Source organism: Ambystoma mexicanum, chromosome 6p (genome assembly GCF_040938575.1).
Source record: "Ambystoma mexicanum isolate Mex_15411 chromosome 6p, UKY_AmexF1_1, whole genome shotgun sequence".
Taxonomy (NCBI): Eukaryota; Metazoa; Chordata; class Amphibia; order Caudata; family Ambystomatidae; genus Ambystoma; species Ambystoma mexicanum.
Genome location: NC_090935.1, coordinates 218,200,325 through 218,344,503, shown reverse-complemented (window position 1 = coordinate 218,344,503; position 144,179 = coordinate 218,200,325). Strand labels below are relative to the sequence as shown.

General features: G+C 45.5%; 1 protein-coding gene across 5 annotated transcripts; it reads right to left on the bottom strand.

Moving 5' to 3' along the window:
* Positions 1–47,079: 47,079 nt before the first annotated feature.
* On the bottom strand, positions 47,080–124,228 carry SLC14A1 (solute carrier family 14 member 1 (Kidd blood group)). Of its 5 annotated transcripts, none has more exons than XM_069626892.1 (10): positions 123,599–123,988; positions 115,632–115,794; positions 82,795–82,972; positions 80,305–80,494; positions 76,959–77,087; positions 74,030–74,222; positions 70,217–70,364; positions 53,585–53,719; positions 49,118–49,167; positions 47,080–48,373 (listed from the first exon to the last, which is right to left on the bottom strand). In XM_069626892.1, exons 2-10 carry the CDS (start codon positions 115,779–115,781, stop codon positions 48,188–48,190), a joined length of 1,359 nt encoding a protein of 452 aa, XP_069482993.1. In that variant the 5' UTR covers positions 115,782–115,794; positions 123,599–123,988; the 3' UTR covers positions 47,080–48,187. The 5 variants fall into 5 exon arrangements, with proteins under 5 accessions (XP_069482993.1, XP_069482994.1, XP_069482997.1 ...); XM_069626893.1 differs by lacking the exon at positions 115,632–115,794 and adding an exon at positions 123,043–123,179 and having other exon boundaries at positions 123,599–123,979; XM_069626896.1 differs by lacking the exons at positions 115,632–115,794; positions 123,599–123,988 and adding an exon at positions 124,153–124,228.
* Positions 124,229–144,179: the final 19,951 nt, after the last annotated feature.

The window sequence follows — 144,179 nt, the reverse complement described above, 5'->3', positions numbered from 1 at the left end:
ATGGTGTTAAAGCTCCGTGCTTCAGATGGCACATCAACCATCATCTTGGATGCAACTCTCTGTGCACTAGTCTGCTCCCAATCAGCCCACCAGATTTGTAGTTTTGCTGTGTTAGGATTAGCATTTAAGGTTTGACAAATAAGACCAGTAACCAACATCCACCATCACTACTGTGGCACTATCCAATATAACAAATTCACATTTCTTGCACCAATTGCCTAACACAGGTTTAAAAGAGTTTTGATATGACAGGTCAAATTTCGAATTTGGCAGTCACAATTTACATTGAAAACCTTCACAATACAATGCAAACATCATTTTGGCTTGATTTGGGGAGAGGCCATGTTTGAGAACGAATCTGAGTGAGAAAATCGTTTTGGGCTTTTTATTTTTAGAAAGGCAATGTTTGAGAAAGAACTGAAAAGGGGACATTGTTTTTTAGGTTATTTGAAAGGCAAGGTTGGGCAAAGGAACTCAAAGGGAAAATCGTTTGTCAACACACATTGAAACAAGCAGCAATAATTTTGGTTTGGAATACAAGGGAATAAATGAGGAATTTTGTTTTGCCCGCTTTACATTCACTTGAATGGCAGCGTTTTGGGGGTTTACTTATTTTGGGATTATGGACACCCCTCTTCGATACAGAAGACATGGGTTTCAGAAAGGTAGAGTCCCCCAAGTACTTTATTGTCTATACCGGCTATAACACACTAGGCATGAACTTTTGTTAGTTTCGAACTCCAACAACACTCATCCTGTAATTTTCTATATGGTTATTAATTGATTTAACTTAAAATCAATGTGCTAAGGATCTACACAGATTCCCCACTCCACATAATTAAATGGAAAGGATTAAGGCAGACGTTTCCCAACACAATTACATTTAAATGGATAGTGTAATTTTCTATAGTGGAATTCATTTTAATTGGATTTAATCAAATGTGCCAAGGGTCTTCCCAGTACCACCCCCAGAATGCTATGTGAGATGGAGGTTAGGACTGGCAGTCCCCGCCCGCACACTTTTGATAGCTTTGTGATACATCTACTTACATGGGAGGCCTCGATAATGGGGCATCTAGGGAAACAGCAGGGCTCTGCTGAGGACAGAACATGTCTGGTCAAAGGCTTCAGTCAAGGATTTTCTCCTGCACTCAGACATCCTCTGCTCCTCCGATGGGGTTCCCAGCTAGCTTCTAGATTTCTCTGTCACTGTCTCCAATGCAAGGATTGAGGCTTCTCTGCTAGTTGTTCCTCTCAAGAGTCCGGCAGCAGGCTTCCTCCAGGAATAAAGTGAAAAAACCCTGTTCTGATGCAAAATTGACCTCTTATAGAGGGCCGATGACACTCCTACATTATCATAATACCCACGATAAGGATTGGATAGCACTCTCCCTTCACCTCCCACCAAGACACCCACTGGCTGCTGATTGGACCAGGAGTTGGGGGGGGGTGTATAATGTAGGCTGAGGGAGAAGAAAGATTTGTCATACCAAAATGACACAGGTTTTACCTTTTCGGTTTCTGAAAATCTAACAATATGGCAGCTATGCACATTTTTCAGATAATCACATAAATCTATATATTTTCTAATTCTACATTTTACAGTGAGTCAGAAAATACACATTTTATTTTGGCATGCCCTTCCTGGGCGGAGCCACTGTTTTTCGGCCTTGGTGGCTGCGCCATAATAGTCACATCTCGGACACTGCATACTTTCAACATTAAATCCACCGTCTACCACTTCAATTTTCCAGTTTCTCAGACGTCTGCTGAAAATTCCAGAATCATAATTTTGATCTGATTTTTGCATGGCCCAACTGGCTCTTTATCCCTTTTAAAATGAACCAGGATGAGCTCAATGGGACACACGATGCACTTTGTATTCGATATGTCCCCCACCAATTCTAAGGTTTCTATTTCTCCTTAAACATGTGAGCAGCCATCTGCTTGGGCCAATGTTTATTCTACCTTCTTCTCCGGAGCTTCAAAGGGTCTTTGCTCAGAGCTAAATCACACTTCATGGGAGACTTTACCTTAAAGGTAATTTCTGTTGGTCATGTTATCTGTGTCACCTGTCGGGGGGAAATTCTGCCGGGGTCGGCCGGGCCGCCCGCAGACCTCCGGGCAGGGAGGCCCCAACTCCTCCCGTGTATATCTCGGATCGAGACAGAGTATGAGGCACACACAAGGAGCAAGGCAACTTCTGCTGTTTATTATGCAAACGGCAGGGATGGGTCAAGGAGCGTACGCGTTCGTCCTGACACACACACAATCGTGGGGCTCGCAGGCCCTTTTTACTGTAATATGACGCGCTACTTGCGTCACTTCAAAAAGTTAACAAAAACCTACCGCCACTCATAATTGGTTGCTCGAGTGGTAGGGTTAGTATAGTACACATATAGAGAATGATATTAGTGGTCAAGGTGTAGTCAGGTGGTATATCTGGGTTGTCCCTTCAATTAGATACATAAGAATTGTTACATGAAGACCCCTGAGGATTGGCTAATGTTAATGACGTGTGAGATAGGAGCCCCATGTTCTGATTGGTGCATCCGTGAGCTCCCCAGCCTGGGACCACCGTTGTTCCCAGCTCTCGGTGTACCCGTGTTTGCAACAATGTTTCAATATGGGTACATGCAGACAATGTGAGGATTTATTCATAGGTGGGAGCTGACCGTTCCCACTGTAGCAGGTGTCCATGGAGCCTTTCAAGTGTCCCGGCCTGTGTCTCGTAGTGCGGGACCCAGACGCCCTGTCTCTCCTGGGTTTTGGCATCTCGTCAGGTTCGGCTTGGTCACGTGAGGCGGGACCGTGTTTGAGGCAGAATTCTGCACAATTAATATTGTTTTTCCACTGTGTGTCTGGTTTAATTTGTAGATATGATTCTAACGTTGGTACGCGGAGTGCAAGGTTGCAACATCATGCCTTTGATGATTTGTTCTTGGATGTGGGTTTGCAACATTGCGACCTTGGCTAGGTGCTCCACCAGGCTCATTCTGCAGGATCAGCAACCTGACTTTTGCTTTGTTAATGTCCACGGAACTCTTGCTTGAGGCCTACTTGGGCCTGGTGCATAAGTGATCCATTTCGTGCATGGGTGCTTTAGATTATAGTGGCATATATTTCCATGACCAATATCGTGTTTCCATTATACCTCTCACGGTGGTAACGGGTTTCAAGGGAAGCATGAGCAAGCGTTATAGATGAGTTCATGATGCGTCTTGCGTTTCTGTACTCTGAAAGCCTATGTAAAAATAATAAAGATGCACGTCCGTGAATATGCCTGTCGCCTACGTCAGAGCACTGAGTATATTCTTCGTGTAGATTGGTGTGGGAATGTTAAGTGTGTATATTTATACAGATGTGCTTCCCGTTGTCTAGGTCGTCATGGCATCTCTAACGACGTGTGGTTTTTAGTCTAGCTGATCCGAGCCGCAGGTGTCGGCACGGTCAGTGCGGGCTGCTGGGCAGGCAGGTGGACACATCCGTATGTTCCTGTACCATGGTACCTGGTCGTCTGGTAACTGGACGAACTCTTCTCGCGGCGGGTGTCTGGGCCGTGACCCTCTAGGCCAAGCTCGAGAGGTGAAGGACGGGAGCCTGGTCTTCCATTCTCCCACTTCAGTCCCCCCTCTGGTCGACTTGTCGACCACAAACATATCTTTCTCGTTATCTCCTCTTACCCTCCATATCTTAGTTATCCCGCCGAGATGTCCATAATGGTTTACATGATCTTCAAATGACCAATACATGTATTCACATGTCCCTCCAGGAGTACAGTATACCCATCTTCCTATGTAGCTCCGGGGGTTCCTTGGGTTTTCGATCTTCACTGATGGTGGGTCTAGATGATTGGTGATAATTTGGGTGCGCAACTTCTCCCTTTCTTGTATTATCACACCTGTATGCTGGCCGTCATCTGCTGGCATTAAGGGGTGCATTCCCACCATTTCCAGCAACTCGTCAGTCGTGCGTGCCTTCCGGGCCTTCCAAAACCTAATTATTATCAGGGCAGCTCCAGCCAAAATAGCACATCCCACTATTATTTTCAGTCCATCTGACAGCCAAGATGGCATCCATGACCATAATAGTGAAAACCAGCTCTTATCCTTGTTCACACCGTTACTTTCGTCCATCATTTTGGAGTGCATCTGGGCCAATTGTGAAACTGCTTCTGTCAGCGTACCATTGTCAGCATCGTTGGCAGGTATGAACGTGCAGCAAGATTGTCCTATCTTTGCACAAACTCCTCCTTCCATTGCTGTGAGGAGGTCCAATACATATCTGTTCTGGAGTGCAACCATCCTTACAGCTCGCAGCTCCTCTTTAATTGCGTTGAACCCATTTACTGTTGAATTGATGGTCATCATTAGTTCCCACCTTGTTATTTGGAGCCATTTTGCGTTTGCGTATGCCTGCAGTCCCGGATGTATTATTGAGGAGAAGAACATTGCTGCTCTGCTGAATAGTCTATGTTCTGGCGGTATTGATGTTAGTTCCGTTTCCGATCTTCCCCACAGGTAATTTCCTGTCAATGGCTCTCCTTGCCTTTTTCTCCTGTTTAGGACAGTATCATTGCTGTTGGTCCTGTTTCCTTGCTCCTTCTGGAGTGGTGCAGATCTCTTCCTTCTCTTATCCCCTTCATCCATTTTAGGAAATTTCGCCACATCGACATGCTTCTTAGGTACCACTAGTGATGGCACATTGACGTGTACCATTGTGCACACACCATTCCACAGGGGAGGCAATGTATGATATGCCTTTTCCCCACAGGCCCAATAATGGTCCATTATTACTGCTGTTCCCGCTCCCCCCTCAGGTAACTCCATCACGTTTGCACAATTGGTGTTATATCCTACGTCCACCTCTCCTTTATGCTGATAGCATACTTTGGGTGCAGTCAATGGTAGTATAGTTATCGGGTCTTCATCTTCTTCTACCCATGTGAGCATTGGTACATACTTGATCCACGTCGTCCAACATCGATGATTGTGTGTCTCGATAGTTGAGATAGTTTCTTTTGTTACCATGTTGCTGCCAATCACTCCTATCTCCCAGCTGTTGCCCAGGAACACCTTTCCTGTTATCGTCAGTAGCGGCCTTTCCCAGCATCCTTGTTTACCCGGAACTTCAGTGGCGTACCAATCACATGGTAGGTACTGCAGTGTTACCTTCTTTGTTTCTCCTTTTGCAGGGCCACTTGTTATGTACCTGAATGCTTCAGCATGTAAACTGGTCTTGTGATAACTTAGATAGGTCTTGAGGAAGTTGTTTTCATATGGGTATGAGTCTCGTGTTTTCCATGTCATGTGCACTACTGTTCCTTGAAATCTTCCTTTTGTTTGGAACAGGGCCAAATATATTACGCACTGTGCTGTTTTTTCATCTATTTCTGTGGCAACAAATGTTCGTGAAGCGCTCATGGCGTATGGTATTAATGAGCAAACGTAACAGCTATCCTCAGTTGTCTGTTTACCAATGCGGGTCATGTGTTGGTACCATATGTTGTTTGTGACGTGTGCTGAGTCTTGTACATAATTATCAATACCTTTATTGTCTGAGTATGTGCTGCGTTTAACTCTATTTTGCTTGGGTGCAAAATTACTATTACCACCTGACGTATCACCTGTTGCAGCAGGGGACGAGGGTATATTAAGTTTGGGTGCAGCAATAAAATCAATAGCATAGCTGTACTGCCAGACAGAAGCAGCCAAGAACCCGGTGATCATAAAAATCCCTATTATTTTTATTACATATGCTAATTTCACCGGCATTTTGCTCTTACCTTGCTGCGGTCCTGGCAGCTTATTCTTGCGACGTTACAGTTGCCCGCCTGAAAATTCTCAAAAGTGCTGGTTATTAGATGTTAGTTTTGTTACTTTTAAGCTCTCCCTATCAAGTAGTCATTCAGTGCCCAGGCGAAGAGCTGCTCCCACGCTACTCTAAGTGATGGGTCTCTTAGGACTGGCAAGTATGGGTGGAGGTGGGGCATGTGATATTCTATGGCCAGGAGGAAAGCTGTGTAGTATACACGTACCCTTCTCCTTTTTAAGTATGTTGGCCTTTTTATTTCGTATACAAATTGGTGTGACAATTCTTCTGGGTAGTTATCGTCTGGCAGCACCATTTACACCTGCACACTGAATTTGTTAATTAGTTTTCTTAACAATACAATATTACGCAGTTCCTGTATGTGCGAGAGAAAAAGAGAACATTCACGTGTTTACATGTGTATTAGTGCAATCATGTCCTTCAGTTTTAGTTACAACTGTACTTAGCAGTCAATGGGGGGGGTTTGTGCTCAAATGGCGGAAGTATTTTTACTCTTTGAGCGAGTGATCATGGGGTGGGCAGTATGGGGATCACTCCCTTCTTCGTCAGTTATTGTCTCCGAGGGAACAATTGGGTCGTTGTCTGTGGTTGAACTTTCTTCCGCTGTAGGGGATGTGGTTGCTGTTCTTCCAATTGCTCTGTCGTTGGCGCTGGGGCGGGTCTGCAGTTTGTAGATCTTTACGTCATGTAGGTGATTCCATGCACGCTTATCCTTTAGTTTTACTGCTCTTGTTGATACGTCCTCTACCAGATGGGGGCCAGTGAACCTCTTCTCATGCCACCTTCTATTGAAATTGCGAAGTAGTACGTGGTCACCTTTGGCAAGTTTGCAGGAGTTCTCCTTTCCCAATTCCGTACTTTCGTCTTTTTCTTGATTGCTGGTGGACCCGCCCCGTATGCGCTCGAGCTGTTGAGACACAAACACGACACTAGTAATCAAAGAAGACACATATTGATACATTTCATCACCTAACACATTCGCTGAACTTTCGTGGTCGGTGAATGCCCTTGACGTTGGTGTTAGGGGAAGGCGCATTTGGCGTCCAGTAACCACTTCGTGTGGGGTGAGGTGGTGGTCGGACCCTGGCCTGTTTCTAAGTTCAAACAATGCTAACGGGAGGCAATACAACCAACTTTTCTTTGTTGTTTGTTGTATTTTAGCAATTGCCTCCTTCAATAAGCCATTTAGGCGTTCACATACACCATTAGCCTGTGGGTGGTATGCACATGCAAATTTGTGTTTAATGTTCAGCAGGGATGTGATATGCTGGAACATTTCGTTTGCGAAATGGGGCCCATTGTCTGATCTTAACACCTCGCACACTCCCCATCTGGGGAAGACCTCCCTTACTATGAATTTGGCTGCTCTAAACGCATCAGGGTGTGAACAGGGCCCTGCTTCAATCCACCTAGAAAATGGGCATACTACTACAATCATATACCTATTGCCTTGACAGATGTTGATCATATCAACATAGTCAATGTGAAGGTGCCGAAAAGGCCCTTCTGGCCGGGGTATTGTACCTCTTATCACTTTTAAAGTATGGCCGGCCGTAAACTGTTGACATGTGAGGCAATTGCTGATAAAATTTGACACATGAGAGGTTAACTCGGGACAAAACCAATCTTCTCTAATTCGTGCTGCAATTATTTCCTTGCCTGTATGGGCAGGGTGATGTAATTGGCTCAGGGCGGTATTTAACAGTGCCAACGGTATTACAACTTTCCCAGTGCCACCCTGGCGCCATAGTGCGTCAGTTGGTGACATTGTGCATCCTCTTTTCACCCATACTTCTTTTTCGGCCATTGGTGCAGCCGCTTGTAGCTCCATAATCTGTGTGGCTGGGAGATGGGTGTACCCTTCTCTTATTAACATCTCCCTCGCTATTCCCCTCCCTCTCCCTCTCTGTGAGTCGGTGGGGTTCCATATCTCACCAAAATATGCAGCATATTTCGCATGTGCGTCTGCTGCTGCATTTCCTTTTGATACATAGTCTTCTCCATTGGTGTGTGCGGTGCATTTTACTAGGGCTAGTTCTTGGGGATCGTTTATTACTTCAATTAGTTCAGCCAACAAGAGGGCATGTTGTACTGGAGTGCCATCAGCTCTCCTAAACCCTCTTCTTCTCCATTTTGATAGCCCTGAGTGGACAGTGGATGTAACATATGCACTGTCGGAATATATGGTCACTCTTTTATTAAAACTTTCCTTTAATGCCAATATGAGTGCAACGAGTTCCGCCGCTTGAGCAGAGTAATGCTGTGGTAATTGTACACACTTCATAGCCACACACACCGGCGCCTCCATCATTTTTACTACAGCTGCCCCAGTCCTTCTAATCCCATCTCCTTGATCAATAGTTGATGACCCATCAATAAACAAAAGCTCACCTCCCTCTAGTGCGTTTTCTTCAACTTTCCTAGTACATGAGTATAGTTCAGTTACTTGGGTGCAGTCGTGGGCGTAATCTCCTTCTTCAATTACTTCTGCTAGGAACCTTGCAGGGTTAACCGTGCTACATCTAACAATTGCTAATTCAGCTTTAGACAAAATAATCTCATAACCTGATGCCCTCTGTGTTGTTAGTGTGGACTTAGGTTTATTCAATATCGCAAATAGTGCATGTTCCACAAATAGTGTAGTTGGACACCCCATAGTTATTGCTGATGCTTTTTCTACTGCAAAAGCAGCTGCAGCGAGACCTTGTTCACAAGAGAATTGGCCTAACATTATAGGGTCTAAGTGACCGCTGTAAAATGCTACTGGTTTATAGCCCATGCTAGTTTTTTGGGCCAATACTGCTTTCATCACTGCTGAGTCGCAATGTGAGAAAATAAAAAAGCGCCGCTCATAGTCTGGGGATGCCAGTACTGGAGCAGTTGATATTGCGTCTTTTAATTCGTCAAATGCCTCCCTCATTTCCATAGTCCATCCCAACTTTTTCTCCCCTTTATTTGCTTCCTTCAAACCCTCAAGCAGGGGTCCTATGTATGAGCTGTAATCAAATACCCATGCTCTACAGTAGTTGCACAGCCCCAAAAATTGCTGTAGTTCTCTCACAGTCTGTGGCACGGGAGTGCTTGAGATGGCCTGTGCTCTTTGTGGTGCAATCCTTCTTCCATGTTGAGATATCAGTTGGCCAATGTAAAGTACCTGTTCCTGACAGTATTGTATCTTTTCCATGTCTACCTTATACCCCTTCTCAGCCAATATTGTCAACATTTTTAAGGAGTCCTGTCTACATTTGCTTTCGTTTGTACTACAAATTATTATGTCATCCACATACTGTAACACTGTGCTTTCCACCTCAACGTTACCCAAATCCATCTGTATTACTCTATTGAAAATTGAGGGTGATTCACAATACCCCTGTGGTAATCTGGTATGTTTCCACTTTGTATTTCGGTAAGTAAAGCTTGTCAAATCTTGTGAGTCTGGGTGTAATGGTATTGAGAAAAAAGCATTTTTAAGGTCAATCACTGTAAAACGTGATGCTTCTGCCGGAATGCCACACAATATTGTGGCCGGGTTTGCTGTTACTGGATATTCTGCTTCTACTATGTTGTTCAAGGGTCTGAGGTCCTGTATGAAGCGCCAAGACCCCCCTTTAGCCTTGCGCACCGGGTACACAGCTGTGTTACATGGTGATTCTGAGGGGACCAATATGCCATTGTTTATAAGGGCCGTTATGGTTTCATATATGCCCTCATCTGCCTCTTTTGACAATGGGTACTGTTTCACTCTTGGTAATATGGCACCCTTTTTCAACCTTATCCTTACACCCCCTATGCTTTTTATGCATCCTACGTCATAAGGGCTAATAGTCCATAATGATTTGGGCACCTTTGACATATCCTCCTTAAAAAATGGGACTGGGGTGCCTGCGGGTGCCTCAAGTGCCATTGCAATTTTCTGTGCTACTTGTTTGTGAGCCACTCTTAGCCATATTTCTACGCTCATCATGAACACCATTTCATTTTCTTCCTTTTCTTCTGAGAACAGCTCTTCATCTGACACCTGGGTCAGCCTACACCCTTCTGCTAGTGCTATCACCGCCCTCCAAGCTCTCCCTTCGTTATCTTGGGCGTGCACAGCAACATAATCAGCTGTTGCAATAATGCTCTCAATGTCCACTGCAAACACCTTCCCTTCTAGTTCATTACCTGGTGTTTCTGGTCGGAATAGATAGGCTGCTGGTCTCCTCCATATTTTCCCTTCTATCCCTGGCATCCATGCAAATGCCATGTCAGTGCCATATTGAAATATCTCGCCATCTACCGGCTCCGCCCTAATCGCTGTCTGTCCACAGTATGCTTGCAAAATCTGTCGTGCTGCGAGCATGTTAATCCCTGGAGTAGAGCAAATTATGCCATCCTCTGTAAACGAGATCGTCATGTTCAACCTGTTCATTATGTCCCTCCCCAGTATATTTACTGGCGAGGCACTATAATACAAAAGTGGAACTGACAGATCATAATCTCCAATAGATAACGGAACGTTATCAGTAAATGGAACCAACCCTTTAGCCCCAGAAAATCCTTGGGTGTTCATGGCTTCGCCTGACATCTTAAATTTACCTTCCCTTATGCAAGACCGGGTCGCCCCGGTGTCAACAAGAAATGATAATTTTTTGTCACCTATCGTTACCTCTATGCGTGGCTCCTCCGCACTATTAGGTGTTACTGACAGGATGGGACACACCAAGGCCGTCTGTGGGCTGTCCTATTGGGGGTACAATGATTGGCCATTCCCTGTGTAAGGGTTGTGTCCCAACACCGTCACCCCACCCAATTGTGTTCGTTCATTTTGTGGTGGTGGTTGTATTAACGCTACTTGTTGTTGTGGCGGTGGCAGATACTGTGTTATTTGTTGTTGTGGCAGTGAATAGGTTTGTTGCTGTTGTGGTTGTTGTGGTTGGCCACTCCCTTGTTGTGACATCTGCTGCTGTTGTATGCCCTGCTGTTCTTGTGATGTCCTAGGTTGTGCTTGCTCATTCCATGCTGGTGTTCCTGGCCTGACCCTACATGTACGTGACATGTGTCCTAATATTCCGCAGCTCCAACACACGGGTGGTTCCCTGTTTTGCCATGGGAAGCTCCCTGCGTTGTCTTGGTATACGGGTTGCCCTGTGGAGTAGTTATTCCTGAGTCCCCCAGCCTGTTGTTGGGTATTATATCCATATCCTCTCCCTCTCATAAACCTTAACTTCTCCCTGTGTGGTGGCAGTGTGGTGCATATGTGCTGTAGTGGGGTAGTGAGGGTGTTCCCCCACCCTCCCGACCCTCTCCCCGATGACCCTCTCCCTGATGACATGGTTGTACTCCCCTTGTTACCCTTCCCCTTACTACCAATTTACAATATACAACCTTGTATTGCTTACCTCGCCCCGCAAGTGTGGGGACTTACGACAATCCTTTGACAAATTATGCAATAGTAATAAATGTGATGTTATATTATATTCCTTCCCCTACGGCCCCCTGCGGCCGAAGCGCACGCAGCCCCCTGCGGCTGCGTACCCCTTACGACGATCTTATACAGTTGTCCTGTTTCTCCGTTCTCCTCCCCCTTTTACACTTGCCGTGGCCGGCGTTCTCCGTGCGCAGCCACGCCCCTTTCCCCTTCTTCTTTCGATCCACTGGTTTATAGTTTATCTCCGTATCAGTTCCTTTATCATACTTCTCCTCCCCACCACTCTCGAACCCAAGGTTCCTTGTGCTCACGATATCCTATTAAATCCCTACTGGTGACGTCACCGATTTCTTCGAGCTACTGGTATATTCGTGTTATGTTCTTTAAATTCAAAATACACTTGTAATCTACCCCGCTAACCCTACAGCTGTCTTCCTGTCTCTCCTGGAACAAGGTAATCTCATCAATACTATAACCGGACTGCACACGCTGCGTCGCCTCGCGTGTGATACGCCCCTCAACAGGAGGGCTTAACCAGCCAATTATCTTCCGTTTTGGGCAACTACGTAACTAGCCACCGCCCACAGGGAAACGTCATCTACCTATCGAGTTTCTTGCTCGAACAATAGGGAACCTCATCTACTCATTCAATAATAAATATCAAATCGTAGGAAACCACACACCCATCCTCACACGTAGTCGCGATTTAGGCCAATCAGTGTCTTACGAGCTGCTGCACGTGATGTTTTCGTGCCCCGCCCTCCTCTTTCGCGTAACGTTAGCTCACTATTACGAGCGGTTTCACGTGATGTTTTCGTGCCCCGCCCCCCTCTTTCGCGTAACGTTAGCCGCCTGCTTTCGCACTCGTTTCGCTACCATTCATTCCATTAGCAACACTCAACTAAACCCTCGCCACTTTACAATTCCTCCCTCCTCCCTTATTTACTTCCTCCCCCTCCCTCACAATTTCGCATTGCTTGTTGTGCGTGTCATGCTCACCAAGTTCTCTCGATGCAGGGCCGCTCGACTGCGTGCACCCCTCCAAGCGGCTCGCCACCTCCCCTCGTCTGGACCACGTCTGGACACTCGCCGACCGCGGGCGGGATACTTCTCAACCGGCTCCCGAGGGCCAATATCCGGATTGCGCTGTCCGGTCCTCTCGCAGCTCCGCGATGGTCCTGTAGTCCTCAGAAGGGGGCAACGGCAGAGGGGGCCGCGCCGCCGGGCCTCCTCGCAACGGGAGTGCCTGGAAAAATTAAAAATAAAAGTCGATCTTAAACAGATCTCAGCAGTGCCTCCAACTTGTCGGGGGGAAATTCTGCCGGGGTCGGCCGGGCCGCCCGCAGACCTCCGGGCAGGGAGGCCCCAACTCCTCCCGTGTATATCTCGGATCGAGACAGAGTATGAGGCACACACAAGGAGCAAGGCAACTTCTGCTGTTTATTATGCAAACGGCAGGGATGGGTCAAGGAGCGTACGCGTTCGTCCTGACACACACACAATCGTGGGGCTCGCAGGCCCTTTTTACTGTAATATGACGCGCTACTTGCGTCACTTCAAAAAGTTAACAAAAACCTACCGCCACTCATAATTGGTTGCTCGAGTGGTAGGGTTAGTATAGTACACATATAGAGAATGATATTAGTGGTCAAGGTGTAGTCAGGTGGTATATCTGGGTTGTCCCTTCAATTAGATACATAAGAATTGTTACATGAAGACCCCTGAGGATTGGCTAATGTTAATGACGTGTGAGATAGGAGCCCCATGTTCTGATTGGTGCATCCGTGAGCTCCCCAGCCTGGGACCACCGTTGTTCCCAGCTCTCGGTGTACCCGTGTTTGCAACAATGTTTCAATATGGGTACATGCAGACAATGTGAGGATTTATTCATAGGTGGGAGCTGACCGTTCCCACTGTAGCAGGTGTCCATGGAGCCTTTCAAGTGTCCCGGCCTGTGTCTCGTAGTGCGGGACCCAGACGCCCTGTCTCTCCTGGGTTTTGGCATCTCGTCAGGTTCGGCTTGGTCACGTGAGGCGGGACCGTGTTTGAGGCAGAATTCTGCACAATTAATATTGTTTTTCCACTGTGTGTCTGGTTTAATTTGTAGATATGATTCTAACGTTGGTACGCGGAGTGCAAGGTTGCAACATCATGCCTTTGATGATTTGTTCTTGGATGTGGGTTTGCAACATTGCGACCTTGGCTAGGTGCTCCACCAGGCTCATTCTGCAGGATCAGCAACCTGACTTTTGCTTTGTTAATGTCCACGGAACTCTTGCTTGAGGCCTACTTGGGCCTGGTGCATAAGTGATCCATTTCGTGCATGGGTGCTTTAGATTATAGTGGCATATATTTCCATGACCAATATCGTGTTTCCATTATACCTCTCACGGTGGTAACGGGTTTCAAGGGAAGCATGAGCAAGCGTTATAGATGAGTTCATGATGCGTCTTGCGTTTCTGTACTCTGAAAGCCTATGTAAAAATAATAAAGATGCACGTCCGTGAATATGCCTGTCGCCTACGTCAGAGCACTGAGTATATTCTTCGTGTAGATTGGTGTGGGAATGTTAAGTGTGTATATTTATACAGATGTGCTTCCCGTTGTCTAGGTCGTCATGGCATCTCTAACGACGTGTGGTTTTTAGTCTAGCTGATCCGAGCCGCAGGTGTCGGCACGGTCAGTGCGGGCTGCTGGGCAGGCAGGTGGACACATCCGTATGTTCCTGTACCATGGTACCTGGTCGTCTGGTAACTGGACGAACTCTTCTCGCGGCGGGTGTCTGGGCCGTGACCCTCTAGGCCAAGCTCGAGAGGTGAAGGACGGGAGCCTGGTCTTCCATTCTCCCACTTCACACCATAGTTCAAATCTATCTTGCAACATTTCTTGTATTTTTAACTTAAGCTCCAAGCCCGTTTCCTTGATAAACCCAGCACCAAAGGTCTTGGGGTCAAAGTTTCAGCTGAGAGAGAAATCAAGTTCCAGTTCACAATTCTGAAAGGCTGCCATATTATATTTACCCACCACGTACATGTAACTTTCAATACTACACCAAGGCCTGTTCACCAAATAATCTTATTTACATACAGTATAAACAGAAATAAGTTCACACTTGATATTCTTCACATAAATAGACCATAATTACATAAGGAACCAGTGTTCATTTATGCAAAAATGAAATAGGCCTTGTCATGTTATGTGCTGAAATTAGGGCTCTATTTCTCATGAATACAATTTGTCATTCGACTTTATTTCTTAAATGTAAGGCAACATTTCTCCTTTTTAGCTTCCAAATACACAGTATTTCAAATGTAGTTATTTCCTTCCATGTGCACTTCTGCAGCATTAAATCTGTCACTGGTGCCCTTACACGAAGTCGGCATCTGCAGCCCATGTGTTTTTTTGGAATCCATTGGACAAAGTTAATGATATTACAAGTCGCACTTTTCATCAGAGTGCCTGTACACTTTGCTCAATGACTAGGACTTATGTCATAATCACTACTTTGTACTGGCTTTTATATTTCAATGAAACTTCACACTTCACCAGCTTCATCCCAACAATGGGGCCTAGAATGGCCTCCATCTCTATCACTCTGTGGCTGTCTTTTTACCACACAAAGCCCAACAATGGTCCCGGAGAGTCCTGCAGGGTCTCCATCCTTTCCCAGTGGGGAAAGGCTCTAACACAGCCAGCCAGAGCTCCAGGTCAGCCATGGGTGCTATCCCTGGCCTTGGGCACCTGCCTCCCATGTGGCTAGACCGTCCCCAAGCCCAGCAGCAGTCCTAGGGAGCCCTAGTGTGGTCCCCATTCTTTTGGGGAGTGAAAAGCTTTAACGCACCCTAGACTGAGTTCCAGGATGGCCAGTGGTGCTCCCCCCAACATTGGGTGTTTGCCTCACGTGGGCCACCATCTCTCCAGAGGGAAAGTTCTAATGCAGCCTGGTCAGCGCTCCAGGACAGCCAGGTGTAATGCCCCACCTTGGGCACCTGTCTTCCATGTGGGTCAACAATCCCCAAACCCAGCGGCGGGCCCTGTTCCTTCCTGGAAGGAAAAGCTTTAAAGTGACCCAACTAGAGCTCTAAAATGGCCAGGGTTGCTTCCTACGGCCTTCGGCACATGTCTCCCATGTGGGTCGGTGGTCCCGTGGAGCCCTGACAGGGTCAACGTCCCTCCCTGGTAGCAAAAGCCCCAATGCAGTCCAGCCAGAACTCTCTGAGTGTGCTGCCCACAGCCTTGAGCATCTGCCTTGCATGTGGGTCTACCGCCACCCACCCCAGCAGTGGTCCCAGGCAGCTCTGACGGCATCCCCATCCCTCCCAAGAGGGAAAACCTGTAAAATGGCCCAGCCATAGCTCCAGGATGGCCAGGGGTGCTGTGGCCCACTCCCCTAAAAGGAATCCCTGGGTGGTCTAGTGGCCATTGCAGTTCCCTGATGGTGACAAAATGGTGGATAATACCCCCAATGATGCCCCCTCCCTAAGAAAGCAGCAATGATCTGCACCTCCTTGGGCCATTTCCTGGTAGGGCTGGCCCACAGGGTCTGCACCCTTTTACCCCCACGTTTGCCAATCTGTATACACTGGTGTGCTTTGCCTTCCTTGGGAGCAAATCGATACAACATAGCACCCATTGCCACTGAAAAATGAAAAACAACATTGTGAAAACTTTGTGGCAATTTTTGGGGTAGGGTAGAGGACAGTTTGGCCCGTGGGGGACCCACCCCCAAAATAATTTCCCTGGTACTTGCTTTTTCCCCAGGGGTGGCAGAATGGGTCCAGACACTCAGTGTTACCCTGTGCATCCAGTGGGGGCTGGCCCACAGGTACAGGTCAGCCCCCTGATGGCCCCAAATTTGCCACAATATACATCATGATATGTTTTGCCTTTCTTGGGGGAAATATGTGCAAAACAGCTTAGAACAGCACCCATTTGCCCCCAAAAAGGATAAACAACATTGCAACACCGTTGTGCCAATTGTCAGGTTGGGCTGGAGGGCTGTTTAGCCCCTGGGGGCCACCATCCCCAAAATCGTTTCGTTGGGGGCCTAGTGGTCCTTGCTGCTTGGGCTAGCATAATTGTAGCTTTTGGGAGGGGATGCACACTATGGTGGGCCAGTTTGTGCAACAGGCATAGAGCATTGATGGCTGCATTTAGAGATGTATTATCTTCCATATCCAAATAAAAACCAATGTGAAGTGCTGATGTGCAGTATCATTTCATTGTGGGTGTTGGATCCAAAAAGCTTATTCGGAGTGGCGGGGTTTCAAATTCATGTTCAATTCGGAGCACCTTAAAAACATCCTGCTATGGCTTGACATGGCTTAGTGTTGATGCTACAAAAAAAGAAAAGGCTTAAATATCTATGGGATTGTTAGTTTTACTGAAGTAATTGTACATTTTATCTTACTTGAATTGAATAAGGCTTTGTAGTACCCAGTCCCCAACAAGAGTTGGTGACATATTGAACTCCTATAGTAGTATTTTGTAGCACAAAACCATGAAATGCAATTATTTGTTAATTTTCCAGTTCAATGAGTTTATTCGGAAACATTATCCATAAACAATTACAGAATAAAATATATAAAACAATACAAAGTGCAATTCTGTTAAAAAAAAACAGTGGCTCAGAGCTAGAAACATTTCATATAAAAAACAGATTAAAAAGTGCATGTGTGCATATATCGTTCAATTACAATACAAATAGTATCCACCAGAGAAATTCTAAAAATGGTCTTAAAATTATCAATGTTCGGTCAGGCTGCAGGGAGTGGTTTTAGTTCGCCGATACCAAGATTTTCTCAGATAGTCTACCAAGCCCCAGGCAACCAGCAGTGTAGCAGCTGAGAGCAACTAACACAGAGCAGGTCTTGCCTGGATGATGCCTAAGTTCCTGAGTAACGGCAACAGTGTTTTCCTTCTCAGGTCCATATAGGCTGGGCAAAACAACACAAAGTGTAAGAGATCCTCCACAGGCCACTGACAGCAAGGGCATGCTATGGGCTGTACATTGTGTGACCAGCTTTTTGCTCAATCCCGAAGCCAAACAATAAATAAATCGAGCTCTCGTCAAAGCCCAACGGTCTGAAGGTTTATCACTATGAAGCAGGTACGACTGAGTGCAGTCTGCAGTTGTTAAAACAATGTGCCTTCTATTTGCAGGTATGCCCAGAGCGAGAGTCTCCCTGTTCAACACAAGAATGGCATTAAACAGTTGCTTGTACTTCCTCACGGCACAGGGGGTCAAACATGTTAGTGAACATAAGAGACTCACACAGTTTAGCTGACTAAAACATTTCTAAAAGCCACAGGATTTTCTTTGCAGCTGGGCCATTCATCAAGGCTCTTACAATCTTATGTGAGAGAATAGCTTTCGGGTTTGGCCATAATGCTAGCCAAAGTGAAATGGGGGCCATCAACCACTCATCAGCAATATGCGGGCAACCCAGTTCCAGATGGATACCATAGTTAGGCGAAGACTGCGGCTGAGTAGATTTTTTCAAAAAAGTAGTCTCCACATTTTCAATCTTTGTAAACTTTTCCATGCCCCACAATGCAGCCCCATAGTTAGTGGCAGTTTTGGTTTGTGCTCTGTACACTTCAAGAATTAGATTAATAGGTTGCCCTACACAGTTATTTTGAAAAGGAGTCAAGCCCTCAAGGGCCTGTCTCATCCTCAAACATTGTTTGTGTATATGACCAAAACCCCACCAATTCTCAGTCAAACAAATTCCCAAATATTCGAATTTAGCAACCCTGGGTATGGGTTCTCCACCACTCCAAATCGTGCGCATCTTAAGTTGTTTCCACCTGTACTCCTACAGGCCATAATGGACGATTTTTTGGAATTCACTGTCAATTTATGAGTAGACATAAATTGTGTATAAACATCCACCAGACATTGTAGAGCTATGGGGGTGCAAGCAATTATGACCATATCATCAGCAAATCCTAGTACTGGAAGCGGAACTCCTCCTACCCTAATATAGTCAGCATTGGACTTAACCAATGCCTGGTAGACACTGTTTATGTACAGGGCAAATAGAACCAGTGCCACTACACAGCCCTGGCGTACATCCAAAAAAGTCTCAAAGAAGGATGTACACTGTCCCTGATCTCCAAATCTGACACAGGCAGATGTATTTTCGTGGATCATTTGGAGAACTTTAACCATGTCCTCCGGGCAACCCATGGACCTGAGCACAGCCCAGAGAATAGCCCTGTCCACTTTATCAAACGCGGTGCTCAGGTCCATGAATGCTAAATACAATGGTTCACCCCTCACAAATATAGATGTCGCACCCACCAAGTACAGATTCAGAGCCTGGTCTCTAGTCCCTAGACCAGGTCGGAAACCATATTGTGTATCTGTGAGTACCCCTGAATCAGATATCCACTGTTCAAGCCTTGCTAAGACCACCCGCCCAAATATTTAAAACGAAGTGTCCAACAAGACTATCGGTCTATAAGAGAGGGGACTGCCTGGATCACCCTTCTTAAAAATTGGGAAGATTATTGCCTGGCGCCAGGTTGCTGGATAAATGCCCAGTTCCAAATAAGCGTTACAACACTTTGTCAATAATGGGGCCCACACGTCCACCTCATCACAAAAGATATCAGCCGGAATGGTATCCGGACCAGGGGTTATGAAGTTGCTTATTTAAGGCCACCTCTACCGCCTTTACAATTAGGCGATTAAGTGTACCACTAGGCCTTGTATATCTAATATGGGGAACTTCTTTATATAGAGAACTGAAATGGTTTGACCATGCCATGGCACTTATGTTATTCTCTTTGTGGGTCATTGTTCTTTTATACGGGGGGCCATCAGCCACAAATTCCCAAAATGTCTTTGAGTCCCTTAGCTGTATGGCCTGAATGAGTTCTACCCAGGCCAGCTCTTCTAAATGGCTCTTCCTTTTAGCCAAGATGCTTTTATACAGCGCCCGAGCGCTAATTATCTTCCGCCTTGTACTATCTTTTGCATGTAGGATGCCTTTAAAGTTCCTCTGTGCTGTCCTACAGGGAGCATGGAACCAGGTCTGTGGATTTGTTCTCCCGGTTTTAAAATCCTTTTGAAAAATGTCAGACATGGAGCTCCATATTTTTTGTGAAGCCAAAATAATTGTGCCAGGGGAAGAAACATTTGAGAGGATGGTGGTGATTTCCTCTATGTTCAATTTACAGACAGTAAATTGTGCGTCCTTAGGATCCAGCTTGGCCCATTTTACTCTACGCTTACACAATTAATTTCACAATAATCTAGTTGAGGCACATTAACAAGAGAAGCCACTGTTAAATCAGTTCTTAGTACGAACTGCAACGCATGATGATCACTGAATAGATCATTAACCACCTCAAACTCCTTTATTAGATGCCAATCCTTAACATAAATACACAAATAATCAATCGTGGATGTCCCTTGTGTGCCAAAGAAAGTTGGCTTCCCAGGGCGATCCTCTCCTACATGGCCATTTAGTGATCGAATACCACACTCCAAAAACCACTCACTAAACTGCAATCCTCTGGCACACATTCTTTCAAGTCTATCTTCTCTAGTGATACCCCCAAAACCAATTTCGCATTGAAATTACAGCTCAGGATTAGCAATGAATCCTGACTCCCGTTGGCAATACCCTGGGAGTCAATCAGATCCCTCAATGCCCCTGGGCACCCTTCATTAGCAATATGAGGACTATTATAAAAGTTCACCAAAGTTAGTGGACGATCATGCTCGGGGCGTGCATTAATACATTGTATGTTCAAAGGCCACCATAACATTTCCCATGTCTACCCTTCTTAGCTGGAACACACTCTGAAACATAACTATCAAAACATATTGGAGAGGGGGCCCATGTCTCCTGATGGAATATAATATCATATTCCCTCAGGGCTGTGGCTATATCCCTCTGTGAGAGCTTATTAGCAGCTCCTGCCATGTTCCAGGATAAAAAGGATTTGTGCGTGTGAGAGGACACCTGGTTATTACCAACCAAATTCTGCCGGACCTCAACTCCTTTGCCAGATTTCCCCTTAGACTGAAGTGCCTATCCCTTGGCAGCGGGTCAATCCAATTCCTCAATTTCCCCCAAAACCTGGTAGCAGTTTACCAAATCCACAGTAGCTGCTGGATTCATTGGTGCCTTCTGTCTCCCTCCCTCCAAGCTCTCATATGCCCCACACAAATGTGGGGATTTAGTAGTACTCCATGGTGCAGACAGAGGGATTTGTGGGGTAGAAAGCTCCTAAAGGGAAAAAAGGCACTGTTTTGGAGGTGGCTTCTATGAGACCGCCACTCTGGATTAATGGAGGTAACCACATAGTCAAGCATAGCTGGAGCAATCATCGAGACCACCACACAATCCCCCTCTGCCCATTTTGGTTCCTTCCCCACCCATGAAACCCTTCTCACCTTCTAGCCATAAGGATACCTCTAGGATTCACCTTCATCCCCGGAAGGCGTGTGTTTATCCATTGTGCCGTTTTATTTAAAAGGGATGAAGTGGATTCCACCAAACCAGGGTCTAGGGGGAGGAGCGGATACTGCGATCACCCCAACCAAGGGGGGGGGGGGGGCTCTGGAGGTAGATTGATCACTATTTGCTCGCTATAGGGACATTTGTCCTTTAAGATCTTATGCGAGCACACAGCCGAGACCACCAAATGACCCCTGTTACCCTTCCATAGAGTGCCCTCCAAGAGGGAGGTATTATGCCGTACAGGAATAGGAATAGGGGAGGCAGAGACTATGGGTTTCTGAGCTACCGTTCCACCCATATGTTGTTTATTGGTGGGGGTAGGCAATAGAGAGGTTGAGTTTTCCACCGCCGTCCCAATTACTGCTGATCCCATTTGTTTTGCAACCAGGTCTTTAATTTCCAAAATATCTTTTTTTAGGATTCTTATTAGATCATCCATAATACATAGTGTTGTACTCAATGGGTTTTTGAGGCCCCTATTTTATATAGGATTGGTGCTAGTTTTCTATCCAGCACCTCGTCCAGGATTTTAAAAATACTTGATGCTGACTCCTTCGAGTCATTCAGAGATACCACTGGGGAGGGCTTGCGTCCTCTGCTGTCCAAGCTACCAATATAGATAGCTACTTCCTCTTCATAATATCCAGTAACCCCCATGGGGGCCCCGACGCTGCCACCTTCCATTAGGTCCTTTTCTAAAACAATATTGTTCAGAGTGTCTTCAAGACATTGCGAGAGGCTTGGAAATGTTAGGGGAGGGTAAAGAGGGCATTCTTTTATCGCCATCTGCACTAGATTGTAAGCTGGCAACTTCAGTAGCTCTTTCTGTACGTTGGATGCACTCTTCTAATCTACCTGCCATTTGTTTAAGGTAATCATTTAGTGTTGGTTGGCCTGGTAAAACCTGGGAACCCTTACTTTTTTTAGACTTCGTTTTGGGAACATTCCCACCTAGGTCCGGGCCGCCCAAACCACCTATGGGGCTAGGCTTACTTTTTTTGGTTTTATTAGGAATCAGAGGGGGGACTTTAGCCTTACGTTTAGACATGTTAAGGTCACTCTATCAACACAACCTGCCCAGTGAAAAGCATAAAAGGAGCGTGTAGGATACTACAAGCTGAAAAAGAAGAACCACTATTAGGGGTGGGTGTGAGAGTTATACTGTGATGCTGGAAATGCATCAGAGGTACAGGGCCTCCGTATCCTTGTCCTTTACTGCTTTTTATTGAGTGTTCTGTCGTGTTTTCTGTGCAGGAGTTCATGTGGGACTCCTGGCGGTGCAGCTCTCTTTTGGTTTTGGTGAACAGACCCATGGGATACCCCTATGGCACCCATGGGTGGGGTGTACAACCCTGCACCCCCAGTGTATATTTTTGGGCACCTGTGTGTGGCCCACAGAGCAGGGGATGGGCTGGTAGCAGCTCCATGCTGAATTTGACAGGTGCTCTGAGTATCCTCATTTTGGGATACCTAGGCCCTGCCATTGGAATCAGTTGATTCCTGATAGGGAACAAGATGGCCCCTGTGGCCTCTTGCTTTCTATTGCCTGTTACCTTGTTTTCCCAAAGTCCTGGGAAGCCCCGACTCTGTCCCTTCCCCCTGACCGGCTGTTGGGTGGAAGTTCCATATATGGTGTTGTTGTGAAGTCCAGGCCAGACTGGCTGGAGCCTTCCCAATGACTATGTTGTGGGCACACCTGTGGGTGGGACCTGGGTGAACGGAGTGTGTGACGAATACGCATTCTGTGTTGTGGATGTCTAGTATCTGGTCTTTGACACAAAGACTGAGACAGCCCTGCACGAAACTGGTATGAATGCAGTGTTGAATGGCTGGGTACTTGTCCCAAGACACATAACATGTTATGAGTGTCTGGAGAGATGTGAATGGCCTGAAAGCACTATGCACCTGATTGGCTGCCTGCCTGCATGAATGCCCTTCTAACCGATTGGTTGCCTGAGTGTGACCCAGCAGAATGAATAGGAGATCAACTAGTATATCTGGGGGCCTCTCACTGCTAGAATTCGTGTTCAGAAGCTGAAATCCAGTACGATGAGTAACTGGCGTAACTGAAGCTTCACCTTGAAGCTCTGCTGGAAGAGAAGAATTGCTGTTGCTCTCCTTCATCAATCTGAAAGCTGCTGTGCCTCCAAGGACTGACCCAGAGAGGACCTGGTAAGGCACCCTCTTCCCGAGCCACGAGGAACCATCATGCACCAGCTGATCTTTGCCAAAGCTCCCTGGTAGACATTCGACAGGCTGCTGAACCGAGACGGGGACTGCCACGGAATCCCAAGGAGAAGTGCCCGGACTGTTGTCCGCCACCGTCGATGACTGCCATCGCCAACCAGAGCCGCAGAGCTCCCGTTTGTTTAAGAACTTCATTTGATCCAAGGACGCTCTCGTCTGCATCGTCGACTGAGAGAAGGCCTGACCGTTGATGTGCTGAGGAGTATCCGCCGGTGGGTTTCCCGCCACCCAAAGACCACAGAGATGCTGACGACTCGATGCCCTTGCTGGGCCACAGTTCTTCAAACTCTTTGCAGTCCAGAACTTTCGACACTGAGGTGCCCCGCACGCCTCTTCCTTGCAGGATGTTTACGCTTCCCGGTCAACGAGCACCGCTAGGAACGAAGCTGCCACTTCACCGTCGTAGCTCACCCTGTTCTCCGTCGGACGTTCGATGAACCGTGACTCCTGCCTTAAAGGGAGGGCACTCAAGAAGGGCCGTTGATTCCCCAACAAGGAACGCTACAACGCCAGGTACTTTAGGGTTGAAGAGCTATTGGGAAATCTCTTGTGAACAATATATACTGGGCTTGTGATATATCTTTATTCCACAGGTTGCCCAGGTGGGGAGGAATCTCCACACAGAACTGTCTCGGTAGTAGGGCCAGTATTCTGCCAATTGTTCTTACCAACTGCTTTCCTCTTACCTCTATTGTTGATTTCCGTTACAAACTGATTTGTGTGCCATTCAATCGTCCAGTTGATGCACTTTAACGAGATCTAATAGTAACTGTGGTACCACGTAGAACTGTCTATTTGCCAGTATAGATAACCAAGTACAAAGTGAGTTATCGTGATATTGTACATAACCTTGAATATTAATTATATAAAATCTGTGTTTTAACTAATACAGAGTGCGGACATTCCTTTGTGGGTGCTTGGGGACTACACTGTACTTAAAAATCAGCCTGCATCACCTCCTGAGAAGCTAGGCCTTGATTGCTCGACCACGGACCAATAATAGAGAATCTTGGCTGGGGTCCTCAGTGCCTCTCCTCTACCATATAGAGAACGGAAGTACAGACCCCCCTCCAGTCTTTACATATACCTAAAGTGAAAATGCAGATCAGTATGAACAAGTAATATTCCAACAAAATACAATATATTAAAACACAAATGCACAAGGTTAATAATCCCAGTGTTAAAAATACATAGAGCCAGACAAAAGATATGCAAACAAAAGCACCAACCCAGCTAGTTTGTTCCATAGAATAAAACAGGGAAGTGGAGTGATGTACTTGCAGCCCCTCACCTGAAGGACCTGATGCCACTATATAGAGGAGTTGGGGATTAAAGCTAAAAAGGATATAACAGGGAAATTGTAACTTTTATCCAAAACAGCACAGCTTTCCTCCAACATAGATTCTAAAGTAGAATGGGTACAGCCTTCAGGGACAGGCATGCCCGACAGCTCGGAGATGCCCCCTTAGTCCAACTCTCCCCCAGTCCCCTAGGAGTATTTTGGGGCAATATACAGGAGGCAAGGGAGCATGCAGTGGGGACAGGACACGCCCGACAGCTTGAGGAGCTGCGCGAGTCCGTCTCTCACCCCCTGTCCCTCACACTGCACTAGCAGATTGGCAACTTCCAACTGCCAAGCTAGAGTAAAAACAGCAGCACAAATGGTGTGATGAAATAAGAGGTTAGCAGCAGAGAAGGGCAACCATTTTCTTAAATGGAGGGAGTGCATAAAATTTAGGAGACTGTTTGGTAGGGCGGGAATTCCAAGAGTTTCCATGCTGTCCCTCACTGTAATCCTAATAACTTGGGGACTGCAGCTGTAGCACATGTGACCGTAGGGCTGTAGAGTGTCCCACCAGCAGCGGGGTGAGGCAGGGGTCAAGATTCAGATGTTGCGCGTCTCGTCACGTAGGGGGAGACACTGTTACCAATGTTTTTGCTACAGGCTGAACATCGCCATATACTAACTTACAGTTTTCCCCGGATAATACTCAGAGGTTGAGAGCAGCACAAGCTCCAGATGTTTTGGACACTGCGCCTTCCCTCTACTTGAAGAGGTCTGCTGGAGTAATCCTAGGTGTGTGATTCTCCTCCCGTTTTCTGCTATCCCACCGCAGACTGCAGGACTCTGCCACACTCCGCTGTGAGCTGGGGAGTTGGTAGAAAGGCTCCGCCTCCTGTAATAGCAGCAGTGTTAAGACTGCCCCAGACAGGACTGCCGCAGACTGCAGGACTCTACCAGGACTCCCAATTATTTGTCAATTTTAACAGTTTAATGTTTTGCAGGACTAGAGTGGAGACCTACAATTTGGACTTTAAAAGCCAATGTTCTGAGGTTACAGATTAGTCTTAAAACAAATAGAATGAAACTAGTGTTTCATGTACACAATATGGTCATGCAAGGTCAAAGCGAAGTTGTACCTTGGATGGTGTGATTGGGCCAAAGATCTATCAGTTGGAGTGGTACAGGATGGCAGTATGCTAACAGTGTCTTAATGTTAGGAAACACCAAGTGGCATTCTTGAGAAGTGAGGTTTAATATTAGGATAGCATGCTTAAAAAGTATTGGCCCAAAAAAACAATGTACAAGGGATGGGTCTCAACCAGTAGAAATCTGTTGTGGGGGGTAGGGGGGGACTTTTGACCTTACAAAAGGTATGTGTGAAGGGCAGCGGTGGCATGTGAGATGGCTGTCCTGGTGGAGGTGCCCATGGGACACATGCACTTGCAGCATTTGCTTGCCCCCAGAGGCTGTAAAATCAGAGGTCCAAAAACAGTACAGCCCTCTACCTGGTATTTGCCAATAAAGAGTCAATACAGAGTGGATGGAACTTTGCCAAATGCAGGGTTACCCAGATTTTTTGGAAGTATGTAAAAGCTGGGGAGATAACTAGATCAACAGCCAAGCTTTCTCTCTCAAATTCTTCCACGTTTGAACAGAAAACACTCTCTGAACTGGCAGCATAATGACATGTGTATGTAGATGAAAGGAGAGGACAAGCGTATCACCTTTGTGCTTAAATACATAAAATAGCCCATGTTATCTCCAACATGATGTCTGAGTTTCAAGGACTTTGTCCTTGCCCAAATTCCAATTTTCCGGCCCTCCCTCACTTGCAACAGTAAAAGCGCCATTCTGTTCTTGACACATTAGTATTAAATATTCTAGTAAGTCATGCTACTTCCACCATGTTAAGATTTCGTTGTGGCAATTATTTTGTCTTTTTAGCCACACATTCTTCGATGTCATGCCTAGCCGATCGCGGAGACATTATCAACTATTTTTATGAAATGTCCTGGTGTGCTGTTTTGTCATAACTGATTTATCTTAATGGTTGAACGATCGCTGACCAGACAATGGCATCTTGTTCCATTATGTAAACTTTCTCTCTGGTGTCCTCAGCTTTGACATTTCTTTGAGGCAGCTATGTCCAGCCACTGCAGCATTTTTCCTGAATTAAATGTATTTGTTTCAAATAGCGTGTTTAGCTGTGAGGTCTCTTAAAGGTCCAATACTTTTATTCTCCACTGTGGTTGTGCAGTTTAAAATGGCAACTGCTCGTCACATTTTTATCCTCCGCAGGACACATTTGGTTTGCCAAATACAAATTCCTGGTGCATACCTGTCCCATTATTTCCCTTCCTATGGGTAGCAGAAACCTTATCTGCCTACAATTTTCTGCTCTATTTGTGTAGCGAGTCCCTATGTTGTGTACACGCCTTCCTGTGACCCAATCTTTTCTATTTTAAAACACACTAATTGTGCAAGCCAATGCCTTTTCTGTTCCCTACTTGTGTAGCCAAAATAACTATTCTTTGTACCAGCTGCATTTCCAGGAGAATTTTAAGTGCAGTTTCAAATGTGTCCTTTCTTATCTTACAATTGTGTTTCTTCTGAGAAAGGCAGGGCGCAGAGCTTGAACATGCCCTCTAGTCAATAACTGTTCAACTGCATTCCCCCCTCTGGTCTAGTTATCAAACCCTCCTTGCGTTTGTCTCATCATATTATAGCCATCCTTGGGAAGCCACACTCTGATGGCCCACCTCAAGTTACCTCCTTGTGCTACATATTCTACTGGACTGCATGTCCTAAACCAGCACTCATTCTTATCACATTTCATCCAGTGCTCATTGTAGTTATGGGTATCTTTTGGACATATGCCCCAGGTTGTCTAGCTGGCTGACCCCCAAAGGGGACATGGGACAGTAAACTGCATCATCAGTTTGAGTGTACTGATGTAGGATGTCAGCCACATTAACCATTAGTCATTTGGAGTGCTTTCTTGTCAGTCTTTTTTCATCGTCTTATTTCTATTCACAAGATGCAAAAAGCCATTAGGACCAATTCCAAAATTGCCAACAGAAATTTGAATGCATTTGTCAGCCAGGTAGGCATCCAGGAGAATAGATCACTGAACCAGCCATCGCCCTCAATGTCATCCACTTCCTCCTCCATTTTATCGTGCAGCTCTTTCAAGGAGTATACAGCCTTTGTCAAGGTCCCATTCGCCTTATCATGTGCAGGTACATATGTGCAGCAACTTGGCCCTTTCTTTGCACACACCTTCCTCCATGGCTGTGAGGAGATCCAGAACATTCCTGTTCTGTAGGGTCATCAATCTGAATACTCCTCCTTGATGGCATTGAAGCCTTTATTGTGGCATTAATAGTTTGTAACAGTTCCCATCTAGGTTATCTGGATCCAGTGTGCATTTGTTGCTACTTGCAGGTCAGGAATTAGAAAGGATGTGAAGAATGTTGCTGTTTTACCAAATATTTTATGAATCTCGGGGATTCTATCAAATGCAGTATTGGCCTACGTGGAAAAATAGTTATTTTTGTGTGTTTTAGGCCTAAGCACCTTTTCTTCCTGTTATGTGCCATTGAAGGAAAGGTCCCAATGACAATCTCACTTTGTTTTATTACCAATTATGGTGCATTTAGTAGCACTATTGTACATATGCCACCCTAGTTGGGTGGAAGCTGCATATATGCTCTTGTACTGCAGGCCCAGTAATGGTCCATTAGTACAGCTGTGCCAACATACCTAGTAAATCCATAATGCGTTTGCACCATTCATTGTTACCAAGCTTTGCTGAACCATTATTTCTAAAGCATAATGATGGTGCTTGTAGTTTGTTTATGGGTAGTGGAGTCCTGCTTCATCTTCCACCATGTTAAAAATGTGGCCGTTTGTTTCCATTCCTCACAGCACACTGTTTTTTTATCACTACTATTGGCACAGTCCATACTGCCTCTGCTTTGCATCCCATTATTGCATGAACCCATCCTTCCAAAGAATATACTTTCCCTTTTATTTGCAATTGTGGTCTGTTGGCACAATAAGGTATCAAATTAAACTGGGCATCTGAAATCTTTAATATTTGGTGATCCACTACTTCGACATCTCTTCTTTTTGGACCTGATAGTATGTACGTGAGCACCTTTTCATTCTTATATTCTCCATCATGTGTGCCTCTTTTACATAGTTGTAAAAGTATGGGAATTCTGATCCTGTGAGATACTTCATCGTGGCTGATTGTCCCTGAAATTGTCCTCTTGTCTGGCATACTGCGAGATGTACCAAGCAGTGTGCTCTAGACTCAGGTACTTCTTGAGGTATAAAAACTTGAGCGGCAGTCATGGCATAGGAGATAAGTGAGCAAACAAAGCCGCTTTCCCTTGATCTCTCTCTCCCTTCCTTCTCCATTGACCTATACCATGAGTTTCATTCAATATTTATGGAAATGTTAAAATACTTTGTCATGTAATATTCAACTGCAATACTTCTCCTAGCCCTTAGTGGCCCCACAACGGAATGGAAAACTATTTCCTAACTGGAAATCTACTTCACTAACATTATGCCATAGGGAGACATTTTTCTTACCATAGTCAGTCAAATGTAGTGCGAGATTAAAATAAGAAATAAAAAACAAAAAAGAGAAGGGAAAACAGAAGAACCGCAATAGCCATAATGTCAGTCATTTGTAGATGTGTCCTGCTGCATATTTATCAGGGTATCATGAAGAGATCGGGAATAAAAGGATATGAAAACATTCGTTCACTTTACTTAGTACCAGGTAATAGTAGATTATTTTTCAATGGCAAGTTCTATATACCTTTTTCAAAGCATTTGCAACCAATGATAATGACAATAATAAAATATTTGATTTATTTTTCTTCAAACCACTTCCATTATTATGTGGTTCTTTGATAAGGAACATAAACATATAAAAATAGTGCTGATAAAAAAACTAAAATATAAAAATATGGAAGATAATAGTCCCAATTAAAATGTAAATATAGAAAAGAAATAGTCATATATGTATGCTCTTTAGTCCTTAATACTGTGCTGGTGATATGTTCACAAAATCCTCAGCATCAACTCCTTTCTTACTGTTCCAGTGTAAGTTCAGCGTCAATGTTTCTCAAGTGGTGCAACCTAATTTATATTTCTTGCATCTCTAGTTATTTTTTTCTGGTCAATTTCTTGTTCAGCACGCACTTGGGCTCTGGTCCTGGGTCTGTTTTCATTCTCTTCTCCCTCAGGATCCTGGTTGTTGAGCAGGGAGGAGGCATCTTTTTTGTTTTGTTTTACACCGGTAAGGTGGACACACGCCTTCTTTTCCTGCAACTGAGGTAGGAGTACAATAAGTCACAATATGTGAACCCGTAAACCTTGGGTGGTGCCACTTACATGGTTATGGAACAGCACAAAGTCCCCTGGGAACAGTTGGAGGTGGAATAACTGTGGCAGTATCCAAATCTGTCTTTTCTTCTGTGCCTTTTGAGATACCGCCTTGCCTTTCCTTTACCTGTTGAGAAAATAAAGATTTAGTCATTGACATCAAATTGTCATGTAACTCATTTCCTAACAGTCACAGTTATTTGGGCATCTATCTGCATGGGTGGGGTAGTGGGCACATGTATCCTGCGACCTGTCACCAACTCATGAAGGGCCAGGTGATGGTTTTAGCCTGGATGATTGTATAGGGCAAAAAGAGCAAACAAAAGGCAATACATTCAGTCCTTATGCAGTGTGTCAGGCAATCTTGCTATGCATTCTTTCAAGAGAGGTCATTGAGGTGCTCCACAACACAACTTGCGGGTGTTAGGCCAAACAGAGTTTATGCCTAAAACCTAATAGGGATGTTATTTTTGCAAAGAGCTTATATGTGAAATGAGTCCATTGTTGGATCTCAGCACCTCACACAATCCACACTTAGTGTGCAAGGAATTGCACTGCTGACTTGGCGTCTGGGTGGGTGCATGGTCCTGCTCCGATCCTATCTAGAGAAATCACACACCATCACAATTACATATTTGTATCCCCTACATGTTTGGCCCATATCAATGTAATCCACATGCAGGTATCTGAATGGGCCAGTTGGGTGGGGTAATGTTCCACTCAGGGTCCTAAGTGTATGGCCTGGTGTATATTTCTGACAAGTTGCAAAGATGAAGTTTGTCAAATGTTTGTGCAGGTTGGGCACAAACCACTGGAAATCTGCACTGCAATGCACTCCTTGAAAATATGTGCTGGGTAGTGTAACTGTTTTAATGATACTGTGAGTAATTCTAGTGGCATTACAGGCTTTCCCGTGTTTCATTGTCACGACAGAAGATCTGTGGGGCACAATGAACAGCCTCCGTTTCCCCCGCAATTTCTGCTCTTCAGGTAATGATTGCCCTTGTATCTCCATTAACTGTGCTATTGGCAGTACATTGTAACTGCCAGTCACTGCCATTGTTTTTGCATGGACTTTGGTACATCCACCATGTCTGGCAAATAAGCAGCTCGTTTGGCCTCGATCTGCTGCTGCATTTCCACAGGAAATGAAATCTGAGCCTCTGGTATGTTCTAAGCATTTGGCCATGGCGACTTCGGATGGTTTGGATAATGCAAAAATCTGTTTTTCTAACAGTGCAGCATGCTGCACGGGTGCAAAGTCAGCACACAGGAAACCACTCCTTGTCCACCATGATGGTCCAGACTGCACCGTGGACGTCACATAGCCGGAATCTGAGTACACCATAACTTCCTCACCTTCATGTCTCTCGAGTGCAATAATCATTGCCACCAATTCTGCTGCTTCTGCTGAAAAATGTGCAGGTAGTCTTATGCTTTCAAACTCTCCATTTTCTTTTGCTCGTACTACTGCAGCTCGGTCCTTCTTGTTCCTGAATGTGTGCCTATTGTTGAACTGCCATCAACAAACACTTTTACTCCTGTTTCTTAGGCCACCTCCTTGGCGCGAGGTATCTCATAATAATCGGTGTATGTTGTGCACTCATTGACATGGTCATCTTCCTGCACTGGATCTGCTATGTATTTTGCTGGATTTACCACATGGCATCTAACAATCTTAATAGATGGAATTGTTAGCGCGACCTCATATCCTGAGGCCCTTGGGTAGCCAATGTCCTTTTAGGCTTCTGAAGTATTGCAAAAAGCGCATGTTCCAAATATAATGTTACTGAGCAGCTATTGTCCCAGTGGACGATTTTTCAACTGCAAATGCTGCTGCAGCCAACGCTTGTTCACATGGGTAACACTCCTTACTGGCTCCAACAACCTGCTGTAATAGGCCAAAGATTTTTGTCCCATTGAAGTTTTGTGTGTGAGGGCAGCCGTCATCACTACTCCATTGCAATGTGAGAAAATAAATGAATTCTGCTTTGTAATCTGGCATTTCCAACACAGGTGTCTATACTTATGGCTTGTTTTAGTTCATCAAATGTGCGGTTCATTTCTCCTGTCCATTGTATGGGATTTTTTGTTCTGTGCTTCCTTTAACCCTTCTAGCAGTGGTCAGATTTATGGCCTGTAGTCAAATACCCATGCTCTGCAATAATTACATAATCCCAAGAACTGTAGCAACTCCTTCACTGTGTTTGGACAAGGTTTATTACGGATTGCTTCTGATAATTCAGGTGTCGCCCTCCTCGCTTCTGTGGAGATTTGGCCCAAATAAAGTTCTTCTTCCTGACAATATTGTATTTTGTGTTTGTCAACTTTGTATCCTTTCTCAGTTAGCAATGTCAGTAGCTGCACTGAGCCATTTCTTCACTGTTACTGACAGTTGCTTCATACAAGCAAGCCATCTACATATCATATGACGATACTGGGAGGTTGTATGTTTCCCAAATCCATCTGCAGCACCCCGATACACACTTGGGTATTTACAGTACCCTGTGGGAAATGATAATGTGCCAGTCTTACTCATCTAGAGGTGAATACAGTTAAATACAGCAAATCCTCATGAAGGGGTATACTGAAAAAAGCATGTGGCCGTGTGAGGTATATTACACAAAGCAGGATTAAGTACTACTGGAATTTTCAGGCACAACAATGTTATTCAAGGGGTGTAAATCTTGCATCAATCTCCAGGACTCTCCCTGAGATTTTTTCACTGGGTATACAACAGCGTTGCAAGGAGACACTGATGGCACCATCACTCCCTGCTCCACAAGCACATTTATTGTTTCATAAATACCCTCACCTGCTTCATTGGGCACGGTTTCACTTGAGGTAAAATTGACCTTTTCTTCAATTTTATTTTTACTGCTCCAATCCATTTTAACAACCCCACATCATATGGACTGGTCGTCCATAGTGTGTTGGGTACCCTTGCCAAATCTTCTTCTATAAATGATGGTACTTTTTTTAGCTAGCATTATTTGCTGTGGGATCTCTGTATGCTCCATTCTCAATTGCCATGGTATAATTATCTCAAACAATACCTCATCATCAGAGTCACTGTAGTCAAACAACTCATCTGTCAACTAGGTCAGTCTGTGTCACTACAGCCATCTCTAGCTCAATTGTAATCAGTTCCCCTTCAGTTACATCTGTAGGTATCTGTGCTCCGACTATAAAGTCTGGGTAGGCTCAATAACTATCCCTCAATGCAGCAAAGCCATGCTAACATCACTTGTACTCCATAGAAAAATACTTCCGGGTTGCACTGGTACTCCACTCTGTACTTTCTGCCCATGAAAGGCTTTTATGTATTGCTTTACTGTCTTGAACTATATGCATGGTGTGAAGCCTATTATGGCATCCTCCGGGAAGGATATTGACATATTGAGTTTGGCCATAAGATCTCTTCCCAATATGTTGACAGGTTAGCTACTGTCTGCTATCCTACTGTCACAGGCAAACTGTCAATGTAAAGAATTGTATTTGTAGCCACAGAAAAGCCTCGAGTGTCCATGAATATTCCTGACATTGGAAATCTGCCCTCTGACACAGGATTTTGTTGTCCGAGTGTCAACTAAGAAGGAAAGAGTCCGGTTGCCTATAGATACCTCCACCCTCTGTTCCCACATAGGGTCTGTGGTTACTGATAGGATAGGGCACATCAAGCTATTCTGTGGGCCGTCCTATTTGGGATACATGTTCAGTCCTGCCCCTGTAAAAGGGTGCCTCTCCAACTGCTGTCACTCCTCCTATCTGATGCATCTGTGGCAAAATGTTTTTATCCCACTGTGAGACTGCATGCTGCGATTGCGCTGCATTCTCTGGTTGCTATGTCAATGTCTGCAGTTGTTGTTGTGGTGGTGCTATCTGTGGCTTTATCTGTGGCCCTTGTGGCTGCTGCACCTGGTGTGCTTGAGTCTGATCTGGTGAATATCGTGTGCAACCATAGTCTTGCTGCGGTGCACCTTATGGTGCTGGATATGCCACCCCACCCCACCCCACTCTTGGCCCATACCGCATTGCACCCTGCTCCTCTACACACTTGTGAAATGTGTCCTACTTTCCCACATGTCCAACATACTGTTCCGGTGCCCCCAGGTCCTCCGAAGCTGGGTTATCTCCCACCAAACCCTCCTTGTGGCACTCCAAACCCAAATACTCTCCCTCTGAACAAATACTCTTCCTCCTCTGGGGTAAAAACTACACTTCCATCTTCCTACAAAATGCTGTGGCATGACAGCTCCCTGTCCATTATTCCGGTCTCCTGTATTTATCAATACGGCTCCGATCAGTTTTGGATGATTTCTCCTGCACCAATGTTGCCTCTCGCTTTTCCCTTTCCTCAATTTTGTTTTGATCCTTCTCCTGCTTTAACCTACAGTGATGGAAAATAGTCAACAGCATCTCTGGCATGGTCTCCTTTCAAACACAACAGCCTTGGACATAAACTATGGTAAAAGACTAATATTTTTTATCCCAATGGTCTTTAGTTTCCAAATGCCAACATTCTTTAATACCTTGAATATAGTTAGCAGGGTCCTCAGTAGACCCCATCTTCCTAGTAATTATGGCACACGTCAGATTGGTCTGGAAATATCACCCTCAGTGCTTTCCATACATTAGCTCTAACATTTTTGAATGGGGACCATCATATTTAATGGTGTTCTGTTCTGCAAAATAGCCTGCTCGCTTCCACACGTCCTCTGCCTGGTCACCCAATGTGGATGCAAATAGGCTTTTCATGTCACCTATAGCTTATGCTATCCCAGCTGTATTTCACTCTAGCTTCTAGATCCACCTGCCCGCCCCTCCTGCAAGTGATGGCAGCTTATACAGCAAGTTATGTGTCTAATTCCATGGAGTATATTGGGGCTGCCCTAATCCCTTGTGGAGCTTTGGGAGTTGTATAATCCCTTTCTAGCACAAAGGTGATGCTGGATGAGTTCTACCTTTCAATGTCTCAGCTACAGTGTCGCTGGCGTTCTAGAAAGATTAAGAAATATGGCGATCTATGGTCCTCATTTATGGGGAGCACTGATATGAGGGGTCGATATAGGTGTATGTTTGGCCCCAGCAAATCTGCTATCTCTCCTATGCCTGGTCCTGTGTTATCCGTGTGTGGGGCTTGCACAGCCTCCTCTCCCCCTCTTCATCATCAATGTCTACCCAATCCGTCTGTCACTTTCTCCACTCTCGTCATCAAGTATGAGATCAAAACGTACTCCCTTAACAGGCTCCCCTACATATGATCCACTCATTATCTCTGGCAACACCAGCTTTGCCCCTGGTGTCTGCAGTTATTGTCCCACTCCCTTCTCCCCACATCCCTGATAATATTTCTGCTCACCTTTTGGGTCATCCCCTTCCTAATTTTTTTTCCAAGGTCTTCCCTTTTTCCTGTTCTTCTCATTTATCCTCTTTACATACTATCCTACCTCCCTTTTCCTTCTTTGTCTTTCCTGTTCCTCTCGGTTCTGCTTTTATGTTCCCTCCATTTCTCCCTCTGTGCATTTTGTCATATCTCTTACTGTGTCTCCCTCCTGGATTCCTCCCTGGCTGCTTCCTTGATTTTTTCATACTCCACTACCTTCCCATCATTATTTTCTGTGCCTTTCCCTTTGAGTTTCAACAATATTTTCCCTCCTACCAATTTCTCTGGTCCCATTGTGGTCTTTCCACTATCTCCAATACCTATGAGTACGCTTCTCGCTATGGGACCATCTATCAGCATGCCTCACTCTCCGAAGCTCGCTTTTAGCTGCTTTTCTAAGCTATGTAGCCTTCTATGCTATTCCTCATCCCTTAACTGCATCTGTGAGCTGCACCATGCTTCATTCTCCATTGACACTAATGGTGCCTTTCCTTTTAACAATTTCGCCCCCCTCCTACTACAATCATCACTTTTCTCATCAGGGTATTCATATCTAACATTACTATACCCTAAAGCTGCTGCTTGTAGCGGGTACATTCCTGGCATGGTCTGGGCTAGTGTGCTCAGCTCATACGGAGACGGTAGTGTGAGCGGGGCTGTTGGCTGTGTGTGAGCACTCTCCTCAGAGGGAGGAGTCAGCAGTGCTGTGGGATGCTTATGCTCACCCTCACACTTTAATAATTAATTCCTTCTTAGGCCCCTCTGTCTCTTCCTCAAAGACCTTCCAGAGCTCTAATATACCTAGCCTGTTCTCAAGCTTCCTGTCCTTGTGTAGGGCATGTAAATATGTGCACATATTTTGGAGTACATCTTTCGAGTGAGTGCCTTCTTGTGGTCAGGACATCTATATCTTTCCAGCAGTCCTTTTAACCCACACAGCAGGATACCTAATGATTTTAGTACTATATCTAAAAAAACGCTTTGCATTATTGGGGTATCATTTAAGCAGCGCACAGCTTGTGACTTACACAGAACAAACAATACAAATAGTATTCAGCTTACTGATAATCAGTTTTCGTGATCTGGAGCCACACCCCCAATGTCTAAATCCTACCTCTGGGTCGCAACAAATTCCGCTCACAATCTAAACATTCATACTAACCGTATCATCCTCCAAACTATAATATCTGCTATGCTCACAACACAAGGAAAAAAAACTCTATAGGTCCTACCTTACAACATCACAATGCCAGGAATCAAAAATATAATCAATTAAAACACAACAAAATACAGCTGTCTTCTGTTTTTTTCTTTTGCCCTTTTGTATCCTTATCTCTCCTGCTCTATCACTTTACCCTCAAGAGAAGGTTGGGCCCTCAAGGGCCCTACTGTGCAGCCTTCCAAGACCTTGTCAAGGGATGTCCTTGCTCCACTTCAGTTTCTTAAATATCATACATATCCGAACCACCAAAAGGTTACCATCCACATAGCATACTCACTTACATCTGTGGATCTTTGAGGATTCTGGGCATTGGAGTCACCACAATCTGCCAGCTCCTCCTTTGCCTCCAGCAGGAAGTGGAAGACCAGGCAGGATTCCACACCAAAGCTGGCTCCTGCAGTCCTCCTGTTAAGTTGTGCACAAAAAATACCCAAAAATATACTTCCCTCTTGACCAATCTGCTGTCCAAAAATGAGGGGAGGGGGGGGTGGTGGTGGGCAGTGCCCAAAGTTCACAAAAAATCCAACCCTACGCTGCTACCAGATGAAATCAGAGGTCCAAAAACAGGACTGCCCTCTACCTGGCATTTGCCAATAAAGAGACAACAGAGTGGTATGTGATATGCCAAATACAAGCAAATGCAGCTTTATTTGAAGAATCAAAAAGCTGGAGAGAAAACAAGATAAACAGTTTATATAATGCAAATGAGTCATTCTGATATCATAATCACTGAGCTATGAAACCCTCTTTATTGGTCCTAATTGCTCAGCTACATATAGTATCTATATGTCCCACCTAACTGATTGGTGAACTAAAAAAAAATCCCATCAAAATGTACTACTTCATCATACTTGAATATTATTGGTAAGCGGTGAAAGGACATATGCTCATTATTTAACATGCTGTCACTCTCTGTGAACTGGCGGCATGACATGTGTATGTAGATGGGAAAAGAGGACAAGCGTATCATCTTTGTTCTTAATTGTAGAAAACAGCCCATGTCATCTCCGCCATAATATCCACGTTTTAAGGACTTTTTCCTTTCCCAAATTCCAGTTTTCCAGCCCACCCTGTCTTGCAACAGTAAATGTGACATTCTGTTCTTTAGGAATAACAATTGAGTCATGTTAGATTTCGTTGCAGCAAATATGTTGTCTTTTTAGCCGCATTTGCTTCTGTGATGCCTAGCCGATCTCCAATCATTAATCTGGCAACTACTTATAACACAGCAGATTATGAAATTTCATAACTGATTCTTCTTAATGGTTGAACGCTTACTGCCCAGACAATGCTATCTTGTCAGTTATATGAACTTTCTTTGCAATGTCCTCGGCATTGACATTCCTTTGAGGCAGCTATGTCCAGCATTTTCCTGAATTAAAATGTATTTGGTTTCAAATAGCGTGCTTAGCTGCGGGGCCTCTTCAAGGTACAGAACTTGTATTCTCCAGTGTGGTTGTGAAGTTTAAAATTGCAACCGCTTGTCACGTTTTTATCCTCTGCAGGACATTTGCTTTAGTATCTACCGATTTCCTGGTGCATGTCCATCACATTATTTCCCTTCCTATGGGTAGCAGCAACCTCATCTACCTTCAATTGTCTGCCCTACTTGTGTCGTGAGTCCCTAACCTGTGTATATGCCTTCCTGTCACCTAATCTACTCCATTTTAAAACACCAATTGTGCAAGCTAATGCCTCATCAGTTCCCTACTTTTGTAGCGCAAAATAACTTCATGACAGCTGCATTTCCAGGAGAATTTAAAGTGCAGTTTCAAATGTGTCCTTTCTTATCTTAGAATTGTGTTTCTTCTGAGGAAAGCAGGGGGTTGGGGGCTGATCTTTTACATCCTCTCTAGTCAATAACTGCCCCACTACAGGGGGTAGCGACTACGTCAGCAGTTAACGGGTCTGGTTCCCGAAGAGTATGTGCGTGTCCAAGTCTCGTCCACTATCTGCATGTGTGTGTACCTGTTGCGGGATTATGGCAATAGTATTGCATGGTGAATGAGATCTTTGGACATGCAAATTGCAGCCTTAAATGGCATGTGTTTGTGGACATCACTGGAGAACAAGTTTATCCGCGGTAGCGCGTATAAGGAGTCTTCAATGTGTAGGCTGATTCATGAGCCCCTCATTTATCAGTCACCCTATCACATGTGTAGGGTGGCGTCTGTATTTCTCCTTCTGTGAACAGTACAGTGAGCTAAAACATGGTTGTAGATCCTCCTGAATGGGTACCACCAATATAACTGGATGTTTGGCCACGTTTGTTCACAGTAGAGGGGCTCCCAGGCATTTGTATGAATGGGTTTCACACAAAGTTGCCCAGACTAATCCAGACATGCACACCTCTTGCTCTCTGTGCCTTAAAGAAGTTCCACTGTGCCTTAGAGAGGCTCAACTTCATCTCACCAAGGCCGCCCAACAAGGCCAAAACAAGTGCCTGGGGTTGCTGATGGTACTCTAGGCTTAGAGGAGAATTGCCTAGTATTTCAACTCTGGAGTGTCCTTGTGGGTTGGACTAGACTGATATGGAAATTGACATTCCTCTGCGAGGGGTCAATGAGCTCACATTTGTTTGTAGACCCTACAGAGTGGAATTAATTCCATAGAACAGGTTAGTTGAGAAAGGTTTGTCCTCGGTAGAGGGGCTCCCGCATTCTTGTTAAACATTTAAAAAAACCTAGACCGCATATCTCACACACTACCCCAAAATTGGCATTGTCAGGGGTTTTGACCCATGTTCGAGTTATTATGCTGCAACATTTGGGGCTGTGGGCTCAGAAAATCCAAGATGGCCGAAAAAGCCCACATTGCGCCAGAATCCAGGAAAACCGCGCAGTTTTTGCGCACACCGAAATGGTCGCCTGACCTACCACCCACCAGGGCGAGCGTGATGGGCTAGAAGCGCCATGAGTGAAACGTGGTGCCAAAGGAAAAACAGCAGTGCCTGTTAGTTCAAAAAGCGCCTTGAAATCTCCTTTGTTTCTCTGAAATTCAAGCTAAAAATGACTATTTTAAACATTGCAAGATATTCAAAAATCTCACTGAACACCCGCAGAGATTTGGCAGAATGTGGTCTTGTGTGCATACAAAATCTGGAAAGATGAAGAGCCCAAAACAATGCCTATAACAAAACTAGCTGAGCTGTGGATGCCAGCAGCTTAACTGAAATTGGATTTAAAATCGAAATGTTTAAAACAAATGAGTGACCTACTTTTGAGTGTCACATAGGTTGCAACTGTTTAAAGGTCATAGTTTTGAACTTAGAATCAGCGTTCTAGCTTCATGTGTAGAAATGGTAAGTTTGATTTGAATGAAGAAAACTGGAACAAAAGTGACATTTAGCTGAAGCCTGGTTTGAAGAGATTGAATTCTGCCCGGCAACTACCCCCGACAGGAGTTGAAACTTGCCCAGCCACTGCATTTGCAGGCCTGGCTGCCTTCTGCTGTTCCCACCAAAAGGAGATTACACCTCTCTGATTGAATCAGGGGAGGATCACCTGGGAGCAGGGAAACAGAACAATGAGCCTTCCTTGGCTCAGGCAAATATCAAATTAGAGGGGAGGGGGGTCGTAAATGGCTTCCTCTTGGGAAAAACTGGGAGGAGCAGTGCCTCTGAGCAACCTGAGTTGGAGGAAGTGGATAAACCAGAAATTCCACCATGTGCTTTGGGAAACCACACCCCTCTGGGCGAGAGCATAATTTTAAAAAGATGGACAATTCATAGTACGGACTTGTCAAAATTATACAATTAATATCATTATTCTTGTGATTTTTCTGTGCACTCTGTGGTATGTTCTGGGGGTAGTAGCAGAAAATAATATTACTCCGAATGTCTGTATGTTAAAAATCTGACACTTTATCATCTGATGCCCATATTCCTTGTGCATGTTTGTGTAAATTCTGGAAAGGTTTAGAGGTTGTGCTCATGATGAAAAGGGCAGAATTCTGTCATAAGTGGACACGACATCTTACAAAGACAGGGATCGGATGGTTTGGTGCTACAGAAAATATGTTAACTGGACATATAATATTAGAAAAATTCTACATAGATAAATATGTATTTGGATCAAAAATAGATGTGTGCAAATTGACAAGGGGAGTGTTCTTTCTGTATGCCATAAAATGAATGCCCGATTACACTCCATTCCTTCCTCCAATCAAGGGAGAGAGGAAAGCTTGGCCAATGATAAGTTGTAAGGGGCAGGCTTAGTTAGGTCCACGCACACACCCATTTTCAAAACACATAAAAAGAGACTGCTTTGGACAGGCAACACACTCACTTTCCACTTTCTTGCGAAGCACTCTGCCGGACCAGACAATATCCAGAAGGACCATCTCCAGAACTTAGAATCCAGACTTCAGAACTTTTTCAGCAGGCCTCAAAATCTTTTGCAAATTATTCAAGCAGCCGGGCTGAGCTGTTTGATTCTGGCTATAACCCTGTGCCAGTACCCAGAAAGCAGTGCTGTATCCAGAATCCACTTGATCCAGACCAGCAGAACCAGAGACCCAGACCAGACTGCAGTGCCGCTAGCAGACCCAGACCAGATCACTGAGCAGAACCGTTACTAAAGACCGTCCGTGGCGAGAGAACCACAGCCAACCTGACCAGATCTTGACGGCCTATTTCAAATTTATAGTGCGAGTACTCAGCTAGAACTGTGCAGAACCCATCTCTTGGTTTAAAATCTGATTCAAAACATTTGAACCGGTCCAGAACTGCATCATAGGAATCGTGTGTTCATTCTGGCATTTCAAAGCTGTAAAAGTGTCATTTTGTCATTCTAAAGTTTACTTTCATTTCGAGAAACTACCTTCACTAAATTGTCCGTATCTTTTGAATCGTAGGTGCTAGGAACAGGATTTAACTTTCATTTTAAAACTAAGATTATAAGCTTTCGAACAAGCCTAAAACCGACTTTCTGTTCCTTATAGTTATTCCGTAATCGCGCTCGACGCATTCTGAAAAATTGCCGCGAATTGAAAAATTAGGTCCTGACAAAATAGTCGCTTTTGCTTGAACTGCTAAAATTCGTTTTCAAGCTGCTAATCCCTCATTTAGCATCGCAAGTGTGACTTGAACTAATCTTAAATAGCCATCACCTACCCTGGACCTCCTATAGGGAATTAAAAGCATTTTTAGCATATTTTACTTCATTGCCACGACATTCAAAAGGATTTGCCTGCTTTAAAATCATACCTGTTTTCCTCTAAGCTCGCTGGGGGGGAACTGGAACTTTGTATTGCATTTTGTTTGTATTCCTGTAAATTGTGTGCTCCCCTTCCATCTCCTTTTATTGCATAGTGGGGGGGGGGGGGAGGGAGTTGCCACAAGGGGAAAAGTGAACATCTCTTGTGAAATCCTATCAGTTATTTTTGTACTGCATTTTATCATTGCATTTCCTTGCAATCATAAAAGTATTCTCAGCTACCTTATCCTCCCTATACCAACTCCTAAGTAATTAAATAAGCGTACAATTGTATTATCCATTGTTGATCACTGTCATATTCTTAAGTGTGATATCAAATATTAATTTATTATAAAAGTGATCCATGTATATTGTTTAATTTTCCAATAAACCTTTTAAATTGCTAAACAAACCTACTTCTTGGCTCAGTGAGGTAAGGGGGATTCAAGGAGAGGGGCGTTATATAAGGGTTTATCATCCAGAGTATAACTGGTCATAAAAATATATAAATAAGGGCTTCCCAGACGAGGCACTGACTTAGTGGGATTGCTGAATTGAAGTCATTAACACTTCCTACTGAGAATGGAACAATTACCAACCATGATGAATCTTGGAAGTAGATCCAAGATGCCTATCCAAGATCGTATTTGCCGGCTTTGCAAACAAATGGACAAACTAGAGACAGCTAGACATCTATTAACGGATTGTCATGTAATGAACAATATGATCCATTTGTTGGGTAAATATGTGCATAACCTGGAATCTCTGAAAGAGCTATCCTTCTGGTGCTATTATATCAACTAAGGGAATATGTGCCTACTAATTGCCCTTTATAATGTATGGCTTAAGGCTGAAACCAAGATTGAATTGGTTAAGAGATATTGGCGAGCAGGAGCTGAACCTGAATAGAGCCGAAGATGAGTCGACTGAGTGATAAAGCTTGAGCGGTGATGGAATTATGATCGGAGGGAGGATGTGTATTTAAGTGATAAGCTAGTAGAGTTCGGACTTCTTGTTTTGTTGGTTGGCTCTATTACTCCTCATTTTAAGCTGTATGTCTTCTTAAAGTGATTTATTGTAATTATGGAATTACTGCTATATATATTGCATAATTGTGTGAGTTATTTTATATATATTAATATTTTTTTTTATAATGTGTAAAGTTTGAGTTTTTCTGACTAAATCACATTAAATAAATGAAGTTATTAACAGTATCATACAATTTCCACTTATGTTACAGTATTTCCCTACATTGATCTTGGATTTTCTAATATTCGTAATTTGCTATGGCATACATTGATAGTTTTTATTTTATTTATGTTTTTAAAAACGAATTCTACCAATGGTGTAGAACAAATTAATATCCTCATATGCTAATCAATGAAGATAAGATTGAAATGAGCCAATTTGAGTCAAGGGGAATGCCTGGGCATCATTCAAAGTCACTTGTAAGTTGGAGCCATATGAACTAAGGTGTGGGGGCCAAGTTCTTGGTTGTAAACCAGACAAAACTTTAGTGACAATGCAGGCTAGGTTCATCCTTACTTGCCCGAGTGGATCCATGTGCAAAGCAGAAGTTATTACTCCAAGTGGCACGTTTCTGCCAGAGCAGAACCCCGTCAACACATTGAAGGCCGCTGCCGTAAAGTTCAGACGTGCAAAGTCTAGTGGAAGGTTGCAGGCAGTTAGGGAACAAATCTTGACAGATTATAAATAAAACTATTAAGGGACCTACCCATACCCTTCCAGAATCTGGTTTGAAACTTTGTTAGACAATTGGATGAAAGGGCTCACTGTTCCAGTTCCTCTAATATATACAGTGGAAACACTTTACTCCCATATTCTGGGGTGCCATCCGCCAATAGTAGTTCAGATTCCCTCTCCTCCCCAGTTTTTATAAATGGTAACCGTTTTCGCTATAGGTCAAGTAATGGGACATTCCCCATTACTTATTACCCTGTTAAACAGAATGCATAGAATCTCTGTTCATACAGAGAATCAATTTGACAGCCCATTCGGTCCCAGAGCACATCCAGGATCCCTTCAATAACCCATTCTTGGCCATCAGTCTCTCCCTCCCTCCCTCCCTCCCTCCCTCCCACCCATCCACCCGCCCGCCCGCCAATCACAGTGGCTTTCTGTGTGGAGACATGACATAGTGAGGGCGATCTAGCCTGCAAGGCTAAACCCATGAAAGCCAGTCAGTGGTGTCCTCACAGAAAAGGATGTCACCAGTGTGGGTAGCTTAGACGATGAACTGCTGTAGGGCAGGGAGTGGCTGAATCCCTTGGGACTGTGTGGGAAAGGTACTGTGTCTCCCAAGATGGCCCTTGTTTGCACAAATACTCAGATCATTTTGCAGCACATATTCATGGTGAACAAAGCTTCCACTGTGGTCAAGCTTTAGTGGGTGCAACAAAATTCTTGGTTAGAGTGTTGTACTGTTTTGCTATTGATGGCAAGGGAATGACATTCCTGAACCAGAGAGAACACATGGTCAATAGATCTATGGCCAAGAAAGCAGCACTCGAAGCCATGGGCCCTTCATGCTGGAGAAAGTGAAAGACTGGATACCCCAGTATCATCAGGTCCAGATCCTAAGTTAAGAGCTGCCTGCACCTGCTGGAGGGGGCCTAGTGGTCACTGAGTGGCCTACTTCCAAGTCTACTTTATTTGTTGCAGGAATTCTGGAAAAGGAGAATTATCAGATTTACAAGATCAATGGGACCTAGGAAGAACCAACATCCATTTGGATGGTGGATTGAACTGTTCAAGTCTACGAAAATATTAACAGAAGCATTAAGCAGGAACAAACATTTCAGTACCCCAGAGACGGGGCATCGCATCGGTTAGACAACCTCTTCTCTTCAGTGCCTCGCAAGCAGTGATCTAGATGTGGATAATAAAAGCTCGGAATGATTGACAAGAGCATAGGCTGCAGGCAAGTCTGGTAGGATGGGGGCCACTTCGCTGTCTCACAGAAGCCCATGAATTGGCCAATAGAGAAGAGAAGTTTACCAGAAATTGGATATTTCGAGTTTTTGCAATGGCAAGCCTAACCAACCGGTCAACTGGCAGGTGCCTATACTGTTACCCAATGGCAACCCATTGATCAGTTGTGGGCAGGGCTAGCATGAATCTAGCCTTTCTGGAGGCTAGGAGACCATAGGCAACATTGAGTGCACACAGCCTTGAGTTTCCTAGTCACATTGATCGCTATTCTAAAGTGGCAGTAAAGAAGTGATCAGCAATTTCTATACAATGCGAAGCATCCTTCTATTTGAATGATAGAACCATTGCCAACACCAAGTCTTCGGAATTAGACTACACTTTTCATACTACATGGAGAAGAGCTACTACTCATGGTTTGGTTCAGCTTCACTGCATCTGCAGTGGCACTCCAGCGTAGAGCTGAGGACTAGGCAAGATATCTGCGCTGGGTAGGTGATCTTCCCACACTTGCTAGAGAGTCTGGGTTGTGGAAAATGTTAGACATGAAACGTGGACATGCCGAACGTGGAAGAACGTATTGCTAAAGGTTTTTGGAAAAATGTAGTCATGTATGAGAGAGTGGTTGTGCCAACTGAGTTGATTGCGTAGCATTTGCCCAAAGAAGCATTTGGAAACTACTATGTTAAAGTCACATTGCACATCAGAGAATTGATAAGATTTGGGGACGATTAGAACCAGTATTGACCATGAGAAATTGCTTATTTTGACAGGATTTCTGTCCCTTTAACATTTGGTCTGTGTGCCCATTTTAGCACGGACTATACCTAATTGCATGGCCAGCTAACTAGATATTTACATAGCCCACAAAGATCTTTACACCAATTGGTGTTATGATACGCTAGGCAGAGATCACTTCCCCCACATTTCACCAGCCCCAGCAACACTGCATTTGCTTTTTCTTCAATGTTAAAATAGTTGCTCCAAAACAAAAAAAAAATAGATGATACCTTTGTTAAACTAAATAATGTTCAAGCTTCCATAATCTACTCATTTCATTAGGCATAGAAAGAATGAGCCTCTTCAAGGATCCACCTCTGGAATGCAAGAGCCTTACACGTCAGACGTGTCCCCACACATATTCGAGTCCCACATATTTAAGTGAGGCACTGAAAGCATGCGCGGGGGAGGGGGGAGGAACCATACAGTAATGGGCTGCTCTCCAAGAGGCATGACAAAAGTGGGTGGTGTCAGTCATGGCATCAGCAAACCTACAAGACCGATATGTCTAAAGACAATCAATAGCATGTGCATCTCCGCGGTCCAGCAGCATCACATTGAATCGGAGAAATAGATGGGGCTGGGGAGGAGTCAGTTTAGAGCCACAGAAATTGTCTATCAGTTTTGACCACTTGTTCTCTATGGGTGCAAAAAAAAAAAAAAAAAACAAAAAAAAAGGAAAAGATTTTGACTCATGAAGTCACGTCTATTCAAATCATTTTCAAGGGTATTGAAAATCTGCACGCATTTGTATTCATATTTTTCGTGCATTTTCAGCACTGAAATTTTAAATTCAGTGAGGGTATCATTTGGTACCAGAAAGTGCACACTGATGCGAGTCCTTACTTCGTCTCAAGTTTTGTCCGCAGATTCATCCACTTATATAGTTGCTGGCCATTTTCTCCAACATAACAAACATTCCATACACCTGATCAGATGCACATAAGAAACCTTGTGATTTTGTAATCCTGCCCCATGTGGGGCATCTTGATTGTATCTGTACTGATGTGTGGACAGGTCGGCCATCTGCATGGCTTTACGCCATTGTATGCGGGATGTGGGTGTAACGCTTATCATCAGGTCTGAGATTGGCTTGCTGTCTGAAAGCAAGAAGGGGCACTTCAGGGAACATCTCACACATTCATCTTTTTTTCCAGGATGCTTTGCAGTTCTTGGGCAATCTTGGAGGGATTCTATGCCACAACCAGTGGCAATGTGGGACAGATTTGCTCTGTATTCCAGGTGATCCTTGTGGTCCAGTGGCTCAGTCTCTCAACATTGCTTCCCTTGGTTTACAAGTCCTATCTCAGAGCTTTTTGATCCCGGTCCCTTGTGTGTGAGCATATTATTACCCGGCTGAAATGGTGGCATGCTTTGTGCACGCTGGGTGGAAGGAGTATCTTTAAATAGCAGAGGCTGGTCTGTCAGCTTGCTATACCCTGAAATATAGAATAAAACCCCACTCAACTTGCTGCAATTGTCTCGCCCAAAAGATTGAGAAGGTAGGTAAGGCACCATAGTAGAGATGAGTTACGGCAAGGATTACTGGTGCAGCATGACAAAAGGGTGGCCGTTTAGTCTGCATTACTGCAGTGATTTGAATGCAGGTAAAACAGTTGTTTAGGAGTTCGTGTCTGGGGATCCTGACCTTAAGGCATCCATTTCTGATCCAACAGCTGCACTCCGATTTGGGCTACATCGCTCCGATTTGGGCTACATCGCGGGTCTGATTAAAGAGCTGAGAAAGGCATGAAGAAATTGGCCCAATTGAGTGAAAGATGAAATCCAAATTTTTAAGAGCAACTTTGGGGGGTGTAAACACGTGCACAGTTGGGACTATTCACATACAAAGAGGGCAAAGGTCTACAATACACCACATTAAAACGCAATATCATGTAGTAATAGTTTAATTCATATAAAAACGCAAAGGTTTACATTGCAGTCATAGAATGTACACATCATTAATTAAACACATTCACAAAACCATGAAGCACGGCAAATAAATAGCTACAGGGGTAAACGCTTACATAGAGGCGGTTTTGTAGATTATATAGGATCCACACAATTTTCTGCTTCCTAAAACAAAAACAGTACAAAATTCACACGGGACACACGAATGGCTATAAATTGCCGTTATCAAAAATGGAGCCCAACATGGGCAATCCTGCAGCCTGGTACGTAAACCCTGCTGGAGTCTGGGCATGTGCTGGAGAAATCTGCAGTTCTAGTTCTGGGTGCTGCTGAGACGGCCAGTTTCCCACAGGGAGGATGAAGGGTAAATTGATACCCGCCCTCGTCGCTCAGGAGGTGACCATCATGCAATACGAGATACAGAAGAGTAGGTTTTGTGACGGAAATCAAGAGGCCCATGACAAGACTACTTGTACACGGGATAGAAACATCTTCATACCAACTGAATGGAGTGCAAGGGGTGAAGGAAAGTGCAGGTTTCTAATGTATGAAGTTAACCGGTTTCTGAATCATCCGCCATGTAAGAGATTTCCCATAAGACACCGAGCAAGACCTACAGCAATACTCAGTGCCAGCAGGAAACTGTGACAAACTATATTTTAGTGCTTCAGAGGGACTTCTGACATCTGTACATATACACTGGACCGGACCGGCTTTCATAAATATTCGGAATTATCGTTCCTCTCAGGCAAGGCACATGGTTTATTGTGCAACAGGCATTGAATTAAAACATACTGGAATATGTCTCAAGATTACAGCAGCAGGGTGAGGGCCATTTACAAGGTCTTGGGTTTGCACACCTTATACTGTTAAATCAAACTGGATACCATTCGACCGAAGGGTCGAGAAACTACATGGAAAACATTCTCCAGCTAATGATTTTAAAATTCAAAAACTATTTCCATAGGCTCAATGGAGGAACAGGTTATTGCAAATGATTAAGTCCACAGTAAATCAAAGATGCAAAGCCAACCATTAACAAGTATTTTCTTTTTTTTTGGTTTTTTGTGCGTTTTTTTTTTGTTTTTTTACAAGTCACTCATGCCCTTCCCCTTCTTCTCTTTTTCCCGCATCGTCAGATAATAATGTCGATTTGCTTCTGGGTACGTTACTTTGCCAAGCGGCAACTTGTAGATTTCGTCATTATTCGTAGTAAGTAACAGGAAGATAAGTGCTGATAAGCAGAATGGCCAAGTGCAGGAAGGCAAACCAACCTACGAGGAAAAAAATAAATAAGAGCGTTGTTAATACAAGCTGCAAGCAGGCCATTGGTGTAGCCAACAAAGAGCACATTCCCTGGATAAAATAGCAGGCTTGCACGTGGGGCCATTAAGACCACAACTTAACACCATTCCAGTGAACAGAACTAAAGGCCCTTAAAAAAATAAAAAGCACTTGCTAAACCCATAATGGGCAGAGTAAGCCTGTGCATGCCAGTGTTCCCTCCATCAACAGCGAGACTACCAGCAGCTGTAGCAATAACTCAATTCCCAATGACATCCAACGAAAAGGTAAGAAACACAATGAAGAGGATGTGCCACGGTAAACTCCAGTGCTAAACCATTCCTGCACTAGGGCCAACAGTAGCTCAGTTTGGTGGATAGTATCACTATTAATACCCCTGCACCTTTAATGAGAACCAAAATAGCAAACAGTAACATACTGCACTGACAAAAGGGAAGGCAGCCACTGGGAAAATAAAGTTACTTTCTAAATGTGGGAGAGTGATCGATTTTGTTTATAGCCTGGCCAGGGGGCATGCACGGGTCTTGAAAAACAATTTGACACCAAGCAAGGGGTACATGACGGGGCAGGCCCCATTTATATACAGACAAAATGACAAAGAAGCAGTTTTCGTTTGGCCGCTCTGCAGACTAAACTGGTTTTTGCATAAACTTACATCAACGTTGATGTACACGCACTGGTAATTCTCGCATATTTGAACTCGAAGTACTTACCACTGCCATCATGTTTGCAAGGGCTGCCCCAAGATACGCGCAACATAAAGCTGAGAATGAAAGAGAAACCTCAATTAGCAAATCCAACTTCATGACGGATCATAAAAGCAAATAGTAGAAGGGCGCATGCGGTTAACATGGTGGCGTGGGGAGCAGCACGGGGGCTCCCTCGATTACGCAGCAATTGCAACATTCCATTGTTTGAAGGTGATCCGAGCAGTGTTGCTTGCCCCAAAATCATTGGGCTGCTAATGGGACAGAGACCGATGGTTCCCTCTGCATTTTCTAGTCTGTACACGGTCGCGTACCATACTTGAGCGCATGCAGGCTAGAAAACTCACGCCGCAATAGGTTCAAGGACCACCAGTGTGGCTGGACTTGCCAAAAAATAAGCAAGTTAGATGCCGAGACAGCATCCAAATTCATTAGCAATAGCCCCCCCCCCCCCCGCCACCCCAAAGGTGGTACTGGAACTAGCTCACACCAACACAAAGTAAATTATTTTTCCAAAAATGCTTTGCCTCGAGTCCGCCCACTCGTCCACCCTACAAGATCGCCATTACGTGCATGAAGGGAAGGATACAGGGTCACCCCTCCAAGACTAGAGTCAAGACAGTTTTGGAATTTTGAGTATTGCAAGCTTCGCCATTGAAGGCATTTTTGGTGATGCAATAACCCAATCATTACATTTTGCGTTACAGCAGGTGGGTGGAGGCGAGCAGGGCAGAGTTGGCACAGGCCAGCTATGGAAGGACAGGGCACACTGAGGGTTTATAGTTCGAATTACATATTTTCGAATGCAATAATGTCGAAAAAAAATTCCGAAAAACATTTAGTGGGGTCCCCCCGTTTTTTTTTAATTTACAATTTTTACTAGGTAAACCCCCAAAAAATACAAAATTCGAATTTTTTCCGACTTTTTTGTATTCGAAAAAATGTTTGACATTTTAACTGGATACCACTTCTGAGCTAGACTTGCAGTGTGCGAGTGTAGATAGCGGAGAGGCAGCAAGTTCCTGAGCTAGGGCCTTGGCATTTCAATCATTGGCCATGCCGGATGTGGTGTTACCAGCCAGTAAAAGGAATAGTGCTGTCCTGCATGGAACCAACTACTACTGGAAGAGGCAAATAAGTACCGCCCCCACCCTCAAATCAAGTTGGGATAACAATGCACTGGAACCACTGTAGCTGTAAGAAGCCAATGGCCCCATCTTTGAATGCCATTGAAGCTCATTTTAAAACTAAAAACACGTTTGCATGCACGTTTAAGAAGCAGGACAATTGAAATTAACAGTGGTCAGTAGTACTGAACATTTTGCATGGCGTTTGCTCCTTCGCATTTTCATACACGACTACAAATGAAAGAACTCAAACGTGTAGTGCTGAAAAGGCTAAACCCGCCCACTTACAATATAGGTAGGTTGTAACTGAACAGATTTCCTACTAAAATGGTCACATTTTCTCACCAAAACAAAAAGATTCAATGTCACGAAAAAGCAAAGGCTTTGTGTTTTCTTTTGTTCAACACGGTTGACGTCCCCATGAAAGAGACAGGCACATTGTGCCAGCCAGATTATTCTTGTTCCTTCGACTAAAGAGGATATTTGGGTCCATTTTCCAAGCACCGTATGCAAAGTACCCTTCACTCATTCAATGTTCTACTTTGCACCATATCTCCCAGCATACAACTCGATTCTTTACTTGTTTAACCCTTTTAGCGTGCATAGATCTTTGAATCCCACGTCAAAGCGTACAAATGAATTCTCACCCCTCGTTCAGTTTCTAAAGCTCATTGGCCTACTTTGCAACTAAACAGCTCTTCTAGAAAGCTGTCGCTGGATCTTTGTGCTGCATTTCTGAGAAGGACCCTGAAATGATTAATAATTTAGGCCCCGAATCATGGAGATGTGCACAGAAATCCGGCAGGGGCCCCAAGCAGGAGACTGGTGGGGCGAGCCTGCACGCAGATTAAAAACATGCGCGCCCTATGTATTCATGGAATTTACCGTGCAAAGTAACTATTAGCAAGTCGTGCCCAGAACCACACAAATCAAAAACAGCCAGGACAGCTAGGTTTGTGCACTTCCCAGGTGCAAATACATGCACCCGTCATAGTGTGTGGGGTCACCTGCAAGCAGGCCTGCATCTCGGGGACCCTACGCAGGGTCCCCAGTAACTTTTATCTGACACACCAACATGCATATGAAAAATCGTAACTCAGTTAATCTGTGCGAACCCCCATAAACCGTTCCTACACCATGGTACCCACCCCTAAATTCATAACCCCAGTTGCATACATGCCCTCGGAAATCCGACATGCAAACCCACCTCCACCTTTGATTCCTATGCTCAAGTGTATTTACGCCTGCCTTCGGGTAGCGGATAGTATAAAGGATGGACTGGCCTTGCCATTTCCTGGCCGTGAAATCCATGAATATGTCTCGTGCCATGCAATTGTGGGTGTGCAAGAGACCGAATTCTTAGCAAGTTCTACCCCATTTTTAGTGCTCTGGCCCCTTCCCAGCCCATTGTGTAAGCCACGCCCATGCTTTGTGTTGAGTCTCGTGCAAGACGTACCGAGCCTGTGCGAACTCCACGCAAGTACAGGATTGCGCATTCGATTCCATCAACAAACACAGATTTGTGCGCAGTTGGCACCAAGTACCCTGTTTTCCATGCAAATAATTCCATGAATCAGGCCCTTAATTGGTCACTGGTTCAGTAGGCCACCTTCACAACATAATTCAAAATATTCTTCAGACGGTCACTGCCCAACATGCCACACTGACTCCTCCATAGTAATCTATGGTCTTACATCCTGCATCCGTCATTTCCTCGGCTACTTCCATTATATCTTGGTCTCCCACTGACTTCTGAGATTACCTCCGATGACCCTTGCTTTCTGACGGTCACAGAACGTATGAGGCCCACTCTGCACAGCCCTGCCCATTTCTCAGCCGTCAGTCTCCCCTTTGCTGCTGGGTGACCTTTGCGAGCTCTCAGGCCGCTTTGCACCTTCTGGTTCAGCGTGCCCTCTCTGGTACTGAGGCCCACGTTGGACATGCACCTCTCCTCCCTGCAGAACTTTCTTCAGGCGAACTTCACCCTTCTCCGGTCATTTAATCAAAGCAGAAAAAAGTTTGCAGTCGCCATCGGTTGAGCCAATGGCTGCACTTCTCCAAGGCACCATATAAACGGCGCTCAATTTAGGAACAAAAATCAAACTCCACACAAGGCACATACCTTAAATCTAATGAATGACAAAAAAGGCAGCAAGTGATAGTGACACGGTAAACGCAAGTTTACCAACAATACCAGATTGAATCCATGCATTACATTCCATCTCTCCCCCCCCCCACCCCTCCACCCCCCCTCTCCCATCAGCACACAAGAGTGCCCTCACCTGCAAGCAGTAATGCCAAAGTGCATCTTTAGCTTTTTGCCATGCACGCGTTAGCAAAGGAATGCTGCAAGAGATTGAGAGTAAATTGCAAGCAAATAATGGGCAATGGTGCCTGTAATCTGCAGTAGATTCTGCCCATCCCACCTCAACTGTGGGAGTCGTGGTGGGCGGTGGAGCACTTCTCAATTCTCTGCCTGTGACCGCAAGCCATGATGCTGCACGCTCACACCTGCAGTCTCAGCCTGCCTCGACATGCTGCTGCACGCTCGTACCTGCAGTCTCAGCCTCAGCCTGCCTCGACATACTGCTGCACGCTCGCACCTGCAATCTCAGCCTGCCTCAACATGCTGCTGCACGCTCGCACCTGCAGCCTCAGCCTGCCTCGACATACTGCTGCACGCTCGCACCTGCAGTCTCAGCCTGCCTCGACATACTGCTGCACGCTCGCGCCTGCAGTCTCAGCCTGCGGCATGCTCATGCCTGCAGTCTCAGCCTGCCTCGACATGCTGCTACTCACACCTGCAATCTCGGCCTGCCTCGTTGCCACACTATGCTCAAAAGAATACACAGCCCACCCACATGCCCTTTTTAGACAAAGGGGCCCCTAGAAGGCTCCCCAGGTCCAAAAACAGTTTACACCCAGAGGGGGCGGGCATTTTCATTCATGCAAAGCCACTCTGTACCCAAATACTCTCCCTTAAAGCCCTTGCTTCCTCTGGATGCTAAGGGCACCCAATGCACTGAAAATCCTCTCGGGTACAAAGGCTTAATTAAATGTTTATGTTGTGTCATGTTATCGGTGCTTGTATAGCGTACTGTCACCAACGGAATTGGTCCCCAGGCCCCTACAAACGGAAAACCTGATCAATGTAGACAGGTTCGTAACGTAACATATGGCACTCACAGTTCGGCTGTATTTCTACAAAGCTCAATACCTAAGAGATTGATTTAACATGGCAAAGGGCAAAAGATTCAGTGGAAGTGAAGATTTGTGAAAACTGCTCAGCAGCATATCCAAAAAACAAAAGATCAGTAGCAATGTAAACAAAACCATGAACACATACCACAGAGAATTGCCAGCAAATGAACCTGCCAGGTAAGAGCATAAAACATTCCTCCAACTGCGATGCAAGCGAGAACAGAGTTGTACCCCCACAATCCAAAGTAGATATTCTTGAACGGAGCGGCAAGACTTAGCCCTGAAAAGCAATAACAAGAGATGAGTCCAACAGCATTTCCACAAACTTTGTTGAGAACCTGTACAATGCGCAAGGTAACATGCAGGGTTAGCGTCCTATTGTGGTAATACAGGCCAAAACCTTCAAGAAGTTCCAGGCTGGGGACCTTCTAAACTGTGAAGGTGAATACCCACCCTGACAATGTGACCTCATGGATCAGTTATATTGGATTGAAATATCCATCTATATAGGACACGGTGGGATAAGACTCCAGCAGTTATCCTTGCTCTAGCATTTTGGATCACACCCTGGAGAGACTGGATGATCCAGATGCAGCGCACATGCCAAACTGATGGGTCCAGGGAACCAGACAGTAGAGTGAGGGCCAACACTACTATAGTAACACAAAGTAGTGTAACTAGAATTAATTGGAATTATGAGGCATCCTACAGAAGCCGAATATTGCACTGATGAAGTAAACAGTATGGGACCAACATCTGATGAAATCAGCTTTATCGGATCTGGAGACGTTGCAATATCAGCCACTTCAATGCGTGCATATGGTCGCACACGATTCATCACGTTTCTTTCCGTTTTTTTAAATGATGCTGGTTTTCTTTAAAGGAGTGAGAAACTGGAGGAAATGCATTTCGGACAAAGGGGCGTAGAAGCCATTCAAAATTTGGGGGAGTGGAAATGAAGTGAAGTGATTTTATTTATAATCGCGCTCGAACACAAGTGTTTCAGAGCGCGACCAGGCAGAAACAGTGGGGACTATCAAATTGCAGGAGTATTAAAACACACGTGTTCAAATCATTTTAAGAAAGACCATATAATAGCAGTTTTAAAAAACACAGACTCAGTCAATTGTAGATTCCTCCGCAACACCCACCAGCCTCTCTTCCCCCCCCCCCCCCCATCATCTATGGCCCAGCATGTAAATATGCTTGTCATTTTTATCAAAACAGAAATTAATTTATGTTTGCCCTGATAAAACATTGTTCATGAAATCTAACAGGGCTTTTAAAGAAACTGTTCTCTAAATCTCTTTGAAGATATGAATGTAGTTGTAGCGAGTGGGATTTTTGATACTTTCAAAATGTTCAACTGATGTGTTGGACTTGAATGTTTTATAGAGGTCACAATAATTCATAGTCTTTTGTGTTAAAAAAAAAAAGTTAAACAGCATCATCTGAATGAGGTTCCTCCAAACGAGGTAATAAGTTCAGAGATGTGTCTGCACTGCTGGACTCCTGTAAACTTAAGCACAGGAGGGAGAAGCTCTCAAAAAATAAATGTTAGTTCAATCAAATAATCCCATTGCTTGCTACACAAACTAGTTTGGCACCTTACATCACTGACAAACACATTGGTGGGGAAAACCATAATGCCCATGTCCTATAGCACCCAGGTAACTTAAAGTAACAGTGCAATTTCTGTTGCATGGGGTGCCACTTCTGGCGGAAGTTCAGAGTCCTAGGGCCCCAGAGCGCTAACAGGACACTCCTGATGGAAGCTCATTCCAAATGTTTGCAATAACACATGGTGAGAGGACATCAAGGCAGACCCATCCTCACACCGTTCACATGGTCACCAACAGTCCCAGACAGCATTAAGAGAGGGGTGTGTGCCAATCTGCTTATTGATAACATCTCACCTATCCATAAAAATAAAAATCTCTTAATGCAACCTGCATTTTGTTTTCATATGTATGACATCACACAGTTAAATTTTAAGGGTATAAAGAACACAAATACATTTAGTATGACAAATGGGTTACACATAAAATCCATCTAGACCGATCAGCCCCATCTCCTGGATGAATGTTTGCCTTCTCCACCTCCTTTTGGAAGTGTAGCCACAAAGTGGAAAGGGCCAATTATTTCACTCAGTGAGGATCATGAACATTTGAGTTTTTTGTGGCATTCATTATGCAGGACAAGTGATTTTGCTATTGCTTATTTTTCTTCAAGATCCATGTTATATGCACATATAGTGTACACAGCAAAAGGAGTCCGTCTTTTCTGAGACCTGCAGTGTTTCAGTCGTTACAAAGCACTGAAGCTTCAGTCAGCCTTGCAGGACAGGAAGGAAGACCACGTTTTCGAAGGCACACAGGACCGAGCAGCACAGTCTCAAAACCTGGTGGCCTGCTTAGATTCAATTACTCATGTGCCCATCACCATGCCTGCTGTACCACTTTAAACACCATTTAGAACTTGATGAAGCCAACAGTTTTGGCTCATCTTTAAGCATTTCAAAGACATTGTCATAATAACTGTAGGCACGAATACGAATTGCAAGCTGTATCATGAGCCTAGAGAGTAACACAATTTGTCAGGTGCTGTCATGACATGCTCTGGTACTCACACCATGTACCTCAACTTACTACCCTATATCAGGCAATGGCATCAAAAGCCGTGGTACTCACTATATCAAGGTTTTCTAATCTAAATTCCAGTAAGATAGCTCAGCGGATTGAGCAATCGCTGCTGTGATCTGTGTGTGATCTGCAAATCACAGCAAGGCCAACTCAGCCTTTCATCCTTCCGAAGAGTACAAACTTCAGTTGGGTGATATGTAAATATGTCCTCTAAATTACTTTGGCGAAAGCACTATATAAATAACCTAGAGATTCAAGCTACCTATACCATTATCACCTACTACCTTCAATAAGCCAGGTTATTGCACCATTACCAGTCAATACCCAGGTACCTAGTGAAGGCTATGCACAGTTAATAGAACAGTGCCAATCTCCATGATTCCAGTTAGGAGGCAGCACCATGTTCCCTGATTTCTATATAGCACAGCAGTGAAACATTCCAACAAAGATGGACATCAATGGCAGTTTCCCTTGTGCCCACTAAAGAGCAGATACCAATATGCCAAGTTATGAAAAGCCATGGTGGTTTTAAACGTAGCGAGTTAGCACAGCAAGGCCAAGCTCCATTAGATCACGGTAAATCAAGATACCATTAAGACCTCCAACAGAGGAAGTCCAGACCTCACATTGTCCATAAACCCTCAAAAATATATCCTGTAGGGCTGTGTGGTGCAGTGGGATGAATACGTGTAGTGCTGGGGCAGAGTGAGCTGCAGGGAGGTGGGTGGAGTGCACTGCTGGAACATTGTGTGTGCACAGTGCAGTACTGAGGGTGGTGTGTGCAAGGTGCTTGGTGGTGGAGTGGTGTTTGTGCAGTACTCTGGAGTGTGTGTATCGGTTAGTGTGTAGGCCAAGCTGAAACAGTGCTGTGTATGCAATCAATAATGGGGCAGTTTGTGTATGCGGTGTTGGACAGTATGTAGTGCCGTTCAGGGGCAGTGTGTGCACAGTCCTGGGCTTAGTGTGTCGTCGTAAACTACAATGAAGTGCTGGGGACAATGTCTGTGGTGGCAAGGTTGCTGTGTGTATAGTACAATACATTGTGAGAGCCTGTGTGCGCGTGCTGGAGATATTGGTCAGCGTGTAGAGTGGTTTTGGGGCTGTAAGGCTGCATGCAGGTTCGGGATGGTGCGAGTGCCGGGGAGGTGGGCAGGGAGTATGTGGAGGAGGGTGGGGCGGTGTCCATATGATGCGAATGTAGAGCAGTGTCGGGGCTGTGTGAAGTGCAGTGGATGGTGCGAGTGTCAAACTGTGCATTGGGGTGGTGTGTATGAACTGTGCTTGGCAGTTGAGTGAGCAGTGCAGTGGGATGGTGTGTATGCACAGTGCTGCAGGTGTGCCATGGAGTAGGGCACAGGTGCACAGTTAAGGCCTGCAGGCCAAGTGCATACCGGCATGCGGTTTTATCCAGCCCGCCAGGACAAAGACTTCCTAATGGAGGGTGGCCCACAAGCCGCGACAGCCACTCTATTATCAATATCTTTGATCGCCTTCAGGGCCGGGGAAGACAGACCCTCTTTGGCTCAGTACACACGCACTACGGAGCTCTTACGAGTCACGTAGTGCATGTGTGCTGCACCCATGGAGGTCCAGTGCTGCTCGATGGCAAAGCAATTTCAGCCTTGCCACGCCAGCCGCAGTAGAAGAGTTCTGCTCACTACCTCGCCAGCACTCCAGCATTCCAGCCATCTTACCAGGACTCCAGTAGCCTGCCTAACTTCCAGCTCGTCCAAGGGCCGCTGAGGGAGGGGGCGGGGTCTGTATGTATTCAGGCTCTGTATGCTCGTGCCGAGATGCAAGAAGGGGGATGGGGGAGGGTTATGTAGGCTTGCAGCCCTGTGTGTGCGGCGAGATCTGCCAGCATTCTCTGAACGTCACCATCGCCCTGGCTAGACGCATACTCTCCTGGGTGATTTGGGCAGTCAAATGGCCCCAGCCACACGTAAAAACGTCCCGAACTGCTCCATCGTGCACATGGTGTAAGATAATCTCCCACACGCACCTCATTCTCTCTTCAGTACCTGGTAGAGCTGCAGTCTTCAGTTTCGACATTTAAAAGGTTGCTGGAGCGGCAATACCACGGTGCTTTAAGTCAATGTGCATGAACTGCGCTATAGATTCTTGCCAATTCAGTGGAACTGTCCAGTACCGCGAACACTGATCAGTGCTCCATTCTTTGAATGATGTATGAGGATTCATGGGACACAACACTGCATCTCTTTGGAACAGAGCTCCATATTTTAAAAGCTGTATAATGAGTTGTGTGAGAACGCTGGAAACGTAGCTGGGGGGTTGGTATGGCTGTTAAGATGGGTATGCTTTTTTTTAACAGGCACATTTAAAAGTTTGCTGGAGATCAAAGACAATTTTGTCTACAGACAACCCACATCCGATAAGGACTGCGTTAAAAGTGGAGTGGTGAATTGATAAAATGTGATGCAAATTGTGCATTTTAAAGAATGTGTTCAGTAAAACTGGGCAAAACTACTAGCCCAATTGGTGAAGTAGCTTATCATACTGGCTCGCATGGGTCGAAAGTGGCCCATTTTGGCCAAAAAAAAAAAACTAGCATTTTGTGTTTTTGGTTCGGGTATTGCCCTATAGGCCAGTCCAAACTTGCAGGAGAAACGCCAGCTGGACAGAACTGGGGTAGTACTGCTTCCACCATCCCTTGCATGCACCATGGGGGCTATGTGCCATAACAGGCCCGTCCCTTCCACTCACCTCCGGTTTAGAAGCACATGAAGACTGGTACAGTGGAAGACCGCTCCCACTGTATTGGTCGATTTCATTTTCCAGGAGGAGTCAGCCTCTGTATGTTTGCAATCCCCTTGTATGCCAAGATGCGACTCATGGTTAGTGGGCAGGGTCTGTATGGTTGTAGCCTTGTGTGTACCAAGATAGTTTAACTATTTGGTTGCCCTTATCCAAGTTCGGTAATATTCAGAAATGGCATCCAGAGTTTGCTTGTGAAAAAGGAAGCTGCACTTTTTTTCAAGGAGTAACATTCACTTTACCAGTTCTAAAAGTAGGATATGCTGGAAATGTTACTGACCCATTAGACGTGTGCTGTTAAATACGATGGCAAGCATGACTGACAATCAACTTCCGGGCACCAGTGGTACAGGGATGGACAGTTTCTAAAGCATCAATCAACCCCACAGGAGCTGTACAGATGTATTACAAGCAAATTATAAGACCTCCAATTCCAATTTTGGTAACGTGGACGGAACAGCAGGCTTATCGCCGCAAGATTGTGAGTCGTTGGTTAGTTGCAACACAGCAAAAATAAAATTACCCAATGATAAAACGACTGTCCAGTTAGGGTTGCATAAAATCTACTTTATTATTACTACAACAGACAGTTCTAGCACACTACATTTACAAACCACACTGAAGGAAAGCAGAAGACAGTCACAAAGGAAAGAGATGCGCTCTGGATGCTGACAGGAGGGTAGTTGGCAAAGCAATCTGTCTTATTTGGTTTCAACACCAAAAGGGGAAAAGGGTCGTAACAGTCTCTAGGGGTCTTTAGAGAATGACTAGGGGTGCAGAACCACAATCTACCTGGTGTTGAAGTTCTTGGTGCTCGACAGCATCAAGGTGGTTCCAGTTTGTTTCACAGCCCATGAGACAATTAGTGGTGCTAGACAGCTGTGGGTACCAGGTGGTAGGCAGTCGGCTAGTGGGGCTGGATAGAAGTCTGCAGGATGTCAGCGAAGCAGGTCGGGCCAAGAATCGTTGCGCTGGTTGGCAGATCTGGAATGCTGGTCGAGGCGTTCGGATGACTCTTGCGACACTGGCGTGACATTGGTCAGCAGAGCAGCCAGATGAGGTTCGAGGACTTGACTGTCTTGAAACTGGACGCTGAATGATGCTTGTGTGGCACCACTCCTAGTTTCTTCGCAGGGCTGGTTTCCATTGTCCAGAGAATCTGCGGCACTTCCCACCTAGGAAGCGCAGTCAGAATCTAGCAGGGCACGCTGTGTTCTGGTGGTGTACCGGTTCTGGAGCAGAGTACAGTATCTCCATCTGTTCCCCGGTAGATGTTTAGGGAAGGGATCTTGCTTAACTCTAGGAACTCTGGTCCTTCCTTCACTGGCAGAAAATGCAAGTTAGACGGTACCTTCAGCACAGGACCAAATGAGTCCTTCTTGCTCCTTGCAAAGTCTTCAGATCATCTGATCAGTGAGGGGCTCAGCCCTCTTTTAAAGCCAAACGAGGCCAGGGATTGGTGTAGGCCAAGCCTAACTTAAGTGAGCTAATCCTGGGTCTCCACAAACAATCTTCATTGATGCATTGGGTCAGAACCAGGGAGCTTGGCAACAGACAGGAAAGGTGACATACTTCTAAGGACCGATCTTCCTGTCGGCTGTACATCAAAGTGTCTCCCTAATTAACAGAGCCCTATGCAGCACTTGATCACAACATGGACCTCCTTTGAAGTAGGGGGGTTGCAGGCAGACCTTGGTCTCCTACAATTCACATACTTCTCTGCTCTTATAGAAGTGGTTCCAGACAGGACATTCATTGCCCCGTCATACCAAGGAGGGGTGTTAGTACCAAGTAAGCGGTGTTGGAGTCTGGTCTCTATTGTCACTTCCTGCACCCAGACCTTCCCTGCGGCCTGCTAATTAACATTCCTCATTATTTTTCGCCACCAGCAAGGTTTGACAATGGAGATGCAAATCCATGGGATCCTTGAAATTCTTATCAGGCTGCCAAAGGCTTTTGATGTACCCATGACGGTCAGGTTTCAGCTACACATGACGGGGGGAGGGCGTTGCTGGTAAGCTGTGTCCCCCCCAGAGTACTTTTTTTCTGATGTGCAGCGAGCGTGGAAAAAGGGCACAGAATGGCCCAATCATTCATTCTTTCAAACAAACAACCCAGGCGAGTGCACTCTTCCCGTGCGGATGGTCAAATTCCTCACAACGAACCAGGGAGCAGCCCATTATTTCCCCAAAAACCATGGCTTCAGATGCAGTTAGAAGGGAGTCGTTTCTTACCTTTAACTCCATTTCTCCAGCGTTGGTATCTTTCATGGATTCACATGCTGTGAATATTTCCTAGTCATCAGGCTGGGAAACCTCAGTAACTAACTTAGCATTTGCCTGTGGAAAACCTAATCGATGTTTTTTTGGGTGCTTTAGGCCACGCCAATAGGACATCTAATATAAGTAGCCCCGCCCCCGCGGCTTCGCTTCAGATTTTAACCTCCAAAGTAGAGGAAACCCGACCCTAGGTTTGCCTGCAGGGGTGGCTGGCAGGTGCATGTGAATCCATTAAAGATACCAGCGCTGAAGAAATTTAGTTACAGGTAAGAAACTACTCCCTTCTCCAGCATGGGATCTTTAATGGATTTCCTTGCTGTGAATAGATTACATAGCAGCACAACCAATTGTGGTGGTGTGTCATAGGCAAACTATATATATGACAATAAACCCAGCAAGTGACAGAGTAAAATAGAAAACCCCTGAAGATGCAGGGCCTAGCTTACCGAAACATGCATTGGATGGCTGCTTGCCCCACCTGCACATGTTGCTGCTCCAGACAGTAATGCCTGGTGAAGGTATGCGGCTTTCACAACTCTTGCCCAAAAACCCCCTCTGCCAAACCCATTGGCCAGGTGGAGTCAGACTTGGGCCTCTAGAGCCTGGCATCCTCTTCAAAAGCACTCATGGGGCCAGTCGTGGCACCTATGGTGCCAGGCTCATACACCATGAAAAACAAGGTGCTTCCTAAGAACCAAGCTATGCGGTCTAGCGTTTTGGGTGTGGTAACCTAGGGACTACTTTACCTGGACTATTTTGTTGGGGCCATTTAAACGACACCAGAGCAAGACAACAGGCTTTGCGTTACTTTGCAGCTTGCAACGTGATGCTCACCGTGTCCAGCTATTCCCTCAGAGAAGCAGAACCTGCAAGGAGACAGAAGGATCATTAGCAGCAGCATCATACCTGCAGTCTTCATCTTTAAACACTCGCAGCTACTGAGAACAGCTTACACGAATCTGCACGCCTCCCGGACAGAACAACCTGAAAGAGGAAGATAGAGGCAACATTAAAGAAAGCAGTAGACACATTTACAAATTACGAACTGCTCAAAAAGCTTACCTGGCTGGTCGCCTCTCGGCTGGCACCACTCCGGACATCCCACTCGCGCTGAAGAACACCGCGACATACAAGGAAGGAAAACACAGGTTAGCAAAGGCAAGACTTGCAGTGCTGCACATAGCGCTTACTTACCGCATCATAGTGCTCTTAATGCGCCATCATTTGCCAGTGGGGCTCAACCAAGCCAATTCGCCGGTTGACCCCCACTGGTAAATGATGAAAAAAAAAGACATAAGAAAGGCATGCAGGATAGCAACAAAACAGAACAGCAATAAAACCTACCTGAACAATATCAAACAGGCCAGCGTCAGAGGTAACTGGACTGCACTCGCCCATGAAAGACAACGTGCCCCTGCAAAGGATGAATGACGGAGAGCATGCCTAATTTTACCAACAGCCAGAACTTTCCCCGCAGACCACATCAGGGCAAAGCTGAGAAGCATACCAGCGAGTAACCTGGCGGGGTGGCGTCCCTGTGGATACCAGGTGATTGTAACAGCGGCAGCACCCAGGAGGCCGCCTGGCAAATGTCCACCAGCGGTATCCCAGACCAAAGCAACACCGACAATGCCATGGACTGCGTAGAATGAGCCTTCGGAGCACCCCTCAAAGGCTTGCCAGCTTGTGTGACAAAGAAATTGTAGATGAAACCCAACGGAAGTGTCCTTGTTTGGAGATGAGGCCCAAATGCCACAAACAGCTGTTTTGACTTCCGGAGGTCCTGTGTATGATTCAAATAAATTTGAGTGCCCCATTAACGTCCAAAGAATGCAGGGCCTTTTCCGCCCGCGGGGATGCATTAGCAAAGAGCAAGGGTAAGGCAATAGAGGCAAGTTTGTGAAACACGGACAGCACTTTCGGGATAAAGTGCGGCTTAGTAGCCAGGAGAAGGTTGTCCTTCATAAACCTCAGATAAGGCGGGTCAATGACCAGTGCCTGCAACTCGACACCCGCCTGGCCGAGGTAAGTGCCACTAGAAATGCCCCCTTCCACGAGAGGAACTTCAAAGAAGCCGTCAACAGAGGTTTCAAAGCAACTACATTAAGGCTCCAGACCGGTGCAAAGCTCTTCACTGGGGGATTGTCCGAAACAGCTTCTTCAATATTTCACCAAGTGATCACTAAACAGAGGAGCAACATGGAGCCTTCTCGTGTACCTAGAATTTTCTGCCAAATGCACCTTGATGGATGATCGCCAAGCACCCTTGAGTAAGGTAACAAGTACGGGAGAACCTGAGCCAGGGATACTTCCAAAAGCTTTAGCTCAGGGTGACCCAAACACCAGGCACAGAATCCCACCCATTTATGACCACATGAGACATAGAAAAGGGCCCTTGCCTCCTCCGAGATCTGTCGACACTCCCGGGAGATCCCTAGACGACCGAACTCAGGAACAATGCCGCCAGGCGGAGAGATGCCCGATCTGGCATCACAACAGAACTACAAAAGGCAAATTCCACAGTGTGCCCCTTTTGCTCTCTGCCCAGGAACTCTGTTAGATCCTAACGAAACGAGGAGATTTTGCTCTGCTTCTCTGGGGAGAGACAATATGCTTCCTGGACTGAAAGGGGAATGCAAATTCAGGTGTTAACAGAAACTACTGCCCGCAGGAAGAGAGGCCTGGATTGCTCTTGGCCCAGCAAAACCTTGGGGGCGGGACCAGACAGATGTGCATCTGTAAACCACCAGAAAGTACCTTTTGTAAAAGACTCAGAACTGCGCAAAATTTGTAAAAATCTATAAATATAGTATTGTTAACATGAACATTCTGCTCACATTTCGAAACTACTCTGAAATGTTCAGAGACAGGACTACAGAAATTGTGATGTTGTAGCAGTTGTGATTATGATATATGTTAGGCAGAATCCAGTGCAGTTCCCTTAAGGAGCACTACACCAGATTAGGACTACAGGTGAGAGCAATAAATCCCCTTGGTATCAGTCTGTACAACAACGATTTAGTTGGTAGCTGTGGCTGAGCAGTCAGACATCTCAAGAGCGAGATGCAGTATTCAGGGTTTACACAATAGGCAGTGGAGCAAGGAAACACTGACCAAAGCCTTGTATCAAAAAGAAAATATATTTATTCTATACACTTCTAGCGTCATAGATCACAGTTGATAAAGTAAATTAAGTTTAGTCAAGAAAAAGCATATACAACTCCCTATTCAATTGTAGACAAGTTTGCAGTAGTGAAAACTGAGCAAAATGGCACAGGGAAACCAACTACAACTGGCGCTCTAACAATTTAACGAAAGGGAGGGAACGCACAAGTTAAACCGAAATATTTTCAGACACCCCCTAGCAACACTTCCCTGAAGTTTTGTGAACAAGTAATGCACAGTAACACTTTAGCCAAAAGATAAGTGAATGAAAACTGAGCGAAATGGCACGCCACAAGTTAAAACAGTAGGAAGGAAGAGGGGTTTAGAAGATCAACACATTTCTCATTGAAAACTAATCTAGTGAGAGCAGATCTAACAAATCAGCCAGAGTCAGTGATACAGGACCAAGAGTTTAGGAGCAAAAATGTTCTTGTAGCGGCATTAAAGTCTTTAGTAGAAAAATATTGAAGAGGTCGATGCGAGGCAAAAGACAATGTAGAGAGAGGGCAGCCGACCCCACAAGTAGTTAGAGGATTTAAAACCCCTTTAGAGCTACCACGGAGAAAGAGCGGCCTGGAGGAACAATGTACCTTAAACGTGGAGAAGTGGCTCCTGCAGTTGCGGTTGTTCCTGGCAGTTCCTGTAGGTCGAGGGGTCCAACAAAGGAAGAGAGGCTCTCATGGAGGAATTGCGAGTCGCTACACTACCCAGGGATGAAACCAGCCGTGGTGCTGCCAAACGAAGTTTAAAAAGGTACGCTCCCTTTAATCGCGGTGCAGGTCGATAGCTGCCTGGCTATCCGGTCTCCAAGTACAGAGCACTGACAATTCGACCAAGGAAGGTCCGAGGATGCGATAGGTGAACTGGTTGACCCCACCAGCTCAAGGAAAGGAGGCTCTTTTGCTGAAGATCTGCTCGTCGTGTGGAAGAAGAGTGGTGAGACGATCCGGCAGGGCTTCACCGGTGAAGATGTCTTTGGCTCAGGGTCCTCAGGACCCTGCTTTTATGCAGGCAGACCCATTCATACAGCCTAGCTGTCACTCACACAGTGGAGTGGTCTTCTTGGTGGGAGACCCTCCAGCCTATCAGGTTAGAGTGCGACCTGAGTTGCTGTGGCAACTCAGTCCAGGGGTTCTACTCCTCCTCCCAAACAGACCAACCCCAGACTCAGAGGTGCCGAAAGGAGGGCTTCTTGACAGAAGCCTGCCAAAAGAGCGAACAAAGGATCCCCAACCTGGGTTAGGAAAATAGAGTAAGACTCAAGAAAGAAAGTTCTTGCAAATAAAACCTACTGGAGTAAAGTTAATAAAATAAACCGGCGGTACGTTAGAGGCTGTCAGTAAAGTTTTAGCCTCGAACAATGGGAAAATCCCATAGGAAAATATTTGCAGCTGAATATAAAAAAGGTAGTAACCACTGCCACCAGCCAGAAACTTTGTAGAGGGGGACTTTAAGGTAACCTCTCGAAAATGAACATAGGGGAAAACTATTAACCCCTTCCAGTACTTTCATTTTAAGATGTGTTGTACTAGTTTAGTTCATAATATTGGACTAGTAAAGTCAATGGGGACTTTGCATGCCCTGGGGGACAGTAGTCAGCCCCAGGGTATGGAGTCCATGTTTGGGGGTCACTACGACCCCCCCCTGTCACTGCATGGAGGGTGCTGTGTAACTTGTGTATAAAGATGGTTCCTATGGGTGAGAAAAGATCCCATAGGCATTAAACACAAAAATAGCCTAGAACACACATAGCAAAGATGCCCAAGAGTGAGGAAAAAGTCTCACTAGCAGTGAGAAAAGAAATAAACCCTTTGAATCCAGCAAAGCTGCTGGGGGACTCTATGGTAAGGGGAAATTAGCCATAAGTGAGAATTCTCCCCAACACTAGAAATATGAAACTTCACAGGATTATGCCCAGATGCCAGGCGCATATATGTAGAAAAACCTGGAGAAATCTGACATTTGGTACCCAACCAAAAGTGCAATAAACTGTCTCGCTGAGATGACTCCGTATCCATCCAAATCTGTGATGTAAATATGTATTGTTAACAAGTTGCTTATACTGGAAATATGCTTTATGTGAAAAATAGATTTACTGTACAGAAACAAAAGGGGAGGTACTCCCTGGATTGTAAAATACAGCATCATGGCACCAGAGTTCCTTCTCAAATCAGGAGAGAGGACAGACCCTAACCAATAGGATTCCTAGATGATGTGTCTAGTATGATTCAGCCTACCCACCCCCCTTAGGGAAATGCATAGAGACAGCTTAGGACCTGGAGACACACAGATTCACCCATCAACTGATTACTGCCGAAGAATTTTGCAGGAGAAACCCCTATCTGAGACTCCAGAACTTTGAAAGCAGTGAGGCCCAATTCAAAACTGAACCCTTCTCAGCTTGGCCTTTTAAAATCTTGAAACCTGATGTTACCCCCATAATTCCAAGGGGCACAACAAAAAGAACAGCCTGGCTGTGCTGTTTCTGCTTTCTTGCAAGAACTCTTGCTCGAACCCACAGATCCAGTAGTGCAGAGCTGTAACCTGATAGCTGCAACCCAGAACCAACCCGTCAGATCCAGTTCTGAGGCCGTGCAGTGTCCAGAGAGCGGTGCAGAGTGCAAAACCGAGCGCCCGGAATCCTGTCCGGTGGGCTAGCAGCATTCCAGTCCAGAAATCTTTGTCCAGATCCCCGACGGGCCCCATTCCAAACAGTAGTTGCGAGTATCTATAGCATAGAATTGTCTCTAGCCAGTATCTTATTAAGTAATCCTATCCAACCAATTCCACCATATCCAGAACTGCATTGTAGACCTCTTTTTCCTGAATCTCTCTCATCCATATAGTCCTTTGGTAATGGTAGTGATAATATCTTTGCGCTAATATAGTTTCTGAAGAAAGACAAGCATCTCGGCAGGTAGAAACCATCCGGAGACGTCGCTGGATCGGTGGCTGTGCTGTTGTGTAGCTTGTGGCTTCATAGACTTAGTCTCAAGAAATTCCCGTTTGTAATTCAAACGCGCATCTTTCATTTGAAAATTGTCTTTCTGGAAAAAAAAAAACAACCTCTACTAAAACCTTCATAACTTCCATACCGTGCATGCTAGAAATCCCCAGCTTTCCAACACATCCAAAACCGCATTCCAACTCCTAGTTGTCCCGCAATTGCGCTGCAAATTTTTCATTTGGCTCAATTTCATCACAGGTAAAACAGCTGTCCTTTGCATCCAACCTCACGATTCCGTTTTCAACCTGCTAGTTATTCAATCATTGCTAGAGTTTCTGAAACCATACAAAGCGGCTCCCACTAGTGTTGAATCCAATTAAGTGAATTAAATCCATTTCAGTGTTTAACCATTAATTCCAAGCCACATTCAAAAGCATTTGACCAGTTTGCAATCATTCCTGTTTCTCTATGCTTGCTGGGGGCAATTGGGATTTAACCGGTATTGAGTGGTATTCCTGAAACCTGTTTTCTCTCCTTCCATCTCTTTATCTTACATATTGGGGGGATTGAAGGTTTTATTCTATGCTGCATTATTTTCTTAGCTCTTTAATTAGGAGTATGGATAATTGATTGCAACATCACCCCAATGGTGATCCTGTATAAATATTGAATAGTGTGATATATATTGTTCAAATTCATAAAATAAATCTTTTAACAGGCTGCTTCCTGGTTCAGTGAGACAGGGGAGAATTCAAAGAGGGGCGTTAAGGGTACATCATTCAGAAATCAAACACAAATATATAATTAAGGATTCCAGCTGTGCATCACACGCTAGGCATTGACTTAAGTGGAGTGTGGGGTTGAAATCACTTACACCACATCTTAATGTAGTAAATATCCTGAACAATTTCACAAGCACACATTTACTGAGCAGATTTACACGCGTTTGAACAAATCTGGGTTCTGTAGAATCTGAGTCAATCTGTCAGGTGGCGCTGGGGCAGGGCCAGTTGAAGATGTCAAGGTTGGTGGGGATTTTCAGCATGATGTTTGGGAGCCCCCCCCCCCCTTGTCTTACAACTGGTAAAAAACAGTCGCAAGAGGGTTTAAATTATAATAAAGTTTAAGGTAAGCAGAGAGGTAGTTAATAGCTGCATATTCACAGGAAAGCAAGCCAGCAGGGGGCTGAAACACAATGTCCCCTGAAAATGTATTAATTGCTCTTTGGCAGCAGGATGCTAATGATGGGAAATTCTGAATAAAAAGGCAACGAGGTGCTAAGAAAGTTACTAGAGAATGCCAGAAGGAGGTGCCCCAAATTATAGCGTTTTGTTTCCGTTTCCTTCCAACCCAGGATACTTGCTCCCTGCCCCCAAAGCTCCATTGCACATTTCAACTGAAAAAAGTAAAGGCTCCGACGCCATCCGTCCTCTGGGGCGAGTGTCCCAAGTCAACAGGCAGCAACTCTCCTCCAGGGTAAAGCAGTTCGGTCCAGTAGGAAATGGACCCAAGTAGCAGCATTTCCAGGGCTGGGGTGGGAGAATTGTGTTCTACTTCAGCATCTTTCTTTTATCCCTTCTTTACTTCTGCACGTGGGTTGGGATTTGCAGAGGAAATGTTGCCCTCCAAACCCCCTCTTGTAAAACAAAATGTGTCTTCCGGTAACCATTGTCACCTCTGTGGAAAACTGAAATCTCGGTTTTGCAACAGATTCTGTTCAGGCCCTCAGCAAGAAGCACAGGTCTCCTCTCCAACCCATCACATACAAAAAATAATCAGCATGTGTGGAGAGCTATTCTCACCTTGCTAAATCTAAATAAAGCAATTTAATGGTAAATAGGGACAGCTCAATCTGAAACCATTTGCCAAAGATTCCCCTGCACGTGCTTTTGTCCCAAATCAGTGGATATGGTAGGGGCGAAGGTGTTAAACTGCTTTGATTTGTTTTTAATTCATTACAAAATTACAGCCAGTCTATTTGAATAATATATTCATTACTAAGCGACTTTGTGGGCTTAACATTAAAATCTGCTCCCCATCTAGATGCTCTGAAGAATGCCTTGGATTTCTCCGATTTGTCCGCCAGCCTCCGACAGGAAGGTGGGACAGGGCGAGACAGCATCCAGATATGCACCCACTCCACAGAACAGTGACCTTCATGGTCAATTCAAAAGGAAGGAAAGCAGGCCGTTTACATTTCCAACACTTGGGAAAAGAAAGGCAGCTTTCCAAACAGAAGGCCGAGCTTCCAAATTGGAAATATAAACGGCCCTTCTTTTCACTTGCTCCAGATTCAGGGGGAGTGGTGTGGGGGTCTGGGGGGTACATCATATTGTATCCCCCAGATTGCAATTATGTTGGGGTTTCTGTATCCCCTCCCAACATCCCCCTCCCCCTTTTCCTACACCCATGATCAGTGCCGGTTCTGATGCATGCACCCTTTATGACTAAAAAGGTCTGGGCAATTTAAGTGTCTTTCGTGTGCGATTCAGGGCAGTGCCCCAGAGTTCATACCCAGGTTTTAATTCATAACCAAAAAGGTGCCAAGAAGCAAACTCTTTACAAACAGGTTTGTACAGTTCGTTTTTGTTCCCCAGGTCTAGGGAACCTGCCAAAGCCACTTCAGTGACCCCCTCCCCCCCCCCCCCCCCGCTCAAATCAGGCATTGAACTTTTGAGTTGTTCAGGCTGCCATTACACGCTCAGCTGCTGCATAAAGGTTCATAACATCTTCACTGAATTGTGTTCATGAGCGACATGATTTCTCAATCTCGGATCAAATTTCATGGAGCATTAAGCCACCTTGTTTTATCAAGTGAGCAATACCAACCCTACTTAACATTGAAGCCCATTCCAGGTTTCATAACATGTGTTCTTCCATGCACGATTAACCAACGTAAAAACCCATGGTGACCGTTTTCAGGATTCCTTCCATTGTTTTTTGCAAAGTTAAGTATCGTTTGTTTTTACCTGCCAACATCCCCACTGTGGATCCTATTGCAGCATGCAAGCAAATAACCGGAGAGGATAAGAACAGGGCAACCAGGAAAATGCCACCGGTCCATGCATTGTCACAGCCGTACACCTGGCCCACTCCAACCGGAATAGCTTTTAATAGCTGGAAATGAGGAACAACATCATTAGTCCATTATCTTACTTGCATTACAATCTCACAGGTTAAATAGCATCACTGGACAATGAAAGCATGGAAGAGGGAAAAACGTGAGCCTATATAAAAATTGCAGCTACTTCACAGTGCATATGCTCCATATGGCCAAGGTGGTGGCACATGGGCTAGGAGGCAAACGGAAATTTGAGAACTCAGTACGAAATCCGGAGTGGATGGAAGACTGTGCTGCAGCCCTCTCCTGGATGCTTCGGCTCAAAGCTAGTCTACATCAAGACCGAGAGGCGAGTATTACGCTCTTCGATCTTTAGACTCGAATCAACAGCAAATGGTCTAAAGCAACCCTCCACTGGTTTGAGCACAATAGCTTGTCTGAGCCACAGAGAATTTGAACCTTTTTCAGCTCATACGCCTTGCCAGATTGGTTGGCAATGGATTTAAAATGTTGCACATTTTGCGGTGCCAGTGCAGCGATGAACTCGCCCACCCCTGCCCCCAATCAACCACCCAGCTCATACCCAATGCCCCCCACCGTCCCTGCTGTTGCATGTCTGGCACTAGGTCCTTTCCTCCAAGGTCTACCAAAGCCACTTCAAAAGAAGTGCTCTTACCTCCCAGGACGATATGGCGTGACCCAGGAATTTCATCCATGAAGCAGGAATTTCATCCATGAAGCAGAAAAACAATCATTCACAGGCACAAGATGAGACCGTGCACAAGTCCTGGAGCAGCAGCATACACAACGGAAATCAGTGAATGCCTATTAGCCTACCTTCCCCTTGAATCCATTCCTTATGCCATGCATACCACAACCCAGGAAGGCCTGCAATCAGTGGATGTAATTGTGCTCAAAGATCACCGAGTCTGCCACTGATCGAATTTCCATGAACCCTTTGCCAGGGTGATAGTTATGAACAGTGAATGATGGGATTGCTCAGCTGTTGAACAGATCTCTGCCCAACCTCCAACGTATTCATAACGGAAGACTGTCCCGACCACTCACCCACCTTCCACTCCAACAGCATGGTTTATTGTGCTTTACATACCTGGACTGAATTGTGCCCAATTTGGAATGATCTGCAGAAGGACTACAAAGAACGCTTTGGCAGACTGGTTTAATGGAGCACGCGACTCTAGAGGTGGGAGGGGCAAGATAGGTGTGAAGCTCAACAAGTGCAATAAGGCTCCACGACAGCTAATCACCCTCAGACTAGAGGAGGCACAAGGTGGCCATGGTTCTAAACCTGGCTGCAGCTGCATCCAACACAAGCAAGCAATAACCCCCTTCCTTCAGGGATTGACAATCTTGATAAACTGAAAACGAAGTTGCTTGTAGATACAAGGTCTAAACTCTCTGGACTTGCTTCCCAGAGGAATACATGAATTGCAGGTATCCCCTCACCCAAAAACGAATTCTGGGAACTTCATGCTCATTCAGAAACGTCCTTAACGGTCAGCTTTTAGGTAACCAGCCTGCCGACCCTCGATCTTCCCAATGCTCAGAAGAGACATATGCGTGAAGTATAAATATGGGGTTCACCTATACAGAGGAAACCTCCTGGAAAACAGCAGGGCAAAATACCAGTGGAGGATCTGTTTGAAAGTTATCCCCCAGAAATCCATGTCATACATGCTAGAGTGCATGTGCATACAAGAGCATTTTTGAGTGTATGCTTGTGGTTTAGCATTCAGCTGGTTGTACGGTCAATGGTTCAGGCTAATGAGTCAGGATCATGGAGGATCGTACCCAATGTTATCTGATGTGGAAGGAGGCTCTAGCTTGGTACGAGGCCTTTATTTTCATGGGGAAATCGTCAAGTGGAGAGCAGTTGAAGTAGTTTCCACACAATTTGGCGCCACAGAAGGGATTGCTACTCCCAAGAGAACGTGGCTTGCATCTCAAAGAGGAGGGCCTCAGACAGGAAATATGTTCTAACCTGAACTAGACTTGGATCACTGAGAAAAAAAGAGTAAATGTTAAGTTAAACAAATGTTCCTCTCGGGTTTGCCAAGCGTGCAGCAGAGGTTTGCCAAGCGTGCAGCAGTTGAAGTGAAGGGAGAAAACATTCCAGGAGGACTCCCTAAAATGTCTTGCTGCTTGTAGGCAACAGCGCATGAGGACCACTGATTTTCTGGAGTCAAGGATTGATGCAGAGAAAACAGTAGCCTGTAGAAATGTGACCTAGTAGGGATCCTTCAGGGCAGTGCTGTACAAGCAACATGCATGCAAGACAGGCAGGCACATTAGTAGGATCATACAAAAACATCAGGATGGGTGACATGTACGAGGCAAACTTTGGTTTACAGTAAACATCCTGGACTTGCATGTTCTTAAAGCTTTACATGGTGAAAGTGCATTATGTTGTGACATTTAAAAAAAAAAAACAAAAAAAAAAAAGCAATATGGCATAAGCTCCTTCTGGAGAGAAGCTCCTGCTACCTTTTTTGAAATATTTGTAAGGAATTTAGGGTTGGTCACGTTGAGTTAACCGAGGGCAACCAGACATGGACTCCCTGCTCACTGTGCTCGAGAGGCGCAGCTTCACCTCACTGATTAGGCCCAACAAGGCTGAAACACGTGTATGGGGTTGCTCTTGGTACTCTTGTTCAGAGATGAATTGCCATAGCATTTTGGTGCTGGACTGCCCATGTGGGCGGGACAAAGACTGATATGCAAATAGATATTTCACATCTGTGAAAGGTACAGTGAGCAAAAAGCTTGTGCTGCAAACTCATCTCAGAACAGTTTATCATGCCATGTTCTTTCTGGAGAGGAGTGCCTGCTACCTTTTTTTGAAACACAGTGAGCCTCAGTGCCCCCTGTTGGGACCCATAGGCCAAGCACACGTTTGTTCCTAAGGGGGGGGGAGGGGGGAGAATCAGTTGTAAGCACGCCAAGGCATGGTGAATAAAAGGATGGGGCAAAGCCAAAGGAGCTCTTTTACAGCCTACGAAGCAACATCTCTAGGAAACAATAGGATACAGGAACAGGACTTAAACATGGATACGGTTTTAAGGCTAGAACATTAAAGGACAGTTAAAAAGATTAAGAGAGGCTACAAAAGTGTGACGGATGGGGAGGGTAAGGCAGGCCCAAAGTCTTCACTGGAGAAGTTATTAGAATTTCTAACAAACATGACACACACAAGGTGTAAACAGGAGAGGGGAGTAGTGAAACGCTTCGCTCAAGGGGTTGTATGTAGGTGTAGTAGGAGCAATGGGGGGGGGGTCAGAGGGCCAGCGATGTGGCTTAAGACTGGCAGCGAAACACCAAAATAAACCTGCTGCTCAAGCCATGGAATAAGGCAGCAGGTCTTCCAATGGGAATAAAGCTGAAATATAGGTTGGGGTGGGGATCCGGCGAGTGACGTGATAGAAGGAGCCTGAGCAACAATGTGTGGGGCAGGAGGGATTATTGTCCCTGGGTTTCCTTGAAGGGCTGGTGTGCAGACACTTGAGAACTGAGCCGCTATAAGATCATTGGTAGGATTTAGGAGAAGGGACACAACGTGGGGGCTCGGTGTGAACCAGGCAACGCGCACCTCAGACTGCTTAGTTTATGAGACAAGAGAAGGATCATAGTCGGCTAGGCCATCTCATCAGTAAGACTTTTGGAGCGAGCCACCCTACTGTCTAAAGTAGAAATGCGTACTCACCAGAGGAACCTCCACTTGCGACCAAGTGATGTTTGGCACGGAGGAGATGGGCTCAAATAAGACAGTTGGAAAGAAAACATTGTAGTGCCCAGTGGCGGCCATGTGCAGGCACACCGCAATGTTGAACGGCAGAGTGAACACTGGGAGGTCCCATTTACTGAAGATGGACGCCAAGGCGCTTGACAGAATCGGGCTAGGAGAAAGCAGAAAAACGTTCATTTAGGCAAACCAATGTGAAAGTCAAAGATGAAAATGGGGGATTACATTTTTATGATAGCAAATTAACTGTAGCAATAAACCAGAAGTTTGAAGAAATCCCACAAAATAGATATACAAGGATTGCTGAACACCAAAACTTGCTTGATAAAGGGTTAATTTTTGTATTGTTTTGTACCTGGTTTAATGGGAGGGGGCACACATAGCTTCCATCTAGGAACGCAAGTAATTATTTTACTTCCTAGTTTCAAAACCATCCAGGACATTTGCAAAAGATTCAACTTTTAAGATTAAGGAGTTTGGCTACTTATTTACATGCTTTTTCTCATGTTCTGCGTTTTTTATGGAGAATATAAATGGCGCATGCAAATTAATAAAAGTCGGGCACAAGAGACATTTTGGCCACAGACTCTTCCATCACGAGTCAAAACCGCAACGTTTATCAGCTGTCATTTTAAATCTCACTTGTTGCAGGTTGAAACGATCAAACAAATCTTGTGCTTCCTTTTTTGGGCCTCAAGCCTATGGAGTACACGATTATTTTGCTTTGGCAACTCTCTCTGGGTGCACCCTCATTTGGTTCATCGTGGAGGCTGAGAAAAGATAGGTGCAGTATATGGACTTTTGTGTAGCATTTGTTCGAGGAATGCATGTACACCATGACCTGTTGCAAATTAATTTTCTTTATATAAAATGGAACATTAGAATTTCACAACAGCATTTTATGCCTGCAAAAGCATTGGTCCACAGGAAATGGGCTAATGCAGATATTGTTGGGATGCACGTACATCTACCATTCACAACCAAACGATTCAGGCTAAGTAAGAAAAATCTATTAGTGCTCGAGAAAGTGATGGTGTGTGGCTGGAGGGGGAGAGCGGTGTGGAGCGCAGCTGCATTTCTAATGTAGGCCCAGGTATAGGGCATAAGTTATCGTTGCATATTATATTTCACTACTGCTACACTATGTAAACACTAAAGCATCGCCATATTGGAAGTGAGGCCTAGCATTTTGTTTTCCCTGTTGAGGTGTAGTAGCGTGGCATAAAGAAAGTTTGAATCAGTTTCCCTTTCCAAAGCCCCAGGAGTGAAATTGAGGATAGCTGCATGGTTTGTGTCAAGTTGCAGGCCTGTGGAACAAGATTGGAATATTAACAGAGTGAGGTTAGGGCCGCGCCCATCCCAAAAGTAAAATCTGTGGGAGCCAAGTTAGAAGTCTCAAACCGTCAAAATGCTTGGTGTAGATTTAGGGTACTAGAGCCCCCAAGACAATGTCCATCCTATTGTAACTGCCAAGTGGCCAGAAAAATGGAGTACGTAAATCTATTAAATTGGCCTGATGGTCCTTGAAGGATCAAGGTGTACTGTGGGTGGCCAAATAAGGGGGAGCACAGGGTTGAGGAGCAGAGCATCCTATGATTTGAGAGATGCAAGCAGTTATGGCAACACATCTAGTCCAAAGCTTGGGGAGGCACGATTGGGGTGCCAACATGTCCGTTATCAAGGCAAGTGCCCCATTATGTCAAAAGGGCCAATTTGACCTCAGTTTTACACCGCACTCATGCCAACAACCAGGTGCACACCATGTGGCTAGGACGATGGGGCAGGTGACATTCCAGGTAATTCTTCAATCCACTGGAAACCAAGGTGTCGGAATAGGGGAACCAGCGAGGGTAGGGGTGGATTAAGATGTGGACAATCAGTTAAAGGGGACTACTGGTATGTATATTGGTGGCTGCCAACGAGGATGGGGGAATTAGGAGTGACAAATTAATTCCATAAAAATCTTTTACTTGCTTTGAACTAAGAGCGGTGTATCATTTTGGCTCTACAGGACCTTCGATACATTTTTTGCTTTGTATACAAAAATAGGTTTTTCCTTGCAAAGCGATGCACCAAAAGCCTTTGATGAGTTTACTGTCCGGAGGTCTTGCTTTACGCCATCAACCAGCACTTGGTGTAACATCCTTCACCAAGTGGGTCTTCAGACATTACAAACAATTAAGCTTAAATGCACAAGCAGTTTTACCTTGCTATAGGCAATATTAAGAAGAGAAGAGATGGTTATTAAGAAGAGATGGTTTTTAAAGAAGTCAGAAACGGGTTAATTTTATGTGGATCATTTGCTCAAAATTATAAGCCAGAAAAAGGAAGAAAAAAAAAAGAAAAAATACATGCTGACATGACTGGGCAAAGGGGTTTGCAACCTAAAGCAGTTTTGTACTACGACCTCCACACATCACAATGGACTAGAGCGAATGGTCTAGTCAGTGTGTTGTAATGCAAGGAAAGGAGAAACATGTGCACAACATGCTTTTGCAACTGGTAAAGGTATTTGTGGGAAACGTCCTTGTGAAATGGAGCCACCTGTTATAAAAAGGTTAACATCGGGAATAACAGTTTTCCGCAAGCTGGTCTTTTCGGTTCCCTGCCCACAGTACCAAGCACAGTAGCCTACACCTCTGCCAGTGAGACCATTTTGGCAAGGTGTAAACAGAATTAGACAATGCCATAAGCATGCACCAAAGGGGACCACCGCCCCTCCCTCCAAAGGAATAGCAAGTCTCTGCAGTACATTTTGAAGCCAGGTCTCACTGCATAACAAGGCCACACCCCCTCCTCCAAAGTTCACACGTGCCGGAGGCAATGTTAGTTAACAGGTTCCATTTACAGTTGACACAAGTCAGTCATGAAAAACGGTGGGCTGACATACCAGATCATAGACATGACGGTGACGGGCAAGAGCAGCCACCAGTACCAGTCGCCCTTATCGGAGAAGACGGCCATGAGCAAGCCCACCAGGATTCCGTTGTAGCCGTGGAGACCGGCTGCAATTGCTGACCTGTTGAAGTAAGGCATCTACTCAATTATGTCATTTATGAACATAGGGTTAGCACTAAAATGTAAGTGGTTGTTTGAATTGACGCGTTTTCAACCAATAGGCGCTAGATCGTTTAGCATGAAGGGTCTGGACCACGTGGCCAGGGGTTCCCTCATGTTCACCATTACTGCCTTTCCTGCGCTCTACTGCAGGAAATAACCTAGACATGTCGACCCGGATCCAAAAACAAACATTTGTGATGCAGTATGAGCACCAAGACTTCCATTTTGCACAATTAACAAGTAGTTATTGAAACACGGGGTTCAAAGGGTGGAGTGTTCAGCAGGGATTGAAGGGAGTCTGGGCCTGGGCTATTTGGCCTTGGAATGCTTCTCCTCCAGGGCCCCAGATTGGTGGCAATTCTCCACCCTGCGCACAACCAATGCCACCGCCTCGGTTTATGGCATCAGGCACAAGGATCAAGTTTCATACATTAAAAGTGGTGCAGAAATTAGAATACTGATATGTTTTTGTTAAAACATGCTGTCCAGGAGCAATGAGCGTATTTTTCAGTTTTGCTGAGCTCAAGTTGGGTGGAGTGATGCCACATTTCTGGTGTTTTGGCGGATGTAGTTGCGCTCCGTTTACATGCGTGCACATTCAGCCCATCACTAGGAGTAACTGGCGGGCAGTGTATGTGCTCATCTCTGCAGCAGAGGCAGATTTATGGTTGGGAACAAAATGCCTTGACCTAGTCTAATCTAAATTGCTTTACTTTCTCCCACTTTACTTTGATTACTTCCATTGTATGTATAACACACAAGGAGTAATTTCGCCGGATTATGTGCCGGAAATTAGACCACAATCAGGAGACCTGCATATGCATGATCAGTCTGCCTGTTTTTTGCAGGTGAAAAAAACAGCCATTATTCCAGACTGGCGGCTCTCGCAAAAAGTGGGTCAGGTGTCAGGTGCACGTATCAAATTTGGGGGCCGGGGGGGGGGGGGGATGAAAAGAAAAAAAAAAAAATAATAAAATAAAAACCTTTAGCAATATAAACTACTGCCATTAAATTATTTAATTTAGTACATTACCTGTGCTTCCAAGGAAACATAACTATTTTAGAGGACCTGCTACACGTTAATGCATTTCTATGGACGAGAAATCCGTGGCCCAATTCGGCAAATCCTTTCAGTGGATGCACGATACCCTAATTTTTGCTTTCGAAGAATAGAAAAAGGGGTCAGGGTCTTTTGGTGCTGCTACGGTGAGAGTCCAATTATTTGGCAATATGACTTTGTAAAATTAAATTTAGAAGATCACCTCAGCTGTTTGGATAGTGTGCATTTTTGATCACATCTGCAATGCGCCCTAGCAGGAGACTCCATTTACTTCCCCATTTTCAGGTCCCGAGAAAGACACTATTCGATTATTTCTTTTTAATACAAGCTTAAATGATGAAAGCACGAACATTTGTCTTGCCCCAATCCTACCCTGATCTTCTAGGTCACAAAAAACAACGTTTTAAAAATGGAATGTCGAACATTGCCATGCCAACATGTAAAGCAGGCTGTGCTGATGTTAACCAGGTCATCGTTTTCACGTTATACCAAAATGTAGACCTCTACAGCCTACTGCCTTTTCAGTCAATTAGGTTTGTCAAAACACTTGGCATCTAATGTACAGATATTAGACATACATTCGATATTCATTCCCAGACCAAAGTCTTTAGTTGCACTGCAATCCCATGCATTCTGGCAATGCTGGAGAGAGTTACACGTGCAAACAATTGAACCAATACACATTAATCTGTTGCAGCAATCACCGCTTGCTCTAAAATGCGAGCCATTTTGGATATTTACTATAGGTTCACTGGTCTTCACAGGCTAGAATTTATATAGTAGCAGGTATCATGAACTTGAACTTTTAAAATTCGTTTGTATGTTTGCTCTTTTCAACCATGAAGAAAATCTCGTAAAAGATTTGAGAGATTGTTCCAGTTGATGATTTTTTTGGTTTGCGTCATTTATTGATGCTCCTTTTTCAATCCTATTAATGAAATGTAGGAATTGGGTGATGTAACCTTTGGAATTGGTCAGTTTTCTTGCATTTAATTCAGAAAATAGCTCGCATTGAAATTCCAAAATATCCTAGCATAATATCCCCCACCGCCTTGATGAAGCCAATTTAAACATTTCAACATGTGGAACGTGCATGCAGCATGCATGGGGCACCAGACATATGGTTGCATGGTTGCATAGGATCTCGAATTAGACACGCTCCTCAACTGGTTGATTTGGCAGCCAAACAAATTAATTTAAAATTCATGCCAGTTTGTTGCATTGGATGTACCTGAAACATGTCAATCTATGATTAATGAGAATGTTTGAAAAGCCATTTTTAACTGTAATGGATAATCTCAAAGTATGGACATATAGTCTGGGCACAGACTCGCCCTCCACAGCACAATGTAACTGAGGCTCCTGCAGAGTAGGTGCGTGGCAAAAATGTATTTAATAGGTCTTCAGGAGAGGTGGTGAACAATTTCTCACTTCAAGAGACACTAGCAAGTGTATACAATGGCTGCTCCCATAAACTCAGCTTTAAAAATAGGATGTGAAACCAATTAAACACTGGCCGCAGACACTGGGGTGGCATGGCTGTAGCTGGGACAGCAGATTATCGCTGTAATCAGCGCTAGAACGTTATATTATTGAAAACCCCGTCATGGTAGGCACTATAAAGGCCAACCGAAAATACAGCTATGTCAATTTCCCAGATCACCATTGACAAAGCTTAAAATAGTCCGGCGTTTTATAATGCGCCATCTAGAGATTTTTTCAGCTGCCCAGAACACAAGGGGGGGGGGGGGGAATGCAGCTGTGGGAAAAGCTTAATGGAGCCCTGTTCAGAGGAGGGCCGATCCAGGACTACTCAGTGATGCTCCAAATCAGACCTCTCCCGACTGGAGCAGTCTAGTCTCCTCCAGTGCATCATAGCAGCCAACACACACCTACCATTGATGAGCTTCCAGAGTAAATATGTACAGCCCTGCAGGCAATCCAATAGTGCGCATCTCTGACCCATATGGTGTATATCCTATAACAGTAACTGACCTCAACCCAACTCCACACTGTCCGCAAGTACCTCAACCCAACTCCACACTGTCCACAAGTGCTCTAAATGACCTACTTGACTATCAACTATGCAGTTCACCCGTGAAGAAATGAGCCATACCGGTCTTGGCTTAGAATCAGAGCTGCGATGGTGGACACAACAGTTCCCAAGCAGCCTGCTATGGCCCACCATGGATTCTGGACAAACATCCCGACGACGATGAGGATTCCACTCAGAGGATTGCTGACAAACATCACTTGAGACGTGCCGCGCAGGATCCAGTCAAGGAATTGGAACACCACTGGTTTATCTAGGAAAAATAAATAGAACGAGCAGGGTGAATGAATACTGACAAATGTATGTTTAACTGTGGAATAAGCAACAGAACTGTGATTTTAAGTCAGACTGGATACGATACTACAGAAGTTATTGCTCCCAGGTTATATATATATATATATATATATATATATATATATATATATATATACACACACACACCTGGAATAAATAATTGTCACTGCTACTTCGTAAGCATAATAGTGGTGCTGAAGTTAAGGGCATTGTTAGGGACCTCCCCACCCCCAATTTCAAATGTTGGATATCTATTTAAAGCTCGAGAGTGCCAATTGTCCTATCGATGGTGCCTGGTGGTAAGGCACCAGATGAAGTTCACAGGACCCTCCCTCCCGCAGCCCCACCAAAAAGCCAAAACATGCGACTCTTCCTGCGACATTCTTTGCCAAGAAAAAAAACGAGAATATCTGCAAGAGGGGGAATCAGATCAACCAATCCACGCATAGAGACATTCTCCCTTGTTGGCAATTCCTGCAAACTTTACACCATTAAGTATATGGGTGATGTCCTTGAACATCTCCCGCTGCACTGACTCAGTCCTAGAGTATCCCAGACTGCTGTGCATGTCCGCTTTGCATGGAAGGGTGCAGTTTTTGCTCATCAGAAATGGTCCAGTTCCCCATCTCTGAAAAGCTTTTCATTCATAATATTTTTAGGCAGATCCATTTTTAAAGGAACAGCTGCACCCTCACAGACACATTCCTCTAGTGTTGACATGTTGTGTCAAATGGTCCCGGTCCATCCCAACTAACGAAACAAGGCATTCTGTAGAGAATCCACACACATGCCCTCTCCATGGAAAGTGATTTAGGTAGCAGCCCCCAATCACAGTGTGGTAACCCCAGTCACAAAGGACCCGTATTGGAACTACCACCAGCCAAGATTATGGAATTCATATATTAGTGTTTAGGCAGGACCTGTACTAGAACAGAACTATAGAACATGCACCTCTGCCATCTTTTACTTTGTGATTGAACACTACACATCTGCTTGTATGTGGACAAGATGTTGGTTCTTGTAACTAGTCATGTGATAAATGAACATTACGTTAAATGTCATCTTCTCCCACATAAAGGTCCATTATTGTAAACCAATATTTGGTCGACCTCAGGAGAACGACAGGCGGTGGACCAGTCACCAAACGTTAAAGTAAGGTTCCTCCAGTAGTTTTACTAGTTACTACCAGACTAGTGGTCTCTTTAAATGGCCAGTCTGAATGGGTCCAACCTAAAGCGGGTGAACAAGGATCACAACCTAGGTTACTTTGGATGAGAACATTCATTGTGGTGGTCAACGAGCCAGTAGTGGCCATATTGGTAAGGTGGGGGACTAATTTATGGCTTACATCTTTATGCAAAGTACCATTACTTATAAATCTTTAAATGTAGCCTTAACTGTTGTAAGCCTCCAACCATAATCATACATGACATAAGAGCAGCCCCGACTAAGATGGCAAGTCCTGGGGTAGTTAAACAGTGAAACGTGAATGCCTAGATTCAAGAAAAATCCATCATCACCAAGCAAAAGGGCACCCTTAGTGATTATAGGCTACAAGATAAAGAACCTACCAGACAAATGCATCGTTGATCTGCGGAACCTCATGTCAAACCGCGCTATAGGAATAAGCTCAACACATGCACTGCTAAGAAGAAGCCCTGAACTTGGCCATCTGACCAGCTACAACAGGATGTCACACACTCAATGATTGGTCAAGTACACAACTGCGAAATTGTGTTAGTGGTACAAGATCAGGATGTTATACAGCATTCAATCTGGCTTGCTCCTGCTTCCAAGAGCTTTAATAGTGGCACTCCCTCAGAGGGTTGATCAACTCAGATAGTTCCCAACTTCCCACAGTTGAGCAGATAGTTCACTCGCGAACTGGCCCATATGGCTTCAAGAACTAGCCATTTTAACTCATTATCCAAATCCAATACATGCAGATCATTTGTAGATATTCTAATTTGATAGATTATTGTAGGAAACGGCACCTACAAGCATTATAGTAAGGCGATTCAAATTGGTGTCCTGGGAGAAGTGCAGTGATAAGAACAAAACCAAAAGGGAACTGGCCAGAACAGTGAGGAGAAAGTAGATCAGGGGACTGCATCTGCTTGCTTGCTTGCTGCTTTGGCCTAGGACTATGCTGCCCAGGGATTATGGAGGTAGTAGTGCAACACCCAAAATGCCAAAGGTTGCATGTTTTACAGTAAGGCACCCACAAGTTTAGGTACACAAGGTGGCAATGTCTTTTACCCTTCAGCCAGTCGCCAAATGCACTCATGTCTCCGGTGATGTAGTTAATTGAATTAGTGACGACTTGCAGACACCTGTTGGAAGCACTGATGGTGTCAGTCTTATCCGGCTTCTTCAAATCGTCAGCGAGAGGCGGCATCGCCACAGAGTGCTCCATACCGACTGAAGGTTTCAGCTCCTTAATTGAAAGATCAGAAATCTCAATATGAACAGCAGCATTCCAGCAGGTCTACATAGTAGATACGTGGATTCAACACAAAGATTTACAATACATGCTTTCAGGGTGCATACACTGTTGAAATCAAAAGGTACGAGGACTTACTAATAGAAAACTATGCCATGTAGGATCACATCCAACAAAATAAAAAGCTTCAAGGAAATAACAAGACCAAGTCATTACACAAGCGATCGCTAAACCCATTGACACACCAAACAAAACTCAGATGGAGAAAGGGTGGAGTCGGGATTCATCATCTCGCCACGTTGGTCTGTGGGTTCCACCGATCCATTTTTCCCCCAACTGTATTGTGTTGAGTGGATTCCAGATCAGTGCTGGCAGAGCAATTATTACAGCAAAATAAAGATCATGTGGTTTCCATTTAAAAGCACCAGCCTATACAAGGTGTCAGAATTACTTTCCATTGCACCCAACAAAACGTGATGACACTGCAAGGAAAATTAAAAGCTAAAGTGAACAGGTCAATTTGGTAAATAGCAGGATTGACTCTTGCTTGCATAGGACTTCCATTTAGTATACCCTTGCCTGCAACCACTTCTATAATTTTGAAAACTACACCTCAGTCAGATCCAATTAGCAGCCATCATACACAATTGGGCCCTTCCCCGGCCACACTGTTTAGGTCTGGCTGGAGCAAGACTCAGGATTACGCTTATAACATACTTAAACACCGTAGCCCAGTCTCTAAGAGCGGGACCGAAATTTGAACCCATGTTGCTCTGCTTCCAAGACAAGCGCATTGCCCCCGAGTAATCCTCCAGGCCCCATTTACAAGGGAGGGGCACTGAGGTTGGTCAGGCTGAACCACTGCATCCTGCTAGTGTTGTAGTGCAATATAGTTATGCGCATGCACAAGCCTCGTTCTGGCTCACGCATGAGAGTTTAAACGAGGACCGGAGGACGGCAGTTGCCACCAGGACCCCATACTTAACAGACGTTTGTACCGTGTGAAGTGTGGGGCAGCCTGGGGCCCTGATGAAGTCACTGGCGACGAGAAAGTGCTGTGTGTGTGCGATCCTCTGAAGATTTGAGGTGTACCGATCGCTCCGAATCATACGCAGCAAGTTGGTGGCCATATTAACTCTTCTCGCACGATGGTTGCGGCCTGAAGCTGTGCTCGTGTACCGTCCGTGCACTGCAAGATTAGAATTTATTTGGAACCTTCACAGCTGTCATCACCCGATGGCTGCGTTTCTTGAACTTTGAAGGGAGTCTGAAGTTCCTACCACAAACAGCCACATCTACCGGCTGCTATTCTGCATAATCAAGGGGAGAGACCTGTTGGGTGTCCTGACCCACGTTTAAGCTATCATGTTACAACATTTGGTGCTGTGGGCTTAGAAAAGTCAAGATGGCGGAAAACCCACATGTGCGCCGAAATCCAGGAAAGCTGCGCAGTTTGTGCGCCCACCAAAATGGTTGCCTCACTTGCCACCCACCAGTGCGAGAATGAAAGGCCGGGTTGCCATGAGGGAAATGGGTTGCCAAAGGAAAAACAGTAGCGCCGGTTAGCTTCAAAGCGCTTTAAAACCACCATTGGACTACCCGCACAGTAGTCTGAAACCATTGGGAATGGCAATGCTGATTGCCAAATGCAACTTAGAATTGTGGGGAATTCATTTGTTAAATCCCAAAAATGGGTGCAGTACCAGTACTCACCACTACCCAAAAGCCGGCGTTTTAAAACCACCCTGTGTTTCTCTGAAGGCAGGCTCAAAATGCCTATTTTCAAACATTACAATATGTGCAAAATATTCACTGAACACCAGCAGACATTTGGCAGAATGGAGTTTTGTGTGCCTACAAAATCTGGGAAATGAAGAGCCCAGAACAATGCTTATAACAAAACTGGCTGAGCTATGGAGTCAGCAGTTTAAGTTGCACTGGATTTAAAGACACTAAAATCGAAAATGTTTAGATTAAATGAGTGACCTATGTTTGGTGTCACATGCCTTTGTAACTGTTGAAATGTCATAGTTTTGCACTTAGAATCAGCATTCTAGATGCATGTGTAAAATTGCAAGTTAATGTAAAAAGCAACAAAAAACATGACAGTTAGCTGAAAGTCTGGCTTAAGGAACTTGATTTTGCTTGACAACTACCCCCATCAGGAGTGAAACTTGAGTCACAGCTGTGTTCCCAGGCCTAGCTGCCCTTTTGCTGCTCACACCAAAAGGGATATGACACTTCCCTGATTGAATTACCTGTGCTCTACAGGAGCTCTGAACAAAGCCTGTCTTGACTCGGGCAAAGGTTTTATTACAGCGGTCGTAAAATGTAGCTTCCTCTTGGCAGAAGCTGGGAGGGGCACTGCCTGTGAGAGCAAGCTGGCTTGGCAGAACTGGATAAACCAGTATTTCTACCTTGTGCTGAGAGGAAACCACACCCCTTTGGAGCCAGAACATAACTGTAAAAAGATGGATCACTCATAGTACGGACATGTGAAAATTTTATAAATGACACCATAATTCTTGTGATTTTTCTGCCCACATTTTAAGAGGTTTTTCGACCCGGTGGCATGTTCAGGGGGGTTTTAGCGGAAAAGAGGATATTACTCAAAATGTGTGCATGTGAAAAATCTGACACTTCATCAACTAATGTCCATACTCCTTGCGCACATGTGTGTAAATTTGGGGTAATGTCCGGAATTGCAAACCAGTTAAAAAGTGCAAAATATTGCCATTTCTGAATGCAAGCTCCCAGGAAGAGCAGAGTTTGAACAGGGTATACCTCCTGTAATGCATGATGGGTGCATATGATTCTAAAACAATATGTACCTCTGCAAATATGTATTTGTCTCAAATCTAGATTTGTGTGTAAGTTGACAGGAGGAGTGGACTCTCTGCAAGCCATAAAATGACATCACGCTGACACACACTTCCTTCCCCAATCAAATGAGAAATGGAGTTTGACCAATTAGAAGCTGAGAGAGAGGTAGGGTCAGTGATGCTAGAACACACCCACATTCTAAACACATAAAAGCAGACAGACAGATAGGGACTTTCAAATCCATTTGCAGCTGGAAGCTCTGCCGGGAAAATCCATACTTTACCTCCATCAAACCTCCAGAGAGACAAACTAGAGACTTCAAATCCATCAATCTTCAGAATCCAGAGAGAGAGCTGACCCAGGCCAATGTTAGCAGAACCAGAGAGAGCTGACCCAGATCACTGTGAAGTGCAGAGACCAGAGGCCCGTCTAAAACCTGACCAGATCCATGGCGAGGCCCATTTCACTCAAGAATATAGTGTGAGTATCTAGAAAACTGTGCAGAACCAATCTCTTAGTTAAAATAATATAATTCAATCCTATTTTAATCTAATTAGAACTGTCTAACTGTCACCTGTCATTTGTAAAGCTGTCACTTGTCATTTTCTAGTTGCAAGCTGCACTTGTCTTTTTGAACTTTAAAATTTCAAATCTGAAAAACGACCTTTATTTAATCGCTCATATCTCCGCGACCGTTTGTGCTAGAGACGTGCAGTAACTTTAATCTGAAAGCTTAGAATCTTAGCTTTGAATCGCACCAAGAACCACATTCCTACCCCTTATAGTTTTACCGCAATCGCGGAAAATGCATCCGCGAATTTTGCCGCGATTTGCAAATTTCTTCACGTGTAAAAAGACAGCAGTTTTGCTTTTCCTTGCCAAAAACTTCGTTTACCTGCTAGTTACTACTAAAGCATTGTTAAGGTGATCCTGAATTCATAGAGAGTAGCTATCACTCACCCTGAACCTCTGAAAGGGAATTAAAAGCATTTCCAGCATATTTCTCATCCATTGCTAGCACATATAAAAGCATTTGGGCCTGTGTTTTCAAAACTCCTATCTGTTTTCTTTAAGCTTGCTGGGGATTGAACTGAATTACATTGATTGCATTTCTGAGAACTGTGTGCTTTCCTCTCATTTCCTTGCATTGCATAAAGAGGGGGGGAGTGAATAGCCAGAGAAAAGTGATTACATTGTTTTGTTGAAATCATATTGAGTATTTTCTGTACTGCATTTCATTCAACATTGCATCCATTTGAACCCTATAAAGCATTCTCTACCACATTATACTTCTGTACCTATTTACCAGTGTGCTACCTTATCCATTTCATGTCAACTCCTTAGTGATTATCAAGAAGTGTGCTAGTGCCAGATTCTCCGTTGTTAATCTTTATCATATCAGATTAAGTGTGATATTCAATTATTAATTTATTATAAAGTGTGATATATATATCTATATTGTTTAAAGTTTCAAATAAACCTTTTAACTTGCAAAACAGAACTACTTCTTGGCTCAGTGGGGTCAGGGGGATTCCAACAGAGGGGTGTTATATAGGGGTAGTCATCCAGAGCACATGAACTGGACATAAAGGTATATCAATAAGGGTTTTCATTCAGTATTATAGATTAGGCATTGACTTAGCTGTAGTGTTGAATTGAATCCTCTTACAGACCCCAAGAAGCAACTTGGACAAGTTGGGAAGCTGATGGCTGTGACATATGGATTTTGCCAGAGCCGTCCATAACCATCCCAAGATATCCCTGCTGGTGAGAGTTGCGCCCACAGAAGTGACTGGTTTAGCTATCACACCAAGTGAGTGGGGTTCCCCGACACATCAAGGTCTGGACAGACTTGCGACCCCATCCAATAATGTGGGGTGCTTGTGCGGTCTGCAGAATGTGTCGTTGGAGGGGGGGGTGGGGGGGAACAGGATGGTGCAGCCATTGCACCTGCGCAAGTGCCATACCAACAAGGCATTTTGATACCCATGCCAGAATTTGACATTTCGGGGCCCCCCTTCCAAACTTGGACCAAAATGGTTGCTTTGGGAGAAAAAGCTTGAAATGTTAGAGCCACAAGTGAGAGGGCAGATGATGCAAAAGTGACAATTTTGATATACTCAGCATCAGATCAGATTTTTAAATTTGCAGGTGACCACCTATGCGGCCGTCAAGCAGGCCCTACAGAACCATTTCCTGCCCATGGCAAATGTAGATTAGGACAGGTTCATCATGTGTGCAGAGAAACAGTTGGGGGATGAATCCCTAGACCAATTCTGCATAAGACAGACATTTGACCAGCCCCTGCAGGTGGGAGACCAAGGAATGCATGGTGCAAACCCAACTCAATCAAGGCTGCAGCTCCGGAAAGCTGAGGAGACAGGTCCTGCGTGAGCCCAGTCTAACGCTAGCGCAGATTCTGGACACTGAACGTGCATATGAGCTAGCGGAAAGCAGGGGTGCTAGGATGGACGTGCCGTCCACCCAAGTAGGCGTGAAGAGGCGTTTGCCCTTGGTTGATCTCCCACGAAGGGACCAGAAAAGAACTGAAGGCCCACCAAGCTCCAGCAGCCCGCAATCATGCCCATACTGTGGGTATGACCTGCTTCATGTTGGTGAATGCCTGGCAAAGAGTATGCAGCAGGTGCAGCACTCATGGACAGTATGCAAGGGTGTGTAGGACTGCGACTGTGGCCACATCCAGGGGACCTGCAATAATAGGGGGGCAGAATATTTAGGAATGTGGCTGCGATAGAACAGGGGATACAGTAGCATGACATAGAAGATGGAGAGAAATTTTAGGAATTTTTTTTTTTTTTTTTTTTAATTTCCAACATTGCCAGAGGGGCAAAGAGAAGGTAGCAGGCCACGTGCATGGTAAACATAACTGACACCCAACACCCATTTTGATTGATACAGGGGCGTCAGTCTGTGTTCTAGCGGCAAAATTATGAAGCACTCCCAGTCCCGCCGGGGCTCGAAGTCTCCAAAGCAAGGATCTACACCTTTGGGAGAGATACACCACTGCCGATACAAGGTGTCTTTGTGGCGCCCGTCACCCATGGACAGAACACGATAAAGACCAGGTTTTTCCATCACTGACGTGAACCCTCATTCCCTAATGAGCTGCGCAGCTTCGGAGGCATTGGACATTGTCCATTGTACCATAGCGGTATACCAAACTGACGTCAATCGCCTACTAGAACAATATGAAGACCTCTTCCAGGGGTTGGGTGCACAGGAGCATACCGTTTCACCTGAGGGCCAAGGTAGAAAAAGAACTGCAGTCGTTCATTGACCGACACCATAGAGGGTGGAAGGCCCCACCCCATGGGTGTGGCCAATTGTGGTGGTACCGAAACCATCAGGAACCGTACGCACTTGAGTAAACATGCGATTACCTAATGGTGCCATCAGAAGAGAAAGATAGCTCACGCCGACTTTTGAAGACAGCATTGGTGAACTGCAAGGAGCCAAGGTAATCTCCAAGTTAGACCTACGGTCAGGATATCAACAACTGAGCTCCACCAGAATCACGCTACATTACGGCCTTCACCACACATGAAGGACTGTACCAGGTCAAAGGGCTGAGTTTTGGGGTCTAGTCAGCAGCCGAGGTGTTCCAAAATGTCATGTGTGGCGCCTTGGCTGGGCTAAAAGGGGTAATCAACCTGGGTGATGATATCCTGGTCTTTGCCTCCGCAGAAGCCGACCACTTGAAAGGGCATTGCACAGACTGAAGAGCTTGAGCCTCACACTACACAAACAGGTGAGTTTTTCAAAGACTGCATTGAATTTTTTGGCTTCGTCTTCCATGTTAGGGGGGGGGGGGGCATATCTCCGGATCCAGAAATGATGCTGAACTGCCCCAGAGACACCTTCCGAAATCAGAAGCTTCTTGGGAATGGTGAATTACTGCGGCAGATTTATTAGAGACCTGACATCGCTGTCTGAACCACGGAGGGCCCTGACAAAGAATGATGTGGCATGGTCATGGGCCTCTAGAGAACAAAGCGTTTACAGACATCAAGGCAGCTCTATCGGGCAAAGAACATAGTTCAACCTAGAAAGGGAGTCCGAAATTGTAGTGGACACTAGTCCAGTAGGGCTGGGCATGGTGCTGCTACAAGAGGATGCCCAAGGTCAGATGCGCCCTTTCGCATACGCCAGTAATTCCCTCTGAGACTGAAAGGAGGTATTCACTGATTGAAAAGGGATGCCCTGGCAATATTGTGGGGGTGCAAACACTTCAGGCTATAAATCCTAGGCAAACCAGTGGTTGTGTCATGGACCACAAACCCCCAATACCGATCATGGTCGGGGTATCGTCAAAACCACCCCTGTGAATATGGGGTGAAACTGCAATACCGGCCTGGCACCAACAATCTGGTGGATTACTTGTTTCGGCACCCCGGGACAGGCCGCAATCTGGACAATGGGGAGGTGGTGGAGTGCATAGAAATGGTTTGCAGCGTCGTGAATGCTGCCATGCCTGTGGCCTTATCTCGCCAAGAGATAGTTGGAGCGTCGGAGAATGGAGGAGTTTCATCGTTCAGCCATGTGCAGTGGGGAATGGAAGGATGTTCGCCAATAACTCCAGGAAGGAGCTCAAAAGGACTTCCTGGTGATGTGGAAAGCCTGCCATGAACTCTGTGTCGGAGGATGGACTCATACGGGGACATCAGAATGTCATTCCACGTTCCTTGGTGGCAAAGGTGCTGCAACTAGCACACAAAGAGCATCAGGGATCCGCAAAAACAAAGGCACCCCTGAGAGCTAAGGTCTGGTTCATGGACTTCGAGACGCGTGGACGAATTTGGGCGCATAGGTATGAGCCGCAATCCCAGCAGACAGTGCTTCACCCCCACACGTTCCATGGACAGAAGCAAGCAGCCATGGGGTACTGTACATGCAGACTTCGGGTCCACGGGAAGGGGCATGTATTTTCTAGCCGTGGTAGATCAGTGGTCCAGATACCCGGAGGTCGAGTTGACAGTTTGACCACACGATCCTAGCACTAGAGAAGATCTTTGAGCAGAGTTCCAGTGGGAACCTGTGTGTGGCAGACAACGGCCCACCGTTTCAGGGGCAACAGTTTGCCAAATATCTGGAAGACCGAGGCAGATGACACCGAAGAGTGACCCCGCTCTGGCCAAGAGCAATACGGAGAAGCAGAAAGGTAAACAAAATGTCCACATTTCTCTGAATGGGGGAAGGGAGTTAGGCCAAAATCTAATCTCAAGTTCCTGAGAGTGTACAGGACGACCCCACACCAAGCCACAGGGGGAGGGGTGGGTGGGGCGGTGGTGCACCAGTTGAGGCTTTGTTTAAATGTTGTCCCAGAGGGCTGATACCGGAGGTGGAAGGAACACCACCAGGGGTAAGTGACGATGAGCGCATCTGGCAGGAACGGCAGGCCAAGAATGAGAAGGAAGTGAGTGGAGAAATCTCCATGAAAAGGACATCACCGCAACCCCTAGGTGTGACCCACACAAAAGGATCCAACTGCTGCTAACGGGAGAGGGACAGTAACCAGGAACGTATTTCAAGAAGATTGAAGTCAACCCACGGAGGGCCTGCAAGAGGTACCAGCGCCAGTGAAACCGATACTCCTGCACTAGCTGAGGTAACTGACGGAGGGGGGCCTAGCCCCAAGAGAATTGACACTGCCAACCTCTGAAGGCAACAGGAGCTACCAGAGTTGAGAGGCGCGACAGCGTCCCGCTCGATTCCAAGACTGTCATGGACCCCGAGGCCTAAAAGGGGGACCAGTGCAGTAAAAGTTTAATTCACGTTGAGTTGTGATATTAATGTTTTGTTGTCCTTGTTGAGAAAAGGAGGGATGTTGCGTAGCGCAATATGGTTATGAGCATGCGTGAGCCTCGAACCCATGTTGCTCTGCTTCCAAGACAAGCACGTTTCCCCTGAGCAATCCTCCCGGCCCCATTTACAAGGGAGGGGCACCGAGGTCAGTTAGCTGCTTGGTCAGGCATCCTGCTGGTTACGTAGCACAATATAGTTATGCGCATGCATGAGCCTCATTCCGGCTCGCACATGCGGGTTTCACTAAACGAGGACGGCAGTTGCCGCCGGGACCCCATACTGATCAAACATGTCTGCGTGTTCTTGTACCGAGTGCGTGTGTGAAGTGTGGGGCCCTGATGAAGTCAACACTGCTGAAAGTGGTTAAAGCAATGGCCAGTGGAGTAGTTTAATTTGGTAAGCGATATTTTAAAAAAAAGGGACTTGTGTGTCTATGCTGCATGTACCGTGGCATTTTAGGTTGTTGCCATGCTGCTGCTTTGACATTCACTTTCTGCAGCTTTATAATTTCTTGAATATTAAAATAGATTAGGCTCCCAGTCCACACAATTACTTTAAGGCAGTAATCTCTACCAGATGACCTGCGCAAGAAAGAAATCTTGCATGGAGGAGTAAATGTATAATTGTGGCCAACGTTTGTCAAACTGCAACATATAGCCTTGTAATGGACACAAGGGATCCAGTTAAAGTGACTTGGATGCAGTTCACCAACAGTCAACTGAGGTCTTTTGGGCATCGAAAAACAGCACCTGTGAAATGCCAATACATGGTCAATCAATGGGTGAGCAAATAGCCAAACACCGACAAGCCTAGTGTCGTCTCCAACACACAGTACGTCCACAATCCAAAGAGATGCAACAAAATGCACCAAAAATGAAGCACCCGCAACTTAAAGTAATCAGTTTTGGGCTTTGCTTGGCTGCAATATAAGCTAGCAACCAAAAGAGCGTTTGCTGCGCACCTGCAAGAAAAGCATAGGTTTCAGCTCTGTGCTACTAAGAAAAATACCAAAACGGGAGTGTACCAATTCTGGTCAATCAGATGGATGAAATCCTGATATTCCACCTCAATGGGATTCAAACATGTGATCTATAGATTGCATTCTGTGCTCAATCATCAGTATATGTTCAACCCAGCCATCTATCCTAGCTACTAACATTTCCCCTCGCCTCCAACCTGCATTTACTCTGCCTCCACTTCACCCATCATAAGCGCAGCTGGCCGTACTGCCAATCTGCACTTGTTGGTTGTCCTTAATCTATGGATGTCCACTTATCGGGATGTAGCCTTGGAGCAGCAGAGATAGTGGAGGCAATTTCCTGTCCTGCTGTTAAGTGGGCTGGACATGAGCATAAAACGAGTCAGCTTGGTCGGTGATGCCTGCTGACTGAAATAAAAAGGAACCCTGAGTTTTCTTCTGCCAAGGAGAAAGATTCATGTAGTGCCTGCTTCAAGAGTGTCCATGCCAGGAAAGCACTACACCAGAGACCACTGCTGCAAGCAATGGAGTAAGATTTTTTGGGGGCGGAGAGGTATTGGGAGAAGCACAAGTCTCAGTTTGTTAGTGCAGCTATCTGGTATAAAGCCTAGCTTCATGACCGAATGGCCGATTGATCTGGAAATACTTTCTGGGAGCCGAGCCCGCACAATGACTGGCAGTCTGTTCTACGATCCCGTGGAGGGTATTCTCCTGTGTCATGTCAAATTCAACCTCATGTCTTGGGTTCTCAGTCACCTCGGGGGGGGGGGGGGGAAGCTCCTTACCCAACACGTGGTGAGGGACGATTAAACTCCATGTGGTTACTCTACGACACACGAAATCAAGCATAACTTGCAAACATGTCCCGGGGCAGGTGAAAAGCCCGCCCCCCCCCCACACCCACCCTCCTTGCCAAAAGACTTGCTTGCTGAGAAAAGGGAGTCACCCAGCAAGGTCAAAAGTGCCCTGAAACAACTGAAATGCTCGTTTATCATTTAAGCCGGTGAAATGTTTAAGTGGCAGTTCCCAAGTGGAAAGAGGGCCTTCAGAAACGTGGACATTGATTAAATTCAGGCCCATAATGTTTAACAGATGGCATTGTGTCAGGTGTTCGACCCACGCTATTATGCTGCAACATTTGGTGCTGTGGGCTTAGAAATTCAAAGATGGCCGAAAAGCCCACAATTGCGGCAGAATCCAGGAAAACCGTGCAGTTTTTGCGCACACAAAAATGGTCGCCTGACCCGCCACCCACCAGTGCGAGCATGATGGGCCAGAAGCGCCATAAGTGAAACGTGGTGCCAAAGGAAAAACAGCAGTGCCTGTTAGGCATTTTGAGCTTGCATTCAAAGAAACAAGGTGATTTCAAAGCGCTCTTTGAGCTATTTCAAACATTGCAAGATATTCAAAAATCTTACTGAACACCAGCAGACGTCTGGTAGAATGAAGTCGTGTGCATACAAAATTTGTAAAGATGAACTGGCTGAGCTGTGGATGTCAGCAGCTTAAGTGAAATGGGATTTAAAGCCACTAAAATCGAAATGTTTAAAATAAATGAGTGACCTACTTTTGAGTGTCACATAGGTTGCAACTGCTTAAATGTCATGGTTTTGAACTTAGAATCAGCGTTCTAGCTGCATGTGTCAAAATTGAAAGTTTGATTTGAATGAAGAAAAATGGGAAAAAAAGTGACCTTTGGCTGAAGCCTGGCTTAAAGGGACTGAATTTTGCCCGGCAACTACGCCAGACAGGAGTTGAAACTTGCCCAGCAACTGTATTCACAGGCCTGGCCTGCCTTCTGCTGCCCCACCAAAAGGAGATCACACCTCGGAATCAGGGGAGGGGGTACCTGGGACTGCAGGGAAACAGAACAATGAACTTCCCTTTGCTCCAAGCAATTGCTAAATCAGGGGTTCGTAAATGGCTTCCTCTTGGAAGGAAATGGAAGGGGCACTGCCTCTGTGAGCCAGCTGGGCTTGGAGGAAGTGGACAAACCAGAAATTGCCCATGTGGGAAACACACCCCTCTGTCCCAGAGCATACATTTGAAAAGATGGATAACTATATCAATAATATCATTCCTGTGATTTTTCTGTGCACATTTTAAGAGGTATTAGGACTCTGGTATGTTCGGGGGCAGTAGGTATTACTCCAAATGTCCATGTTAAAGTTAAAAATCTGACACTTCATCTGATGCCCATATTCCTTGCACACATTTGTGTAAATTCTGGAAAAGTTTGAAGATTGTGTTCTGGATGACAAGGGCAGAATTCTGTCAGAAGTGAACATAACATCTTACAAAGACAGGGATCGGATGGTTTGGAGCTACAGAATAGGTTAACTGGACATATAACAGAAAAATTGTAGATAAATATGCATTGGAAACAAAAATACATTTGTGTGCAAAGTGACAAGCGGAGTGTTCTTTCTGTATGCCATAAAAATGATGCTTGATGACACAGGATGACTCCCAATTCAGTTCTCCAGTCAGGCGACAGAATCCTCTTGTCCATCAGGATCCTCAGAGGGTTGGGCATAGAAAGTCAGCCTTCCCACCCACTTTCAAAAGACAAATTCAGACAATATCCAGAAGGCTCCAGAACTTAGAATCCAGACTTCAGAACTTGTAGCAGAGAGGCCTAGTCCACAAGCTGAATCCTTTAGAGGCCTCAGAATCCAGCAACCTCACCAAACTAACAGCCGGGCTGTGCTGTTTGATTCTAGCCAAGAACTTTTGCTAGAACCAGACCCAGAAAGCATAGCTGTATCCAGAACCGCAGACCAGACCGCTGTGCAGTGCCAAGAACTTTTGCCAGAAACAGAGATCCAGACCTGACCCAGATAGCTGCGACTTCAGAACCACCCGCTAGAAGTCCAGTCTAAACCTGTTGACTGGACGGCCTATTTCAAATTTATAGTGCGAGTATCCAGCCAGAACTGTAGAGACCCAATCTCCATCTCATCCCATCCATTTCAATCTAGAAATCGTGTGTCCATTCTGTGATTTCAAACCTGTGAAAGTGTCATTTGTCATTCTGACCTTTACTTTAATTTGAGAAACTACCTCCACTAAAACGTCCGTATCTTTTGAACCATACGTGCTAGGAACAAGATGCAAACTAGCTCAATCTCACCACACGTTAAAAAATAGCTGTCCCTTGCCTGCATTGCTGAAATTAGTTTTCATCCTGATAATCCCTCATGAATCATTACTAGTGTTGACCTGAACTAATTCAAAGTAGCTATCACCCACCCTGAATCTCCTATAGGGAATTCCATTTTTAGCATATTTTTCACTTCATTGCAAATCACATTTAAAGTATTTCTGCCTGTTTTAAAGCATACCAGTTGCTCTAAGCTTGCTAAGGGGGAACTGGAATGTGTATTGCATTTGATTGTATTCCTGAAAACTGCTCTCCTTCCATCTCCTTATATTGCATAGGGGGTTTGGAGGGGGGGGGGTGAATTGTCAAAAGAAAAAGTGATCAGATTAACTCTTGTTGAAACCATATCAGTTTATTTCTGTGCTGCATTCTTTCCATCATTGCTTTTCCTTGAAAGCATAAAAGTATTCTCTGTTATCTTATCCTTTCTCACGGATTGAAAGTGTGTAATTGTAACATTACCCATTGTTCAACATTATATTCATAAGTGTGCTATCAAAGTTTTCAAATAAATCTTTTAATTTGTAAAACAAACCTACTTCTTGGCTCAGTGAGGTCAGGGGGGATAAAGAGAGGGGTGTTATACAAGGGCTTCCCTTGGGCATCCCAGACTAGGCATTGACTTAACTGGAGTGCTGAATTGAAGTCACTTAATTGTCAGTTTTGTTTTTGTGCGTCTTTATGACTTGACTGAAAAGCTGCATAACACAGAAGATTTTGTTGGCTGACATTTTGCATTCATACTTGTATGCTTCCGCTTCAAATGGGGAAAACAAAATTAGTCATACTATTTTTTGTTCACACGTCATTTCAGTTTACAATGTGACCGGTGTCCAAAATCCGACAAACACAAAGGACAATGCTAAAAAACTGAGCAATGTCCTTGTGCGTTGGATTTTGCTGGCACTTTGGATTTCTAGCCGCCTGGTCGCCCAGCAACGCAGTGCATTCCTGCATCAGGGAGCTAGAGATCCTCCAAGCGTACAAAATCCCATGAACACAGATGATCTCAGAGCTAAAGGGCCGGAGATCGCTACCAACGTGAGCACTGTGGGGTTTCATGTCTTATATCGCAAGTTTGAAAGCTTTGCAGTTTTAAAAGCAGCAGGTAAGGAAAAAAAAAAATACGTAAAGGGTATGCATCGAAAGACAAAAAGAGAAGTGGGATGACCCAGACATGAAGCTGAGCACAACCAGTCGGATTGAAGGACTACGCGAATCTGCATGACCATTCTCAGCTAAAAGAGGCAATCATTGATCAAGTAAGGGTTGGAGCACTACAGAAGGAAAAGCAACAGTGCTAGCTACATTTTAAAAAAAAATTTAAAAAAATCAAAAATGAACAAAATAAAAAGGAAGAGAAGGCAGAAAGGACAGCAATAATTAATGCGGTAGAGTATTGTATTTTCGTATTCAAAGATGACCACTAGTTTTCGGTTTGCTTCCAGAGAGCTTCCTTAGAGACAGTTATCCAAGTTGGCTTCTTTTAACAGAAGAGCTCTGAGATGGGTAAGAATGGGTGGGATTAGCCATAGGTATTAGCATGGCTAGGGGCAGGGAATGTGAGGGATTCAATAACCTAACAACCGTGTATCCCTCTTCGATTGTCAGGTCATCTCCATTTAAAAAGCATTACAGACCCTCATTCAAAGCCCAGATTTGAAGCTCTTAATGACAATAGTTTTTGTTTAAAGATAGCGTTTTCGGCGCAACCCTATAGAAAGCGCCATCCAATAGACCAAACTAAAAAGAAGAATCAAGACAGTATTGAAGAATTAATCTCTCCTCTACTTTACTCCTCCAGGTTTCTCACCACATAGGACCCCGCTATTCGCTGACAAAAGTTTAACCTAGTGCCGGACCAATCAAAGCGCTAATCAATTGTTCTGACACCAATTGTGCAGCGCTGAAATGCCACAGTAGTAGTTTTAAGCCACCACATCATTCTTGGACTCTCCCCCCCCTGCTCGTTGTAAAATGACCCTTCAGTCTGCTGCAAAGACTAGCATGAGCATGGGAGAAGTAAAAAAAAAAACAAAAATAAAAAAGGTTGTGGTAAAGGAGTTTTCAGACACAGGGAGGGCCATTCGTATCACTGGATAGAGATGAACCATCGTCTAGAAAAGCGACACAAGACTAATTAAGGCAGACAAAATTCAGAGTTGCGGTAAGTGCTTGCTTGGGCAATCCTGGCAGATATGAGGCCTAAAATACCCACGTGCTCATTACGTTACCACAGGTAAATTTCTGAATAATTCCCAGTCAGAGAAGACGAATAAGGCAGCCTAATTCAACACAGGAGAGGTACACTCTGTAACACAAGGGAGCGGGAGGAACAAGTGTGTTCTGTCCAACATGTGAGGTAAAATAACACTTCGCGCCACCTCACAGTAGTGAGGATCAGAGGGAATGTTTCAGGTTGCAAAGCAAAAATGAAGATGCCACTGTGTCTAAAGAGCAGTACTGAAAGGCCAGACCTGGAGGGCCTAGAACAGCCACTTGAACAGTAATAAGTGGTAGACCCAGAATGACCGCGCCTGGTCAGGGTAGGTTCCAGTCGGAGGATCCCTGCTGAGGAAACAGCCTACTCTGGCCGTAGCATTGTAGCTATGTTGCAATGCGGACAACCTCGTTTGTTATTGACTGGGCCTCTAAGAAGTTGCTGGATTCCAGCTGGGAATAATCTGCAGATAAACCACCCCTTTTCCAAGCCCCTCACTGGGTTTCAGTTGCCCCAGTAGGTTACCAGGTGGCAGTAGTGAGAAACCCCGATAAGCATGAGTTTACGTAGCAACCTGCTCTTTCTAGAGAAATGAATATTCTTCAGGGCCAGGGCAATCTGGCGGGCCAGAATGGAGAGAATGTGCGTTAAAACAAGTGAGCTACAAAAATGGGATTTCCAAGAGTTTATACACTTCACATCAGAGGAAAGACCAACGAGTGCACATTTTTAAGTGGAACGTTGCATTTTAGAACCACTATGTAGCATTTCCCTACAGAGGACTTGTGCGAAGAACGTAGAGAAAGCTGCACTGGTCCTACAGTGAGATCAGAGGCAACAGATCAAGTCCGCATAGGATGGTCATAACACATGTCAAAACAAAGACCACCACATCAACGCATCCATGCAATTGGGGAAGAAGGCGCAGAACAGAAATGCTAATTGAATCTTTGGGAAGGCACTTCCTAGTTGATGGGGCCCGGAAAAGGTGCTCTGGTTGAGAGCGAGTTATTACACAACCGCTGCCTAATCAAGGCAGAGCTTTTACACATCTGAACAAAAAGCCACAGCAGGCTTCCTGAGCAGCGAACTGCCAACAGTGACCAGGTGAGCAGTGAAGAGATTGAATTAGCGGTGCTTGCTCGGTAAAGGGTTACTTGGCCACATAAAGACAAGCAGCTGCAAGTTTCGAAAACCTTTGAGCCCCAAGAGCAGATTTTATTTATTGTGCATTTGTAAGGCGTTTAGGAAATTGTATCAGAGTGCCCCATGATTGCCCCATGTTCATGCAACACACCTGCATACTTACCTATGCAGTCGTAAAATCCTACTATATAGTCACTTCACTGGGAGAGGATACCCAAATTGTAACATTAGAAAGCTGCTTAATTATGGTGGCAAGCAGGGATTGTGAAGCCAAGCCAACAGACCACTGGAGTAGACTCCCAATCAAAAAACTGGTCAACAGTTCCAAATACAGAAAACATGACAACACAACCCTGGTGAGCAGACGCAACAGAAGCATCACTTGGCATAAAAGCCATGTGTCCGGTGGGTCCCAGTAGGGGCATCACCCAATAGTGGTACCTGCAAGGAAAGGGAGAAGGCGAAACAAGAGATAAGGGACTGGGGCAACCCAGGGGAGGGAGAAAAAAAAAAAAAAAAAAAAAAAAAAAAAAAAAAAAAAAAAAAAAAAAGACACCCCAAACATTTAAAGCTTCAGAGACACTCGGCCAACCTTAGTGAATAATCAAAGAATCAACTGAAAAGCTAAAAACCAAACAGCAGAGACGTCAATCTGGGCAGAAATCCCTTAAATCAGTAAACAATCACATGCAATGCAACAAAGCATACCTTCAGTGATAAGTTACCATGAATGTCCCAACTGGCGTAACCTCTCCAAAGACCTCAGCAAATACATGAGCTACAGACTTTACGGATGTGCCCATTCCAAATCCTACTGCCTCGCTTTGCCAATACAGATGAATGAAATGAAGTGCAAAATTCACAAAACACAAGCATAAGGCCATGTAAGGAAGATGACACTCATACCCGAACCAGCATTGGCATGTCAATAGATCTGGCAATTATACCTAGATTACAATTCCTGAACAGCCACTTGCACGATCACCTACTTGTGCAACAAAAAAGCGTATGCTCTACATTTGTAAATCCCGACCCATTGGCTTTGTCAGGGCTTGCTCAAAAGGTCTCTATGTTGACCATTAGTTAAGAGCAGTGCACTTAAGACTTCAATGTAAATATCTTTATGGTGTTGGTTATTCAAAGATGCACCCATAGCATGCAACAATTCCTTCAGTGTCGTACATTGGAGTACGAACCAGGGCTTTAAATGGGCCAGGACTAGCAGAGGATGAGCACCCAGTCTCCAGATCAAGTGTCAGAAAAGAAAAAAAAAAAAAAAAGCCATCTAAAATGTTAGTACGGGCACCTGCAAGCAGCAGGTGTAACCATGCAGTGCGGGACACCATGTACTTGAAACATGAGGTGGCCTGGACTGCCCAGCTGTCCTTTTGTTTCTGAGTTAACTGGTCATCCCCCAGCATGAAGCGCCTTGGCTTCTTGCTGGGTGAAGACTAGGAGAGCCTTGGCCCCTCCAGCCCTCCTGCTGTTTCAGGTAGAGACACCAGCAGCAGGCAGACATTGCATTCAAGAAGCCAGCGGTTAAAGGGGGCTCCTTGAATGAAAGTGCTGCATGCGAGGTGGGGCACACTGGTGCGTCACCTTTTGGTGCAAAAGGAGGGGCTGGGCGCATCAAAAGTAATGCCAGTGTGCCCCAGATACACTTCTTACCAGACACCCCCGCCCAATTGAGGGGGCGCTCTAATTAGGGACATGTCCTTAGGCCACACACCCCTGGCTCTGGGTGGCTCCCGCCAGTGAGTTCTTTATGGTCCCTTGATGGCATCCGCCAAGTAAAAAGACAGGCAAGATGCAACCCCAACAAATTAATATATTGTGGAGCACCATTACCCTGTATGTGAACAATCCACGAAGGCTCTATGCATATGTAGAGAAACAAGGGGGCATATGGGATTTTATAGACATTCCAGCAGCTGAATACGTAGGGGACGCTACATGTAATAAACCCCAATTGCAGGTCCGATATTGGGCTTTGTCCCTGCCCTTTTGTGAATAGGTTTGCTCTAGGGCCCCAATTAAAATGCAATTCATTCTTTTGAATAGATCCCACTGGGTAGCTTCAGATAAAAGCACAAGCATCATCTCCCACCAAGCACCGCCCAAGTCCAGAATTTGCTATGACTGATGTGGCAGGGTACGATATCAACTCAACCAGCTCAAATTCGCTTGGCCTCACCACACTTGAACAGCATAGAACCAGTGTGTGTATACACAAAGTAGAGTCCTTCATCCCTGCCCTACAGTTGTCAAAGCCCTCATCACCCACCGGACGGTGGCAGCACCCAGGAGCCCCCCCCCCTCTAATTCTAGCAGGCGGATGACCCCTCATTTCAGGAAAAGGAAAATTGCACCACATCACACCATTTTCAAGCAGCTGCCCGACTGCCCCTCAAAGCGTACATGTACAGGACTGCCGGCCAAAAAAAGCCACAACCAAACCACTACTTGGTGGACAATAAACAAAATCGAAATCAAGGTGGCCAGCAAACCAACATCATTGCCAGACTGGAAACAAGAACTGCAAAGGGGGAGGAGGGGGGGGGGAAATGGTGGGGTGGTTGCATATAGCCAGTAGCACCCAGAGAACATGCTTGATGGGCAATATCCCTGGGTACTAAAACTCGAGGTGTTACGTTCCGGAACGTCCAGGTATGCAGTGCCCATGTGATAAGCAGCTGCAAATGCTGAAGCCAAGTAGTATGTGACCCATTACTACAAGCTGGTGACTGCAGAAGCCCTTTCAGGGAGTACAGGCAAGGAGCATCATTGCTCAGTGAGGTCCCAGAGTACGAACCAAGCAAGGATTCCATGCACATTAATTAGCGAGTAATGTGGAAGAAGCTAAACACGTGTGAGGAAGTCGATGTAGGAAAGCTGCAACATTTTGTTTATGCAACCGCCACAGTGAAAAGTGATGTGCAAATGCAAAATGGGCCGAAAAAGAGAAGCATAGCAGAAAAATGCACCACGATAACGCGTTATAAACAGGGTAGCTGGGTGAAATGTCACGGGAACTACAAAATAGAGACCAATGACAACAGAAGTTAAACAGGAATAGTTAACACAACTGGCAGATTTGGGAAGAAGAAAGTAAAGTCTGAGCGTGTGCACAGATCACACGGTGCAGATGGGGCACATTGCATTATCTGGCGCGTTGGGAGTTTATCGTACTTGATTGGATTGAGGGATTACAACATTTTCAGAAACCCTCTGCATACAAGGGTGTTTTTTTTACTAAAACAGCAGCAGGTATAGCAGACGTTTGCCAATGAACATGCCAGCTTCACAGAGTTTAAGGAAGTGGAAGATGTATGGGGCACCTGGGGGTGGTCGTTTGTAAATATACAGAAGCAATCTCTCACTAGGGCTCCGTGTTGCTGGTCAGGACCGACAGGTGGTTTCCAGTGGTACCTTGGTGGCATGACCCGTTGGCCAGCTTGTTTCTGTACAGCTTGAACGTGGCTTGCTCGTCCACAGTGGGCAAAGTGCAGCTGAACGACAAACTACATTGCCTGGAGCGACGGTATTGAAGACTGGCGAAGGTATGAATTGGTTGGGTTTTATCCCTGAACGTAAATAGCGACATGGTTGCACTTTAAAAAGGGTGGTCAGTTCTCAGAATGTTGACATTGCGATGAGAGGGAGGGGCGCGTTCTATATCCGACCTGAGGCTTAGCATTCGGTGCCAGAGATTACACACCACAACCTAGAGTGTTAACAGGGAACTAAAACGTAGCCATGAGTACATCGTTTCTATAAAAGACAGTCTTTGGGCTGCTCCTCAATTTGCCTCTGATGCATTCACTTACATGCCTGGTTTTCTCAGGCGATCAAAGACACACACACTTGGTCTAGCTACAGGGATCTTAGGTGAGCAGGAGACACCTAGTTACAGTTTAGCCACGACCCTGGATTGCTGTCAAAATTTCAAACGTTATGGGAAACATTTTGGTATTGCAAGAACGCAATCTGCAGTGTTTCCCACGGGTTTTCAGAAATTCAATGAACAGAGGAGGTCATTAGAATGCCTTCGCTTGCCCAATAGGAAATGCAAAAGAAGTTGCAGAGGAAGACTTAAACTGCTGCAAGCAGTGAGAAAACAGGCAAACTGCATGCAGAAGAGGATTGCAATTGTGCAATCGTCTGGGCAAATGCACCCCCCCACTACCACACCTTGCAACCCAACAGACAGACAACCACCCTTCTGAAACCAACTTGCATACCACAGCCCCAGCTAAAACATCCTAGTACCACAGGCACAGGAGTCGCTCCCCATAAAACTAATGCCTCTATGCTCAGCACACAGAAACTGACCAGCACAGAGCACTCGTGGTACTTCCTGTCTGCATGCATCATGCCCATACGCCTCACCTTCGATTCAACATAGCACAAAGTGCCTATGCAAATGACAGAAGAGGACAGCTGGTCGGTCACTTGATAGCAAACACTAAAAGAGCAAACATTGCAGAAAGTGTGTATGTGGAGTACTTCTCCAATTCTTCTGATTAGGAATCACAGGTTTGGCAATTTCCTTCTATCAGAATAAAATGGGGATGAGGAGGGAGAAAGTGTTGCTGAATCAAGAGCCAATCCTAACATGCCAAAACCGAATTTCATGTGCAAAGATTTATATGGAAAGTCAACTTCAGTCTCTCTAGACCCACTTGGAATTTAGAGCCCAAGTAACGTGTACACACATTTCACCAATATTTGTATAGGCAGTCATGATACACCCGTTCTGCAGAGGATTTTCACGCTAATCTTCCAAGCATATTAAAAAATAGAATCACGATTTGTCCAGAGGGACTCGAAGCTAAAATGTTTCCTTAGCCAAGCAAAGGATACGAGCACCCCCTTCATAAATGATCAAGTCATGGAAAGGGACAAAGTTAGACCCAATCTAGGGGTAGTTTTAGCTATGCTTCGGAGTCCGACCCCCAAAAACAAATTTGATATTGGCTCAGAATGCCCCCAGAATTCTCCAATTTCACAAATCTCTCAAAATAAACATGGCTTTCAACAACATCTGACCAAGGACTAATTACAATGGACGCACAGACCTCGCAGTACTGTACTAAGAGATGGCAGCGCAAAGGCTGGCCACACTCTACACAGCACTCGCTGCTCTCCAGCTTTAAACAAAAACAAAAATGGGAGCTTCTTAAAAAAAATGCATTTGTAATTATCGCCAATCAGCGGTGTGAATGCATCCCCCACACTTGTTCCCCAAATAGTACAGTCAGTCAATTATAGTAGCGCTCAGAACAGCTTTAAGGTGGGAGATGGACCTGGCACTAAAAGGAAAAAGCAACACAAGAAAAGAGTGCAAGCGAAGAGCTTAACAAGTGCTGGGGCACTAAACAACCTAGACTACATCAATGTCACACACGAAAAATGCAATGCCCTATAGCCATGTAGAACAAAAGTTTCAAAAACAGACAATCAATGGCTATAATATACAATTCTTATTCTCATCTACATTGTTATTCCAAGAAATTCAAAAGTGACCATAGTTCACCCAAAACAAACTATTGCAGTATTAATTAGCCATGCAAGTTTCACACTACTAGCCTCTAATTTATGAAATAAAGCTACTGCTTTCACACCACTCTTGCATACCACACAAAAACATACCATAACCAATCAAAAAAGAAAAACTAAACAAAATACATAGGACCACAAAATTGTCCACAGCTTAGTTTCACTATTTTGGAGTTTACCATCTACAGGTTTTGATATTGATGCAACCTCTTACTTCTTACTAGTGTTCCATATAACACAAGGTGAGCTACAGGTAGTAAAAAGCCAAATCCCAGTCCCCTCTTTTCCTTGCTGTTAATTTTTCCTTTCTGGGTCGACCGCCCCCTGTGCCCCCTCCCCCTTCTCCCCCCCCACCCCAACTCAAATTCCTTGTTGTGCATCCACTCCTTTTTTTACTCCTGTCCTTTGGCGATCCATGGCCAAGGAGCAGAATTCCAATAGAAGATTAACCAGTTACCTACCCACAAGACTCCTCTAGCAACAACGTTCGCCGAGAAACAAAATCATACTGAAGAAAACACCCGAGGTTGTCATCCTTCTCCCACCTGCCAACTAAAACTTGGAACACCTTCCCAAAAGTAATCTGCAATACGAATGATCACCTAACGTTCAGAAAACTGCTTAAAACTTGGCTATTCACCTCAGAATCGGAAGGAAACAACTAGGAAAGACAACACCGAAAACAGAACACCCCTCAGCATGCATGAAGCCAGAGAGGGAGCCCAGAAAAGACATTCCCAAACAACCCCCCCCCCCCACACACACTTTAGAGATCACCCTAGGGACAGGCACTATAGATGCACATGGGGGAGCATTACCCAATTACTGGCACCCTAGGAGGCCTTACAGAACCTTGTCCTCCAAGGGTGGGGAAAGGGGACCCTACCAAAGAGCTTGGCGAGGCAATGGTAGGTACACCCTTTGGCAAGCCAAGAGCAAACCTTTCCACCGTACCCTTCCCACCCAGGGGTGGGTGGGGGGACATTCTCCACCTCATGCCCACAGACCGCTAGACAGTTGAAAGCCACCACCATGCACAGAACCTTTACGAGTGAACCACTACAAAAGGCCCAGTACAGGCAGAGAAGCTGAGCACAGAACTCCGAACCAATGAGGTAAGACAAGCCCTACTAACCCAACCCTAAAATCTCAAGTTCCACATGCACCTTAACACCAAAGCAAATGCCACCTCTCTGCACAGCAATCTGCATGCACTTAAAAAAAACAAGCACACAGTACCGCACAACAGTTCATGAGTCGAAGCACAGCGAACGGTGCAAGCCGAACTGAAGCGGTCTACAAAACATCACATCTCTCGCTCTACCTCTTCCTGCTACGCCCTAATAACTCATCTCACACCCGGTAAAGCGTGCGGTATAAATGATCTTTAATATTAACACACTTGGTCACTCTCCTTTGCTGTTAACAGGTCATCTTATTCCAACCTCCATCTTCTGCTTGGTTTCTGCAACCCCACACACTTTCTCTCCGCTAGCCAAATATTGCCTTCAAGGAATTAATCTAACAGGGAAGCACAGTCCCCCAGCATCAACGCTCTGCACCTGATGCAAAGGAATAGCTGGGTCACAAAGCAGCCCTAGCTCAGGGCAAGAGCTTCATTTTGCAAGGTCAAACCCAAAAGCACATTTGTTTGAAAGTTTTAATCCCTCTGCAGTTGCATGACTTGAGCCTGGGTACCGGACCTCCGTAATTCACATTTTCAATTCGAATTTAGGTGCGTTCATTTCATCCGTGCACCATCTACATTGCAATGTTTGTTGCCTCCATTTTAAAATGGATTTTTAGATGCGCTTTAAAAAAAATAAATAAAGTAGGTGCGTTAGCATTACATCTGTACACCATCTGCATTGCACCCTCCATTTTAAAATTGAATGTAGGTGTACATAGTTTATATACATTTCTGTATAGTTCATACTCTCACTCAAGTCCAGTAAGAAAAACTAAAATAAAAAAAATGTGAGTGCACACCCTAGACTTCCCATTGCAGACACCCATGTGCCTTAGCAGGATCTTATCAAATTCTGGAAGCTCCTTAAGGCCTGCCTCTTTTCCAACTCCTTCCCCTCTTTCCTCCGCTAATCCCACAGAAGCTGAATGTGTGTCCTGGGCCCTTATGCATCCTCAGGGCACTGACCTCCCACCTTCTGCCCAGCTCCAGACTTTTGCACTTACATGTTGCACATACACCTCATGGGGCCACGCAGCAACATTCCTAGCACTTCATCTGTGGCTCACACTCCCCAGCACTCCGCCCCCCTCCCTTCCCCCTTCCTTGCTGCACTTGCATGTCCTGAATACTCAATACATAGTAGGTTCGTCCCTATCCCCCCCTTGCACCCACTGCTCTTAAATATTGTGTTTTAACGCAGTTCCCACCCTTACCCCATCCCTGCCCTGTAGACGCTTTGAAACAGCATGTTCGTATAAGTGGCCAACAAGCAAACAATAAAAAACTGATGGAAGGTGTAATGCTTTTGAGTATCTGAGCATGTAACATTGTAGGCAGCACTGAGAGTAGCAGGCAAGTTACTACATGCCTCTATAAACTACCATGTCATTATAGGCTTACTCAGGCATTAGAAGAAGCTTGAAAAAAAGACGGCTGCAGAGCAGTTCATGTTTGCTACAAGCCACGTGTCAGAGGATTCAGAAAGGTCAGGATGGCTGGATTGCAAATCCAATAACTGTGGGACAACTTCCACTGCAGTGGAAAAGTCTGAATATCAATAGTCTTTGAACAACAGGTTAGAGTGGCCGTAGGCGCCAGACCAGAAAGGAGCGTACATACATGCGATGCAGAGGAGGTCATTTCTACTCTTTATATACCTAGCTAGCTAAATCCCTAGGCAGTGCAGAAAGGGGTCTTACAATGTCTCCAAAAAGTGCAAGATTATGTCAAAGGGGGAATGCAGCTATATGAAGGCAATTTCCTGTGAACCCACTGCATCATTGAGTGGATGAATAGGAGAGTGGCTGCCCTATGGCAATGATCTCCTAGAGCTAGCCTGGAGGTGGTCTATGCTTGGTTTAATGGACTGGCCCCAAGGTATTAATGCCAAAATAGCAGGAGACCCTCCGAGGACGAATACAGAAAAATTCTGTGGGAAGCTTGTCAATCAGAAGGGTCTACAACCATGTATTATCACATTTCACAAAGAAGAAATATCAATTTGCACATCAGCTTAGTCCCATCCACAAGGACAGTACAGCACACAAATACTAGGCAATTTAACCTCTGAACAACAGTACTAACAGCAACCCAGACACTTTCCTTTCCTGCCAGTCATTGAGGTGTAGCCATATAGCGGTGTCAGATAGCAAGGGGTCCACATCTGGATTACCCTTTCTACAGATAACATGTCTGGGACATCGCATTTAGTCAGTTGCCATTGAAGAAGCAACGCTGCTTCAGACCCTGGAGTCCTCCTAGGGTCATGCAGCTCTGCAACCCTATTAGTAAAGAGATGCAGCACAGAGACAGTAACCACACAGGTGGTCAACGCCCTCAGCATCCTTGACAACGGCCACCCTTGCCTCTACTCAATGTGGGATGTATTTACCCATGCATCCTAGCCCTACCTCAAAACTGTGCAGTACTGACATGGAAAACATCATGATGGCCAGAGCTTCCCAGAAAATGCACAGGGAAATGCAGGAAGAATAGGCTGCCACCCATTTTTGCCGATGTTATGGGCACAGAAGGAAACTGCCTAAAACCACCATTGGACTACCCACACAGTAGTCTGAAACCATTGGGAATGGCAATGCTGATTGCCAAATGCAACCTAGAATTGTGGGGAATTCATTTCTTAAATCCCAAAAATGGGTGCAGTACCAGTACTCACCACTATCCAAAAGCCGGCGTTTTAAAACCACTCTGTTTCCCTGAAGGCAAGTCAAAATGCCTATTTTCAAACATTGCAATATGTGCAAAATATTTACTGAACACCAGCAGACATTTGGCAGAATGGAGTTGTGTGCCTACAAAATCTGGGAAATGAAGATCATAAGACAAGGTTTATAACAAGACTGGCTGCGCTGTGGATTTCAGCAGTTTAAGTTGCACTGGATTGAAAGACACTAAAAAAAAATCTAAATGTTTAAATTGACTGAGTGACCTACTTTTGAGTGTCACATAGGTTGCAATTGTTTAAATGTCATAGTTTTAAACTTAGAATCAGCCTTCTAGCTGCATATGTAAACATGTTTAGTTTTATTTGAATGCAGAAACTGGGGAACAAAAAGTGACATTTTATCTGAAACCCGGCTTAAGGAACTGAATTCTGCCTGGCAACTACCCCCATCAGAAGGGAAACTTGAGTCACAGCTGTGTTCCCAGGCCAACCTTCCTTTTGCTGCCCACACTAAGGATATGCCATCTATCTGATAATTGAATTATCTGTGCTCTGCAGGAGAGTGAACAAAGCCCTCTTCACTCAGGCAAAGGTTTTTATTACCGCAGTCGTAAAATGTAGCTTCCTCTTGGCAGGAGCTGGGAGGAGCACTGCCTGTGAGAGCAAGCTGGCTTGGCAGAAACTGGAAAGACTGGTTTCTATACCATGTGACCTGGGAAACCACACCCCTTTGGAGCCAGAACATAACTTTAAAAAGATGAATAACTCATAGAGTGGACATGTGAAAATTTTATAAATGATACCATAATCCTTGTGATTTTTCTGCCCACATTTTAAGAGGTTTTTCGACCCGGTGGCATGTTCAGGGGGGTTTTAGCGGAAAAGTGGATATTACTCTAAATGTATGCATGTTAAAAATCTGAAACTTCTTCAGTTAATGTCCATACTCCCTGCACACATATATGTAAAGTTGGGTCAATGTCAGAAATTGCAAAATCAGTTAAAAAGTGAAATATGTGCCATTTCTGAATGCAAGCTCCCAGGAAGAGCAGAGTTTGAACAGGGGATACCTCCTGTAATGCATGATGGGTGCATATGATTTTAAAACAATATGTACCTCTGCAAATATGTATTTGTTTCAAATCTAGATTTGTGTGTAAGTTGACAGGAGGAGTGGACTTTCTGCAGGCTGTAAAATGACATCACTCTGACTCACAGTTCATTCCCCAATCAAATGATAAATGGAAGTTTGACCAATTAGAAGCTGAGAGAGAGGTAGGGTCAGTGATGCTAGAACACACCCACATTCTAAACACATAAAAGCAGACAGACAGGACAGATAGGTACCTTCCAAATCCATCTGCAGCGGGACGCTCTGCCGGAAAAATCCATACTTTACCTCCATCAACCTCCAGAGAGCCAAACTAGAGACTTCAATCTATCCAGAACTAAGAGACCAGACCAGAGAGAAAGCAGTGCTGTACCCAGAGAGACCCAGACCAGCAGAGAGAGCTGACCCAGATCACTGAAGTGCAGAGGCCAGACCAGACCAGACCAGAGTCCAGTCTAAAACCCTGACCAGATCAGTGATGAGGCCCATTTAATTCAAGAATATAGTGTGAGTACCCAGCAGAACTGTGTAGAACCAATCTCTTAGTTTAAATTCATCTAATTCAATCTATTTAACCTAAGTAGAACTGCCTCCTAGCTGTCACCTGTCATTTCTAGTTGCAAGCTGCAAGCTGCACTTGTCATTTTGAGCTTTTGAAATTTGCAAACCCAAAAACGACCTTTATTAAATCGCTCATATCTCCGCGACCGTTTGGGCTAGAGACTTGCAGTAACTTTCCTCTGATAGCTTAGAATCGTAGCTTTGAATCGCACCAAGAACCGCATTCCTACCCCTTATAGTTTTACCGCAATCGCGGAACACGCATCCGCGAATTTTACCGCGATTTGCAATTTCTTCACATGTAAAAACTGCTGCTGTTTGCTTTCCATTTGCCAGAAATTCGTTTAACCTGCTAACTATCCCTGCATCATTGCTAGTGTGAGCCTGGACTAATATTAACTAGATACCACTCACCCTGAACCTCTGTAAGGGAATTAAAAGCGTTTAGCATATTTTTTTAATTCATTGCCAGCACATATCAAAGCAATTTGGGCCTGTGATTTCAAAACTCCTATCTGTTTTCTGTTGTCTAAGCTTGCTGGATTGAACTGATTACATTGATTGCATTTCTGAGAACTGTGTGCTTTCCTCCCATTTCCTTGCATTGCATAAAGAGGGGGGGGGGAGTGAATAGCCAGAGAAAAGTGATTACATTGTTGGGTTGAAATCATATTGAGTATTTTCTGTACTGCATTCAGTGAATATTGCATCCACCTGAGCTTACATAAAGCATCCTCTACCACATTATATTTTTGTTCCCATTTACCAGTGTGCTACCTTACCCATTTCATGTCAACTCATTAGTGATTATAAGAAGTGTGCTAGTGCCAGATTCTCCGTTGTTGATCTTTGTCATATCAGATTAAGTGTGCTATTCAATTATTAATTTATTATAAAGCGTGATATAATATATATTGTTTAAGTTATCAAATAAACCTTTTAAACTTGCAAAACAGAACTACTTCTTGGCTCAGTGGGGTCAGGGGGATTCCAAGAGAGGGGTGTTATATAGGGGTAGTCATCCAGAACGCATGAACTGGACCTAAAGATATATCAATAAGGGTTTTCATTCAGTATTCTAGACTAGGCGTTAACTTAGCTGTAGTGCTGAATTGAATCCTCTTACATCAACCTCTCAGCCGCTTTTGACACAGAAGACCACCATGCGCTTATGGACACCCTACATCAGTGCATGTGGACCAGCAACCTTGTTCTATGATGGTAAGTCCTACCTCACCAAGCGCAAGCCGTTTCTTCAGATGGAATCCTCCGGATTTCTAATACTACCAAGCATCTGTGGTGTCCCACAGGGTTCCATCCTCTCCCCAATGATCTTTAATCTATTAATGGAGCCGCTGGCAGCCCTCCTAGCGCACACATACAATATATCAATACGCCGACAACACAGAGCTATACCTAAAGTCTACATCAAGGACATCCACATGCTAAAAACCTACCTCTCGCTGAGCTAGTCTTGGCTGTTAGTGCATACTTCAAGCTCAACCCCTCCAAGACTGAATTCCTACTCCTCACCAATACCAAACCCTCAGACATACTGATCTGACTATCAACCATGAACTCTGAGATTCATACTCTAGCATCAAGTCCCTCTGGTTCCACAGACAAACTCCTCTCCTTCAAGACACACATACTAAGAAAACGGTCACCTTGGTATCAGCTCTCCCTCCTGCAACATGTCATACCCTTCCTCCTTCCAGACAGCTTTAGATATACCGTTCAATCACTGGTTTTATTCCACCTGGATGGGGCAATGCACTCCTCAAAGGCCTCCTGTTGTCCTCCCATGTGGCCCCGAGAAGTGCCCTATGCAGTAGTACATCTCATCAAGGGTCTAACCAGATCACCCAGGCCCTCTTCCTTACTGGCTCATCAAGTCCTGCTGCATCATCTAGAAGGCAGTCGCCCACAAGTCACCTAGCTAACTAGCGGAAAAAAGCATCTCCGGTGGACAGTGCACCACCAGAATCCATGAAACGTGCAGTCTTGAAATCAGCTGCTGCAAAAAGAAAGGACCAGAAAACAAGCACTCTGCCTATGCAACCTCCTTGCTGTGATGCTGGAAAAACATTGGAGGGACAGGGCCTCCATGTCCTTGTCCGTTTATCATGCATGTTCCGTCTGGTTTTCCGCGCAGGAGTTCATGTGGGACTCGACAGTGCGACTCTTGCTCTTTTTTGGTTTGGTGTACAGACCCTGTACAGATTGCTGATAGAAAACAAGATGGCCCCTGGGGCCTCTTGCTTGAACATATGGTTACCTTGTTTGCCCAAAGTCCCGGGAAGCCCCGACTATCCCTTCCCCCTGACTGGCTGTTGGGTGGAAGTTCCATATGTGGTATGGGGGGGGGGGGGGGGAGAAATAGCCCAGACCGGCTGGCGCCTTCCCAATCACTATGTTGTGGGTATGCCCGTGGGGTGGGACCTGGGTGAATGGATTGTGCTACGACTATGCATTCCATGTTATGGTTGTCTAGTTTCTGGTATGACATTGACAGACAGCCCTGCCCGAAAATGTTATGAATGTAGTGTGGAGTGCCGAATGGCTGGGTGCTTGTCCGAATCCACATTCAGTGTTGCAAGTGTCTGGATGGAGAAGAATGACCTGAACGCACTGTGAGCCCGACTGGCTACATGAATGCCCTTCTGAATGATTGTGACCCAGCAGAGTGAATGAGACACCGAACAGTATATCTGGGGACCTCTCACTGATGGAAATCATTCAGAAGATGAAGTCGATACTTTGTTGCTTACTCTCAAAGCCGAGCCTGAAGAAGGTGAACCGCTGTTCCCTTTGATGCAATCTGAAAACTGCTGTGCCTTCCAGAAACTGATCCAAGAGAGGACATGGCTAGGAGACCTCTTCCCGAGCTACGAGGGATCATCTTACACCAGCTAACCTTCGCTGAAGCGCCCTGGAAGTCAGTCCTCGAAGGCGGCTGCCCAGAGACCGGGACCCCTGTGAATCATGAAGCGAATCACCCAGACATTGAAGTCCATCACCGTTGACGATCATAGTCGCCTGGAGCCGCAGCGCTCCAGTGCCACTTTGAATCAAGGGCTGTCGCCATCACCAGCCACCCGAAAACCTCAGAGATGCTGACAAAGTTCCAAAAGCCAGCTGCGGTTGAGTCCCGTTTGCTGACGCTGACCCAACGCCATTGCAGGTCCAAAGTCCTTTGTTGACCCTTTGCAGCAACCAACTATCATCGTCAAGGTGCAGTGCATGCTTCACCTACGCAGGACGTCCACGACCGATCGTCAACGAGCACCGGCAAGACCAAAGCTGCTGCCTTTGTTCACCCTTCTCTTTGTGGGATCTCAATGATCCGCGGCTCCTGCCTTAAGAGGGAGTCCACTCAAGGATCCATTCACAACAAACTCTGCTAAACCAGGTACATTAAGGGAACAAGACTAATAGACAATATATGGACTGGGCTTGTTTAATATCTTATTTACAGGTTGCCCAGTTGGGGGGTGGGGGGGAATCCTCACACAGAACTGTGCCTGACAGTAGGGGCCAGTATTCTTTCAATTGTCTAACCAACTTGTTTTTCTCCTAAATCTACTATTGATACCTTTTACTATATTGATTTATATGTCATTGGAGACTGTCAGCAGTTGGTGCATTTTAATGGAATCAAGGGTAAGTGTGGTACCACATTGAGACTGTATATATCTACATAGTGTGTGGACATTCCTTTGTGGGCGCTTGGAGACTACACAGTACTTAAGAACCAGCATGGATCACTTCCCGAAGAGCTTAAACCTTGATTTTTGGTCCACGTTTACCAAGTAGAGAATCTTGACTGGGATGCTCTGTGCTTCTACTCTGCCATATAGAGGGGAGTATTACAGATATCCCGTCAGTCTTTACACTCACCAGCGGCATTCCACTTGCCCCCATGCTCCAACAATTCATAAAACAACAAGGAATCTCCTTCTCAACCCGTAGGCCATTAAAATGCGCAAGGACTCGCTAGCTGTGTCTTTCCCGCCAACCGGTACATCTGTATCCCTCCTTTTTGCCTTGCTGTATCCTGCCCTCCACTTATCTGTTCCGTTATCTGTGAAATGCGCTCCGTTATGGACCTGTATTGGTGTACATGGCAGTGCTCCGTTGCTTCTTGACTCGAGTCTGTGCTCAATAAATACTGTAATAAATCTGCATGTACTTCAAGGAATTACAATGATCATCATGATTAGTCTATACCACACCATTACAAGTACACTGATTCACAAGACTATCCGTTTTGGATAGTGTATTAAATGTTTCAGTGGACCACGTGATCAAAGGATGCAAGACTACACAATGTAGGGGAGAAGCATCATTCTAAAAGGATTGGAGAGCATTTACACTTGCCCTACCCACAAGACAGACAATACATATGAGTGAGATGTGGTGCCCCTGGTTTCTTCAATTAATTGATAAAGCAGCTGCTCCGTTCCAAGTGCAATTCCAATACAGCACCCCCTCCAGTAGGGTCACAAACCTGCTGTGAAAAGAAAAATATAAAATGAAAAAACCCAGCCTGCCACCCATAAGAAAAATGACACCAAAACCTCTACTGCTCCCACACCTGGAAAGATCCACAAGGACTAAAGGTGTGGTCAGCTTTCTCAGTCTCTGGCTCCGAACTCTAGTGCACACCATCTCTCACCAGCAAAGGGACATGCTCTCCTTTAGAGGGTGGTCAGAGCGAAGCTCATTCTGCGGCCCGTTACTGTTACTCTTCCGAGTTACAAACGGCTGTTAGCCAGACTCTAAGATCTGGCAGAACCCCATTGCAGATTCTATATACCAAAAAGCACTGTGCATTTGCATTAGTGCAGAGTTCTATGGCGCATCCGGTGAGTTTTGGTACAGATGCACAGTGGAAGGGTAAACGGCCACAACATAAATGCATCAGCTTTCTTTCCTATGTTCTGCCCTCCCCCAAGCTACCATCGGTATGCGTCTCACCCATCTTAGATGCAGAGTGGCAGAGGAGTGGCCAAGAAATAAAGGCCCATTATATCAATAATCCAATGTGCACACGGGCATCATCGGTCCTTTTGCCAATAAAAACATAGAACATAATGGGTTCCTAGACATTCTGGCCAACTCGGTCGCACAGACATAAGCTGCATCTTTTGTGTAGTAAAACGAGAGAATTAACCAGAATCGCCCCCCCCCCCCACACTCCCCCACACCCCCACCGCCCCTTGCACACTTTGTGAATTTCAGTAAAAGGAATTCAGGCATGCAAGCACACCAGATAAAGTAGTCAGTTTTGGGGGTAGCACGTCTGATGAACATGCTCATTTCATTGGCTCGACAACTAGAGTGTTCCACCACCATGGTATGAAAGCTGTATAGGGAGGCGCTGGCGTACCTGGTTTTCAAGCTTATCCAAAAACGGGGCACCTGGATGCATGTCTTGAGAAGGCAGTGACTCGGAGTCCTTAAACTCACACTCCGGACTCTTGCATCCCACACGGAAGGACTTTGCCACAAGTGGCTCAGTGAGGGCATGTCCATTCATCCTCCGTCTCAACCTCAATTGTGTAAAGTGCAAAAACATGCAGTCAGTAGGAAAAGCATCTTGCAGCAAGATCTTCACACAGACCGTATCGTTGTGCATAGGGAGACTGGCGCAATTATAAATTCATGCGACAAGGAGACTACTGCTCCACGACGGCCTTGATCTTAACCAGTTGTTAGTTTAGTAAGAATACGGGTGCATTAACATGATCCACAACTTCTCATACAGTAAATGCACATTGAACAGGATCAAATGATCGATAAAGATTGAATCCCCTTACATGGGACATGGCAATTCAGCAGAAGAGGAGAGTGAGTGGGATACGCGTTGAAAGCACGTATGTGCACCCATTACCTCTGGATAAGTGGGGGAGGGGTTGTGGGTGACTGCTGTATATTTGGTCATGTTGCAACATTGTGTTTCTTTCCCGTTTAGTTTGAGAGGGGGGCAATGGTGGAAAGCAGTTGCTTCCGGTACATGTTTATAGGTATCACTACAAAAGATTCGTCAGGTGGGGGGGGGGGGTGGGGGAGTTTTATGGGCGGGGTCAGACTCATATGGGTAGTGTATGCCAACTATGAACTGACCAGTCTTCATGGGCAGCGGACCACAGCCATTTTTTATACCTTACCATAATTACTCTTGGTTAGGTTGGGGGCCCAGGGACAGTGGTCATAGTTTACCATAATTACTCTTGGTTAGGTTGGGGGCCCAGGGACAGTGGTCATAGCTGAGTTTGAACTTAAGTGATGGGGAGTGGAGTGCATGTGCGATTTTGCCCAGTTGACCATGAAAAGTTAAGACAACAGAGCCAGGCTACAATTGTCAAGAGTGTGGGCGGACACTGTTTAGCAGAGAGATGCCATGATGTATGTAAAGAGTATGAGTAACAACTGAACAAGACACGGCTTGTCAACGTCAGTCTTTGTACACTTGTGTTGCATGGTTCTGAAGTTGCTGAACCTCAAACAAGTGGAGTAAAGATGGGGTAAGTCTTGGGGGCAACATGCATGTGTTATGTGCGATGCTGTTTTAGAAACATTTAAAACGTTCACTTGTGATACCCGCCATGAATTAGTGCACATCAGTCAATTGGAACTGTAGAGAGCACCAGAAATCAGTCTATGATCTGGTGATATAAAATGAGTGTTCAGTAGATTGAACCACAAGAACGAACTCCTGTGGGCAGAGGGGGATTTGTAGTGTGTGAGGGGAGGGTGCAGGGTAGTAGGTGTAAGGGAGTACAATGTGTGGTGTTGGGGAAAACAGATCCTAGATGTGAATAAAGTCTATTCAGATTTATTTTTGGTTTCTAGCAAACCGATGAGGATTAGGGCAGGCACCTGCCCTTTAGTATCTGATATGTAAATGGCATGGTAAACACTTCTCAAAAAAAGCTATAAAACAGTCTGTGCAATTACCAGTAACTTAATGAGTAGCGTTCACAATATGCATAGCTCCCCCTAGCCAGGAAGAGATGCAATACAACAGTAGGTAATCAAATGAGGTCTAAATCCCAACATTAATGTTCATGCTATTGCCCAATGTTCAGAATAATTTTGTACATTAACTGCTGCAGTTTGTTTTAAAATGAAAACAGTAAGCATGGCACAACTATAAAAAGGAACACACACGTGTTGTGTTAACCAAGAGCTATGATGAATGCGATGAAATGGTTCTCCTCAGGTGTCTCTCAAAACAGTTCCAGACACTGTCCAAAACCAATCCTATCCTCACCCTACCACTACAGCTAAACTTGGTCAAGTATGTGAACCCCCCCACCACACGTCCTGAGACAGCAGGCCTGTCACGTCAGCAGCTGCGGGTGCAATGCATTGATTCTGCCCGGTGCTCTGCGGCAGTGGACGGAAAGGGGCGGGCCAAACATGAATGACCTTATGTCCCACAAAAGGATCTTTGTTGGCCACTCCAAGGAGGTGGGCACTGATCGCTGTTGATTCTAAGGATGGACCTGCTTCCATGTGACTAAACACACAACTTACGCCGGCCAACTGGTGTCGGCTTACATTACAACACCGAGTCCTGCAAACAAGAACACATGGTACACAAACGCCCATTTCTGCAAGGAGCAAAGCTTTCAGTGCAGCTCCATGTGCTGAGCGGGTTTGCATAAATGTGTGTTCAACCAAAGTACTGCATTTTCCAGAGCTTTGGTTGCCAATATATTTAAGACAGACAAACTTGGCAAGCAGGTCACTGCGCCCTGCTGGCCGCACCTAAAATACACCTGCGCCACAACACAGAAATCCACCCTAAAGGGCATCACTGCTCCTTGGCATCCAGGTAGTTGTGATCAGGCTTTCCCGTTTGCATGCTCCAGCAAGTCCACTCGAAGGCTTGCCTTCATCACCTCTTGCGATCCGCTTCACTGGAGTGCGTGAAAAAAAAAAAACCTCAAAGCCAGTATGTACCAGTGGTGGGCCCTAGCATAGCACCCCATAAAATTGTCTAAGGCACCAATAAAAAAAAAGTGGCTCGCCGTTGTAAATGGCATTTCATTCCTTTTGTAACAGACTGAGTAGTACCCAAAGGGGAGGTGTTCGATAAATTGTGATTGGGCATTTTAAAGATGTATTCAGGAACACTGGTCAAAAACTACTAATTGCATGGTGAAGTAGTTTATCAAACTGGTCCAAAAGGGCCAAGAAAACAGGCCCACACTAGCATTTAGTGTTTTTGGTTCGGGCATTGCCCCGTTTCCCTGCTGTAGGCCAGTCTGAGCCTGGGTGGGAGGAATGTAAAACGTGCTAGCATATGGTTGTAGGGACAGTGCATGGTGTCCCACAAGGCCTCAACAAAAAAAAAAAAAAAAACAAAAAAAAAAAAAAAAAAAAGTAAATTAGAGAATGGCAGCCCCCTTCCACAATGCAACCGCCAGGCATTCGGTCTGGAAGAAGAGCCCTAGGGATAAAAACCAAGCATGGCTCAAATCTAGAGCGCCAGAAATTAATTATTAAGCAGATGGCCAATTTAAGGGGGTGGGCATATGCAATTGCTTTTTCTGTAAGGAGAGCGGTTCTGTAAGGAGAGCGGTCAGTGTATCTGAGAGAACACTAGGTCAGGTTTTACTGCCCGATGGATCCGCAGCTTGCAATTCATATCTGGGTTGTTATTAAGACATGGAGGTATGGAGGTTTGGACGTTGTGCATTCTGCCCGTCCCCGAACAGCCCCCCCCCCCCCCCCCCGCCAAATAGGTGGCGTTTGCTGCATGGCTAGAGCAGTCAGCTCACGCTCATCGCCAGGGTGATATTCCTGGACAAGCAGCAAAGTGAAGCGCATGCACACCCAACACAGGTTCAGAGAAACGCGGGAATAGTGGCCTTCCTTTTATCTGCATTTCTAAGGCGGTCCAACAGTAAGCTTCGAGTTAAAGTTGTTCATACTAATCAATACTTCAAAGAGTTAAACGGGCGACACATTTGCAAACTCGAGTCTCTAGAAAGTCAGTCAAAGGTTTATTTGGTCAGCGACCTACACCTCCCAGGAACGAATATACCAGAGTCACCTACAGCACTGCCCGGGTCAAGTTGGCGTTCTTCCTCTCAAGTACCAGAAGTTCTCGCCCCCATGGGGCTGCAAGTAAGGATGCCACCAGATCTGGCATTCTACTAAATTATGGAACTAAAGGAACCCACTTTAATGCTTTGAACTTGTGGTTCCCAAGCAGTAGACAGCCTGGCCGTGAAAAAGGGAGCTGCACTGCGTCGTGAAAGAGCTGCACTGCGTCATTACTAGGACGCACCACAAGCATAACAAATGCTTGTACCGATGCCAGGGTGTCAACTCAAGCCAGCAGGGTACACTGGGCGACTCTGCATCCTGGTGTTGTTCAATCAACAAGGACCATAACTGTTGTATAAAGAACTTCAATTCAAATGTCTACCATTTATATACATGTGTTTTACCCAAATCAATATACTTGGCAGGACATGGGCTAACCAGGTTGGCTGAGTTGTTGGGAGCGCAACAGGATATAAAAGCCACAGTAACCAGGTTTCTTTATACCAGTTAAGGTGGATAGCCTGGTTGAAAGCCCTCGCCTTATGGCCTCACAGTAAAAGGTGAAAATCCGAGTTTTTGTAGATCCGGGCCTTGCACAAGTGTCACCGGTTTGGAGTCAGTCTAAATCTGGTCACCCAGTCGATAAAGTACCTTTAACATTTATTTGTTGGAATTTATTGCAAAGGTTTATCAGGATGTGTATTTTAGCGATTTCAAAGAAGCATCCCTAATTGGCATCCTGGCTTAAATTGTGTTAATACCCGAGACCAGTGCAAAGCTTCAACCCGTAGCTTTTATCAAAAATGTTTGACACATAGGGCCAGTACCCCAAGCACATTACTAACACCCCCCTCCACCCCACCAAGACATGGGGTGTTATTCTTTGTAACAATTGTCAAGAGCTAAGATCTATGAGGAGTCGCCCTCAGCCTGGTGTTCCAATTAGCATCGCATCAACAGCTGTGAATGACAACTATAGAAACGAAGAGGCTGCATTTAGGAATGGATGTTGCACGTGTGTACGGACATGGTGCCACAAAGACAACATCGGATGGCACAGGGGAAAGAAGAAAAAAAAAGCCCTCACAAATACCGGTCACCTTTGCCATCACACTTCCGTCTCCTTCTGTTGGGACGGAAAGGTTGGGGGCCACAACCGGCTATAAAATCTTGATGTCACAAGTTTGCAGATGGCCAAATAAAGCATTGCTACTGGGGCACCGTTCGATTGGGGTTTGGAGAATACACGGGATCCACATTTCCAGGCTGGCACAATTTCCATAGTAATAATTGTGCAGCCCTCCAGATACTTTAGACTACAACACCCAGGAGCCTGTATTACAGAGTATACTGGCTGCGCGTTATTTTATTTTTTACATTTGTATAGCGCGCAAACTGCCCATGGGCATCATGGCACTGTTACTTGAGGGGAATTTAGTTACAGGAAAGGAACAAATTGGTTAGGCATACATGTTGTACATTACTACATGATTGATCATAGGTTACACTTTGCAAGTTAACAGAAGAAGCAGCGTGGTGTTAATCATGCAAATAGTGTGTTTTTCACGGCCTTACGGAATGCCATGAGCGATTCTTCAGCTGGAAGAGTTAGTGGTAGGGCATTCTAATGTAGGGAAGCTAGGAGGTGAAGTCCTAAACATCTGGAAGGCCACGATACGAGTAACTACAGCAAACGGCCCTGCACAAGCTGGACTTCCAAAACCTAGTACCCATTACACCATATCCTGCCTGGAACAAGCAATTCCTCGAATACCATCCACTGAGTCACCCTTTTATGGAGTAATGAGCTCTGTACAAAATGCATGGATACACCCATCAACGAATGCCAAGATAACCCTCAAGGGCAGAAGAATTCCCAGAAAATTACAGGCGCAACAGCCTCCTCTTTCTGCAACAAGAACGCCCATTCTATGGGGTGTACCATGTGCAACGAGTGTAGGAGCAGACACGTCTGAGCTAGGAACTACCAACTCATTTGCTGCATAACAATCACCAGTCAGGAATGTAAAACAATGGAGCGTTAAGGTGCTGTGCACTACACAACGACTGTGCACTAGGCGCTTGATGGGGGCCACCATTGCTACAAGGCCATGTTCTCATGATTGCAACACCTCCCGACTGCGACCCCACCAGCCCCCAGGACTAGGTGAGAGTAGGGTGACCAGACGTCCTGGTTTTTGGTGCTCTGCGCGCCCCCCACCCCCCTTCTCAAGATTATGTTTCCATTGGAAACTGCAGTGGTCGCGGTTTTTGGTAGTCGGTCTTCATAGCCGACAGCCATGAATTTACAATCTCACACAGAAGCAATGCTGCATTTCACAATTTAAGACAGCGTTAGTCTGTGATAAAATTATAATATGCATTTCTTTTAACAATAACACTTAAACCCCCTTCTCTAAACTACTGAAGTGTAGTGCCTTGACAACCACTTTCAAGAGTTAGTCCTACTTATGTTAGTTGTCCTGTCCCGTTTTTTTTTTTTTATATATCCAGTCACCCTATATCGGAGACATTTTGAAACTGCAGTGCATAGAGTAAATTAATGCATATCAGTTAGTGCTCCCCTCCAATATTCTAGAGAGGGGGCATATTTCAAATTCCAGCTGTACCCCTAAAAGAACTGAGGAAACGTTAGACCTTCGATGTCCACGGGAGGGGCCACAGTAATAGCACACTGGGGAACGAGAAAACAAAGTTGTAGTGCGCTGGGCGTTAACCTGGCCTGGATGAAGAAATAATACCTTATATAGCGCCGCACGTCCGATTCAATAGCGCATTGTTACAGCGATTAACGTCGTCTATCGGTGGGCAGAAGGAGTCGGGCGCAGCGTGGGAAGCAGCAGCAGCAGGAGCGCGTGCGCTGGCCACCGGAGCACGAGTCGGCTCTGCGATTAACTCGACACAGATAAGAGAACGGGTAGGATGCGACTCAGCGATTCCCAGGTGGTCTAGGCGCAAGTCGCTGGGTCCAGCGAGCCTGGCAAACGGATCATGCAAGCGGGCCCCTAAAAAGCGGCTGCAACGCATTCCATCGAGAGTCCTCGGCGACGAAAACACTTCCCGACCTCGCATTCACAGGAACACAGGACTCTCGGGCGGGAGGCTTGCAAAGCGCACGACACAAGCGTTGTCGCTAGCCGCCCCACCCGGTAGAAGGGGAAATTAGGGCGTATACTTCATGGACTACTTTTGGTGCCAAACTGCTATAGCAAAAGATGAACTATGGGAAGCTTCAATTTTCGACATTCCCGGCTCGTCCCTTCAAAACTAGATGACCCAAGGCGCACAACCCTGGCACCAGTGGAGGTTGGTGCCAGGACACGGCCGCCTCAGCATTCTATAATGATAACCGCCCGAGCGTCTCTATGCGCCCTAACATTATCCAAAATGACGGTACTCGGGGGGGCCTCGCATCCAAATTGTGGGGCGACGGGGAACGACCCCTGTTGCGGGGCAAACATTTGTGTTGAGGCTGCATCTACTGTATGCATTCTAATAAGACTATTCTAGTGCCGCTTAATGTCACAAGCAATTAACTCTCCCCTCAAGTCTGAAAGCACCCACTTAGGGACTGCTGTGAAAGAGTGGTTTCCTACCCCCGTTCTGGCAACGCATGCAAGCACTAAACCCACAACACGATTTAAATTGCCTAAAAGTGGCTGCATAGTCATGCAGGGCCAACATGGTTTGCGCCATTGACGGTATATAGAGCTTACCATGAGAGGCAGAGTCAGCCCTGACACGATTTGAACCAGCAAACTGCGTTTACATGCCCAGGTTCGCTGCTGCCCGTCCGTTATTGGTCGCAGGTGGTTGACAGTGAGGAACCGTTGGAACCAGAATGTTCCATCCACTGCAAATTAAAAACCGACACAGACCTGTCACTGGCTGCCACAGGGGGTGGATCGGTTTATCTCTCATTGTAGTCGTGAGAAGCGTCGCAAAACACGTCAGGAGACGCCACCAAGCGTGGCCCTCCATACAGCACTGCCTGCAAAGCAGCCAGCGTTTAATGGTTAAAATTAAAAACCCTCATTTATAAAACACAAGCAAAGTAAATTAGCGCGAGCACAAACCGAAAACAAAGCGAACTTTTGTAAGAGACCGCAGTGCCAATTATTATTTTTTTTTTAATAGGACGTGGACTTGCTTTAAAACAGCTAAAAAAGTGAAAGCAAACATCCATCTTTCAACTAAGTAAAGTCTGACAGAAAAATAGTGTTAAAAGTAAAAATCAATGCGACAAACTAAATGGTTTCAAATGTATTTTACCTGATGCACCAATTCCGGAAAAAAGGGCGAGGTGGTTTGCAGAAGGCGCGCACAGCGGGTGGCTATTTCCAAGACGAGCCCTGAATGGTTTTATAGCCACAGCCCCAGGTGAGGAGTAATTATGCGCGAGTCCCTCGGCCCCTCCCCCGCAGTAGCTGAGAAAGTGCCCGCGTGCCGCCTCTACGCAGCCACCCTGTCCTTGAAGAGTGGCCAAGTTTCAGGAAACTATAGTTTTTTTGTGTGTGTGGTGCCAGCCAGCCAGCAGCTCTCGGCCTCGCACTTGCAATGACCCAGTCAGGACCCGCCTGCGTTCTCTCTGCCCGCCCGGGAACTGTTACTTCTATTTATCTCTCACAGCCTCCGGTGGCGTTCCCGCTTTCACAGGAGGGGCGCGCTCGCGCCTTCCCTCCGCTACCTGCGCGCCCCGCAAACACGCCCGCGGCTAATCACGCGGAAACCCCGGGCCAGCTGGCCAAAAACTAGGCATCTTGAGGCAACAAAAAAAAACAACGTGCACCGGCTCCTGTCACGTCACGCAAAATAAGACTCCATACCTCAGACACCACCAGCAGCAGCAACACTCCACTGCTAACGACGTGTTTACCAGGTGCCTCAAATCTGAGGTCCCGCTTTTCCAGACATTTAACAACATAAACATGTGAGTTTTAGAGTTAATTAATTTTGCACTGCCAGTGAAGTACTCCGCCCATGTGCCAGTGTGGGTCCTGCATCCCTGGATGCAAATAGAGGCCAATCAACATGTCCTCCTCCTGCAGTGGACAAAAGTGAGTAGCACATTCATACTAAGTAACACCTAGTATTACAGCGCTTAGTAGTGCAGTTTCCAAGGTGGAATGAAACACTATTTAATTCCTCAAAAACGTGATATTCCTGACGGCAAATACGTTCGTTGTACGTGAGGATCTGTTATTAAAGACTTGTGAAAGTAAAGCCCAGGGTTAATGTCAACAGGACAGTTAACTCCATGACAACGTATTTTAAATCCTGGCCTTTCTTAACTTGAATGCATTCTGGGAGTTGTAGTTCTCTCACTTAATCTGGCAACTGTGACTGAAGCAATCAAACCAATGTTTTTTAAAGGGAAAGCTCGGATTGAACAATTACAATTGCCCAAAATGCCACATTGTCCCCTTTTGTTAGGGCGGTGCCTTATTCAGTTCTGTTTTCTTTCTTTGAATCGTGGAACTTGTAGTCCTTTTATCATAGTGGGAGATCCAGGACTACAGATATAAAACAGCTTGAACTTGAATTTGAGGAGAAGAATGGTGCATTTGTGCTACAAACACCAGAATAACAAAGGTGAAATGGGACTGAATGAACTAATCGCACATGGCGTGGACCAACATAAGTTCACAGCCAAATAAAGCTGCCATCTATTCCTTTCAATGAAACCTAATAGTGTAGCAGAACTACAGCAGCGTCCTGTGTGCAATTTATTAAAAGTACAAATGTGTACTACAGGACAGGCAAATCCAAATGTCAGCATGTCATGCAATTTGGCAAAGTCTAACAGTGCCATTTTTTTTTGTTTTCTTTGCACTCTGGTACTTGTAGTCCTGGATTCACAATGGGTACAGGAAAATGACAAGTCCCAAAATGCAAATGAAACATTGACTGGATGAGCAACTGTTAAATGATATCATGAGGCGTGGCTTGTTAACGAGTTCTACGTAGGCCGAAACCAGACTAGCATGTGCGAGAGAATCCTGAAACTGCACGCACAGTAGTGGACCTGCAGAATGAAAGGGAGGCGTGAGGCCGGGGTTATACAATGTGCATAGTTTGTTGTACTGGTTAATGATTACTAACAATATACTCGTCCCAGCATTCATGTCACTCTGCTACCACTTTGACAGTAAAACACAAGATCCAAGCTAAAAGTCGTCCATCTGGTGAGAGGACTGCTTCCAAAATCCAACCAGAGAGTGAAGCACTCCTCATCAGGAGTCAGACCTCCCAGAGCCCAGAGCCCAGAGGTGGATACATTACTTGACGGAATACTCTCCTCTGAACTCCACCTGCACTTATTTAATGGATTGAACAATTATATCTCCTTTTGTCAGGGCCTCATTACAAGTATGGCGGTGCAGCAGAAAAATGGCAATAACGGAATTACTCCCACTTTTCACATACCGCCATACTATGAGGTAAATCCTCCTGCGTTACACTGAAAATCAGGAAAACAGCGGATTTACTGTGGCGGTAATTCTGCTGAAAAGCCCCCATAGAGTCCATTGGACTCTATAAACATGGGGATTAACTCTGCCACCGCCACTTGTAATCTGGCGGTAATTCAGCCAGGCCAAGTGGCGGTAATGGTAATTCCGTTGAGCAGTATATACTGCCGGAATACCACTCACCTCGTAATGAGGAGACACATTTCTTTGCAAGAGTAGAGGGATGTGGAGGAGCTAAACCGCCTACTCGGTCCAACACTACTACAAACCACCAGTGATCCTTTTAGGAAACACGTACAGCGTCCCAGCCAGGCAAAATGGTTCAGGTTGAGAAAAACCTATTAGCACAAACTATTGTGGGAGCAGACTGAGGGATGTGCAGCAGAAGGAGCATGTATTGTTTTTAGTTAGGTTTGACACATATTAGATACTCACATACAGCAGTGTAATGGTTCTATAACACGGCACACTCCAGCCAGGGACTTCTTCCACTGACAATGAATGGGGCGTACAATGAGTAGGCCCCAACCCGCCTCACACCCACCTTAACAAACACCCAGTGTCGCAATGGACCATGAACCAAGCGAGTGAGCATCAATATGATATTTATTAATTTTAGAATTCAATGAAAAATCAAGCAAGTCAAACAATATGGGCAGCAATCACCAATGTGGTGGCAATAGAATGCAAAGATCCCCACAATACAGTTAATTCAAACTTAGAACACAATATACATAAACCTATAATAGCAATACAGAAGAGAACGCTTTTTTAAAAATAACAGATAGCACTCAAGTTCAGCACTCCCCCTGCAACACTCACCCCCAACTTCTGCTAATTAAATTCTTTGTGGATGGAAAGCAGTGGCAAGGAGTCAGAATGAAAAGGAAAAAGATTTAGAATTCAGCCCACCACCCCAAAATGGGAGGCCAGAAATGAAAAAATGGCAGAATCGGATTTTACTTGTTATTTGTGCAGCCGTTGACAATTGCAGTGGCATAGCTAGGACAGACATTTGTGTGGCTGCACTCAAGAGATAAGGAAGCTTACAGACTACTGATGAGGGCACCAAAGCAATGTGAATACATGTAAGAAAATCGATTTGAAGAAAAATACAGAAATGCACAAGAAAACACACGTGGCAGAATGGCAATTAGTTTCTACACGGAACTTGGGATGACAGCAGCCATAGAAAGGGCTTGGTTGTCAAAATCGAAAATCGTTTTTTAGGATAAGAAACAAAGACACATTACAGATAGAATTATGATGGAAACGGATTAATCTTAATGAGGTTACCGTTTGAGTTTTTCTATGGGACAAATACAAATCGGAATTAATAGGAAAGCAAATGAGCGTTTGGTCGAACATAAGGCCTCCCTTGACCAAATGCTCATTTTCAGTTGACAGAGTATGCTGCGCCATACCTGATGGGTGAACAGATCCAGTCTCTTTGATTGAAGAAATTGGTCCTGAAGAAGACGCATGAAAAAAGATGTCATTGAAACCGGTTTACCAGATGTTTGGATGTCTTCAAAATAATGGGGACACAGAGAAAAACCAACACAAATACTGACTACTGTATATCACTTAGGATATTGTAGTCTTGTCTCACTTTACCCTCTGCATTTCCCCCAAAAAATAAGTTTGAGGATGGACAAAACTGAGAGAAAAAAATAATCTCTTTTAGAAAGAGACCTATGAAATATCGAAATAGAGAGATAACTTGCACCAAATGTTCTCTCCTTATTGTGTGTTTTTTTTATTAAATATACTATCGAGCTGGTCAAGCATACTTCACAGAGGGCGAATAAATTGTTATCCACGCGAACTGCATGACCAACTGATGAACGCAGTACGGAAATAGTTACCCTTAACTGTCTTTTTTACTTCCTAATTGTTCAGCCAAGGCCGGGGAATTTTTAAAGCAATGAACTCATTGTAGTATTAGGGCTAGTTTTCCCTCTTACCTATCCCTTTCACATAGGCAGTGCCACAGCATTACTAGGGCTAATTAACATCACAAAGGGAGAGGGTGTTCTTCCAGTGAGGGTGAGTGTTAGGGTACACATTAATAGTGTGAATAATGATTGGCACAATACAAGCCTTGTATGTCCTTTGTTTTGTGTGATACCGCCTAATAAATGAAACCAGCTTACAAGACCACTTAGAGAAACATGGCCTAAGGGGGTTGGATCCTTCCTTGCTTTGAAACCAAGCAGGGTCAGTCCTGGTTACTGCATGAATGGGATAATGCTGTGTGTTATCTTAGCTTTAAATATCTCATAACACTCAGCATCTGCACTCTTTTTTTAAAAACCGTGCTACTGTCAGTCGTTGAAAGTTTTGCACTCGAAGACCATTTTTTGCTTTTTACTGAATTGAATTCTGGTATTTGTAGTCCCACCCCCCGTCAATAAAAAATAGATATTTGTACAGCAACTATGAGTTTCTCATCTCTGCCATAACTTCGACAAACCCTGCTTAGTTTCAAATCGAGGAAGGAGTTAGCCCCTAAGGCCATGTTGCCTAATAAATGAGGCCACCTTACAAGACCACTTAGAGGTACATGGCCTATGAGGGCTTTATTCTTCCTTGCTTTGAAACTAAGTAGGGTCGGTCCTGGTTACTGCATGGATGGGAGACTGTCTACAGTCCCGAATGCTGTGTGTTGTCTTAGTTTTAAATATCTCATAACAGCCAGGACCTACATTTGTTTTTTTTTTATTAAAGTGCTACTGTCAGTCCTTGAAAGTTTGGCACTCAGAAACAATTTTTTTGCCTTTTTCTGAATTGCATTCTGGTATTTGTAGTCTCACAGTCAATATGGGGAAAATAATGTCACCGTTTTAAACTTTTTGCCTAACATCGTTCTATAAGGATTTACGTATTTGAGTGACACTATGGTATGTGTACTTTTCAAGTTAGCCTAATAAAGCAGAGTATTCTTGAAAGCCAGACAAGGGGTGAGGAGGGGAAATGATGAGAAGGCAAGTAAGCAAGTAAGTCATGAGTATTTGCCCACGATATGGTGGGAGAGTTTTGTCATGAGGCCTACCCCCGGGACCCAGACCAGGTCTAGCAACCCCGGAAGTAGGCATAAGTTATTTTGAGCAAGCCCAAAAACCCCTGCTAGGGGCTGTTTGGGTCCAGTCCTGGCGCCTATGGCACCAGGCTCATAAGGAGAGTCAGTCCTGGCGCCTACGGAGCCAGGCTCATAGAGTAGAACTTACCTGATGCAGACCATGCTGCAAGCTTACCTGATGCAGACCATGCTGCAAGAGCTCCAAGCCACCTAGGGACTATTTTTTACTCGGGTGGGGCTGGGGAGGAATACTTACCTGGGACTACTTTGGAGGCTATTTAAACCACGCCCGAAGAGCAGCACACGCTTCGCGTTATTCTGCATCCAGCAGCGTAACGCTCACCGTGTCTGCAAGCCTGCATCCAGTCTTCTGCCACGCACGCCTAGAGTCTGCAGCTCCTAGAAAAAGGGAGGAACAGAAGGAGAAAAGGTTAGAACAAGGGCAATACCTTCGATCCTTACCTGAATTCCGGATCCACCGCGCCTTCAAGCTGGAAGAAAGAAGTATTTACGCGCGTCGCCTCGCCTGCTGCAGCGCCGCGCAGAACTCACCAGGCTTCGCAGCATCCTCACGATCCACCGCATCCTTCTGCACATTCCCGCCGCACTCCGGCACCTAAGGGGAACACAAGAACAGCAAAGGTGAGCCAAGGGAATAAACAGAGGCAATAGTAACTACCCCCATAGACTTACCTGATTTACCGCAGAGGGTACTATTCCTATTCACGGGTCGGCGCAGTCTCCATTTCATCCTCGCCATATCCCGGCCCCTAAGGGGAACAAAAGGACAACAAGGTGAGACAAAGGGTCAAACAAGGGGAATCCTTCTCACCACAATAGACTTACCTAATTTTATCACTGGAGGCATTATTCCCCGAACTTCATATTTTCTCTCCTCACCTGAATAAGGGAGCAAGCAACAGGTTACATTCTGGTCTTATTTTATTGAACTGTGTTGGATAAGACAAATCCTTACCTGAACTTCGTCAGCTACCACGAGAAACTCTTCGCTGGGGTCAAGCTGCAAACTGCAAGGAATCGGACAAGAGTCAAAGTCAGACATTTGAACTCTTACGAAGTACAATGTTCTGAAACTCACCAATTCCTTCTAACCAGTGAAGCAACTGGTTATCTACGCGCCCCTGCGCTCGATGCAGGATGGAGAGCTCATCCTTCCAAACCATCAGGTGACACTTTAAGAAGGGACATTAGAGGCGATCAGTGGGGAGAACAGCCGGGGCGAGGTGGGGGTTAACTCTCAACTCCACGGGTGGTTAATTCCCTTTCTCCATTTACAGAAGAATACTCCTACGGGCCAAGCAAACAAAGCTGGGAGGGCCAGTCCAGTCTGTCATCTCAGCACTACACGTCACATTGGTGGAGACCGCAGCTGTCCAGTTCGGATCAACGCCCCGTGGGAGCCAGGTGAGCATAACAAGTGTGGAATCCTGGACTCTTTTGCAGGTATTTTCTCCTCATTGTTGCTGCTTTTCAGGACACAAGTAAAGGACACTTGTGGGTGAAGAGCGTAACTTTTTGTCTGAGGGTGGATAGAACACATGGGTTTTTCTGAGGTTGCCAAGCTTGCCCAAGTATTTGGCTACCAGGATTTTACTCAGGTTGTAATTTTTCCAGTGCAGATGCTTACCCAAAAGACCACAAGCGTGCCCGTTGCTCACATAGAATGAATCATCAGAAAATATCAAATTACCTGTCTAAAGACTCTGAGAAACGAAAGCAGATTCTGGATCAAAATAGGTTATTTACAAAAACAGAGACTTATTTTGCCTCCCTCCTGGTGCCACGTATCCAGACTGCAACAAATGGTAAATGGCTGCAGATCACCAGGTTGGGAATGCTTCAGATGGCAAACCAGACAGAGCAGGGTCTTAATTCGATAATGACTGAGTTACGGGAAACCCAGCTCATAACCCCCCAGAACAGGTACGTTCTGGATTTGCTCACAGCTATGGAAGGGGGCATGTGCAAGAAAATGTTTCTGTGTTGCTGCACACAAATCCCCCCAAATGATGCGGCTAATGGGTCCCTGTCTCATACAATTTATTTTATTTTACTTTAATTGGTTTTTTTATAACACGCCTAATACCTGAGTTCAGTTTCTAAGCACAGATCCAGGATTCAAACCTTGGTTGGTCTGCGTGGTCTTGCTTCCAAGAACAGCATGTTGCCCCTATGCTATCCTCCTTGCACGATTTGAGGATTACAATGGAGAAAGAAGCGAGTGTGAACGCCGAAGATTGATTTGTCTCAATGTTCTTATCGCTCTGTCGAGGTTCGAAACAGCTGTAAAAATGCTGGTTCCCATCGTGTTATTTTTGCTCATGCTTTTTTGTTCGTGTCAGATGTTCCGGAGATGTTGCACGGGGATGTTGCTGAAAAGCACCATGATGATGGTGCCGATAACAATGGGTAGGACTCCTCCTGTCACAAAACACAAGTATACCCAGACCAATAAATGTAACGGGGTTCTAAGCCCAGGGATGATGACAATAGAATGTACAGTGCTGGGTTGATTTAGCAGGAGACAGAGGCTGTTATTTTATGACGAGTACCCCAGAAGAGATAAGGCCAGAATATGCCTCCCATCCTTTAAAACCCCCAAAGACAATATGGCCACTGATCATACAAGCTCACACCAATTCCTACTGCTCCCACAATGGACAATTACCAAGAGGGAAACCCTCTCACCAGACCCTACAACCCAGAAGCAGTACAAACACTACCCAGAGTGGACGAAGACGTACAGGAGGGAGCTGGAGAGAGCTACATGGACAGAATTGACTAATGCGCCGAGAAGCCATGCCTCAACTCGTTAGAGACATCACAATGACATAGCTACATCAGACATGAAGCACATGTGCCATCCGCACATTCGGGACACTCACACACCCAACTATACGAAGAACACCTCCGCACAGCTCTATGAGCTAGAGGAGACTGACATATACATACTGTCTGCACGTTTATTATTTTGCCATTAGCTTGCCGCAGTAATGCAGGAATGCAAGAAGCAAGAAGGGCTTGTGTAAACGCTTGCAGATGCTTACATGCAAATAACCCTATGGTATGGAAGGATCACTTGAGGGACCTGACCTCCATGGCACACTAACCTATGGATACTATGGTAGGCGCATACAGTAGAAGCCAGACCATGGTTTAGGAATATCTAGGAGGCCATGATCATCTTGGAGAAACCTGAAGCCACCCAGAGTGCTGTGCAAGCAGAACCACCGCAGCGGGAACGAAGCCACAGCCAAAGTCGCAATGTTGCAAGTGACATTCCTCACCCTGAACCGAAGTAACACTGGCTGCAGCAGAGGCCCATTCACCGACAAATACAGAATAATTCAGAGCTGCTGTGCTCACAAACATGGTCTCCTAGCACGTGATCCAGCTGAGCTGATGAGTAGCCAAGATTTGGTGGCTGGGAAGAGCAGACCGCCTCACGGACCAGACAATGGTTGCAACAAATTTGTTACACTCAAGCTACAGTTCTGCACTGGGAATGGAGCATGCTCACGGCAATAATGGTCCACACACGTTTATGACACTGACACATAGTTGCACCTCACGGACACATTATTGCACCTGCACCGTGAACAGGCGTCTAGTGGACGGGGATATGAGTTTGTCCCAGGCTTGGAGGGCCACGGCTCAACCAATCAAAATGCATGGCCCTAGGGGTGGGTAGTTGGGAACACTGACCAATCACGGGTCCACACACTGTAGCAGTTTGTAAGTAGCAGTTTTCGGGGATGGTCCAAGCCTGACACCTGACGTGGCCTGGTCCAATGAACTGACCTCTATATGGGCTCCTATAGCAAACTATCCAGAGTGGAATTAGGTTTTTGGAAAATGGCCCAGAATGTGATATAAGTTGTGATGCCACTCGTTACCAAAACTGGACTGCGAGCCAGAGTTCTTTGAGATGTGCCTGGACTTCCCTCTGTGCATGTGATCCCTGCAGTTTGTTGGCTGTAATAAACTTCAGTTATACCTTGCTACTTGTCTGAACCGTACATCCTTTCGGCGCTGTGAAGGAGTTAGGCCTTCCATGAGTTCGGCACCCGCGGTCTCCTAGCAAAAGGCTGTGCCTGCATGGGGGTCCATCCTAACAAGTTGGAGGCACTGCTGAGATTGTTTGTGGCATCAGCCCAGCCAGAAGCTGCCTCCTTAGCCGTCGGACCTGGAAGGCTGCAGGACCCTCCGGGATTTGCGAGACAACCGGTCAGCGCAAACGGAGATAGGGTGTCAGAAGCCGCCTTCAAAAACTATCCCGCCACCGTCGACAAGGTGTCCAAGCAGACCATTAGGGCGAGACAAGCGGTTGATAGGGAGCCAGCAGCCAAGCACTGCCGAGCAGATAGCCATAAGGCGGTGACATCACAGGATTTACTGTGAGGCAGAACTAAGATAGACCTACTCTAAGAATCGGATAGGTCAGCCTATGTCATGTCGCCTCCTCACTGGAAGCAGATTGGGCTGAAGGAGGGGACTGAGTTTTATGTGGTGTGTTTTTATGAGGTACAGAGCCATCCCCCAGTCATTTTTGCCAAAAATCAGCTAGGCCATAAATCACACATTTTTACAGTTGTGGCACTTTTGCAAATCACATAGGCAAATAACATATTCCACACAGAGCATGGCAGTCCAACTCCCAAGTTTGTACGACATTGGTGGGAAATATTTCATTTACAATTCTATAACGTTATACATGTGTACATATTATCATAAGGCATGTTAGTATTGAATATCAAAGTGGCACCATATACACTTTCCTCCGAATATACCATTTTTTGTCATTTCCGTCCCCAACATGCTAGTCAAGGCTACCACGTCTTAATTTAAAGCCACAAAAATTGCATTTAAACTGTAAAACTCTTGCATTACTGTGTTGTCCAGTTGCAGCAATAACAGCCTTAAAGTTTATTAATTAAAATAGTCTTTTGAGCCAGATGTCCAGCATTGTCTCTCAAATAAGGGCATCATTTCCCAGGTTGCTCTGGAGTTGGCTTTGAAGCCCCCCCAGTTGAAGTTGAGGGCAGATGTTATTTGCAATTTCACACCTAGGTGTCCTGGAACTCTATTGTACCAGGCTCAAGCCCAGACACAAAGTCTAACAAGCATGTGAGATGCTTCCTCTTGGTCCATTCATAGTTTCAAAGGGGCTGGCCCCTTTGGGGGAAGACAGATCCTGTTCCCAGCAAGCAAATGTCCTTTGGATCCAAGCAGGAAAACCTGTTCTGTGGCTTCCACAGTGAATGCACTCATTTTTTGCTTATTTATTTTTTTCTGAATCAGAAGCAAGTCTGTTGAAATAAAACATCCCATATATGTTTTCAAACAACACCTCCCTTACATTTCTAGGCAAGGACAGGGCCTTATTCAACATTACACTTTTAAAACCGACATTCTTCTAGTTTGCAAAAGCAGCTCTTTTTACACGTGGTGAATTTTCCTTTTTCCTTTTTCTGTCACCTCCCAATGCGGTTTTCTCTTCCATCTAGATTCTAAACATTGTTTCCAGCCCTAGACAGTTTCTCTTACACAGCAACCTGTTCAAGGCAAAGGTCCACTGATACGACATAGGCGCAGAGGAATAGGGCTTCTTTTGAAGAGTTCAGCTGTGATATGTTGTTGCAAAGTGAGTCTTATTTTTTGTACGGCTGGGAGTAAAGTTGTTTGTGATTTCACAGATTTTGCCTGACACAGCCTGTCATTCAGTGGGAAATGCTTTCTTTTGCTGGAGCACAACCTCAATGTAGCTCGGTCTCACTGGATCAGGACTGTGTATTGTTGAACAGATGAAAAAGGGCATCAGGCTCCATCATTTTAATGCAAAATATTTCCTTTTTCATTTGAAAATTTTGAGCAAGCAGCGCTGCTTTTCAATTCTCTTCTTTGGGTGTGCATAAGGAAACACACTGGCAGCCTTTCTCGGTGTGTTCCCTGTTCCATCTTGCCCAATAGGTGCTTGCCCAAGACAGCGCAGGCATCATTTGTGTAGGTGCAAACAGAGTTTTGATGCAAGGGGATGGCGCTCAAAGGAGCCAGAGCCACCATTCTGCTAACTGCTGAAGTGCAGATTGGTGATGGAGGGGAACTCTGCTGGGTGGGTAAATGTACCCCACAATGGGCCACAGGCCAATTGCTTATTACAGGGGACAACTTGACCCAATAATGAGAGGACATTATCCGTGCCACAATCATTGGCTGCTGCAGCATTCGCAGTGGAGCGGCCCTCAACAATAACAATGGGGTGCACAACCACCCTTTACGTGGAACACACCCTCTTTATGAGACTGCACAAGCCAACAAGCACCCTGACAACATCTATCAACCAGGAGAATGGGCCCACGACTGCACCAAAACCATAGAGCTATACACTGAGACATGCAAAGTGCAGGAAGATGCTCTTGAGAGGGGAGAGGTACTGTACATTGATGAATCTTCAACTATCGATCAAAGTGATGGGATCAGGCAAAGTGGAGCTGCTGTAATGAGATTGAAGGAAGATTGGACAAGCAAGATAGTTGTGAGTGTTTGATTACCTCCTCATTATTCAGCACAAGCAGCGGAATATTGGCTTTGAAAAACAGTGTAGGGAAGAGCGTAACAATCTACTCAGACAGCGCCTATGTCACTTCAACAGTACATTCAGGGTTAGATAGATGGCTAAGGAGAGGATTCAGGAGAGCAGATGGAACTCCACTGCAGCATGCCCTTTTGTTAGGGGAACTAATCAAAGTAATAGCATACCCAAAGCATCAGTGAAGTGCCAAGCACACGCTAATGGGGAAGACGCACTTTCAAGAGGTAAAGAAGCTACGGACCATGAGGCAAAGTGTGCATCATATTTTGGAGAGATGTGGCATTTGAAGGAGAAGCAAAAAGAAAGAGGGGAGGTGAGGCAATTGCTGTTGAAGGAAGGATACAATTGCCTCCCAGAAACTCAGATAATGGAACTGTAGGGAGCTGCACCGAGGGATGAAAAGGAACTCTGGGTAAAGAGATGATGTTCAATGTCCCCTACAGATGCCCTATGGCAACAAAACAACATAGGGAAAGTGGTCATGCTACTTGCATTACTGAAAACAGCACTAACGCAGTTGCATCACCCTACCCACTCAGGAAAAGAAGTAATTGCAGCAAACATTAGAGAATGATGGTTCTGTCCCAACTTAAAAAAACATGTGGCGAGTTTCATCAGTAATTGCTTGACGTGCTAGCAGTTCAGTGCTGGGTACACCCTGAGAGTTGTGAGAGGAGCCATACCCAGACCCGAAGACCCATTCCTGCACCTCCATGCCGACGACCCATTAATGCACCTCCTTGTTGATTATGTGGACATGATCCAAGTATGTCAAGGATACTGCTCCATGATAGTTATTGTCTGTCCCTTCTCAAGATGGGTAGAGGCTGGACCCTGTTCCCATGCCAACGCCCTCCGAGCTGAAACATTTCTGGTCCAGGAAGTATTCCCAAGATGGTGCGTTTGTGAAGTCCTGTGGTCTGACAACGGCCCTCACTTTGGCAATGAAATGTCCCAACACATCACCACTCTGCTAGGAATAAAACACACATTTGCATGTGCGTACCACCCACAAGAAAATGGAATGTGTGAACACCTCAATGGCCTCCTGAAGGACCAAATTGCCAAAACTCGGCAAAGCAGCACAAAGAACTGGTTCCACTGCCTACCATTAACATTATTTGAGTTGTGCAACAAGCCACGGTCCGACCACCATTTAACCCACACAAGGTGGTAACAGGACGGCACATGCACCTCCCATTGGCTTCTCCCACTAGGGCACTGAATGAATGCAAGCATGTGGCTGTTGTACTAGGACAGGAAATGTATGAATATGTAACTTCACTGGTTTCTAGCGCCTTTTTTATCTCTCGCCAGATACAGCGAGCACAGGGCAGGCCAGAAGACAGCATACAAGAAGACACAACCAGTAACAGGAAACACACAAGGAACAACCTGGGCACATAGGAGACCTCGTCCTTCTTAAGAACTTTGTTTGATGCTGGAAGGCACCTTGCTTTACTGGTCCAAACGTAGTGGAGGCGATAAATGACAGAGCAGTGAGACTGCATGGGTGTCACGTCCACCAGGGTTCACACTGATGCAGGGAACAACCCGCAGTCACTAGCAACCCAACAGAATCTCAATCACTCACACGCTCACACACGACTCCACAGGCAAAGGCAACAGTTCCCTACCAGTACGCTTGGTACTTCAGGCGTTTATCGACCCTCTCTCCTCTGGCAACTGAAATGGAGGTACCCTTTCCTCTGGCGCCGCCATCGGCGCAATCGCCACGGCAAAACGGACTAGGTGTCACGTGACCAGCAGCCAGTATCACGTGACTCTCTTGCACGTCGACCATGGCTTCCTGGACCTGTCATGTGACTGCTGTTTTGTATAAAGCCCGCTGAGAACTCGGAAACAGTGCTTCTCAGCTGCTTATTCAAGTACTGCGTGGCTCTTTGGATTCTACCGGTAATTTTGGAACTTACGACTTCGGATTGCTTCTTTTGGATTTGTTTCTGGACTCTGCCCCTGAATTGTTACGTCGCCTTGGACCTTTGGATTGCTTTTCCCCTATTTTGATCCGGACTTTGCTTATGGTTTTCCCTACGGATTCTGCTTCAACGGGTACCACGTGGATTGACTCCTGTTGATTCTGGTGTGTGTGTTTCTATGGTTCGCCACTCGATTGGATCCTACCAGACTGCAACATAACCCGGTCCATTGGTTATCATTTAAGACCCCTTTCACGTCTCCTATCTGGTGCCAAGTCCCCTTTACACCTTCGTTGCCAGTTCATACACATCCTTAGGTAAGCAGTGTTTATATCACCTGTATATCCAGTTTGTTTCTTTTGCACTGCTTGATTACTTGCCTATTGCCTTGCAGCGTTCAAGGAGTCTCTTTGGCAGTTCCCGGTTCCACCTCGACGACCTACCACTCACCTGTGGCCGCAAAGACTCCACAGGCAGTGTTTACATTCTGCCTGTGGGGGACTTGGGGACGGAGGTATCATATAATCTGCACAACCATCAAGGTTACAGAACAGACTGAGAAGCCTCTTGGTCATCCAGATTATGGATCCCTCTGCTGGGGACCCTGTGACCGCTCTAATGCAGGTGGTTGCGGCTCTTAGGACCGACATGGCCGCAGCCACAGCCGCGATTCATCATCGTCTGGACACTCTGCAAAGCACACACCACCCGTTACCCGCAGATGCGGAATTAGGTGATCCTGATCCCCAAGTCCTGCCACCACCCACGCCTCCCACAACACCTACCCCAGTATTCCTTTCAACCTCATTCCCACTTGCGGCTCCTGAGCGATACCAGGGTGAACCCCGGAAATATCGCACTTTCATTAACCAGTGCAAGCTACACTTCTTATGTAAACCCCAGGCTTTCCCCGATTCAGTGACCAAGGCTTTCTTCTCTCCCATTTATCTGGTGTGGCGGCGACCTGGGCAAACCCGTTCATGGAAAACAATCATCCTGCTTTGTATAATTTCGATCTCTTAGTCACAGAGATGGCAAAGGTGTTCGACACCAAGTATAAGGCCCAATCACGGGATCTAGAACTCCTGGACCTTACGTAAGGTAAACAATCACTGATTGAATACATTACCCACTACAATCAACTTTCTGCAGAAACCTCATAGCCCGAAGAAAAAAAGGCGGTAGTGTTTTACAGAGGTCTTAGTAATGCAATGAAAGACGCATTGTCTGTGGTACCATCCCTTCCCTCTGTCTTTTTGGACCTAGTTGAGCTAACCCTTCAGGTGGACGCCCGTAAGACCCAGCGCAGGATCGAGGCTGGTCATTTCAATCATTCCACTCTAAGCCTGACACCTGCAACCACTACTTCAGAACCCATGCAGATAGGCGGGATTCGGAGTCCCATAACTCAGGTCGAACGGGAACGCAGGAGGACGGATAACGCCTGTTTTTACTGCGGAATGAATGGGCATTATGTGAAAGCGTGTCCCCGCCGACCTAAGAATAAAACTACGGGTTTTCAGAAGGCTCGCCCTTAACATCGGGGGTACGGACGAGCACTTCAACAACCCCCGTTGAACCGACCTTTGGTCCCATTAGACCCACAGTAGTTCAAGCACTGTTAAAACCCACCAAGGAAATCACCCATCCTGTACATTTAGTGATTGACTCCGGAGCCTCTGGGTGCTTCATTGACATCTCACTAGCACAACAGCTCAATCTACCATTGATTAAGAAGACACATCCAGAACCCGTGCAAGCGGTGGATGGGACCAATCTTGCTTCTGGTCCAATCATTCACCAAACCGCACCATTAGAAGTAATAATCCAAGATATCCACAAAGAAACCATGTCCTTTGACCTCATTACTACTCCACAGTTTGGTATAATATTGGGGATTACCTGGTTGAGGCAACACAACCCTTTAATCAATTGGTGAACAGGACAGGTGGTGTTCGAATCGGACATTTGCCAACATTTCTGTTTATCGGAACCCGATTCTACCACCTCTCCCGCCAGTCTCCTCGGCGCTATGGCCGCTTCCCATATCATTGACAGTACACCTGACGTCCCTACAGCACACACCGTGGGGGCAGTGTTAACCAGCATTCCCATCGAATATCACGAATACCTAACGGTCTTCGATAAAGCCACATCCGAAGGTTTGCCACCACACAGGGTTTATTCCTTGTCACAATCCGAGGAGAAGGTATTGAAGGAGTACATCCAGCAAGCACTAAAGTTAGGTCATATCAGACCCTCTTGTTCCCCTGCTGCTAGCCCTATCTTCTTGGTACCTAAAAAAAGGGGGATTTATGCCCTTGTGTCGATTATAGACGATTGAATAACATTACCATTAAGAACAGATATCCGATTCCACTCATCGCCACGCTGCTCGACGGGTTGTCACGGGCTACCATCTTCACCAAACTAGATCTGCGGGGGGCTTACAACCTGATCCGTATATGTCAGGGAGACGAGTGGAAGACGGCATTCTGTTCCCGACAGGGTTTATTCGAATACCTGGTAATGCCCTTCGGGCTTTGTAACGCCCCTGCGACGTTCCATCGCTTTGTCAACGAAATATTCACAGATATCCTTGATGTCTATGTAGTGATCTATTTGGATGACATCCTAATCTTTTCGTCATCTCTGGAGGAGCATATACTCCATGTCAAGGAAGTGTTGTCCCGCTTAAAAAGTAATCATCTGTTTGCCAAACCCGAAAAATGCATCTTTCATACCAATGAGGTGGATTTTCTGGGCTTCCACATAACACCTGGTGGCCTGTCCATGAACCGGTCTAAGGTCTGTGCGATCACTGAATGGCCCGTCCCATCTACCCTAAAACAGCTTCAAACCTTTCTTGGTTTTGCCAACTTTTACCGGCGATTAATCGCCGGTTTTTCATCAATCGTATCCCCGCTTACAGCCCTGACTAGTCCTCTTGTTCCGTTTTCTTGGTCGAATGAACAACAACATGCCTTTGAAACACTTAAAGCCAGGTTCACCACGGCCCCAGTCCTGCAACACACGAACCCAGACCTCCCGTTTATCCTAGAAGCTGATGCATCCTCCTTTGCTATGGGGGCTGTTCTGTCTCAGCCTTGCACGACCACCGGTCGTCTGCATCCGGTGGCATACCATTCACGAAAATGGACATCATCAGAGTCCCATTACACGGTCACTGAGAAAGAATTACTAGCCATCAAGTACGTACTTCAAATATGGCAACACCATCTTATGGGGGCTAAGCATCAGACCGTGGTCTACACCGACCACAAGAACCTACAGGATCTGGCCAGCCTAAAATGTTCAAACAGTAGACAGGTCCGTTGGCACTTGTTCTTTGCCGCCTACGATTTCGTGGTGAAGCACAGACCTGGCATCACCCATGGTAAAGCGGATGCTCTCTCTCGCTCGCCTGGGGGGATTCCCTGTCTCAGTTTCCTGATACCATACTAGACACGGCCCATGTCATTTGTGTGTGTACCCCGTCCCCTCCCATGATCTCCATCAGTAAACAATGGGTTTCCGATCACCCGAATGCTTTGACAGAATGGGATGTGGTACTTCAGACGGGTTTGCCTTTCATCCAGGGGAAACTGTTTCTCCCCTCTTCTGAGGTACGAAACCAGGCGCTTGCATGGTCCCATGACGCCGCCATCAATGGTCACCCGGGACAACATCACACCCTAGAACTATTGCAACGTTGGTGTTGGTGGCCGTCAATGAGGCGTGACGTCGAACACTATGTAAATACATGTTCAATATGTGCACAAAGCAAATCACGTAGGGGCCGCCCGTTAGGCTTACTCCATCCTTTGCCTATTCCTCCCAAGCCCTGGCACACAGTTACGATGGACCTCATCACAGATCTGCCCCACAGACGAGGTTATGATACAATCTGGGTTGTAGTTGATTCCTTTACAAAAATGGCCCATTTTATACCCTGTACCGGGATACCGTCGGCTCCAACCCTAGCCCGGTTGTTTTTCGAGTCCGTTTTCTGTCTGTTTGGCCTACCGCAGGTCATAATCTCAGACCGCGGTACACATTTCACGTCCCGGTTTTGGCAGGCACTTACTAAACTCCTGGGTATTGATTCACACTACTCCTCAGCTTACCACCCAGAGAGTGATGGTCAGACCGAAAGAGTAAACCAGGCCCTCGAACAACATTTACGATGCTTGACCCTCCAATATCAAGACTCCTGGCTTCGTTTTCTCCATCTTGCAGAATTTGCCTACAACAATTCACAGCATTCGTCTACTGGCTTTTCCCCATTCTACTCATTGTACGGCCAACATCCGCGTACATTGCCTCTTCACGATTTTGCCTCCGCAACCCCTGCTGCCAACGCCTGTGCCCGGGATCTAGTTACCATACATGCCCAGACCCTTGTCCATTTGCGTGAAGCACAGTCAGCAATGAAAACCAAAGCTGACAACAAACGGTCGGAAGCCCCTAGTTACTGTGTGGGCGACTGTGTCTGGCTGTCGACACGTCATCTTCGTATTCCCGACTGTCGCAAACTATTGCCTCGTTTTTTTGGCCCTTACCGGGTCGCCAAGGTTCTAAACCCTGTGGCTTATCGCCTCTCTATTCCTCCCTCCTGGCGCATCCACCCTGTTTTCCATACTTCCTTACTCAAGCCTTGCCCTGCTCCTACCCGTCTCCTTGTACCGCCTGCCCCTGTCTCTGTGTCTTCCCCGGATGTCTACGAGATCAGTGCTATTCTGGGTTTCCGTTTGCACAGGGGTAGGCTCATGTATCTAGTGGATTGGTTAGGTTACGGTCCTGAGGATCGCTCCTGGGTCCCTTCCTGTGATGTCCAAGCCCCTCTGCTGGTTTCCCGTTTTCATAGGGACAATCCCTCCAGCCCAAGGGGTCGTGGGCCTTTGAGGGGGGCTCTGTCACGTCCACCAGGGTTCACACTGATGCAGGGAACAACCCGCAGTCACTCGCAACCCAACAGAATCTCAATCACTCACACACTCACACACGACTCCACAGGCAAAGGCAACAGTTCCCTACCAGTACGCTTGGTACTTCAGGCGTTTATCGACCCTCTCTCCTCTGGCAACTGAAATGGAGGTACCCTTTCCTCTGGCGCCGCCATCGGCGCAATCGCCACGGCAAAACGGACTAGGTGTCACGTGACCAGCAGCCAGTATCACGTGACTCTCTTGCACATTGACCGTGGCTTCCTGGACCTGTCATGTGACTGCTGTTTTGTATAAAGCCCGCTGAGAACTCGGAAACGGTGCTTCTCAGCTGCTTATTCAAGTACTGCGTGGCGCTTTGGATTCTACCGGTAATTTTGGAACTTACGACTTCGGATTGCTTCTTTTGGATTTGTTTCTGGACTCTGCCCCTGAATTGTTACGTCGCCTTGGACCTTTGGATTGCTTTTCCCCTATTTTGATCCAGACTTTGCTTATGGTTTTCCCTGCGGATTCTGCTTCAACGGATACCACGTGGATTGACTCCTGTTGATTCTGGTGTGTGTGTGTTTCTATGGTTCGCCACTCGATTGGATCCTACCAGACTGCAACATAACCCGGTCCATTGGTTATCATTTAAGACCCCTTTCACGTCTCCTATCTGGTGCCAAGTCCCCTTTACACCTTCGTTGCCAGTTCATACACATCCTTAGGTAAGCAGTGTTTATATCACCTGTATATCCAGTTAGTTTCTTTTGCACTGCTTGATTACTTGCCTATTGCCTTGCAGCGTTCAAGGGGTCTCTTTGGCAGTTCCCGGTTCCACCTCGATGACCTACCACTCACCTGTGGCCGCAAAGACTCCACAGGCAGTGTTTACATTCTGCCTGTGGGGGACTTGGGGACGGAGGTATCATATAATCTGCACGACCATCAAGGTTACAGAACAATGGGAAATCAGTTTGGAACCATATGCAGGACATCATACCCTGCAAACCTCGGCCTTGCCCCAATGTGCAACTGCAGAGATTGACAGGGCCAACGCTGGAATCATCGACGACCCACAAGAAAACAGAAATGTCCCTAACACACCTCAAATAGAGACTACTAGCCAACCAATGGTCAGGCATTCCCAAACAGCTGACATTCACACAGCTACGTTGGTGTAAATCGACCAATGAGGAACACTGTCCCTTGTCCCAAGTCAATCGATTCCTGAAATGTCCCCACTTCAAAACACACTCCCTTGAGAAAAAACAGCTTGGACATAAATGCACATTGACAGCAGTAACACAATTTAACATTTGCCTTTTCTCACACGCAGTTCGTGCACCGACTAGAGCAGTAACACTGCCCTGACATTTCTCTTTCCTTGCACATGCAGGGTGCTGCGACTGTGATATAAATGATAGAGAGGAATGTCTGATGTTGCCTCCTATTGATCGCCCTGAAGCATTTTCTAACCAATTCGTCCATGCAATAAGAAGACCCTGAAACTTTAGAGCACGTTCCCCTGAGATTTACTTCCTAGTATTCATACAGTATTTGGCCCAGGCATAGCCACAACTTGAGCACAGTGCTTACCCCGCCCTGCCCACTTTACTAAACGTATCTATATGGACATTTTGGGAGGAGATCTTTGCATGGGCACTCAGTATTTAGTTTGTGGAGCTTAAACATTACTTACTAATACAATAACACCTTTTTACTTTATCGTCTCATCAGCTGCTCAAAAGCAGTGTAAGTAATTACGGTACAAACAATAAAGATTGTTGTCTGGTTCCTACTATCCACTGGGCTCT

Coding starts and splice junctions, on each gene's coding strand:
- SLC14A1 (XM_069626892.1), bottom strand. CDS start 115,781: ATGAATGGACATGCCCTCACTGAGCCACTTGTGGCAAAGTCCTTCCGT. Junction 82,973..115,631: donor TGGATAAGCTTGAAAACCAG/GTACGCCAGCGC, acceptor CTTTCAATTAAG/GAGCTGAAACCTTCAGTCGG. Junction 53,720..70,216: donor CACAGTGGGGATGTTGGCAG/GTAAAAACAAAC, acceptor ATTGCTTTTCAG/GGCTAAGTCTTGCCGCTCCG.